The sequence below is a fragment of the Erpetoichthys calabaricus genome, chromosome 13, assembly GCF_900747795.2.
Source record: "Erpetoichthys calabaricus chromosome 13, fErpCal1.3, whole genome shotgun sequence".
NCBI lineage: Eukaryota > Metazoa > Chordata > Cladistia > Polypteriformes > Polypteridae > Erpetoichthys > Erpetoichthys calabaricus.
In genome coordinates, this window is record NC_041406.2 from 136,588,012 (window position 1) to 136,732,190 (window position 144,179).

Genomic DNA, 144,179 nt, shown 5'->3' on the forward strand with positions numbered 1-144,179 from the left:
CTGTCTCTTGCTTGTTTCTACACATGCTTGCTTGTGTTTAAGCAATGATTGCCAGGGTTGTGCCCACTGTAAGACTTGTGTATGGTCAATGAGTTTGCATGCACAGCCAGCTGCATAGGCTGGTGCATCATAACAGCAGTTGTGTCATGTCGAAGCCAGGGTTTCTTCCCTGGCTGAGGTTTAAAATCATGTTTCATTATTGGTTTTGTCTATGTATTTCAGCATTGTTTGTTATGCTTCATGTGTTTTGAGGGTGGTCCTGCAAAAGGTGGGGCAACCATCCAGTCACTGCCTAGAAATGCCCTTTGCTCTATAAACCTGGAGGGTCTCCCACAGTTCCTGATGATTCAATTTAAATGCGCTGAGGAGTGGTGAGTTTACTTGTGTTTATTATTATTTCTTTGAATTATTAGATCTCTGGATATTCCACCTATTGCTCCGTTTTTTGACATTTGCCTTGGACTTCTGCACTGAGACCTTATTCGACTTAGATTGCCTTTGCTTCAGGCAATTCCTTTTGCCTAGTGTACTCTGTTAAGCTTGCTGTTCTTACTGAGCACTGTGTTAAAAATAATAAAAAAATCTAAAAATATTCTGCATGTGCCTTTATTAGTAGCCAGGCTCTGATGATGATAGCCTCCTTTGGTGGAAAATTTTTGGAAGTGCTTTTGGAATTTTGATGAACTTTTTAGTACTTTGGGACTCCTAGTCCATGACAGATTGATGTTTTAAAGGGGTCCAGGTCAATTTTTCCTGATCTTTACCTGTCGTTTTATTTTTATTTACTTATTCAGCATTTTTTGGCCCTGCTTTTTTGTAATTGAATTTACCATTAGGCTCATCTCTCTCTTCATTGTGTTGAATGGATAAAGAAGATCCTTACATATCACTTTGTAGGCACTGTGAGCTTAAGCATTCCTAAGCATACAAATCCTGAAAAATAACTCAAAATGTCCACTTGTGGGGATAAAACATAAAAATCTGGCTAGACACACAACGGCTATATCGCGCTTCGACTTTCGCGGCTTCACTCTATCGCGGATTTTATATGTAAGCATATTTAAATATATATCGCGGATTTTTTGCTGGTTCGCGGATTTCGGCGGACAATGGGTCTTTTAATTTCTGGTACACGCTTCCTCAGTTGGTTTGCCCAGATGCTATTGGCAGATGGCTGAGAAGCTACCCAACCAGAGCGCGTATTAAGTATTAAATAAAACTCCTCAAATATATTGTGAGCAGGGGGGTTGTTTGCACCCCTAGAGGACACGGCCGCTCCTCAAAAAACGCTGAAAGATTACCTTCACAGTGCTCCCTTCTTTGCTGGGCTTACTTGTGGCTGCTTTGCAAGCGATATGCTTCCTGCACGGTGCTTCGCATACTTAAAAGATCAAACAGCACGTATTGATTTTTGATTGTTTGCTCTCTCTCTCTCTGCTCCTGACGGAGGGGGTGTGAGCAGAGAGGGAGAGGATAGAGGACGCTCCTCTAAAAAATGCTGAAAAATGCTTGCTCCCTTCCTTGCAGCTACTTTGTCCGGTGGTGCTTCGCATACTTAAAAGCCAAACAGCCCTATTGATTTTTGACTGTTTGCTTTTTTCTCCCTCTCTCTCTGAAACGCACTCCTTTGAAGAGGAAGATATGTTTGCATTCTTTTAATTGTGAGACTGAACTGTCATCTCCGTCTTGTCATAGAGCACAGTTTAAACTTTTGAAAAAGAGACAAATGTTTGTTTGCAGTGTTCGAATAACGTTCCTGTCTCTCTACAACCTCCTGTGTTTCTGCGCAAATCTGTGACCCAAGCATGACAATATAAAAATAACCATATAAACATATGGTTTCTACTTCGCGGATTTTCACCTTTCGATTGGGTCTGGAACGCAACCCCCGCGATGGAGGAGAGATTACTGTATTAAAAAAAAGATTTTTTTACAAAGTTCTATTAACAAAAATAAGCTCCATGGAGCACAAAGGCACAAAAAGCAATTCCTTCAACAGGCGTAAAAGTGAAAAATATCCCAATCTGATATCCCAGAGGGAAAGTCAAAACACAGAGCAAAAGGACACAAAAAATCCAGTAGATCACAAAGTACAAAATAAAAATGGAGGAACTCACCACACCACAAGCACATTCACAATGAACTGCAAGAAACTGTGAATGTTCCTTTATGGTGCTGAGTGCAGTCCCTTGACAGTGATGGACAGTTGACCAGCCTTTTGGGAACAACCTAGAAAAGACCAACAGACAGCTGTTTGTGAGGCTAAGGGGCTGTGGGTCAGAAATGGTGGTGTGTAATACTGGAGCACCTCAGGGAACTGCCCTGTCTCCCTTCCTATTTACCCTCTGCACAACAGACTTCCAGCACAATACCTGCGCTTACCATCTACAGAAATTTTCAGATGATTTGCCTGTCATAGGCTGCATTAATAATGGAGACAAGTCAGAGTACAGGGAGACTTTGGAGGACTTCGTCATGTGGTGCAGGGACAACAACCTGCAATTCAGCATCAGCAAGACAAAAGAGCTGGTGGTGGACTTCTGATGTGCCAAGAAGCCCCTCTGAGACCAGTCACCATTCAGGAGAAAGATGTATAAATAGTGACAGTAATTTTGAACAGCATGTGTTTATCTCATTGCTCTATTGAGTCATTCAAGTTTTTTGTAAAATCAATGTTATTATATTGTACTAGTGGGATTACCCCCGGCTCGCTTTGCTCGCCAACCCCCATGGCCTGCGTTATGTGCCAGTCACTTCGCATCTCTGCTGCTTGTGTTGTGAAGAGGGGTGCTGAACGCACCCCAAGGAGACACAGTTGCTCCTCCAAAACCCCCTCTTAAATGGTGATACCATGGGAAACAAATACAGTTTTCTTTTTTACCTCCTCTTTGCTCGATCAGCTGCTGGCTTGCTGCATCTCGTGCGGCGCTTCAAACATTTAACAGTCTGTACAGCAGCTGTCTTACTCTTTGTCTTTTATTTCCAGCCCTGGGTGTGGTTAAATCTATTGGCACAAAGTCTTGTCTCGCAGGACGTGAGTTCTTGATATTTTAGTTTATAATTTAAAAGCGTAATAAGAATCTGAAAATCTAACAACATCACATTAAAGTTCGATAAATTCTGAAAAGAATCATACCAAACATTTATATGTAGGTTTTAAAATAAGCCTGATTTAAAGCGTGACATAAAAAGTCACATAAAATCATTGCACAAAATCGTTGCACTTCTGGGCTTAGGATTTTATTTATATAGAGTAGTGTAGCAGTAGACGCTCTTATCGACCTCTTGAACCCTCAGGTACCACGCCAAACACCAGGTAAAAGACCAATTATTATTTATTAAACAACTAGCAAAATACCCGCGCTTCGCAGTGGAGAAGTAGTGTGTTAAAGAGGTTATGAAAAAAAAAGGAAACATTTTAAAAATAACGTAACATGATTGTCAATGTAATTGTGTTGTCATTGTTATGAGTGTTGCTGTGTTTTATATATATAAAATACACACACACACATATAAACATATATATATATATATATATATATATACATATACACATATATATACATATCTACATATATATATATATATATATATATATATATATACATATACACATCCACATATCAACATATATATATACACATATATACACACACACACGCTTTATGGGTGATGATTGTTTTACTCTTTTTATGTTTATTTTATTTTATTGTAGAATCAAGTCCTATCTGCGCACAGCAGGGCAGCCATGTGCGGATGCGTATGGTGTATTCACTCCATGTTATCGTGCATTGCGCTGTCAGTGGTATTTTGATAAAAGAATTTGAACAACATATAAGAAGCGTATAAATTATTAAACAGTAAAACATTAACATTTAAGAAGTAAAGTTACATTAAGTACTACTGCAGTGCCTTCGGGTTCACCTCATTTTTTGTTTGCCCATTACATGCTTAAATGTATAAATGTTTTGGTGCACCTACCGGAGAACATGCGACATATAACCGAGCGTGGGAGAAGCATGGATTTTAAACACGCGTTGAGTTGATCTGCTGGTCTCCCTCGTGGAATAACTGGTAATGTTTGACTAACATCTACAGCGAGTAAAACGACATTACCTCCTATTTTTTTTTTTACGATCTCTGAGATCTTGCTTTTTTCGGTTCAAGGCTTCATAAGCTCTTTTATGTTGTATGGTGTAGTTATCCCAAACCATCATCTTTGAATGTTGCAAGACTTTCGCCTTGTATGTAGAGCGGGGTAATTACATTCATTGCATTCCTAGTCTGAATCACAATCTGATTGTATGGGTGGTTACCTGGCACTGTACGGTTGCCACCCGTCCTTTAAAATACGGAATCGTGGCGCGTTTGAGAATGAAATTGCGCGTCCCGTTTTGAATCAATACTGGACGGGATTTATCCCGTATTTTTTTTATAATTTTTTTTTTAAAGCAGCATCTCATGCAAATCATCCCACACGCATTTTATGACGATGCCTCCTTTCCTACTTTTGATTGGGTAATACTTGATGTCATCGTTAGTTTGATTGGTGTTTTTAACTGTCCAGTGAGGAGGGCGTGTCTTTTAAGTACAGTCTGCAAAGTGTTGGCACTGAGATGTGGCGTCAGCGCCATACTTGAAGCCCCTAACGTTGCGGTCAGCAAGTCGGCTAACATCCGCCATGTGCCGTCTTTCAGTTGCGAGAAGCAGATCATAGAATGGTTGAAACTGTTGCCCCTAACGTTGCGCCACGGCGTGTGGTTCATTTATACCTCGTGTGTTCTCATTAAACTTTTATCTCGCGAATATGTTATTGCAATCCGCAGCGGGAGCGTTTCTATAAACTTAATTTAAACTTACGTTTTACACCGTGCTTTCTTTCCCTTATGAACATGCTTGTATGCTTAACTCGCTCCGTTCTCAATTGTTTAATTAATTTTTTGCTCTTAGCTGTTCGCGGCTCTTCCTCCATTTCCCCCTACTTCGTTCTTTTATCTCGCGAATATGTTATTGCAATCCTTAACGGGAGCGTTTCAATAAACTGATTGAAAATAGTTTTGCATTTACCTTTTTAGTAAAAGGCGAGCTTTTAAGCCTGAGAAATCAGCCCGTAAATGCACACGTTTAATTGCACATGTGTTAATATGTATGCTTACACAGTATTAAAAGACAGTCAAAAATTAACGTCATTTACCTTCGTTCCCGCGTGCGACTCGTGCTGTAAATCTCTTCCTTGTTTTTAGTTCACGTGATTACGTAGGAGGCGTGATGACGCGATACGTGACTCCGCCTCCTCCATTACAGTGTATGGACAAAAAATATGTTCCAGTTATGACCATTACGCTTTGAATTTTGAAATGAAACCTGCCTAACTTTTGTAAGTAAGCTGTAAGGAATGAGCCTGCCAAATTTCAGCCTTCCACCTACACGGGAAGTTGGAGAATTAGTGATGAGTGAGTCAGTCAGTCAGTGAGTGAGTGAGTGAGTGAGTCAGTGAGGGCTTTGCCTTTTATTAGTATAGATAATACTGTGCACAAAGCACCCTCCACTCCACACTACTCATACAATAACCAATATTCTCAATACAATAATCACTCCTCCTCTCCCAGACACTTCACCACCCTACCTCCCAGTTCAGCTCAGCGTCTGGGCTTTCCCACAGTCCTTTTATATTCCCTGACCCGGAAGTGTTTCCCATCCTACAGTCCATGTGATTTCTTATCACTTCCGGGTCAGATAAAAAGTCCTTCTCTTCAACCTGGAAACACGTCGTTCCTTCTGGTCATATGATCATGACGTGCTTCCGGGTTATAGGGCATGTATAAGTCCTTGAGCCTCCCTGCAGCGTCCTCTGGTGGGCCCCACGGTGTCCAGCAGGGTTGGGAATAAAAACTCCATTGTCCATAATTCCCTGCTGGTCTTCGGGGCACTTCCATGCTACAGGGAGGGCTCCATCTAGCGCCCTGGGGGTATTGGCCGGGATGAACCACAGTAGATTATATAATATGAATATTGTATTTTATTGTATTATGTATATATATTATATGCATTATACATACTTTACTTGACTTATGGCTGTGCTGTTTTAGAGAGAGAGAGAGAGGGCAACATTTTCTGAGAAATGACCAGGGAGTGGACTTAGTCTTATTTGGGCTGAAGTTGCAGCCAGGGAGTCAGATAGCACTACTGTCAATGTCTAAAGACTAACCAATATTCAAAGCCTTAAAACCAGTAAGATATTCCAAAAACCATAATAAATCATAACTAGAACAGCTAACCAAACACATACAAAGTTTATCCAATCTCAGATAATTATGTGATGCACACCCTTCTGGTAATTGTGACAATGACAACAACCAATGTCAAAGTACCAAAAAATGGTGACGCCCTTGATAAAACAATATAATGGGAAGATAAAAGTTAAAGTCTTAATGTGGTGGGACAAACACTCTGGGGGTGTTGTATTAATGTATTTAATGGTTTTAATTGATTTTACTCGCAACCTGACAGCTTAACTAATGCTGGTGAGGGACATGCGTGTGACTGGCTTAATAATGTAATTTCCATTTAAGTGACAGTGCAGTCATTTTCAGGGACCAGCTGTAGAGAGACTAGCCAGAGGTGGCCAGCTCCAATCCTGGACAGCCACAGTGGCTGCAGGTTTTTGATCCAACCCAGTTGCATAATTAGAAGCCAGTCCTCACCAATAACAGATGTTATTTAATTTCATGACTTGTTTGTGTTTTAACTCTACCTTGTCAGTTCATTCTTAAACCATAGATTTTTTTTTCTTTGTAATGATGCATGTGTCGACCAAGTGATTGGAAGCCTAAAACGGATGAGTAATTTACAGTTTTTCACTTTCCCTTCAGTTTCCTTCTGAGTAATTAATTAAACCAAATAGTGAATGATGAATACACACAGGTGGAAATTCAGACAAGCTAGATGTAAAACTAATGGTTCCTATGTCATTTGTATCTTATTGCTAATAAGAAGCAATTAAAACAATGACTGCAGCTGTTTAAGAATGAAATAAGCAACTAAGGGTTCAAAATCTTAACAAGCAAGAAAACTAAAATGAAGCAGAAAAATATCATTTGAGCAATAAATGCATCATCAGCAATGAATGATTTCTCATGAAGCAATTGGGTTGGAACAAAAACCTGAAGCCACTGTGACCCTCCAGGACTGACATTGTTCAACCCTGATTAAAAGGGCACGAGTTTTAAATAGGACTGTGGCTCTCCAGGATTGGAGTTGGCCACCACTGGACTAGACAAATAAAAGAGAGCGGGTTAATGAAGGTAGAGGAGAAGTTCATTTTTGTTAAGGTCCGAGAGAAGGGATTGCTTGTTGGAGAGGTATCCATGAGAGAGACAGAGAGAGAGAGTGGACAGTATGGGCAGCATTAGCCCTGTTGACCAATTAAAGAGATCAGGACTGAAGCTTGTTGCAGAGATTCTAAGTAGTGGCTGTGATCAAGTCTGGTGAGCAGTGTAGCAGACAAAACAGATAGAAGCCACAGAGGATTGCTGAAAATGGGAAGATCCAAGGCATGGTGGCATCTGATGGGGATGGCAAGGAGCCCTGGGAAGCTGTGGAGAATGAGTGAGGTGGCAGCTCCAGAACTGTGGCTATCAACTGAGGTGGCAGTTCAGGTCTGCAGTTACCCTCTGACGTGACAGACTGGGATATGGCAGACTGGGTACTTGCAATTCCTTGCAATGTCATAGTGTGGAAGTGAGAGAAAAATGAACAAAAAGAATAAACCTACCAACCTTTGGGACCTTAAATGTATTTATGAATGTATTTATTTGCACCTGAGGAAACTGTTTAGATTTTAATGACAGGATTTTATTAACTTATTTGTTGAATTATGTATTGAACAAACTGTTTCACTTTTGTGACATTTTAATTCTTTTTTAGAAATATATTCCTACACATTTTTTATCTAAAACTCTTGCCTGTCTCCTTACTCCCCCAAGTCCTTTTCAGTACATGACTACTGATGCCCTGAGAGGGTGGTGCCCATGGCGCTGGGGCATCACATTTACCAGAGACCTTCTAGGACAAAATAAATGATACAGATGAATTACTAGAAAATGGCTTCAGAATCTTCTTCTTCTTCATCTTTCGGTTGCTCCAGTTAGAGTTTGTCACAGTGGATCATCTTCTTCCATATTGTCCTGTCTTCAGCATCTTGCTCTGTTACACCCACCACCTGCATGTCCTCTCTCACCACATCCATAACCCTTCTCTTAGGCCTTCCTCTTTTCCTCTTCCCTGGCAGCTCTATCCTTAATATCCTTCTCCCAATACACCTAGCATCTCTGCTCATCACATGTCCACACCAACGCAATCTCGCCTCTCTGACTTTGTCTCCTAACTGTCCAACTTGAGCTGACCCTCTAATGTCCTCATTTCTAATCCTATCCATTTTTGTCACACCCAATGCAAATCTTAACATCTTTAACTCTGCTACCTCCAGCTCTGTCTCCTGCTTTTTGGTCAGTGCCACCGTCTCCAACCCATACAACATAGCTGGTCTCACTACTGTTCGCATATTGATCTGGCAAAATTTTACACCGGATGCCCTTCCTGATGTAACCCTCCCCATTTATCCGGGCTTGGGACCGGCACGAAGAAACACACTGGTTTGTGCATCCCCTGTGGCTGGGTTAAAATGGCTTCAGAATAATTATTAAAAAGTTAAGAAATCAACACATCATAAAAACAGTAATACAACAGTAAATGCAGTATTTGTAATTTGCAAATAGATATACAGGTATGATTTCTACTAATGTAAGAGTAGATTTAGAGTGAACACTGAAGAGATGAGGATTTCCTATTAGACTCACTCTTGTCTTAGTTTTTTCACGAGTAAGGATGATAATCTTCAATCTGATAGAATTTGATTAATTTCTGCAACTGTAGACAATCATCCAGAATCCTGAGGGGCAATCTGAACAGTGAAACTGATGGCATATTCTTTAAAACAAACAATGTTATGTTACAGGGCGTTCTCCTGGTTTGTATTCATTTTCTGTTTTATGGTGTTTTTGTTATATTCTCTTAGTTTTAATTATTACTTATTGCCCCTTTAAAATAGGGCCCATTCCATGCGCATTGTGGGTTGAACACTGGGTTCAAAGCCACCCTGATATCTTGCTGCTGAGGGCTCCTTCTGGATTTATATTCTCAGTCATAAGTGAAACTCAGTAGTGGTGCATTGAGTTTGTGTAGGTGTTTGAGTAAGTAGTGCTTTTCATTTGTTATTTCTCTGGTTACTGGATTATTTTTGCTTGTGGCTATTAGATATTGCACTTTGGATTGTGTTTTGGGACTTGTTTGCCTTGGATTGCCTTTTTTGTAATTCTTATTTGCCTTTCTTTTTATTTTTCTGTTTTTGCTATGTGATGGACGGTAGGCAGCTCAACCCGGGCCGGGACGCCCCTGGAATGGAAGGATGGGGGAAGGCAGCTACTTGCCGATACTGCCTCCTCCAAAACGATGGATGGCAGCTCCCCTGGAGTGTGGTGATGCCCTGGATTCCCACAGGGGTCTATGGGACATGGAGTTCGGACACACAGCCCTGCTAGGTGCTGTGGGTGCCGCCAGGGGGAGCTGTCAAAAGACCTGGGGTCTTATTCTTTCCTTATAGCCCGGAAGTATGAGGTAGTCACGAGGATGGAAGCCCTGAAGTACTTCCGGGCTAAAGAAAATCCCTGTTCTTTATTAGATCCGGAAGTGCCAGCCAGTCACGTGATTGGAAGAACAGAAGCACTTCTGGGTCAAAGACTATTTAAAGGACTGATGGGAACCCAGCAAGCGAGCCGGTGTTGGGAGGGAGTAGGACAGAGCTTGCTGGGAGGAGTAGAGGAGAGATTTGTGTGCTTTACAACTGTTATTGTAGTTGTTGCTAGTTATATCGTGGTGGAGGTGCTTTGGGGCACTGTAGAAGAAGAAAATTAAACAACTGTTTTATCCCATGTCCTGCATCTGTCTGTTGGAAAAAGGTGAGCAACAGTGACAGCAGCCGTCCACTTTGTACAGCTAATATTTTTTCCTTTAAAAATATTCCCTGTGGGCGGCACAGTGGCGCAGTGGTAGCGCTGCTGCCTCGCAGTTAGGAGACATGGGTTCGCTTCCCTGGTCCTCCCTGCGTGGAGTTTGCATGTTCTCCCTGTGTCTGCGTGGATTCCCTCCGGGCACTCCGGTTTCATCCCACAGTCCAAAGACATGCAGGTTAGGCAGATTGGCGATTCTAAATTGGCCCTAGTGTGTGCTTGGTGTTTGTGTGTGTCCTGCGGTGGGTTGGTTCCCTGCCTTGTGCCCTGTGTTGGCTGGGATTGGCTCCAGCAGACCCCAGTGACCCTGTGTTCAGATTCAGCAGGTTGGAAAATGGATGAATGGATGGATATTCCCTGTTGGGGATTGTTTATACAAGTCACATGTTCATGGTTTCTCTCCCTTGTAAGATATTTTTGTAAAGTTTGGACCTATTCTTTATATTTTTGAACATTAAAAGGCCTTTGTAGGCCGCAGCCAGCTGGTAGTAGTTTGGGAACTTGCTGCCTTGAAGTGAGCCTCTTCTGGGTAGGCCATTGTAGGTCTTGCCTGCTTGTGTGGGACATTTGGAGCCTTCATAGTCTTTTTTCCATGTTTGAGAGTCCATTTTGCAATAAATAGAAGTTGACTGTTATTTATAATTAAGACCTGCCCCCTCCACACATCTGAAACCACTGATTAGGCCTCAACACCAGCAGTCATGCCCCAAATGCTTCTCGCCTGCAAAGGCCCAAAAAGTGTAGTTAAGGATATGTGTACAGGATTTATAGGTCATTACTGTCACGTGTACAGAGTACAGTGTGCTAATCAACATGGTTTGTGTTTTTTGCTGGCAAAGGACATTTGGTTTCACATTTTGGTTTAATGTTTTGGTTTTAGTTTTAGGAATCTTGATTTTGGCAATCAAACCCAGCCTGCTTTTGATTGTTGCTTTGAAGTGTCCCAAAAAACTAAATTCACTTCTCTGTCACTAAACAATTTCAGATCTGTTCTTTAAACTTCCACATTTAAATGATCATTGCAATAATATGAAAATAAAGTGACAAACCAATACAACCACTGGCCTGGAACTCCCTTTCAAACTGAACCTGCACTTTCCCACCTCAATCTAACATCATAACATTCCCTTTACTCACCGTCAACAAGCTTCTCTGAAACATATCTGGTCTCTCTAGCTCACACCTATTGCCTGGCTCTACCCTCGACCCCCCTGTTAACTGGAAACACTTCCAGACCAGAGTTAGTGTGTGCTTATGTGAGGGACACTAAGTTTGAGCTCCTCCTAGTGGAATTTGTTTTCTCTGCATGCCCACAGATGACTGTTCACAAATATAATTGGATTCCCAACACAAAATATGGTTCTCTGCTGCTCCCAATTGGGCTGAACTTTACAAAAAATGAAATCATACTGTATATTAATACACCCTGCATGGTGCTTTGTGTTTTCTTTCAAAATATTTGTACAGAATTTGGAGCCTAGCAAACGTTAAGTACCCTTAAAAGTCATTGCTGTTTTGGTAAGACCATTGGCTTAATTTAATTGAATGGGTGGTGAGTCCATTTTGTCTCACTGTTGTTCTTCATCATTTACAAAATCACATCTTCATACATTCATTCTAAAACCTGCTTAGTTTCAGTTCAGTGTCTTGGGGGCCATAGCCTACTCCAGGTGTTCGCCACAAGAAACGATCTTGGACCGTGCAGCAGTCCGCAGAAGAGCTCCATTAATAAAATATATCATTATATTTAACTGTATCAATCAAATACACCACAATCTTTAGTAAATCGTGGGTATTATTACATTTGTTATATTAATTGGTTTAACAGTGGGATTACATCCATCCATCCATCCATTTTCCAACCCGCTGAATCCGAACACAGGGTCACGGGGGTCTGCTGGAGCCAATCCCAGCCAACACAGGGCACAAGGCAGGAACCAATCCTGGGCAGGGTGCCAACCCACCACAGGACACACACAACCACACCCACACACCAAGCACACACTAGGGCCAATTTAGAATCGCCAATCCACCTAACCTGCATGTCTTTGGACTGTGGGAGGAAACCGGAGCGCCCGGAGGAAACCCATGCAGACACGGGGAGAACATGCAAACTCCATGCAGGGAGGACCCAGGAAGCGAACCCAGGTCCCCAGATCTCCCAACTGCGAGGCAGCAGCGCTACCCACTGCGCCACCGTGCCACCCCGTGGGATTACATGTAGAAGTTAAAATTGTTTTATGAAATGTCTAAACATTACTAGCTAGTGTTTATAAAGTATTTACACTTTTCTTACAGATTTGTATATTGTTTCATAATAACATCTAACAACATCAGACATTGGAGGGGGACTATTTTATTTCAGCTTTTACCTAATAGTCATTTCATGGTTTCACATGGGTCTTACTCTGGGTGTTGGTTTTTGGGTCGATTGTGCTTTGTTGTTGCTTTTTTCTTTGAATGAGTATATTTTAGTTTGAATTCTGTTATTTGTCTTATTTATTATTTAGTTGTTTTACTAGAATGTTAGAACAACTGTAACAAGGACAGGCCATTCAGCCCAACAAGCTCATTCATTCTAATCACCTTGATTGTCCATGACCTTTTGTTAATTTCTTTTGTTAGTTTTATTTTTCCCTTGTATTTCCTTATTATGTAATTTACTGGATATTTACTTTTGAACTAGAGGGGTCTGAACGGGTTCTCAATTAGTCAGTGACAACCAGATGCTGGGGTTACTCATCTCAGCAGCACCTGAGGTACTATTAAGGATTTTTCGAATTCCTCAGCCTCGTAATGAGGACCTGGGGTCTACAGTGTATGCTGTATATGGTTAGGTCTCTGTCAGACTTTGAAAAGGCATTGAATTAGGTACTGTGGCCAATACTCCTACTGTTGCATAAAGTAGTTTTGGTTATGTTTATTTGCATTGAATATTTGTTTTTTCTTTTTGCTTTGCTTTTTGAATTAGTAGTTAGGAATCTTTCAGATTAAATTTGAATGTTGATTCTGTAAGTGTTTCTGTGCTATGTATGAAAGTCAATGATAATTTAAATAATAGTGCCTGGGTTCCCCTTCTCTTTTAGCCTAAATCATAACAAGTTGTTTCCTTTTTACTTTGATTTTTGGAATTCCTTGAAAATAAATCGATTCTTTATATTGTACCAAATCCTGGAATTTCAGAGCACTGATCTTGCTTTGTTATGTCAGCAGTTTCAATTTTCTCAGTGCTGAAAGTGGCCAGTAGTCCAACACAAAAGAAATCAAACCCAGAAGAAAATCCCTTCAGTCTGAAATGTCTACCTTTAGCAACAGAAACAATCCATATCGAGAGGTGTTAGGGATCCACAAGAGGCTTCAGCATACTTTAATTTTTCTTGGCTAAGAGTTCATCATCTATTTAGGCTTTGTTGTTTGTGCTTTTTGAGCATTCCTGCTTTCAGAGCTTTTCCAGTTTATCAACTATTCTCTGGTTTTGCTCCTAAAATACTGTCCTTTTCCTCTGTTCTTTGCTTCATTAAAATACCAGTTCTTGCCAAATTTCCCCCTTCTGTCTGTCTGTCCGTCCGTCCGTCCGTCCGTCCGTCCATCTATCTATCTTCTGGACCAGTCATTTTTCCAACTGGGAAAAGTATTAAAGCCAGATTTCCCCCTTGGACTTCTATCTATCTATCTATTGTCACAAAAATGACAAAAAGACATCAAAGGTTTGAGGCAGCTACCTGTGTAATATGCCCTGGGTGCAAAATGGATAAATTGTTGTGAGATGTTCACAGGTCAGAGTCCAAAACAGAACTGTCATTGATAGCAAGAGATGGTGGCGTTATTTGCCAGAACTGGAAGTGATGTCATTGGAGGCACCAGAAGTGACGTCATTGGAGGCACCGGAACTTCCCAAGAATGGTCTTCAAGGGATTGAGAAAGAAAGATAGTGAACCTCGCCATCCCCTGGTCTGGAGTGGAATTGCTATTATTCAGGCCATTTAGCTGTCCCCTACTCGCATGTGTGTGACACTATCTATCTATCTATCTATCTATCTATCTATCTATCTATCTATCTATCTATCTATTGTGACAGATAGAGGTTTTGTCCACCTCTTGAACCCTCAGGTACTACTCTGATGACCAGGTGAAAGTATAAATATTCTTTATTTTATAAAAATACCATGCACAAAGCACTCTCCACACCACACTCATAAACACAATAATTGTCAATAAACCAATCCTCCTTGCCCAGACACTTTGCCACCCTTCCTCCCAGCTCAGCTCAGTGTACTGGGCTTCCCAGAGTCCTTTTATACACCCTGACCCGGAGGTGTTCCCATTCAACAGTCCACAGTTCCTTTTCCCTTCCGGGTCAGGGTAAACAGTCCTTTTCTTCAACCCGGGAGCACATCGTTTCTTCCTGTCACGTGACCGTGACGTACTCCCGGGTTATAGGGCACATGCGAGCCTACGAGCCCCCCTACAGCGACACCTGGTGGCCCCCAAGGTATCCAGCAGGGCTGTGTATAAAAACTACATAGTCCATGAGGCCCTGCTGGAACTCGGGGCATGTCCACGCTGCTGGGAGAGCTCCTCCTGGCGGCCTGGGGGTGAGGGCCGGAGTAGAAAGCCAACAATCCTTCACACTATCTATCTATCTATCTATCTATCTATCTATCTATCTATCTATCTATCTATCTATCTATCTATCTATCTATCTATCTATCTATCTATCTATCTAAAGTATTAAAGGACATACACCAGGAAGGAATAAACACAAGAAAAAGTCATGATGAATGCATGAAAAATGAAAAAGCTTACATTCAGAGGTTCCGGTCTCTGTCAGCACGTTAAATTGGCTTCTTGACTTTCTCATTACCCAAAACCACCACACATCATTCCCCCACTCCGATTTTTCTGTCTCACACCTCTAACTTCTTTCTTTCTAGTGACCTGTTCTTAACTCAGCTCTGAAATGTTTTACTGGCTTCCTTTAAGGTTTATTCTAAGGGGCTACTACCGGGGAGGTTTCTAAATAAATACATGAATAGACAGATAGAGAAATAAATATAATGCACACACACACACACACACAAACTTTGGTCTGAACACACACCAGAATGAGTAAAAAAAAAGAAAGAAAACTTGACTTTGCTGTCACAGTCACAGGGAGACATTACAAGTTGATATTAAGGAGCCCCAGTAGCGTTTCTTGACACACTTCTGCTGAATAATTCATTGGCTGAAAGGTCTCAGTGTTAGTGAGTCAGAGAGAGGATGTGCAGCATTGTTCCTAACGACATTCAGTTTTGTTGTGATTCTCTTATTTGCTACAACCTCCAGGGGGTCCAGAGTGTGTCAAATAATTGATCCTGCCTTTTTAATTATTTCGTTAATTTAGTGGGCATCCCTTGAATTGATGTTACCAGCTCAGAACACCACAGCACAGAGTTTTGGAAGACATGAAGGATGTCACTTGCCACATTAAATGAATGCAGTCTCCTAAGAAAATGAGTCATCTCTGCCCTTTCTTTTTTTTTATGGTGTTATCATCGGGACTGTTTAATTGCCGGGACGTCAGTACAGAATTTTGTTTCTGCATATCGATATTGGAATGACAATGAAAGATCCTTGGTTCTTCTTATATGGCTCCAATGTATTACAAGACCAGTCCAGCCAGTCTGTGATGTGGACCCCCATGTACTTTCTGGAGTGCACCACCTTGAATAGTGACTGGACATTGAGGCTGTTTGGTGCAGCTTGAAAGTCACCCTCAGAGTCAGTGAAATCCTATAATCTCCAGGGTCCCACCTGCAAGGTATCTTCAGCTATACCTGCATTCTGTATTGAACAGTACAATCAAAGATTTTCAAGCGGGACTTGTTAGCACTTGGCTTTTTAAAAATTTTATTGGCCTCTGGCAGTCCTCAATGTCTTCAGTTTCTCTCTCTCTCTGTTTCGGTGAAGGAAAGACACCATTAATTTGTTCAGGATTATCTGCCCTTAAGAGACCTTGGATGCTGGTGTCACAACCTTCTGCTCACTTTCTGGGGTGCTTTTGGAGGATTATTACAGGGCCTATCACCTTCTAGTGGTCCTTATCTGCTCTTACTAGCGGGCAGAGATCCTCATCTCTTGGCCTTGTTCTATGTAATACCACCGTTTCCAATGACCCTACAGTATGAATAAAACCTTATTTCCAGTTTTACTTACAAAATAAGAAGGGTACCAATGCATTTTAAAAAGTGTTTTATTTATCAGTTGGGTAACAAGAATTTTGTCCGTTTCACTTCCATGTAGCCAAACTGAAGTACACACAAACTTAGTTCTGGTCAAATCCTTTCCTTTCATATTATTATTATCTAAGCAGACTTGCAAAACATACCAAAGGTCCACTTCATGGACATTCCTCTTTTCTGAATCATTCAAATGTGACATTTTCCAAGCTGCATTCAAAATTGTTTGCAGACATACTTGATATCAGCAATCGTGATGTATTTTTTTTAATGTTTTTATTGGAGTATTTTAACAACACTTTCTTAAAGAGTTAACACTGCTTCAGTGTCACTATCCTGCTGGCTTGTATATGAACTGATGTGTATTCCATTCATTGGATTTTTGAGAAATTAAACAAAAATAAAAACATCATGCAGCATTATGTGGCAGTTTAACTGGAGAACAATGGTATCTTAAGATATCTCTGTTTAAGTTCCTGAATACTGTGTTAGTTGGGCCAAAGAAAAAAAAATATGAAAAATAATAATAATAAAAAAAAAAATAGCAAAAGTATCATCAATACTTCTGTTAACATGCATGTGATTATTGACCTTACAGTTTCACAAATCAGTAACAAGTAACAGTTGTTTTTAAAGTAGTATGCCGAATACTCCAGCTTCTGCATATTTATATTATATATTAGTAACAATATAATATTCTTCAAAATTATATTTGAAATATGACATTCCTGTTAAGTGAAACAGTGATTTTAATTTTTTTAATTGACTATAATATTGCATAAGGCTTGGTAATATTTGGCAACATACAAAAGGATAAAAGTATTGTCTGTTAGTTCTGACCAGCGGAATAACTACTTAAAATGACTGGAGTAGGAATAGAAAAAGTAAACTGTTTATAGGAAGATTTGTTACTTCATCATGCAATAATTTACATATTGTATACTGGTACAAAAAGTAATGAATTCTGCAAATTAAATGTAAGAGAGTTGGAAAGCAATTGCAACATTAAAACATGAATTCTCTGTACAGACTAACCTGGATCATTTCTAATGTTTTGTCAAGACACAGTAATTTAAGATTTTATTCTTTTCCATATATTATTATTAACAGCATACACATAGGGAAACGTAACAACTATTATAGTTTGAAAATTTAATCAAACTAACCTTCCAGTAAAAAGTGAGTATTGAAATAATAGGGCAGCGAATGAATGGCAGAATTTACTAAAGAAGAAAATGAGAGTCCATAGTCATGCAGGTATTGGTTATGGTGTTTTAGGGCAACCTGCTGTCTTTAATGTGTAGTAACACTCAGTCATCCTCAGCTCTCCTAAGAATGCCTGAACAAATATTTTTCTTTGCAAAATAAAAAATGACTAATAGTGAATCAGTAACTTTGCTACTGAGAATGTAGATAAAGGAAGACAAACATGCCATCGTTGGCACTATAACTCAAGTAATGATTGCTGTTTGAGACATTTGGTTTGCATTGCAATATACAAATACAAGTTTACAACAAAGAGTTAGAAATACAAATGCAAATCACAGTAACAGACATTATGCATTGTACATGTTCAAAGTATTACAGCATAATAACAGATTTAGAGTATTGCTTTAAAGTAACATTGTGCAATTCAGAGTCAGCTACTATTTGGCTTTTCATACATATAATTAACTTATTTTTTCACTTTATAGACAAACATAGGGTCTTTCATAAGATATGTAAAAGTTTTAAAAAAGTATAAAACAATTAAAAACAAAATTGAAGTGTTTCAAAATTTATTTTGGTATTATTTAATACGCTTTGTCAAATAATACCTACGACAATCAGAGTAATGCCTTCCCTCTAAAGCAGCTGAAGGTCCAGAAAATGACTCCCTAGGCAGTGATGGTTTATGTCTTGCTTCACAGACTGCAGGGTTGGCACCGTCACTAAAGCGTCACTGCCGGACTGACCATAACAATTACTAGTCGTCATTAAGGACTCAGGAGGAATCTGAATAAAGAAATCAGTTAAAATAAAACAAGTCAGTTCCAAGCCACATAAAATGTGAGAAACAGACAAAATCAAATTGTCTCCAGGCCAACTCCAAGCATAAGGAGGTTTTAAGTTCTACCCCCATCACCATCTGTAGGAATATAAACCCAAATTAGCAGATCAATCCACAGTTAACATCAAGAAATATAAAATGGCTACTCTGTTCAAGGAGCTGAACCTTGAAAATGAACCTAACTGCAGTATCTCAGAATCACAGATTTTTTAATACATTCAATTATTTATCAAAACATAATGATAGAATAACTAGATTGAGCAAATGACTCTGTTGTATATGTTAATGTCACATATATGGTTTAATATTGGCCATCTTGGATTTTGTTGAACTTGTTGTTTAAAGTCAGTGTAACTGAAGATTACAAACCAGAAAACACCAACTCCTGTCCGCAAGGCCTCCCTCTACCTAATGGCTGCCAGTCCAAATAAGTTCTCAATGAAAGACTGACATCTGCCAGTGAACTAACAATATTCTCAGATGCTCAGTTATTTAACAAACAGCAAATGGATATCAAATACCAAATGGAAATGGGTACATATGACAATATTTACAAGAGCTATATTTTTTACTTAAGTTCTTGAGTGAAATTAAGAATATTAAATTAGCAAAAATGGCAATTAGTACTTCTATAATTTGTATTATTTATATTTCAGTTAATTGCTGTACTAGTCACGGCCCTTTTAGAATAACTACATTTATGGAAAACACCTAGAATTTGGTCATCAGCCTGCATCTGGACTGTGGTGGTAATCAGAATTTTGGATGGAACTGACAAACGTGCTTAGTCTATGCCCTAGCTGCTATCCTTCATCTCCTTCAAAATAAAGGGATACAGTGATCCCTCGCTATATCGCGCTTCGTCTTTCGCGGCTTCACTCCATCGCGGATTTTAAATGTAAGCATATGTGAATATATATCGCGGATTTTTCACTGCTTCGCGGATGTCTGCGGTCTACAGTACGTGTGCTTCCTCAGTTGATTTGCCCATTTGAATTGAAACAAGGGACGCATTTGAATTCAAACAAGGGATGCTATTGGCGGATGGCTAAGAAGCTACCCAATCAGAGCACGTGGTTAAGTTCCTGTGTGCTGTTGATTGGCTCACGGAGCGTGCATTAACCAGGAAGTATAATCTCACTCATTCAGAATTAATGCACGTTACCGCTAATGCTTCAGGATTGCAGAAAAGGTAAAAGTTTTGGATATGTTGAAGGAAGGGAACAGCTACACTGCTGCAGGACACAATTACAGCATCAATGAGTCCACGATTCTTTTTATTTAAAAAGGAGGAAAAGCATATAAGATCTACGGCCGCAGTGTCCTTTAACCAGGGCGCAAAACGAGTTGCAAGTGGACGTGATAAGGCAGTAGTCTGGATGGAATCTGCTTTAGGGATTTGGATTGAAGAGTGCTGGAAGAAGAACAACGGCGGTGCTAAACAGTCGCCTGAAGAGGCTCCTTTAGAAGAGCTGTAACGCTATCCTTTGTTGTGCAGTAAAATTAAACTCATCGTTATCGGACAAGTCGTCGTGTCATTGTTGGTGAGTAACCATAATTAATTATTTACGTACAGTACTTATTACATGTACATAGTTTAGTGTCGCTGTACACACATTTTACTGTATACAATTTTTCTTGTATTGTACGTATTTATTGCTGGTGGCCTGTCTGTTGTAATGGCTGTAACGTATTGATATCGGAGACGCTCGATATCTTTAAAATAATATTTAGGTTTTACTGTATGTAAACTGTGTTTACATACATAATTTCAACGAATCTTACCTAATATCTAAGAGAATATAAAGGGTTTATGCTGTATAACTGTGCGTGAAATGTTTATAATAGTGTGGGAGAGTTTATAAGGGCTTAAAATATATAAAAATAACCATATGGTTTCTACTTCGCGGATTTTCTTATTTCGCTGGTGGCTCTGGAACGCAACCCCCGCGATGGAGGAGGGATTACTGTATTTCTATATTATCAGCAAAACAATCATCACTCGTCAGGAATTTTCTTCCTTGCTAAAGTGGCAAAATAAGATATAAAATATATTAATTAGTTTATTTTCAAATGTAACACCATGGAAGATTGTCTATAGAACAGTACATTTGAACAGCACATTTGAAATACATACTGTAAGTATGGCATTAAAATCAGTCAGAGTCCACAATACAATATCTGCGCAGTTTTCTGTTGTTAGCATTATGTATAGTATGTACAAATATTCAGCACAGAGTGAAGATGGCACACAGAAGATTGTGAGTTTCATTCTTTATTAGCACAGGCCTATAAGAGAAACTGTTCTGTAGTCAAGCGGTTTGCAAAACCACACTTTGTTAAAAAAAATACTGCCATATTCTTAATGAAACAAAGTGGAGCACAATTTTGTTTGTTTTAAAACCCAGTCTTTCATCAGTCAAGACTAGACTGTGGAAATGAGCAATAAAGTACCAAAACAGTACCAAAAAAGAACAAGTATTATTTGTTCAATAAGCAATTGTCACAAGAGCTAGGAAATAAATGAAGAGTGATATCGTGAATAGTATGACCAGAAGCCATTCCAGTGAGTGGAGTTTGGTTCATCTGCACCACTCTCTACTGTCTCTCTCGCTGAAAGCACTGAAAGTAAATATGTTACCAAAAAGCCATTTTGTGTTAGCAAAAAGAACTAACAAAAAACCATCAATAAACTTAAAATGTTTTTGCTACAAAACATGTCGTGCATGCATCTGCAGCAAACTCCCTGAAGGCACTGTGTAGTGAAAAATTCAAAGCCCCATGAAAATCAGATCCCTGTGTGCCTTATATGCCTTCAAAACTATCAGCAGACACAGGACTCTGATAGTGCGTCATTCTCAGCAGAGAAAAAGAGATAAATTCTAACACTAGAATTACCAAAGCCTACGAAAAAACTAATTCTGGCCCACCTTAAATCCCTTCACACCTCTCCGTCAGCGTCTTTTGTCTTGTAAATGTGTCGATAAGCAGCAAGCATCCTGCTATCACATCCCCTCACCGCTGCACAAAGTTTTCTCAGCTCACGTCTGTTTACCTGAGTGTCAGTTGCTTACAGGTGTATAAATACTATATCGTTATTTGGAACACATGCGTTTCATTTGTATTCCATGTCTACAACAATCTATGTAAACACATTGTTAAAACAGAAATATTTTTCATGTGTTAGTAATAATTGACAATTACAATTACAATTCATGTAGACATGAAGTGGATAATGTGTCAAGCTTGAAGTCCAAATATCAAATAAACACTTTCATAAAAGGTACAAATATAACAAAAGAAGTGCGCTTTTATTCAGGAATTTAACTGCAGCAAAAGAACCAGTGTTAGGGTGCGACATTGACACACCTTGAATACGACTGCTTTGGTGGTGCAGCAGTAAGAACTGCTGACTGGTAATCAAAAGTTCACGGGTTTGTCCCCCAGACAACTCTGTTTTGAGAAGTGAGCTGCTCTTATTCTATTTTAGAATAAAAACATACATTTGATTTGAGTCTGTAACAGCCGGAGTAAATTTATGGTACTTGTAAAGGTTAGCTTTGTTTTTTTTTTTTTCCAGTCACGTTCACGCTCCCCCCAATCTGACACTGCTGTTTTCAAATAAAAACATTCTATAACAGAAATGAACTCAGATGATGACGAGGGTCCTACATCGGAGAAAGAATGCATGTCGCACTTTTGCCATTACTTTACATTTTACTGCATTGTGTTTTTGTGTCTCTCTCAGTCCTATTACATTGCTAGTTCGACTGAATTATAAACCCATTAACTACGTTAAGTGCCTGTTGATTAATTTTGCAGTGGAATGCGCTTCTCCTTACTGAACAGATTAAGTAATAAGCGTTGATTAGAGGCTGCCAACTGAGTTACTTACAAATTTATTTTCACAGCTCTGAATTTTTCACTGCAACGGTAATACCGCCAGCCACAGGATTTATCACATAACTATAGCAACTAGTAAGTAACATGCGGCATTCAAACTGTTACAAAATGTGATTTCGATGAGTACAGGTAAACAACACAACACCATGGAAAGCAACACGTTTTTGCCCAGTATATTTTAAATTTTTTTTTTATCTGTGTAGAAAGACCAATCTGGGAATAAGAGGTTGTAAGGAGCAGGATCCAATCAGGGAACATCCAAGAAATAAGCACAAACCAACGTGGAGTATGATTAGAGTATTGTTTTCGGAGATCTGCATTAATGCTGCCCACACTGAAATGCTGACACTATGTTTTCGAAAAAATACGGCTTTGGAAAGCATTTTTAAAAGTCTTCATTTTCAGGGGCCGAAAACGATAGGATAGTGTGGACAAAAGACAAAAATGTAGACAAATGTATCCATTTTTAAATGAAAAAACATTTGTGTGGATGGGGCCTGACATCAATCAATTAACTCCTCTTCTCACACCATATGCATTTCCTACACCATTGCCAGGCAATGTAGCGCACACAGCAGCACCATGCAAATGAAACAACATCCAGTGATCAAACAACAATTAGGGTAAGAAAATCATTTTTGACTTGTGTTTTGCTTTGTGACTTGGATTTTATTTCGGTTCAAATAACAATTTTAATGGGACCAAGGCTGCTGACATTCCTGACTAGGAATAATCCCAAATTAAAGACCCTGGAGATCTCTGCAGCATTGTTAATCAGGTTAACAGTTATCTGATTCACCTTACCTTGCTTCTAGCTGGTTTCATTTTTCACCACATACAACCTTAACACTGTGAGTATGTTGCTGATAAAAGCAGAAAGTTGATTATTTAAATGAATTGAGTCATTTATCTGACCGTGAAATCATAAGATGTGTTTGTGTGTGTGTGTGTGTGATTTCTTTCCGGGCCTAACTGGAAAGATACCCTCTTCACATTTCTAAATATTTTTAAAAATATTTAAGCAATGATAAGCATGCAGACGCAGATACAAACTAACTCCTCTTTTATAGACCAGATTATTATTTGCACCTGCAAAACCAGAAAATCTATTGTGCAATGGCTGCTCTAACCACCATTCCCAAAGTAGATATTTTAGGATATTCTCTCTGAACCCCATAATTTACTTATAGGCTAACATTATATGTTTTTGGACTTCTTGGAACTCTCTGGACAATAGATAGGATGATAACCTTTTGCAGTGTAGTTTCAAATACCATATATACTCGGGTATAAGTCAGGTCTTGAAACCCGAAAAATCGATCATAAAATCAGACCACAACTTATACGCCCGTTCAAAATAACGACATTTAATTTTTTTTTTTACATCTTCTTGCTTCCTCCAATCTCGCACCAGTTTCTCAGACACATCTAATTTTGTTGCAGCAGCGCAGTTACCAATTTCTTTCGCCATTTCAATGACTTTTAATTTAAAACCAGCTTCATATTTTCTTCTGATTGAACGCTCCATCGTAGATAAGGGATGCTCTTACGATAAAGGTGTATGAGGATGTGAGATAAAAAAAAACACAAAACAGTGCAAATGTTGCTCGGGTATTACTGTGTGGTCATGTAGGCAGGATGCATAGAAAAAAAGACAGTGTACTCCATGATTACTCTCTCAAGTGGCCGTTAGCATATCATAATCTCTTGGACCAATAGCATGAGTTTCCCACATTTGACTTATATGACCGACGTTATAAAATACCAGAAATTATATGGTAAAATCAAGCCCCGACTTATACGCGGCAGAACTTAAACGTGAGTATATACGGTAGATCTGATGATGGAACATTGCTAATTTAGTAACAGGGTATATTTTTCCAAAGATGGTGGTTATTTGTCAAAAGATGGAGTGCTTCAACAAGCAAGCTAAACAAGCATAAGAGGACAATACAGCACCTCAAAGAACAAAGCAAGACATTTAGAATATAGTGAGGTTATAAATATCAAGGAATCATTGGGTCAAGAGATAAGAAAGCAGCTCTAAGCATGCTTTATGGGCAATTTTGTTGCAACTCAATATTTGTGCCAGCAGCCATACCACATGCACTTCAGAACAGGTCATGACCCCTGAAGCTAAGCATGTTCAGGCCCGCCCAGTACTGGGATGGGACACCAACCAGGAAAAAGCTTAGGTTGCTACTGGAAGAGGTGTTGGTGAGGCCAGCAAGGGGCGCCTACCCCGTGGTCTGTATGTGGATCCCAATACCCCAATGCAGTGATGGGGACATTGTGCTGTAAAAATTGTGCTATCCTTCAGATGAGACGTAAAACCAAGGTCCTGACTCTCTGTAGTCATAAAAGATCCCTGGGCATCCTTCATAAAGAGTAGGGTGCATCCCGATGTCGAGGATACATTGTCCACCACAGCCTGGTCATTCTGGCCTTCTAATCATCCCCTGTCTCTGATTGGCTAATTAGCTCTCACCCCATGACTAACTATCACCTAATGTGTGGTGAGTGTACAGACGCAAAATGACTACTGTCGCATCATCCAGGTGGATGAAGTAGCTCCCCACTCACTGTGTATAGCGCTTTGAGTAGTGTGTGGGTGTGTTTGTGTGTGTCCTGCGGTGGGTTGGCACCCTGCCCGGGATTGGTTCCTGCCTTGCGCCCTGTGTTGGCTGGGATTGGCTCCAGCAGACCCCCGTGACCCTGTGTTCGGATTCAGCAGGTTGGAAAATGGATGGATGGATGGATGGATGAATTATTGTAAAAAGAACAAAAAGTGTAAGTACTATGACTGGAGATATAAATAGTGAATCTGCAAGTTATGATGTTGCTGGCTAAAACAAGCAGGTTAAAGCAGGAATGTGACCTCTGAGCATGTTATTCCACGTGTTATTGAGGTAAGAGGGACAGAACAATGGAAAGCAGAAGAAAACAAAAAGAAACCAAGAAAGAGTCAGCATTAAGTTATACTCGTGGGACTGAAACCACACACCCTCAGGATCTATCTAATGAGTCTGAACAAATATTTTATAAATATTTTTAATGTGGGCAGCACGGTGGCGCAGTGGTAGCGCTGCTGCCTCGCAGTTAGGAGACCCGGGTTCGCTTCCCGGGTCCTCCCTGTGTGGAGTTTGCATGTTCTCCCCGTGTCTGCGTGGGTTTCCTCCTGGCGCTCCGGTTTCCTCCCACAGTCCAAAGACATGCAGGTGAGGTGGATTGGCGATTCTAAATTGGCCCTAGTGTGTGCTTGGTGTGTTTGTGTGTGTCCTGCGGTGGGTTGGCACCCTGCCCAGGATTGGTTCCTGCCTTGTGCCCTGTGTTGGCTGGGATTGGCTCCAGCAGACCCCCGTGACCCTGTGTTTGGATTCAGCGGGTTGGATAATGGATGGATGGATGGGTATTTTTAATGTTACAGTACAGCAATGATTCACTTATTCATTCATTAACTTTATTCATTGCTCAGCAACACTTACTATACTTTAAAATTTACATACACCAGAGTGTTATTTTGTAAAAGCAATGATGCTTTATTAATTGAAGTTGGCCTCATTCATAATGTCCATCTATCCTGTTGTTTTTTTATTTATTTATTTTTTGTGTCACAGAGAGGTAAATGCCATCCAGGAAGTATCAAAACCAGCTCTGTATGAAGTGTCATTGCAGTGTACCAGTTCATTTGGTGTAGCTAACTAAACCTGATGTGCATTTGTTTCAGATGAGGGGTTCAACTGAGTATTTAAATAAAGGTGACCAAATATACTCCACACCAACAGATGACTGGACTAGTATTCAGAGTCATAGGCCTGGAACTATGAGAGATCAGCACTACGCAATGTCATATAGTACTGCTCCTTATTCAGAATACGTGTACTAAGACAGCATTTTATACAAATATAGTATGTTACAAAACCGGTTCTTGGTTTGCTTTCCACATAGTACCTGGACAGCCTGTAAACAAATAACCCTTAGGTATAGTAGATTTGTAATGAAACCTCATACAGTATGAAAAAATGTAAACATCCCTTTCAAAACAAGTTTTGCTGTTTGAAAGAGATAAACACAATTTGTTCTTTTTTTTAATCATCTAAAACCTTTCAATGAAACCTACTTTTTTGTTTACGATGTCAATAACTCTGAAAAGCAGAACTTACAAAGTGAAAAGAATAAAGAGGTTTGCATGAAATTTTGAATTGAGGCGCAGCCCCATTGAACAGAATAGATGTGAAACACAGAGTCCTTGCTAAACTCCAGGGGCCTCATGTATAAACGGTGCGTACGCACAGAAATGTTGCGTACGAACCTTTCCACGCTCAAATCGCGATGTATAAAACCTAAACTTGGCGTAAAGCCACGCACATTTCCACGGTAACTCATTCCTTGGCGTACGCAATTTATCCGCCCGGTTTTGCAGACTGGCGGCACCCAGCGTCAAAGCAGTGCTACTGTTCCTGTGTGGTTACCCTTTCTTAGATCCACATCCACGGCGGCGGCTTTATCAAATACACTGAAATTAACCGTATATCGTTCATAAATTTAATGCATCTGATTGTAATTAACCTGTAACAATATAATGGTCCACAGAATGGTCAAACTACTGTTCCTGTGTGCTCATCCTTTCTTTCTTAGCTCCACATTCCTGACGCGGCTTTATAAATACACTGAAATTAACTGCATATTGTTTATTAGTGTAATACATCTGATTGTAATTAACCTGTAGCAGTATAATGGGCCAGGGAATAGCCATAGTATTCCAAATACCAGAACTGCTTTAGCGTTGTTACGCTCACTGCATCTTGTTCTTCTTTTTGCTGTTCCCGTTAAGGGTTGCCACTGCGGATCATCTTTTTCCATATTACTCTCACTGCACCACTCGGAGTATTTATATCACTGTATCTGAGTGTGAATCACAGCAGCAGATGATCGGAAAGAGAATTATCGGTATACAGTTTCAAGTACACACTACCTCAACCACGGCAAAAAGCGTCAAACCCTTTCCTGTACGGACCTCGCGTGTCAGAAACAGTTTCATCCCACGAACTATAAACGCACTCAATCACCTCACTGTAAACTTGCACTACAGTTATAATATTGCACAACCTGCGCTACTTTATAAAGCGCGTAGATAGATAGATAGATAGATAGATAGATAGATAGATAGATAGATAGATAGATAGATAGATAGATAGATAGATAGATAGATAGATAGATAGATAGATACTTTATTAATCCCAATGGGAAATTCACACGTATGATGACAATATCATTTTTAAGATGAAATGCAGCAAAATATGTTGCTTATAGTATACAGATAAAACTTTAACTTCATTTAAATAATCTGTATTGCTAATAATTAAACATGTGAGGACACGGTGCCGCAGCGCTAGCTAGTTCAAGGATAGCTCCTGCCTTGCGCTGTATTCTTGCTGGTGCTGACGCGACACTGGAAGGATAGACGAATAGAATAATTAAACATGTACTACGAAGATATTTCAATGTTCCTTAAAAGTTTTGAAGAATCGGCGTTCTAAGCTTACAAATGGCTTCACGTCTATTACAGAGCTGATTGTGTGGCGATTGGAGAAAGAAAAGTATGGACAGGAATTGGAGGTTAGTACGTTTGAAAGAGACAGTACTTCTGTAATAAATTTTTTCATCGAAGGTCACACATGGTGCAGCAAGCCTCTTCCGTGAGATATGAACAATCACTGCGGCACCGTGTTCCCATGTTTAATAACATGCTTTCATTCCTATCATCATGAAAATGATATCACGTATACATCTCAGTATTTTAATTATTCAGTGAGCTGTAATATCATGAATGTAATGCATTCTGTGTCCTGTCGGAGAAAGAGAAAGAACGGAAGCACATAGTGATTCACACACATAGAGCACATAGAAGATCAAACACAGAACAAAGCATTTAACATACTACTTGAGAAACTAGTAAAATAAACGATTTTAAGAAATTTCGAGATTAAAGTTGACATTTCGTGCTTTTTTCCCACTGTGTGCCTATGTTTTTTGTTTGTACCCTAATACGCTTTCATATGACACTCAGACGGTGGGCTACAACTCGCCTTTTCACGGCGACTTTGATATGTGATTTCTTTTTTTATTTCAGGCACTGTGCAACTTTGTGAATTTGATCTTTCGAGTTTTTCCGACACTCTGTCACTCGATCAACTTTCTTTTGTTGATTATACCACTGTTTAAACCAACAAATAGTACGTTTTTCCTTTGCCTCCACTTGGTATTCGCTGAAATTCTTATATTTTCTCCTGTGCTTTTCCCATTGTCTTTTCACAGAAGGCTATTTATATTGATTTGCATATTCAAAGAGGCGTAATTCTGGGAGGAGTTGGGGCGGGACAGAAGGCGCGTGCACGTGCGTTACTTTTCACGCTGATCAGGATTTATGTAGTGGAAGAACGTGAAAGTATGCGTGCGCACAGATTCCTGCATCTGGATTTTTCTGTGCGTACGCACAATCCCGCTTTTGTGCTTACGCCATGTTATAGTGTGAGTTCTACGCACGGCGTTATACATGAGGCCCCAGGAGAAGTAAATTTGAAAAGATTCACTAGCCTGAGGAAGACGGAGGCAGGCATTGAAATGTGCCGTGTGGATCAACCTTACCCTTCTTCTCTTCACAAGCTGTGTTTAGGATGACAGTCCTGTACACAGACTTATTCTTTAGAGTCCAAGACTGGTAATGTGTATGTACAAGTCCAAATTCTGGTGCATAGTATGATGTAAGTTTGCACAGAATGTGGGAATCGTAATTAACACAAATTCTGAGAGTAGCCTTATTAAAACACTAGAGCGTACTGTACTGGTATGAAAAATGTCAACGCCATCCTTCTCACTTTATTATATTGTTTCCTTGGTACAGTTTACCGTTGGTTAAGATAATTCAATTAATTTTGTTTTTTGCACTCTGCTAGCCACTGCATACCCATATTGAATAGCTCATATTGTAGCACAGCAAAATGTGAAAACACCTAATGTTGGTGTGAGGAGAATGAAAGCTTTTAATAAACAATATATACTAGCTGTGTAAGCCTGTGCTGTAAAAAGCACAGGGTCCTAGAAACTATTGAAATCATCAGAAAAAAAAATTGAAATGTAGAGATAGATAGATAGATAGATAGATAGATAGATAGATAGATAGATAGATAGATAGATAGATAGATAGATAGATAGATAGATAGATAGATAGATAGATAGATAGATAGATAGATAGATAGATAGATAGATAGATAGATAGGTGTCAGGTAATTGAAAGGAACTACTCTGGGCATCTCTCTCCTAGGAGGTTTCATTTTGCCGACGTGCTGGCCTCACTTTTATATCCTCAGAGGTGGAGCCCTTAGCCCGACTCCACCTCTCACTTCTGGGACGGACAGACACACGCACTTCCACGAGTAGACATTTATACATAAGACTAGGGGGTTTGCTTTGCTCGCCAATCCCCCAACCAGTGCTACGTGCCACTTTGCTGCTCGCGTTATGAAGAGTGGGGCTGAATGCACCCCAAGGAGACGCAGTCGCTCCTCCGAAACCCCCTCTTAAACAGTGATACAAGGGGAAACAAATACAGTTTTTTTTACCTCCTCTTTGTTTGATCAGCTGCTGGCTTGCTGCTGCTGCTGCCATGCTTCGTGATCTGCATCTCACGCTGCGCTTCGAACATTTAAAATTCTATACAGCAGCAGTCCTACTCTTTGTCTTTTATTTCCGGCCCTGGGCGTGGTTAAATCTCTTGGCACAAAGTCTTGTCTCGTGGGACATGAGTTCTTCATATTTTCTAGTTTATAATTTAAAAACGGAATAAGTATCTGAAAATCTAACAACATCACATTAAAGTTCGAAAAATTCTGAAAAGAATGATACCAAACATATATATATGTAGGTTTTAAAATAAGCCTGATTTAAAGCATGACAAAAAACGTCACATAAAATTGTTGCACAAAATCGTTGCACTTTTAGGCTTAGGATTTTATATATAGAGAGTAGATATATTTGTCATTGTTTGTGTGGCTAATTTCTTTCCCCTCAAAGTGACCTACAAAATCATACAGTTTTACAAATTTTACAATTTTTATACAATCAATAAAAAGTAGCAATGGAAACCAGCAACCTTGTGCTTTAAGGTCCAGTCATCCAAGCACTACACAGCTCTATCTTGTAATAGAGTAGACAGTTACAAAAGATCAGAAAAAGCGAATCTGGCTTTTAAGTATACAGTGTGATTGTTAGATGTACAGTAAAGGGTTAACCAGTCAGAGCAGTTCCATGCTGTAACACAAACTCTTGTTCATGCAAGTCAGACTACGAAGGTGTATGAACCTCACCCACATGAAGCAAAGTGTAAGGAAACTGGAAAAAGAAGGAAAACCTGTTATGTTTGTTTTTTTTTCTTTCTCTCTCTTTTCCTTTTTGAGCATAATGTGCCGACTACTTTTTCCTGCCAAAGATCACTTGTTGCAATTTCTGACTGTCCTTTCTGATCTTGAATAGTCTTTTTAATCGATAACATCCACAAAGCCACACAGTGTATGCCAACACTATCCATCCATCCATTTTCCAACCCGCTGAATCCGAACACAGGGTCACGGGGGTCTGCTGGAGCCAATCCCAGCCAACACAGGGCACAAGGCAGGAACCAATCCCGGGCAGGGTGCCAACCCACCGCAGGACACACACAAACACACCCACACACACCAAGCACACACTAGGGCCAATTTAGAATCGCCAATCCACCTAACCTGCATGTTTGTGGACTGTGGGAGGAAACCGGAGCGCCCGGAGGAAACCCACGCAGACACGGGGAGAACATGCAAACTCCACGCAGGGAGGACCCGGGAAGCGAACCCAGGTCCTCAGGTCTCCCAACTGCGAGGCAGCAGCGCTACCCACTGCGCCACCGTGCCGCCCATGCCAACACTATTCACTTTGCAAAGAAAGGTTAAACAAGAGCAGTCTTTAAATTTTGATATACACTTTTCATTTATGGCCTGACTATCCAATTGATGCCCAAAAGAAAAACAAAATAATAAAAGTAGTGTTCCTTTGTATACAAACTAAAAAAGAAACAAACACTCATTCTAAACTTTTCCACTATATTCACAACATGAGAAAGCAATTTTGAATTCCAACATGTGTAACAGGACGACTCCAAAACTGTATTGACTTTGGTTCCAGTGTAATTTAATTGTGAATTTCCCCTTGGGATTAATAAAGTATCTATCTATCTATCTATCTATTATATAGTGCCTTTCATATCTATCTATCTATCTATCTAATGGCAGCAAACTTGATGAGCGCAAATGTTTATGAAAAAAATCTTATCTCTGCATTCAATACATGAACCCCTCACAGCCCACTTTCAATTAAAGATTTCACCCAGTTGCACGTACATACATTAGTAATACTGTACATTAGTAATACATTAAGTGCAAGATGACAAACCTGGTATCCATGGAATAAATTAAGAATGTCTTTGACGCCAGCTCCATAAGCCAGGCTCTGCATTCTAATCATCGCCCCGGGCTGAGGGGCAACAGTTGGGGCAGCTGCTGCAGAGGGGAAGTAGTTCAGGCTGGTTGGGGAGCCAGGAGGACTGCAAAAGAAATATTGACAGGTTAACTCCTAAAGGAAGCAAACCTTTAAATAATTTAGCATAAAACTAAACTCACAGCTCAGTCAGTTGCTTTACTTTGTTATCTTCTAAATAAAGAAAATGACTTCATTTATTGCATCAAAGGTTAGTTATTGTGCAACTAAAAAAGGCAATTTCAAAGAACCTTCACTTTATATTTTATTTTATTGTTCTTAATATCATCTGTATAGATAGATAGATAGATAGATAGATAGATAGATAGATAGATAGATAGATAGATAGATAGATAGATAGATACTTTATTAATCCCAATGGGTATAATACGCTACCGTGGCTGTTCGTTTGTCTGTCCAGGATTTTAAATCACCTGTAGCTTGCAAACTGTTTGACCTATTGATCTGATATTTGGTGCACATATACTAAATGACCTCTAGTGTCCACTTTCAGGGTGATGATTGACCTACAAGGTTATTTCTCTTTTAATTTTGATTTTATTGTAGAATCAACTGTCGCCAGTGGCCAGCAGGGCAGCCGTGCGGTGCATGTGTATGGGTGCCACTCTCATTCCCAACCACCTTCATCATCATTTCCACCACCTCTTCATATCTTAAATCATTCTTAAGGCAGATTGATGACTTAAGTGACAGCTTAGGTGAAAAATTAAAGAAAATGTACTAAGTAATTCTAACACAAACACTGAATTAATCAGTTTTAACGTGCAAAGATGACAACAAAAGAAGAGGAGAAGCGGGCCACTAGGGTGGAGAAAAGAAGAGCTGCACATTATTGTGCAGTGCGCCATTACTGGTAATGTAATAAATGAAAATAACATTCTCAGATTTGCTTGATCCGAGTCAGGGTTGCAGTGGTTATCCCAATCGAAATGCTCACAAGGAAGGAAACGGCCCTTGACATCCACCAGTACATGGTAGAGCTCACCCTTGGCCTCACCCAAACTTATAGCCCAAATCTAAAATTTGAAAACTGTCAAAGATAAGAGTGGATAGAGAACAGGAGTATTTCAAGAGTTTACAGAAACATAAGAAAAACAGTGAGTAGTAATTTTTTTAAAATCATGTCATTTCACATGTGGTCCAAAGGATGATAACAAGAAAATAAAGCTGGGCCACATGACTTTCTTGGTAAAGCTTGGTCTGGTCTTCTCTGTGTTAATTCCTGCTATGAAACTGTGCATGCTATGACCAGATGGCCACTAAAGGCCACTATGCTAACACATTATGGCTCAGATCTGAACTGAAGTAACCCGAATTCAGATGAAAGAGTGGGCATCCAAAACACGCAGAAACACTCAAGTTGTTTCTTTTTTGTGTGGATTTTGTCCTAGTAACTTCATTTCCTCTCACATTTTAAACAAATAAGGGTTGATTGTCCCTTTATGAGTGAGTATGCCCTGCAAGGGACTGGCATGCCATTCAAAGCTGGCTTGTGATATGCTTCCAGTGCTGCCAGGACATGCTCTGGTTTGTTTAATATCTGTCTGTTACCAAGTGTTTATACAATATATGGGCATGTCTGAGTCATGAGTGTAAAAGTATCAGGGACAGGACAGGTCTTCTGCAGAATGCCAGAAGAATTTACAAACTATCTTTTTTTTAGTACTAGTAACTATAATAATAATAATAATCCATTTTATTTATATTGTGCCTTTCCCATGCACAAGGTGCTTGTTTTTCCCAGATTTTTCCAAACTGGCTACTCATGCTAGCAAGGTAATGTTTCCAGAAATGAAATGACCTTGTGAGGTGGGGCTGCAAACCTTTACTGCTGTAACCTGTTCAACATAAGCTTTCTTATTCATTAGGAAATGTAATTTATGATGACATGAACTTGGCTCTTGATGCTATTGATAATTCCCAGACTACAAACACTGTTGCCTCTCAAATGGCTGCTTCCATTTCCTTCTACCCACATCAGCCTCTCAGTTATCTCCAGTGAGTGTTATTCTTTGATTGACTTTTCACTCTGGATTGGATTTACTTTATTGTCATTCAAACCATACAACAAGGAGTGCTGAATGAAATTGTGTTTCTCTAGGCTCAATGTATCAACACAAACATGAAGACAACTGCACGTTATACAACAACAGATAGATGTGATAGTATAAACAGACGGAATATATGTATAATCCAATAGATAAACTGGTGAATAGTTGTAAATTGTTCAAGTGACGAAAAACATTACCATAATGCACAGACATAACACCATTTTAGGAGATGTGAGATTCTGATTATATGTGTTCAAACAGTCTGTGTGTGTTCAGAAATGTAACAGTCCCAGTAGGTCAGCGTGTTGGTTATTGTTAGTGGGAGTTGAATCGTCTGATAGCCAGTGGGAAGAAGCTCCTACAGAGTCTGGCAGTCTTGCACCACATACTGTGGTAGCATTTGCCAGAGGCAAAAGTTGGAACAGCTCATGGGCTGGGTGGGTGGTGTCTCTGACTATCTCAGTAGCTCTCCTAAGGCAGCATGACGAGTACAGCTCATGTATAGACAGGAGGGTGGTTCTGATGATTTCTTCTGCCATCACCTTGGGTATGACGTATTTAGGCCCTCCAACCTGCAGGGAAAAACCTGGGGGTTGGTGGCAGAATTGGCACTCCAGACAACATAAAAAAACCTCACACTGTTCCATTCCTTCTGAACTAGTGTGGTGCTGAGGTGTCACAGATTGCCTGGCTGCACTCGGGTCCTAATCTGGGATCTTGAGTTGGTTTGTCATGTGGTGGGTGCGGCAATGTGCTGTATAAGCACATGCTCCAAACCTCTCTCTCTCTCTTCAACACTCTCTGGAGGGACTACTGATCCAACGCAGTGTGGCTGCCATAGCTCACTGTGAGGCTGCTGGTCAAGATGCTCTTGATAGTGCCTCTGTAGAATGTTGTGAGGACAGGAGGGGACAGGTTTACTCCCCTTATCTGCCACAGAAAGTGAAGGCGCTGCTGTGCTTTGACAAGTGACGTGGTGTTTGTATTCCATGTCAGGTCATCCATGATGTACACCCCCAGGAACCTGGTGTTTCTTTCTAACTCCACAGTGATGCCATGGATTATAAGTGGAGTATGTGCCATGTATTTCTTCCTGAAGTCAACAATGATCTCCTTCATCTTGTTGATATTCAGTGACAGGTTGTTGTTGTCACACCAGACAATGATTTGGTTCACTTCCTCCCTGTAGGCTGAGTCATCATCGTTGCTGACGAGGCCCACCACTGTTAGTCTGCAAATCTGATGATATGATTCGAGTCAGGCTTGGCATGACAGTTATGAATCAAGGGTACAATTTACAGTTTTTTACTTGCTTGAGACAACAGAAAACTCCTAAAGTTGGACTGCACCTTCTGTCTACAGAGAACATGGGTCAAAATGTGACAGATGCTAAACATGTTATTAACCAGTGAGGAATTGGACTCCCTTCATTTTCAGCACACTGAGTTTGAGATCCACTATATGCAGGCTGAGCAAACTGTTGTTTTTTAGACTTTTGAGATTCGTAACTTCCAATTTGTTTATCACAAATAAGTCGATGTCTTTATTGGTAAATCCACTGAAATTGAGAAATGTTTTCTGGAGTTCATCTTTAAACAATTTTCTGACACACCCAATGTCTCCATTCTAATATAAATTCTTTTCTGAACAAGCTGATTTATCATCCACCTGTCTCTTATGAAACTTGTGGACCCCAGAATCTTTGTATTGGGGTTGGTGTAGGTGGTTTGTTTTAATTTCATTTTCTAAATACAATTTTATTAAAATTGAGGTGTGAGTTTAATTTATGTACTTTATTCAACAAAAATTGATTATCAAAAGAATATTTTGTGCATACCTTTTTATTTTTCTTCTGAAAACATGAAACATTTAAATACAGAGATTTATTTGAGATCATTAACAGTCTAACATGTAGTATGAAATGCTACTATCATGCTCTGTCTGTGTGGCATTCACAAGATTTTGTGCTGTTTAATTCACACCAGAGCATAAGAACTTATGTTGGTGGCAATCTTTTTTAGTCTGACTGTGGCTCTGGCTCAGTATCTTATTTCTAATATTGTAATATAGTATTTTGCCTCTCATACACTAGAGCAAACCACACTATGAATTTTGTCTTAAGATATTAAACTAATTTTTAATGTATTCAATATGCCTTTACAGCTACAAGTCAATGTTATCTCAAGTTAGGTCCTTAATTCCACACAGGTACATCTTTGTAAAGGGAATATTAACACATCGTTATGTGTATTGATTCTGGAGAGTTAAACTGAATTACCCTCAAAAGAAATTACCACTTACCACTTATATTCTCAATTCTGAGCCAATTCTGTTATTGGCTCTACAGATTTACGAAATTAGATTTAATAAATAATAATAAATTGTGAATTTCCCATTGGGATTAATAAAGTATCTATCTATCTATCTATCTATCTAATCAGTATGGCACCGTGATTTATGCTCTGAATGGTTGTGCAGGCATATTAGCTTCATTTATGCGATATTTACATATTCTTACTCAAAGGTTTCTTGCATTTGTACACCCACATAATCATTTTTCTGATTTAAGACAAGACAATTTTCAAGTGTAAACATCCAGAAACAAGTTCCAAACTAGACAGAGATGAGGGTCAAGCACTTAAAAAAGATAAAGATCTACAATATAAACAATAAATGCCAAGAATTGTGTAGATTCAGAAATAATATTCTGAATATGATGATGTGTTTATTAAGCAACAAGCACTAGTGTCATCCCCATGTCAGGACTATGATTGCACTATTGACTTAATGTCAGGGACCCCAGTGCCTAAAGGGAATGTTTACGCCTTTTCACAGCTTTAACAGGAGGCTATGGAGCCATATACCACAAAAAACTTGCAGAATGGTTTTACAACCCCATCCACTAGTCTGATTGAGGCTGGCTTCTTTTTTGTTGAGAAAAAAAAGGAAAAGACAGGGGTGTTCGACCTTGTATTGATTCTGGAGAGTTAAACTGAATTACCCTCAAAAGAAATTACCCCTTACCACTTATATTCTCAATTCTGAGCCAATTCTGTTATTGGCTCTACAGATTTACGAAATTAGATTTAAGAAGTGCATATAATCTTATATGAAATCAGGAAGGGGACAAATGAAAAACTGCCTTTAATATCACGACTGGACATTACAAATACAGAGTAATGGTCTGACCGTTTTCTAATCCTTTGTTAATGATATTTTCAGAGACTTATTGGGGAAATGTGTATTAGTGTACATTGATGATATTTTGACTTTTTCTGAGGACATACGGTAACTACTCATGTGAAGCATGTTAAGGAAGTGCTTTGCCCCTTCACAAAAGTAACCTATACATTAAAATAGAGAAATATGAGTTTCACCAGGAAAAGACTTTGTTCTTGCGGTATGAAATTTCATGGACTGGTTTATCTATGTATAATACTAAGATCACTGCTATCCTGGATTGGAAACAACCTGTGAGTGTTAAACAAATCTAGAGATTTGTCAATTTTGCTAATTACTATTGGCAATTTATAAAAAAAACTTTAGTTCGGTTATAGTTCCTATAACCTTGTTAACCCGGAACACTCAATGGTCGGAGGAGGCGAACAAAGTCTTTGAACGTATAAAAGAATTCTTTAGCACAGCCCCCATTTTACGTCACCCTTATACTGAATTGTCATTTATCATGGAAGTAGATGCATCCAGTTTCAGAACTGGAACCATACTTTTGTCAATGACGTCCCAAAACAGGAGTCATTCACGCTTGTGCCTTTTATTCAAAGAAATGAACTTCTACTGAGGGAAACTACAGCACAGGAAAGCGTGAGGTGCTGGCAATTAAGCTGGCTCTGGAGGAGTGATGTCATTTTTTTTAGAGGGAACCAAATTTCCTTTTGTTGTCTACACTGATCATAAAAACTTAATGCATTTAAAGACAGCAAAAAGAATCAATGCTCGCCAGGCTCGATGGGCTTTAGTCTTCAGCCAATTGCATTTCGCATTAACATACTGTATAGCCTGGGCAGAAAAAAAGGAAATACTCTTTCTAGCATTCACGAGCCTGATGGTTTCTGTGAGGATCATTACCTATTACTGATTCAGAAAAAGTTATTGGCATGCTTAATGTATCACATGTGGAAGATACTTTGAATCAAATTCGTAGTGCTCAAGGCCAGGCAAACCCTACTGTTAATATACCAGATGGGACACTTTTCATCCCTTTTAATTTGAGAAATGAAGTATTAGATCTGTGCCATCAATCTGCTATGTTTGGACATCTTGGGGTGGACCAGATGATTCATTTATTAAAAGCAACATTTTGGTGGAGGGGATGGACAATAGATGTAAAAGAGTATGTAGCTGCTTGTTGTCAATGTAAGAAAACCACTGGACTTCCTTTGGGTTTGCTCCAGCCTCTTTCTGTGCCATAATTTCCCTGGGAATACATTACCTTAGATTTTATCACAGATATACCTCTGTTGATCTGCCTCGACAGTGGAGTATCTGGTACATTGGAAGCGGTACGGTCCAAAGGATGGGTCCTGGGCAATGTTTAATGCCCTTCACGTCCCTCACCTTCTGACTTGGTTTCATACTCATTTCCTTTGGAAACTGGATGGACGCGTCTGGAGGACTCATCTTTGACAGGGGGTTATGTTTTGATTTCGGCTGAATATTGAAGTTTTTATAGCCTATTCCTGTTAGAGAAGCCATATTGTGTACCGTTGTCAGGGTCATGTCCTGTGTTTCTAGGGGCCTAGTCTCTGGGGTTATGACCTTGACTTAATCAGTATAAAAGGTCAGCATTTTGCTCTGCGCTTTATCAAATCTGCAGATAAATTCCTTATTTACATTTCTGACCTTTTGTGCAATTACTATTCTTCTCTTGACTGGTTTTTGATTTATTATGTGTTATTTGATTTTGAATTTTGCCTCTTGTCAGAGGTTTGGTTGCTTCGGTTTATTTTAATTTTCATTTGTTTTGCATTTTGCTTGCTTCTCCCAGTTTACTGAAGAAACTAGTTATCTATTTTTCCTGCAAAGACAAGAGAAGTATTTGCAGTATCTATGGAAAGTGAATGAAACTTAATAGAAATCTAGAATAATATTTTAAATCCACATTTAATTAAAATCCTGTCCTGGGAACTGTGCCTGAGACTACGTTAATCAATTATATAAGTTTACAATTGAACTAGGTATTTTTAACATGGAAATAGATTGAAAACCATTTTCAGCCTTACTTGTGGGACTGTTAACACTAGAATCCATGAAGCCTATGAAAAAAGTCATAATGCTGGGCTACCTTAAATTCCCTCGCACCTCTCCATCAGCGTCTTTGTTTGCAAATGTGTCAATCAGCATAAGCAGCCTGCTATCCCATCCCCGACCGACTCAGCTGAAGTCAGTTGCAAAGTACTCCCAGCTCAAGTCTCTTTATCTGCATGTGAGGTGCCTGAAATTGTATAGGGTAAATAAAATATTGTTATTTGGAATACACACATTTCATGTATGTTCCGTGTCTATAATGATCTGTGTAAATGTAGGATGACAGGAAATGCAAGGCAAGAAATGTTGAACACATAACTAAAACCGAAACATTTTTCATGTTATAGTAATGATGACAAAAAGCTGACCTGAAGTGTATAATGTGTGAAGACTGAAGTCCAAATATCAAGTAAACACTTTCACAAAAGGTATAACAAAACAAGTGCACTTTTATTCAAGAGTATAAACAAAAAAAAAAAAGAAAGTCGACATATCTGCTTGGCTGGTGCAGAGGTAAGAACTACTCCCTCATAAGCAAAAGGCTGCAGGTTTGAGCCCAGACTTTCCCCATTTTGAGTAGTGAGCTGCTATTATTATTATTATTATTACTATAATATAATAAAAACATACATTTGATTTGAGTCTGTAACACCCATGGTACATTTTTGCTACTTGTAAAAGTTAGCTTTTTTTTATTCAGTTTTATTCTTTCAGTCACATTCACATGGTACTTTGAACTTGCCTCTCCCTCTCTGAGTTGATTGCATTTATCTCCGTTCTTTTCACAAGAGCAGTGATGGCCACAGTTGGTACTGTTGGTGATACCTGCTCAGAACTATTTGTTGTACCAGCAATCAAAGATACGATGCACCGTGACCACTATCAGACTATCATTCAGCATTTGCACTTTGACAACAAAGACACCTGTGCAGAATGTGTGAGAAACGATAGATTTGCTGCAATCTCGGACATATGGCAATGTTTTTTTGAGAACTGTGTTTTGAGTTACAACTCACGGTAACATATTACTGTTGATGAACAACTGTTTCCAACCAAGGTCTGCTGTCCTTTCTTGCAATACATCTCAACCAAGTCTGACAAATATGGCATAAAGTTTTGGATTGCAGCAGATTTGGAGACAAAGTACATGTGCAATGCCAATCCATATTTAGGAAAATATCCCAGTAGTCCCATGGGAGAAAGACTTTCCAAGACTGTGGTCATAAAGCTTATGGTGCCATTTCTGGACAAAGGCAGAACTTTAACAGCAGACAACTTCTTCATGTCACTTCATGGAACTTTCACCTGCAGCTAAAGTCACTTCAGTACGCGAGCAATTCTCCACGCTATTGTTTAGATCTGGAAGTGCCATGCTGACAGTATATGCACCCAAAAAGAAGAAGCCTGTGTGCATTCTCAGTACCATGCACCATAACATGGAGATTGGACAAGAGAGGAATAAAAAACATGTTGAAATGACAATCCATAATCGAATAATAACGTTTTCATGTATGAGTGTGTGTGTGTGCATGCGCGAGAGAGGCAAAGACAGATTTGATGTCATTCAAGTGGTTAATGGAAATGCAAAGTTAACACTTTTGCAAAGGTATAAAGAAACAAGTGTGCTTTTATTTAAGAATAAAACTGAATGACAAAAAATTCAAGAGACAACAAGATACCAAGAAGAGATGATTCACCAGCGTTTCTGTGACTGCTTATATCCTTTCAGCAATATAATTTACAGATAGCAAAAAATTTATACCGGGTGTTACAGCCTCCAATCAAATTAACATTTTAATTATATTTTAGTAATAATAATAATATCAGCTCACTACTCAAAACAGGGAGAGCCCAGGCTCAACCTGCAACCTTTTGCTTATGAAGAAGCAGCTATTACCTCTGCACCAGCCAAGCAGACATGTTGACTTTCTGGCAATTGATATTTGGGCTTGGGTTTTTACTCATTGACAGCAACATGCAAATTGATGATTTGTTTTTCTTTGGTTGTATTCTTGAAAAAAAGCACACTTGTTTTGTTATACCTTTTGTGAAAGCGTTTATTTGATATTTGGACTTCAGTCTTCACACATTATACACTTCACATTAGCATTTTGTCTTTATGACTATAAAATTTTAAAAGTTTCTGCATTAGTTATGTGTTCAACATTTCTTGCCTCACATTTCCTGTCACCCTACATTTATGCAGATCATTGTAGACACGGAACACACATGAAATGTATGTATTCCAAATAACAATATGTTATTTACCCTATACAATTCCAGGTACCTCACACCCAGATAAACAGACTTGAGCTGGGAGAACTTTGCAAATGACTTCAGCTGAGTCGTTGGGGAATAGGAGAGCAGTCTGCTTGCTGCTTGTGCCAATTCACACATTTGCAAAACAAAGATGCTGATGTAGAGGTGCAAGGGAATTTAAGGTGGCTTGACATTATGACTTTTTTTGTAGGTTTCAGGGATTCTATTGTTAACCCACTTTCATAAGACATAGCAGGAAAACATGCAACATCTTATATATAAATGTCTACGCATGGAAGTGTGTGTGTGTGTCTGTCTGTCAGGCCGGAAATGCGAGGCGGCCCAGAAGTGTGAGGCTACAGCATGAAGCGCAAAGATCCGGCAAGGCGGCCCCAAGTTAATGAGTCAGAGACAAACCTGCTTACCAGCTAACAGACAAGGGGGGCGAGCACGTCTGCAAAACGAAACCATCGACTCTGCCTTTCAATTTTTTTTCTGATGATTTCAATAGTTTCTAGGAGCCCAGGCTTTTTACAGCACGGGCTTACACAGCTAGTATAAAATATTAGTCTTAAATATACTCTTTGAGTTTTTCATGGCTCAGTAGGCTGATGTAATATTCAAGACATCCTTTTCCTGAAACTATTTCCATTGCAGTGAGCAAAAGCCTAACATAATGGCACTGTTTATGAGACACACCTCCTGTTTTACAGAGCTAAAACAGAGTGCTTGAAGCTGTCAAATATCACATAAGTAAAGGGGGAAATTAATTTCTGTTTGATATATATTACCAACACTATCAACATGGTCAAAAAAGGGTATACAGTTATTATTGGAGTTGGTGGTTGTGAACCATTCCTGGCTAATAATCACCACGAAGTATTATTGTAGCATGAGCACATATAATTAATCAAGCAATATCTTCCAGCATGAACTGCAATCTGTTTATTTGACAAAAAATAATACAATTGTACTACCATTCATCCAATGAAAGCATAACATAAATCTTCATTTGAATACAAATGGTTCAGGCCTGCTTGTAGAATAACAGGTTGTGCTAGTTAACAAGGTTTTGTTGCTTCAGTTTAAACTAAAACACTGCTCTATGAAAACGCACAGATAAAAACTATCTAAAAGGAACAAAAATAGTTTTTGGATAAAACATCAAAATTACAAAAAGTGTCAATATAGTGTATATAGCTAAAATTTTTCAATAATGTTACAAAGAAAATTAGAAAGACTAATAAAAGCATGCGTCATAATATGTTATTTGAAATGCTGAGTGATTCAGAAGCTAGCTATGAAACTTGTGGGCGAGATAAGGCTCTGTGAGATTAAAAAAACCCTAAAGGGATCACTGACATTTTCTCAAATTATCTCTTCCTAGCCCATCCGCCCTTTACACTCTTGTCCTTGTCAAAACATTGGTGTGTCTCAATCACAAAGAGCTGGGTGTCTGTTACATGGACAGGTTCACAAGAACATTGTGCTTGATAAAAAAAAAGGCAACATATTCTGACAAATAAAGAAATAAGTTTTATTTTATAACTATTACACTTTGATTGATGGAAATCCCAACTCAAAATCCTCCCCAAAATACTCATTTTCAATGTTTAGGGAGAAGATGCAGTTTTCTTTTTTGTTCTGTTAATTTATTTACTTACAAATTCTGCCCTCTTATCATTGATCTGTACATAATATGAGAACATAATATTCTCAAAGACAATTCTGTTCAGGGTTCTAGTGGTTGGAGCCTGAGCTCACAGCTTAAGGCTGGCCTATTCAAATAGTGGCCCGAGGGCCACATGCGGCCCAGAACCAACCTTCAAGTGGCCAGCCCGTGGTCCCATAAGAAACACAGAGAAAAACAGAGAAAAACACATTTTGTGATCCCTAAGAAATTCCAACTTAAATTCCTATAGTAGTACAGACCAAACATAGCATAACAACATTCAACCCACAGTGCATTGCATTCTTGTGTGTCTAGAAGCGGTGGTAGTAGTCTATGATACAGTGATTTTTTTTTTGGGGACAGTACCTCAGCCGCAACAGCTGGTTGTGGCATCAGCTATATATTAAATGATTCTAAAATGAATTAGTTTTTAGTTGTATTCCAGTTTAATCAAGTGAGTGCGAACATGGGTTTTCGCAAATTAATCTAATTTTTACTCGTTACTGAGAAGCACCGTCTCCGCACTTCTCTTCAAATGATTGTTTGGCCCTTCAATCAAATGCTTCATTCCTGTGGATTCACACCTGTTACAAGGACGATGATCAGTCACTGACATTCAAAGTAAAGAAAGAATTAGAAAGACTGCATTTGATGAAAACATGCAAAGAGTTTAGAATTTTCATTAAAACTCAATCAAATTAAGAACTGATGCTTTGAGGGACTACATAACAACTTTTTTATTGAATGCAGAGCTCGTTATTAACCTGAGGTTCATATTCTTTATTTTTGAAAATTCTACGTTAGTAATTTTAAACTATCAAGCTCAATATTATATAGCACAGTACATTTGGGCAGGTGGTGTAAAGGTGACACTGCTGTCTCGTAATAAGGAGATCATAGGTTCACATCCAAAGTACTTTGAATATTGAGTAAAGTACTATATAAAGGTAAAGAATTATTATAATACTTGATGATTTGTTTATTTCAAATTTTAAATGTTATATTTTTTCCACCAAATAAACAAAACATGTAGTGCTGGGACTCTCTGCCTCTATATACGTTCACAGTACCTTAAAATTGACCCAAATGTATGTGCACCACCATCTTTTTCTTTACAAAAAAGGCACCGCTAATCACACATGTGGCAATTTAAAATGAACACCCATGAATGTTGTATTCATGTGTGTTAATTACTGTCATCACATGCTGATAGTTTTTTTTTTTTATTCTGTTAAATGCACTTTGTGATGTGCCTGGGTCATATATAACCAAAACATGTATTTTATTTCAAACAGGAAACAAATGTTACTGCTAAGACTGTGCACTATTTTGTTTTTATGCACTTTGAGATATGCCTAGGTTAGATGTGATCAAAATGTTTATTTTTTTATTTCAAAAGTGGAAAAACATATTGCTACTACTTCAGAGTCTGTTCAATTATAGTTTTTTGATTGTTTTTTATACATTTTTTGATGTGCCTGTGTCAAATGTGACCAAATTTAAAAGGGAAAAAATAAATAAACATTACTTGTGTAGGTTTAAAATTTGTTATTACCTGCTGCTTACAGGCCACTCAAAATGTCTGGCCCAACTGAATTTGTAACTGAATAGCCCTGGCTTAAGGTGTAAGGCAGCAAACAGCCCTGGATAGAGTCTATCACAGGGACCACTCACACAAGCATACAAACACAAACAAACACACCTACGTTGGGCCAATTTGAAATTACCGATTAACTGAGTGGTGGCTCTGAGGCTAAGGATCTGCGCTGGTATCCCAAAGGTTGCCGGTTCGAATCCTCGTCACTGCCAAAAGAGATGCTGAGCCCTTGAGCAAGGCCCTTAACCTTCAATTGCTTCAGGGGTGCTGTACAAGGCCCTGCACTCTGACCCCAAGGGGTATGTGAAAACTAACAAATTTCTAATACAAGAAATTGTATAAGGTGAAATAAAAGAACCAAAAAAAAAAATCTAACCTGCACATCTCTGAGGATGTGGGAGGAATAACTAGAGTACCCGAAGAAATAAACCCACAAACACTAGGGAATGTGAGGACGCACATCAACTGGCTGCAGAATTCAAACCCAGGGCTCTGGATTTGTGAGGCAGAAACACTTACCATCATTGTAAAGTGGTTTGCATAACAAAATGTCCCCCATACTTGCTACATTTTTTACATATCTGGTGAATTGAATATATTACATCAGGGGTGTCAAACTCCAGGCCTGGAGGGCCGCAGTGGCTGCAGGTTTTCCTTCTAACCTTTTTCCTAATCAGTGACCAGTTTTCACTGCTAATTAACTTATTTTCCCTTCATTTTAATAGCCATGTTTTTAAGGATTCGGTCCTCTGAATTTATTCCTTTCTTCATTAAATGGCAGCCAAACAGAAATGAGATGAGAAACGAGCCAACAGATGACCACCTAAACTGAGATTTCAAACTCCAACCAATCTCTTAATGAGAAGGTGATTCTTGCTGTTAATTAAACCCATTATTTAATTCCATGGCTTGTTGCTGCACTCATTCTGCCACAGCAGACATTTCCAAAACTGTTGTTTTTTCTAAGAACATCGTCAAAAAGTTTTGGTGACCTGAGAGATTACTGAGACCTTCACCTTTCTTTATTTTCACATATTGTGTGATGGGCACAGATGAGCTGGTCATGTGGTGGCTTGTCTCATTATTGTTTGGCTGCTAATTAAGGAAAAAGAAACAACTAAGGGGCCTGAGTCAAGTTAATTAAAACTTAAGGCAAAAGAAGTTAATTAATAGCAAAAATTGCTCACTAATGAAGAAGATGGTTAGAATGAAAACCTGCAGCCACTGCGGCCCTCCAGGATTGGAATTTGACACCCCTGTATTACATACTAGCTGTCTCCCACAGCTCCGCCTGCATAGTAGTGAAACAGGACAAGCTTTAAAAATCAACAACAATAAATTTTTTTTTAAAAATGTAATAATTTGTATTGAGACGAATTTATATTGATAGCTTTTGTATCCAAGGGTCTCTTGATATACAATATTTTTGGTTTTGCTATCAGGGGCGAGAATGTAGCGGTGATCTCTTTGCCAAAAATGCAAAAAGTTGGCATGGTATCTTTGGCCAAGCGGAACGTAGGTACGCTCCAACGTCAAATGTTGACACTTTATCTGATCGTGTTCAGCTCCGATGGGAGAGCATCCCCCGTGTGGGGAGAAGAGCACGTGGCCATGATATCTCTGCCAATGAGCAGGATCCCTCTAAAACACACGTAGCTGTGATCTCTATCTCAAAAACATCAAAGCTTACTCTTTAAAAATCTCTAGATGATAATGTCTGCTGAACAAACAGGTATCGCTAGCTAAGTGGAGGCAAAGTACGCTCTAGGACATGGCGAGAGGTAGAGCGACTCGAATGGTGGCTGGCGTGTGAGTGAGGAGGGCCCGCCCGGCTCCATACTCTTGATGTCCCGCCTCCCACTCCCCTCGGCCCGATTCGGATTTGCGCAGATAAATCAGTGCCACAGCTGGCGCGATGAGAGAAGTGGCAAAATCAATTGGAATGTTCAAGCAAATTATAGAAAATACCCCTATCTAAATCTGTTAAGTAGTTCTCTTGTGAAAAGCGGACAGACAGACAGACGTTAGATTATATATATATATTATTATATTATTATATTACTATATTATATATTATTATATACAGTAATCCGCGCTGTATCACGCTTCCACTTTCGCGGCTTCACTCCATCGCGGATTTTATATGTAAGCATATTTAAATATATATCGCGGATTTTTCGCTGGTTTGTGGGTTTCAGTGGACAATGGGTCTTTTAATTTCTGGTACCTGCTTCCTCAATTGGTTTGCCCAGTTGATTTCATACAAGGGACGTTATTGGCAGATGGCTGAGAAGCTACCCAATCAGAACACGTATTACGTATTAAATAAAACTCCTCAAATATATTGTGAGCACGGGGGCTGTTCGCACCCCAAGAGGATACGGCCGCTCCTCAAAAAACGCTGAAAGACTACCTTCACATTGCTCCCATCCTTGCAGAGCTTACTTGTGGCTGCTTTGTCAAGCGATATGCTTCCCGCACGGTGCTTCACATACTTAAAAGATCAAACAGCACCTATTGATTTTTGATTGTTTGCTTTTCTCTCTCTCTCTCTCTCTTGCTCTGACATTCTCTGCTCCTGATGGAGGGGGAGTGAGCAGGGGGGCTGTTCCCACCCCTAGAGGATACGGACACTCGTCTAAAAAATGCTGAAAGACTACCTTCATGTTGCTCCTTTCGTTGCTGGGCTTCCTTGCAGCTGCTTTGTCAAACGACATGCTTCCCGCACGGTGCTTCGCATGCTTAAAAGCTTGAACAGCACCTATTGATTTTTGATTGTTTGCTTTTCTCTCTCTCTGTCTCTTTCTCTCTCTGACATTTTCTGCTCCTGACGCGCACTCCTTTGAAGAGGAAGATGTTTGCATTCTTTTAATTGTGAGACGGAACTGTCATCTCTGTCTTGTCATGGAGCACAGTTTAAACTTTTGAAAAAGAGACAAATGTTTGTTTGCAGTGTTTGAATAACGTTCCTGTCTCTCTACAACCTCCTGTGTTTCTGTGCAAATCTGTGACCCAAGCATGACAATATAAAAATAACCATATAAACATATGGTTTCTACTTCGTAGATTTTCACCTTTCATGGGGGGTTCTGGAACGCAACCCCCGCGATTGAGGAGGGATTACTGTATATATAATATTATACAGTATTATATCCATCCATCCATTTTCCAACCCGCTGAATCCGAACACAGGGTCACGGGGGTCTGCTGGAGCCAATCCCAACCAACATAGGGCACAAGGCAGGAAACAATCCTGGGCAGGGTGCCAACCCACCGCAGACAGTATTATATATATATATATATATATATATATATATATATATATATATACATACATACACACACTCATCACTCTTGATATTTCTCTCTCTCTGTATATATATATATATATATATACATACATAGAGAGAGAATGAGAGAGAAATATCAAGAGTGATGTATCATGCTGTGAGTGACAATAGAGATCGTATGTATTTGTTGAACAACATACTGTATTAGTGCTAGGGAATTCAAAGAGAAATTTAAGTCAACAGCAGGGAGCCCAGAACCACAGCACAAGATCTCTAGAGAATAGGAAAAAAGTACCTGTTTCCCTCTTGAATAAAAGTGGATTCCACATGTCATGAAAGAACTTTACTCAGTAGAGAAACCATGGCGCTCCACTGTCGACACCCAAACCCTTCTAGGCACTGTAAGCTTGCAATAACAAACAAAACTGGTCTGTCTAGGTGTGCACAACAGTTCGGCACACTTTGGATGATAAAAAAATGACTTCAAGTGGAAAGGTGAACTTAGCAGTCTGTGAATTGATTGTAACTGATCTTCACACTTGTTATTGTCTTTTTATCTTTTTACTTTTCTTTTTATCCTTTTCACAAAACATTTGTAGTAGCATATTATGCTGATTTACATGAGAACATACAAAATATTTACACAATCACTGTATTTAAAACAGTTCAGGAAGAGGGTGAGGTAAGTCTGAATTGTCTAAAGCATTTGTGAGAAAAGTACTTCCTATTCAAGTGAGATGCTTGCTTAATATATTCATTGCCATTACAACAGTTAAGAGGTAGCCGATGTACAGTATGTACAATATGTTTGCTGATTCTGAGGCTCTGTTGTCATTCACCACTTTCAGGCAAGGTCTCATCCTACAACACCTTGCTTCGGTCAAATTAAAAGGTACTCTAAGCACTTAAAAGCCACAGCTAGGCACATAGCCATCCAATATTGTGGGTGTATTGTGTTAGCAAAACAATATTGTTTAGTCCTTGAAAAACACATTTGAGAGGAATAATTCTATAAATGGTCACATGCGGCAACATGTTCTCCATGTTTCCATGTATGTAAAAATGGATGTTTTAAATTAGACAGATGGTTAACTTTCAGTCTGCTGAACTGAAGAAATCTTTTACTTTATGTGTTGAGTTTAACTCTCACTGTATATAATGTCTGTGATTGATAATATATGTTTAACATTAATCAATATTTTTGGTTTGTACTTATTGATCCATGATATGCTAATTTCAGTCGCTGTAAATATATCAGTGTCAGAAATTTCATGGTATTTGCATCTTTGCTGAGAAGAATGAGAGAGAGAGATAATGATAACTTTCTTCGGAATTATGCTAATCAAAACTTATATTTAAAGAGGTCTTTGACTGTCCTAGGAGTGATTACTATTAATCAGAGTAGAGGAGAAAATGATAAATTGGTTTATTCATCTATTTCTTTATGCAACTCATCGAAAATCTCTTTGCAAACAAAGGACCAAGTAAAACCAAACTCAAAAAATGAGATAACCTTAAAAGGGGATTTTGGTTTTACTGGCCTTTAATCTTCTTAACTGTGTAGTCAGAAGAATTAAAGTAGTTCTATTGGATCAAACATCTTAGTTTGGCTTCAAAGTCAGTCTTTTATAAATTGGGAGGTCTAGTTTTCTATTAAGATATTATTCTTACTCCAAATAAATTTCTTAACATGTCTTAAACAAGACCGTCCAAAAAAACTTTTTTCAAGAGAGATTTCCCAAAATAAAATATAAGTTATAATGAAACATAAGCATTCTCATTTTTAATGGGTAATTTTCATGGCTAATACTTTTAAAAATCCCAAAACCTTTCTTGTACAAGGCTCCTAGACACAAATGTTAATTATATAAAAGCAGGCTTTTCGTTTCATATTTGTGAGAAGTTGTGAATAGAGTTTTGCAAGCTATGCTTTTATTAAAGTAATTATAACTCAAAGACACATGATATTCTATATGGTGTTCCACAAGGCTCTATCCTGGGTCCGCTGCTCTTCTTAATCTACATGCTTCCATTAGGTCAGATTATCTCGGGACATAACGTGAGCTACCACAGCTATGCTGATGACACACAGCTGTATTTATCAATAGCACCTGATGACCCCAAATCTCTTGATTCGCTAACATAATGTCTAACCTGTATCTCAGAATGGATGAATAGTAACTTTCTCAAATTAAATAAAGAAAAAACTGAAATCTTAGTGATTGGCAATAATGGATACAATGAGACTATTAGAAATAAACTGGATGCATTAGGATTAAAAGTCAAATCGGAGGTAAAAAGCTTAGGGGTAACCGTTGATTGTAATCTGAATTTTAAATCGCATATTAATAAGATCACTAGGACAGCATTTTTTCACCTAAGGAACATAGCAAAAGTTAGACCTCTTATATCATCGAAAGATGCAGAGAAATTAGTTCATGCGTTTGTCTTTAGTCGGCTAGATTACTGTAATGCACTCCTCTCAGGACTACCCAAAAAAGACATCAATCGTTTGCAATTAGTGCAGAATGCAGCTGCTAGAATCCTTACCAGGAAAAGAAAATCCGAACACATTTCTCCAGTTTTGATGTCACTACACTGGTTACCTGTGTCATTCAGAATTGACTTTAAAATTCTGCTTATGGTTTATAAAGCTTTAAATAATCTCGCCTCGTCTTATATATCGGAATGTCTGACACCTTATATTCCAAATCGCAACCTCAGATCTTCAACTGAGTGTCTCCTTAGAATTCCAAGAGCAAAACTTAAAAGAAGTGGTGAGGTGGCCTTCTGCTGTTATGCACCTAAAATCTGGAATAGCCTGCCAGTAGGAATTCGCCAGGCTAATACAGTGGAGCACTTTAAAAAACTACTGAAAACACATTACTTTAACATGGCCTTCTCATAACTTCACTGTAATTTAATCCTGACACTCTGTATATCCAATTCATTATAATAACTATTCATTCAAAATTTGTACTAACCCCTACTCTCTCTTCTGTTTCCTTTTCCGGTGTCCTATTGGTGGTGGCTTGTGCCACCACCATCTACCCAAAGCACCATGATGTTCCAACAATGATGGATGGATTAAAAGCCAGAAGTCTGTATAACCATCAGCATCAAGTGACTTCGTGAGAACCCTAACTACAAAGAGGACTATTTCATTTATGTTAGGTAGAATGCCCAAAGGGGACTGGGCGGTCTCGTGGCCTGGAACCCCTACAGATTTTATTTTTTTTCTCCAGCCTTCTGGAGTTTTTTTTTTTTGTTTTTTTTTTCTGTCCACCCTGGCCATCGGACCTTACTCCTTTTTATGTTAACTAAGGTTGTCTTATTTTAATTTCTTATTTGTCTTTTATTCTTCTTTTCTTCATTATGTAAAGCAGGGGTAGGCAACGTCGGTCCTGGAGTGCCACAGTATGTGCAGGTTTTTGTTCCAACCCAGTTCCTTAACGAGAACTCAATTATTGCTGATGAAGCACATATTGCTTAAGTGACATTTTAATGCTTCATTTTAGTGGTCTCGCTTGTTAAGGTTCTCCAACCTTAATTGCTTATTTCAATCTTAAACTGCTGCATTCAGTGTTTTAATTGCTCCTTATTAGCAATAAGATGTAAAAGACAAAGCAGCCAGCAGTTCTCCAGCTAGCTTTTTTGCAATTACATCTGTGTGTGTTCATCATGCACGGTTTGATTTAATAAAACACTTAATAGAAAAATGTGACAGACTGAAAATGATCTGTTTTAGGCTTCAAATCATTTGGATGATATCCTTGGAAAGGAAAAAAGTCTACGATATAAAAGCCTTACATTGCACAGACTAACAAGCCATAAAATTAAATAAGGTCTGAGATTGGCAATGATTGGTTTCTAATTAAGCAATTGGGTTGGAATGAAAACCTGTAGCCACTGCGGCTAACCAGGACCGACATTGCCTACCCCTGTTTTACATCTTATTGCTAATAAGGAGCAATTAAAACACTGAATGCAGCAGTTTAAGATTGAAATAAGCAATTAAGGTTGGAGAACCTTAACAAGCGAGACCACTAAAATGAAGCATTAAAATGTCACTTAAGCAATATGTGCTTCATCAGCAATAATTGAGTTCTCGTTAAGGAACTGGGTTGGAACAAAAACCTGCACATACTGTGGCACTCCAGGACCGACGTTGCCTACCCCTGATGTAAAGCACTTTGAGCTACTTTTTGTATGAAAATGTGCTATATAAATAAATGTTGTTGTTGTTGTTGTTGTTGTAAAGAACAATGAAGTTAAAATATTGGGAAATAATGTTCAATTCTCTTAATGCAGGGAGTTCTTTCATCAACATTGGGTCATTGACAATGAAAGGCCATTTCACATTCATGTATACATCAAAGATGGGAGTTACATTTTTGCACTGAGTCAGTAGTAAGAGAAGAGTGCTACAGAAAAATAAACTGAATGGAATATACTTTTTACGGCAATATTAGTAAAATAATCAGATTTTGATTTTTACATTTGATTATCAAAACATCATAAAAATAAAAGTCTACTAATGTAAGTGACTACTGATTTTTGCTCAGTTCCTATTGGTTTGCTCACTGATCATAATCATATGTGGCTTATTTATTTGCACACAAGTGCAAGAACTAGCATAAAATAATTATTCAGGCAGGTATAACTATTAAATACTTATCCATGCTGGTTTATAGTTTATAATTCCACACATCACTTGAGTACACACTCTCTTCCACCAAAACCATGACTTATTCAGCTTTTACGTTTCCTTTATTCATCCATTAATCTATAAATTTCAACTAAGTCAACAAAACACCTTTTGACCAAAATTCTGAAGTTTCTTTTACAGCCTCCTATTCAAACTGAGAAAGAATGTACCCATATGATGAAGCAAACTGCTATTACAGCAACAGTGCACAGCAAAAGAAAGGCAGAAACACTCCCTTGTGTAGTCTATAAAAACTTGAATCCTCACAGGCAATACCTTATTACCATTCAAGGTACTTGTTTTTTTTTCTAATTACCAAACATGTTATTCCCACTTGCACTAAAGAACAAAACTATGTACCAAATCAAAATGCAGTAGCTAAACAAAAAAATGTTCTCACATTCAAATGCTGCATTGTTTTTTTTCCATAAAGCTTCATATCCTGGCATTGCGCCACTGTATTGTTTCTGTTGTTATATCATACCCCTACAGTGACAGCCCTGTTTCAATACCAGGTGAAGAGTCATGAAGCAGTGACACTTCAAGTACGTACACCTTTCTGTGCTATTTATTTTATGGCCCTGCACCTCGGGCTATTTATTCACTGGTATGTTGACTCATTAGTTTCACAGCCTTGATGTTTAGATTCTGTCTTTTCAGGTACTCTTCGATTATGATCCCAACCGTCAAAAGTGGCACATAAACTGGATATCAAAATTCATACACCCTTATTGAAATTTTAACTTTGGTGCATGTAAAGGCTCAAACCATAAGGAGAACCATTTAAGACTATTTTTTTTTAATTTTAATAAAAACAGGTAGCTAATATTCATGTAATAAACAGATAATTCTTAGAAAAAGTAATTAAAAACCAAGTTTTAGTTGAACACCCTTTATAATAGATGTTGTATCTGGGTTTACATATAAACAATCACATTTCAGATCATGCACAATGGTAATTTACCTCGTCCTGAAATCAAGTGTTTCTAATTTGCCCTAAATAAAAGCCACTGCTCCTGTAGGATTTTATTTATCCTTTGCTGTACAAAGCTTTCAGATAGTCTTCTCAAACAGGTCTTTATTTTATGCTGCATTCATGTATTATGGGGCAAACTAGGAATATGAGTTTCCCCGAGGTTCACGTGAGCACCCTACGAAGAGGTAACTCCCAGTTGGACAATTCAGAGACAACAATGCTATCCAAATTGGACAAGTTGTGAAGCTATTTTGACTTTTAATAGTATAAAATAAAAAAAAAATCCAGGTGAGGTAGAAATGGGATTTCTTTTGTGGTCGAATTGTAATTGAAGCAATGCAATACACAGTTATGCATTTAGTTTGAGTTTTATTTTCATGTAAAAATACAGCTTCTCTTTAATTGTTCATGTGTTGACCAAGTACCACATTTCTCCTAAAATCTCAACCAGTGAAGTGAACACAACAAAATGGAAAGATGAGATGTAACTGAAAATCTTCAATGCCATGTGAATGCAGCATTAGACTATATAACTTTGTTTGCCCTAGAATTATAGTCAAATATCGCCTGTCTTCCCCCAGTGTCTGAAAAGACACACTGTTTCTTGTTATATACTTGCCTGTTGATCTTTTGTGTTCCTTAATGTCCAAATCTCTAACCTCCATTTTTCTTCCTTCTTTCCTTGCTGTCTTTCCTTCCAACTTCTCCACTACTGCTCTTTTGCCCATTTTATGGTGCATGTTTGGAAAGAAAGGTCACCAAAAATAAATTGCTTTTCACTTAATAACCTATCTCCAGTTTGGCTTGTATTTCTTATTCTATTCTCCTTTCAGGCCCTCCCTGGTCACATATTCTGTAATAAATACTGACCTTTAGGCAAAGCAGGCACCGTTCTTTGTCATAATCAGAATAATAAACTACCTCGTTATACACTGTAGATGGTTTTGTTCTCTGTGAATATTCTTTGGTAAAATTCTGCTGGAGTGACTTGAGCATCTCAAGATAATATTCCAAGTGCTCTGTGATGGCAAATTACACAGATGTTGAAAAGACAAAAAAAAATATGAATTTCATTATCCTGAATTGAATCTAACATTAATATTGACACAACATCTGAAGTTTTTTTAAGAACTACTGAATAGTCTCACCTATGGGATTTCAAAACTTTGAAAGAAGCCTACCTTGGATAATAAGCAGTGTAATTCATAAATAGCTGAGCACCAGCTGGGTAGAACGCTGTGGAAGGCTGAAGGGCTCGAGGGCTGAGAAGAACTTGGGGTTGATAGAGGGTGGCAGCCTCTGCTGGAATAACAGCTGCAGGAGGAGGAAAGGCATACAATGGTGGAGACAGGCCTAAAAGAAGAAACGATGGAAATGAATGGAAATCCTGATACATTTCACAACCACATCTCAGAATGCTACTAGAATTCTAGCACTGCTAGAATTGCTGCTAGAATTTTACTTGTAATGTGTTAAAATATGTAGTCAATTATCTTTTAAAAAAATGTTGATGAAAATTGTTGATTATACAATAATAACTTAAAAATCCAATGGTCATGATAAATGAAATAATATACAAGGGGGTACCCAAAAATAACTGGAATCTGTACCTGGCGCGCAATCTAGACTTAGTTGCGAATTTCGCCACTAGGTGTAGCATTCTTACAGTATTCTGTCACAGTCTGCCAAGTGGCGTTGCTCTGTATTGTTCATACGGCATTTTGTGTCGTTTTTTTCTTGGTGCTTATTAAACATATTCTGTGATTCTTGTGGTGGGTGATCATAAAGAACAGCAAGTCTGTGTTAAATTTTGTTTTCTCCTAGGGAAAAAAGCTGCTGCAACTGTAGTGATGCTTGAAACTGCTTTTAAAGAGGAAGCTTTAAGTAAAACACAGGTCTATGAGTTGTTTTCGCGTTTCAAACGAGGGGAAATGTCACTTGAAGATCAACAGAGATCTGACTAACCTTCCACAATTAGGAATGACGAAAATCTTGAAAAAGTTTGCAATGCAATTTACAAAGATTGTCAATGGAATATTGAAGAGATGTCTGAATTGACTTGTGTGTCTTGGTGTTCTTGACACCTTCCCTACTCGCCTGATCTTGCTATGTGCGAGTTTTTCTTGTTCCCGCATATGAAAAAAGAACTCAAAGGAAAGCGTTTTTGTACCGTGGAGGAAATCAAAGAATCAAAGAATTCCTCTTCAGCAATTCCAAAAATGTTTCCATCAGTGGGAAAACCTTTGGGACAAGTGCATTCATTCACATGGAGAGTACTTTGAAGGAGACTAAAGTTTCAGTAAGTAAAAATTATTAAATTTTTTTTTTTTCAGTTCCGGTTATTTTTGGGTATCCCCTCATATTTTAATAACCTAAGCCTTTGATGATCATTCTTCTCAAAACAGATGCAACTGTCTTTCTCATGACAGCGGTCTCACTTGTGAAAGTAAGCCTCACCTCCCTCTGCTAGAATTTTTTTGAGAGTGCTGAAGTCAAACAATCTTCCTCCATACATCTAAGAATGGGCCAAGAGATCATGACTAAGAAGAGGTGATGATGGTAACTGATTAAAAGTACAATAAACATGAAGTAGCTTGGCCTAAGCAACAGCAAAACTTTTCTTAATGGCTCACTTTTTCTTTCATAACAGCAAGAACAATTTGTCAAGCAAAACTGAATAACTGCTGCTACACACTACTGGACAGTGAAGGAGAGATCACTTCACTTACATTGCTTCTGAAATTTCCAAGTGAATATTGTGTTATAAGTAGTTTGCCTTATGTCATGTCCTGTGCCTGGTTAGCTTATTTCCCATTTAATTTATTTCCATACTATTAATCTCTCTCTAGCGCTTCTTATATACACAATAGTAAGATAACTTCATCTGACTGAATGGAATAATTGGTGAGTTGGAAAGTTGGACATTGGAGGCAAGGGAAAAACTGAATTGTGACGGCAATGGTCCAGTAAGCTTTGTACAATTATTCTGTGTAAAATAATGAGCATTCAGAGTCTATACTGAAATATTTCTGTGCCCTGTAGGGTGGCTCAATGGCCAGTGGTTCACACTACTGCCTCATGTAACCAGCATTCGGAGTACAAATCCCATGCACAGTCAATTTATGGAGTCGACATGTACTTCTTGTGTCTGTATGGGTGTTTCTCCAGATGTTCCAGGTTTCTAGGCACAGATGTGCATGTTAGGTGAAACATCAACTCTAGACTGGCCTAGTATGTGCATGGGAGTGGAAGTCTAGTGCCCCATTCAGGGCCATTTCCAACAATTCCCATAATGCTGCTAGTGACTCTGTGACTCTAAACCGGATTACTGTAAACAGGTTTGTTAATGTTATGTCATTCACTATCTGCATGCAAATCAAAAATGTTCATCCTAGAAAACATTTTGATGCATTGCACTATTGAAGCTATTGACCAGAGTGTTAAAATCAAATTTTCTGCTTTGGAATATTCCAAGCAGACACAAACACTTCCCTCCTTGATCTTGTCAAACATTTAATAGTGAATGGTGGTGAAATGAAAAACCGGAACCAGGCTAAATGTCCATCTTTTCCAAAATCACGTCATCTTATTACAGACTAGCTGTAAAAGAAAAACACCCACTTTTCACATTCTAAAAGCAAAGGAAACACAAAGAACAGTGGTATCATAGGTTCATTTTACATGTCCATGTCCCATTTTAATATCCTGTAACACTTGCACTTGCCTTCATAATGCACCTTAAAGCTAACAAGCTGAAGATGTGTTGAGATAATGCAGCATATTATATAGGATATTGGCCTCTAATTGATATGGTACAGACAAGATACAACAGGCAGCCCTTCCATTCCCTCAGAGGTACTGAAAGATGTCACTACTGTTCTAATGTTCTAATATGTACAAAGTAAATACTGTATTATTCACAAAGAATTTTGTCATTGCATCATATAGTCCATGTCCTAGGGGTTAAACAAAGTCGCAGTCAGAATCTCTCAAATGATTTTAAACATTAAAAAACATAGTCAGACTTCAAGATTTGCAACTTAATGTTTTTTGCTCACCTGATCACCTTCAATATACCCTTTCTTAATTCTTAGTAATTGTCTTTGTTTTCATAATCTTTATTTCAAGTAACAATAGCTTTAGTATACAAATAACACACAGGTTTGCACACCACTGCCAAAATAAAAGCCACCCACTTAGAGAAAACACAGTACAATAAAGAATTTATTCATTTGCTCATTCAGAATAATAAAGGAGTGAGTTGCAAGAATTGTATTCAAAGGCCACCAAAAGAAATAGATTGACTAGAGGATCATCTAATATTTATAGATGAGCAATTTAACCACTAATCTCAAAAGAATCTCAAAGTTACTCTTGTGATGAATGATTTTAACAATATGTAGTAAAGATGGTACTTAAATAGCAAAGAGCTCAATGCAAATGTAAATTGAATTGGTTCGACTGAACAAATTACAGTTCTAAAAAACAAGACATACTTCTAGTATACAGAATTAGCATTACTGAAATAAATTAATTATCAGAGTGTTTTGAATCTTTAAGATGATTTTCTTTTACCGCTACTCTTTCCATTAAGTGTAGAGACTATGCAAGACTATAATTTGGTCACTTTCTGAATGAAAACATCAACAGAGTAACTTAGGCTTTCCACAACCAAAAGGAAACAAATACTTTCTACCTTGCTACTGATCTTAGATACCACCAGTGTCCTTTTAACATTGTGAATCAAAAAGAACCCAGAAATGGAAGATTTCAAAAGAAAGCTCCAGCACCTACCAGCATGTAGCGTAGAGCAGCGCCAAGACCCAAGCAAAACTTACGTCGTAACTTACATGGCGGTGGGGACAGGCCATTTCGGTTTAACGTGCCCCCCATTAATACAATATTCATCTCTTCTGCTGAACACTGAAACACTTCAATGTATCGGTCCTTCATTGTCTTTTTGTGGCACTTCTGTGCTGTCAGGAATGCCCGATCTGCAGACTTCATTTGGATGAAGGCATCTCCCGAAGGTCGTCCCTTAGAGCATAAAATGAAAACATATTTACCTTGATGAGATCTTCAAAAATTACAGGAACACAAGAGCTTGAAAAAATTATTAATTATCAAGAAGGAAACCAAAAGAAAACAGATTTATTTTTTAATAAGTAAATCTAACAAACTAATAACCTGCAAATATCTATCAACTGTTTATCAGTATAAATACACTATACTGAAAAAACATTCAAGAAAAAAAATCAGCTAAAATTAAAGTGTGCCTAAATATTCACTTTTTGAGGTATACTAAAGATGCAAAAATATTCCAAGTGATCTTGCATTGTTTTATTTAGTCATCATTAAGTAGCACTCCTAAAAAAACACCATTATATGGTAATATATGATCATGTACACCATCCTGAGGTATTTCACAATGACCAAGGTATAATATAACTGTATGACTTGCTCATATGTTTCATAGTAAGTTGGAAACAGAGACAGAGGTGTAAAAGTCAATGCCTTAGCCACTAAGCCACACTTACTTAGTTGTGTTACAAAAAATCGTTAGTGTACAGTTACGGATTACAAGCTGTCTGGATATGTGCACTCAGAATGCCACACAAGTATAAAGAAAAAAATCACAATTGAACATTATATCTGACAACAACATATACATTTTTTGATACTGTTTTATTTCAGGATGGATGGATGGATGGATGGATAGATACCATACACTCGGTCAATCCCTTGTCCCCATTGAAATGTATTAATGTGAATTTCAACGTTTCTCCTAATGATAGATAAATTCATGATACACTGATTTATGCTTTAAAGTGCTGATCACACATATATGTATTTTTCACTCTATTTACATCAGATTTAGCTTGCATTTAGCTACACATATTAAAGTATTTTTACCATGTGCTAGGAACATCAGATTATTAGGTTTCAAACGTTACTGTTTTAAAACAAACTTCACAAAAAGATGGAGAAGTAGTTTAAGCAAAAAAGTATTTTATATAACCAGTATCTTGCCAAAATATTCTACTTATACTTCATACTACTGTAGTACTTGCTTACTGGTTGTCTGGTAGATATTGTCAGTCTTGTCAGAATTCACTGAGCCATTCAGACCTAGGACCTTTTCTGTAAACCCAGCCACCTGAACTCAGGTGAAGAGCCAAGACCTCAGCTACAGACAGCAAACTTCTTTATGGTCCTGTTGTACCAGAGATTTTTGCTGTCAGGATGTATTGTATTCCTGTTTGTTTCAAAAACTTAAAAGATAATTAAAAGCCAATCTAAATGCTATTTTTCTGTAATGCTTCACTTTCTATTTTAAGTGGTGTTTGTTTGTTTTCTTTGGAAACAGTAAGCTGCAGGATACTGTATTTCATGAAGCATGTAGCCTAAGCAAAACACAATGTGTTTTCTTGATGTCATTTAGGATAGGAACAGCATTGTAGGAAGTGCATTTCTGTGTCTCCAGTCCCAACTAACAGTTTCCTTGCTGGTGATCCCAATCTTTGCACATACTAGCCTGTTAAAATGTCCATGAGATGAAGTGACTTTAGCCTGTGTTTTGCCCAAATATATATGTTTTCTTCATTTAATTTTTTTTCAAAGGTGACACAATTACAATTATGCTGATTTTGGATTTGATAACTGTGGTGCATCCTGTGGAAGAATAGTGCAGAGCTTTTTAATAAAAAGACTAGGAATAAGTCTAGCTGAGGTGGCGTTACAAGAATTTTCCTTTATAGGTAACAGAGGAGAGCGATGAGAGAGAAGGGGCCAGGCTTGGTTCTGCAGGAACTGCTCAGTTTCTAAAGCACTGTCAGCAGGGTTCTACCTAATTCAATATGAAATTTCACTGGTAAATTTTTGTTGCATTTTTCAATACACTTTAAATGAAAGGCTACATACTTTGCTGCTACAGAAAATCTTAATAATAATAATAATAATAATAAATAATGTTATTTATATAGTGCATTTCCCATGCTCAAGCAGGATGAGTGTGATGTGCTTGCTGTTGCTGGTTCGTGTTAGGACTCTTGCAGAGGAGTTTTGAATTAACTGGAGGTGTATTATAAGAGTTCATGGGGCACCTGCCAATAGGGAGTTACAATAATCAATAGGGGATGTGATAAAGCATGGACAAGTTTATCAGCATCAGAAAAAGGAGAGGAATGAGCAAACACGGGATATGTTACAGAGATAAAAGTAAGAAAGCTTCTTAATGTGGTTTATGTGGGCAGAATAAGAGAGGGAAGAATAAAAAATGACACCAAGATCCCCTGCATCAGAAGAAGGTCTAATGAGATCACCATCAAGAGTGACTGAAAAGGAACTCATTTTAAGTTGTACTTCAGTGCCAATTTGCAGTAGTCCAGCTTTGTTGCAATTTAATTTTAAGGTGTTATGCTCCATCCAAGTTTTAACTTCACTGAGGCAGGTTGTCAGCAAAGAAAGCCCTGATGAAGTTTTACTTTTAACATTGAAATACAGTTGAATATCATCTGCATAAAAACAATAACCCAGTCCAAATCTATGAATAATATGGCCAAGGGGAAACATGTAGATACAGAAGAGTAGAGCATCAAGGACAGAGCCCTGAGGAACTCCTTGTGTGACTGGCACTGTGCTGGACCTGCTGTTACCGGAACTAACAAACTCTTGCCTATAAGTCAGATAGGACTTAAACCACTGGAGGGAAGCGCCAGAGATACCCAGAATGCTCTCCATTCTGGACAGTAGAATGTTATGTCTGACAGTATCAAATGCTGCACTGAGGTCTAAAAGAATTAACATGCTTGTTTGTCCAGAGCCTGCTGCCATGAGCAAATCATTGGTTACCAGAAGCAGAGCAGTATCACAGCGGTGCTGTGCTCTGAAATCAGACTGAAAGGGTTCCATCGAATTATTAGAAGTTATGAAATGAGTGGGAGGCTACAACACACTCAAGATCCTTTGACAGAAAAGGTGAGAAATAGACCGAAAACTGTTAAGACTGTTAGCATCAAGACTTTTTTAACTTTGGGGTTACAGAAGTGATTTTAACAGTGGCTAGCACTGGGATCAAGGGATCTATTTATTATACGTATTACATTATACATACAGTGGAACCTCGGTTCACGAACATCTCGGTACACGTACAAATCAGTTTACAACCAAAAAGTTCGCCAAACTTTTGCCTCGGTTCACGACCACACACTCAGTATACGAACAAGCCAGTTTCCCTTTCGGTTTGTGCACACCGATGATTTCCGCACGTGTTGCATTGTTCTCGGTCAGACGTGTGTGCTTGCACGTGCGTGCGTGCTTTCGCTGTGAACTCTTTGTGCTCTATTTCATTTCCCTTCCGGTTCGTACATGCTGATTACTGTATTTAAGCACGTGTTCAGCCTCTCCCTGTTCATTGTTCTCAGTCAGACATGCGTGCTTTACCTGAGAACTCTTTGTGCTCTACAGTATTTCGCGTGCTTTTGCAGTTAACCATGGCTTCTAAGCAAGTGAAGAGTGGTGAGAAGAAAGTTTTGCAGAAAATTGAAATCGAAGTAAAGAAAGAAATTATTGAAAAAGTATGAGTGTGGTGTTCGTGTTACTGATCTTGCCGCCGAGTACAAGAAGTCAAAATCTACGATTTCGACTATTCTAAAGCAGAAAGAATCTATTAAAGCAGCTGATGTTGCAAAAGGAGTTACAGCGCTAACCAGGCAGAGGCCTCAAGTGCTGGAAGAGGTGGAAAAACTATTGCTAGTATGGCTGAATGAGAAGCAACTTGCAGGGGATAGCGTAAGCGAGGCGACGTTATGCGAGAAAGCCAGGAAGACTCATGGCGATTTGCTGCAAAACTATCCTTCTACGAGTGGCGAAAGTGAGGAATTTAAAGCCAGTAGAGAATGGTTTGAAAAGTTTCGCAAGAGAAGTGGCATTCATAGTGTGGTAAGGCATGGAGAGGCTGCTAGTTCCGACGCTGAAGCTGCGAAAGAATTTGTGAAAAATTTCACATAATTAGTGGAGGACGAAGGCTACATCCCGCAACAAGTCTTCAACTCCGACGAGACTGGATTGTTCTCCACCCAGTTCCTCCTCACTTCATGCCAGAACTCGACTCATACAAGGTTAGTTTTCTTGGTGGTTTATGGTTAGTTTTTGTATTACGGATTTTTCAAATGTTCATTTTTCGGTTCGTAGTGTGAATTGTTGCAATGTTACTTTTCTCTTTTTTCAAATGTTCATTTTTTTCCCTGTGCTTAAAACTCATTAAAAAAAGTGTTAACAGCGAGTGGTTCGTAGTGTGATTTGTTGCAATGTTACTTTTCTTGGTGATTTATTAAATTACAAATTTTTCAAATGTTCATTTTTTTTCCCTGTGCTTAAAACTCATTAAAAAAAAGTTTACACAGCGATCGGGTTGTAAGGCTATTAGCGTGAACTCCTGCAATGTTGCTTTCTTGGTTGCTTGTGGTTGGCTTTTAAATAAAGTTCGGATTTGTTCAAATGTTCCTTTTTTTCCCCTGTGCTTAAAACTCATTTAAAAAAAAGAGTGTTTACAGCGATCGGGTTGTAAGGCTATTAGCGTGAACTCCTGCAATGTTACTTTCTTGGTGGTTTATGGTTGGTTTTTAAATAAAGTTCGGATTTGTTCAAATGTTCCTTTTTTTCCCTGTGCTTAAAACTCAAAAAAAATAAAAAAAAAAAAGAAGTGTTTACAGCGATCGGGTCATAAGGCTACAGTATAGTGCAAACTCTTGCAATGTTAGTTTTCTCTGTTGTTCAAGGTTTTCTCAGTGTTATTCAATGTTTTTATATGTAGTTTACTATTATGTGGTGCATTCCATGGTTTAATTAACTATATTTGTGCTTAAAAACTTCATGGAAAAAGTGGAATAATTTTTCACAGACTATACAGTACTTTGCTGCCACATGAAAAACTTAAGTGGAATGATGCCATCATCAATAACTGCAATGTTGAATAGGCAGTTTAATTATACTGATGTGTTTTGAAGTAGCAGATGGCTTCTGTGCTGGCAGACTTCACAATCCATTTAAAAAGCCATTCAGAAGAAGAAAGGGGGCATGGAGAGGCACAACCTAGACACAAACCACACTTTGATCCAAACATAAGAAAGAGCAGGTATGAACATGAAAGAGGTTCTGAACTGTTCTCACACAAAATTCTTATGCCATTCTCATACCCACTCAATCAAATTTAAGGCTATGTGGGAGAGTAGCCCATCCTGGCATCACTGGAAGCAAGACAGAAAACAACCTCAACGGGGAGCAATGTCTTGTTTACTATTCTTCAAATGTTATGGGTAAAACATTAAATCCACTCTATCATTTAAAACAAAATTAATTTTCAAATCTTAATGGCAGAATTAAACTAAATTCCACATTTATTAAGATTTAATAGAATTTATATGAAAATAAATTAAGGAAAAAATTCCCCATGAAATGAAAATAATAAAGAAGGTCTCAGGGAACAGGTAAATTACAAATACATGCTTTACAATACTTGAGCTCCAGACAGTGGTCATGGCACTCATTATACTTCATTAACCTCCAGATTTATGTAACAGCACAATAATTAATTTATAAAGCACCCATGAAAGTTAGAAAGACTAGAAATAGGACACACCTTGAAACCAACAGTCACAAATGAAATATGACCCAAATAAATCAAAAACAAAAGAAGTCTTGAAGGTGTGGCCATGACTGAAGTCCAGGCCAGATCCGGCATTGAGAAAAGCCCTAGCCAAATCTTCATATGAAGGAGTGGCCATGAGCAGAGCAAGGTGTGTTAATGAACTCAACTGGCATTTCTCAGTAGCTGTAATTTGTAAAGCCCAAATGACTGATATTGCTTTTATCAACTGCATTGTCTCTGCATAAATTTCAACTGCCTGTGAATGTGTCAGCTGATTATGAATTTTACTTCCACAAAAAATTCAGTAACAGACTGCTGTTTCAAGCCCAAATAAATGCAAAATATCATTTTGAGGGCCAACTGTATCTGATCAGAGAAATGGTTGTTCCAAGAGACTGAAGTAGCAAATGGGAGATTTCAAATTAACCTCTGAGTAAGCTCTACATGATTACTATTAATTATAAGCTAAAAACATAAATTGTTGCAAGGTTTTTATTGTAAAAAGTCCAGCTGTGTCTGCCTTTCTATTTGTTTGTAACTCTGTTGAAGACCAAGAGAGAGTATACTGTATGTAAAAATGTACCTCACAATCTGCTTATTCTCGCAATTGATTGTCTATTGTCAAAAGGATTTACAATGACAGCCATAGCACAACACACCAAAAATCAATGGCAACACATTAGTAATACAGTAGCACTCTATTGACAGTGCATGAGCAGTTCAACATGGATCCATGGCTATGTGTGTACTTAACGTCTTTCACCAGCCCAGTACTTGTATGTTTTTCCATTTACAACTTTACAGCTTCCCTCTCAAATGGCAGCTGTCAGTCATAATGACAGCAGTGGCATGGGGAAAGGAAGTGAATTGTGAGGTGAAGGTATGCAGAATGCTTCCACCAGGACTGTTTGATAAAAACATTCTACTCACCACACAAGCTATCATTTTAGTAAACATGGATTATAAACCATACTTTCTCATACTTTTTATCATTAATTTTACAATCTTCCAATATTTAGTCACTCCTTGCATTGACAAGCTGAGATGACCTAATTTGCCCAGTTACTATACAATCACCCACTTTTAAGAAATCCACAAACCATTGAAGTATGCATCAATTAAACTACATTGCAAGCCACAATTTTGATACACAAGGGTAAATGTTACTGTACAACAAACTTCTTTATTCCATGGACAGGTCAACCTATCTAATAACCTCAAACTCTATTGCACAGTTTTTAAAATTTGCAGTAGAAATAGAGATAGAAGGAAATCAGGCACACTTAGATTGCAACTATCAGTTGCTTGTACTATGAAAGAGGGCACAAACTGTACAGGAGGGTATCATTAGGATTGGACCATCAAAAGTACTATTTTCTGCAAGGGATTTTTTTTTGATACCAAAAATCCAAAAATGTAATGGTACAAGTTATTTCAAATTATCATTGATACCAAGGAAGTCGATTACTGCACTTGTACATGACTGCATGCAGACAAATTACTCCAGAAGACACAATAATACATGTTAAAAATATGAGTAAAAACTACATATAAAAATGGCTTACAGTGGTGATGCTACAACTCTGCATCAATAAACAGTATGTGAAAAGGACAAACAGCTACATTTATTTCTGCTTAGGGTTTGTGTGGGAGAATTTCAGCACACGTGTGCAAGACTAGTACTTATAAAATCCACCCATCCATCCATCAGTCCAAGTATGCATCCATTTTCAAACAGGTGTATACAGTTCATGGTTGAGGGGGCAGGGGACAACTTAATCATATTTACAATTACGCATATAGGAATGTGACAAAACAGAACATTAAATCCACTCTATGATTTAAACCAGAAATAATTTTCATGTCTTAACGGCAGAATTAAACTAAATCCAAACTTATCAAACTTTAGTAGAATTTAGATTAAAACAACTTCAAAGCAAAATTCCTCAAAAAATTAAAAGAAGAAAGAAGGTCTCAGGGAACAGGTAAATTACAATTACAAGCTTTACAAAGCTTGAGCGCCAGGGCCTCATTTATAAATAGTGCATACGCACAAACATGTTGCGTACGCCTGTTTCCACACTCACTTCAAGATGTATAAAAACTAAACTTGGTGTAAAGCCACGCACTTTTTCACGGTAGCCTCACACCATACATACGCACTTTTCAGCTCTGTTTTGCAAATGGGCGGCACACAACGTCTTTGTTTTTCTGCAGTTTCCCTTTCTATCTTTTGATTCACATCCATGACACGGGATTTATCAAATACACCGAAATTAATTGCATTTTGTTTACAAATTGAAGGTACTTGATTGTAATCATTCTCTAACAACATAATTGTGCACAGAATGGCTAAACTACAATAGCTGCTTTAGTGTTGTTAGAACACATCGTAAATGGAAGGATTAGAAGAGAGCACATTTTTATAGATGATGACGGCTGACTTCTAATTCAACCAGTAAACTCCCGATTCTCTAAAAAATCGCAAATGCAAGAATGGCAATCAGTTTCTATTCCCTCCGATATTTGGAGGAATGACAAATGATGGAGGGTGGGAGCGTCCTGGTAAAGTTTTCATTGAATTAAATACATATATTTGTACTAAAATTAATCAATTTATTAAAACAAAAATTGAATTTTAATTGTTACATCATTTAAGTCCAAAATGTCTTTGAGTTGTTGCACTTATAAATAAAAACAATATCGGAGTGGAAAGGTTTAAATGAAGTAAATTGGAAAAAAACATTCATAAAATGGTAAATCCAAAATAGTTAATCAAATATCTCTTTATAAACAACATTTTGAGTAAAGATGGTTTGCTGTCCTTGAAGTAGTTCTCCCTGGTATGGAGTAGTTAAAACCTTTACTTTAACGTCACACGAACGCCGAACTCTTGAAAAGGCAACATAAAGTTGTCCATGTGTAAATACAGTGGAACCTCGGTTCACGACCATAATTCGTTCCAAACCTCTGGTCGTAAACCGATTTGGTTGTGAACCGAAGCAATTTCCCCCATAGGATTGTATGTAAATACAATTAATCCGTTCCAGACCGTACGAACTGTATGTAAATATATATTTTTTTAAAGATTTTTAAGCACAAATATAGTTAATTACACCATAGAATGCACAGTGTAATAGTAAACTAATGTAAAAACATTGAATAACACTGACACAAACACCCAGGCTCCCTGCTCAGCTGCACGCGCAGGCTCGCTCGCGCTCAGCTGCACGTGCACTCTCGCGCTCTCTCTCTCTCCCAGCAGCACACGAGCCCCCCTCCCCCCTCTCCTCTCAGCTGCACGCGCAGGCTCTCTCTCTCTCTCTCAGCAGCACGTGAGCCCCCCTCTCCTCTCAGCTGCATGCGCAGGCGCGCTCTCTCTCTCTCTCTCTCAGCAGCACGGGAAACTGGCTTGTTCGTATACCGAGGCAAAAGTTTGGCGAACTTTTTGGTCATAAACCGAGTTGTACGTGTACTGAGACGTTCGTGAATCGAGGTTCCATTGTACAAGCTCAGATAGGTAAATGCCCACTTTGTGTAGGCGCCTTCGTTCATTGTTTTTATCAATACGGGCTCGGTTTTGTATTTCTTATTGTTGAGCTTTTTGTTTTTGGAGCCGTGACTTCTTTGCTTCTGCTGTTTCAGAGTCGCGTTGTAGGCGCTTTCGTTCATTGTTTTTATCCATACGGGCTCGTTTTTGTATTTCCGTTAGTTGAGCTGTTTCTTTTTGGAGCCGTGACTTCTTTGCTTCTGGTGTTTCTGAAGCGTGTTGTAGGAGCCTCCATTTATTGTTTTTATCCATGCGGTCTCGTTTTTGTTTTTCTGTGGCTGTGTCGTTAGGTAGAAGTTACCGTTATGTGATTCAAATATGCCACACTGACTGCTGGCACAGTGGATTAGAGAAAGTTTAGTTTCCAGGTTGTGTTGTTTGGGCACATCTATGCAGTCTCCTACAGGTTGTGTTGTTTGGGAGCCACCTACCGACTCTGGGAAGCCGCTGGGTTTGACTCTGGGGCACTGAGGTGATCTGGCGCATGCGCCTCAGTGCGTCCTGCGTCCGCCGTCCGCCGTCCGTGCATATATTAAACTGTCGTTTAGTAATATAGATTTTAATTTCCAAGAGCTATCCTCTTGGCGCTGAGTGCTGAAATGGCACTGTCTTTACAAAGACAGTCTTTGAGAAATTGTGCTCTACCTGCTCCTTTGAAGTTCTGTCCACTCTTGGGTTTTTAGCCACAGGAGCTTTTCAACGTGAACTTGCTAACCAATCGAGTATTTCACAAACATCACTGAGTTTCGCTTGTTTTCCATATATATAAGATTTCCTTACACTATGGTTGAACTGGGAAACATCAAAGTGCAATTCACAGCAACATCTGGTTTTCCAAATGTAATCAGAGTGGTCAGCTGCACGCACATTGCTATTGCAACGGTGCTGGATATGTAATATCAGCCAGGGATGAATCACCAAAAGAATGAACTGGCATTACATCATCTATAGCAGGAGAGCCTATAAAAACGGCAACTCCGCACAGTTGCTGGTGTTTTTCCAAACTAGTGCAGCAACAGCAAGTAGTCCTTTTAAAGACAGTGAGTCACCTTAAAGAGCCATGTAAAGGGCAGAGAATCTATCCGTTGTGTTGGTTGGTGACAATGCAACACTATAAAGGAGACAACAGAGAATTAATTTGCTTATGCAAACAGAAAGCATTTCCATTATTTTAATGTGCTGCTGTATAGGCCACAGAAAGTGTGTCGCATTGTGCAAGCATGTAGCTAACACTCGCATGTGTGTTAAATTTCACATTCATTGGGATTTATATAGGGGAAGTACGTGGAACACAGTTTATGCATCTGGATTTTTTTGTGTGCATTCACGTTTCCAGTTTTGTCTGTATGCCATGTTTTACTGTAAGTTTTAGCTTTATACATGAGGCATCCAGACAGCGGTCATGCTACTCATTATACCACAATAGCCACCCAGTTTACATAACAAGTCTATAATTAAAGCACCCATTGCTAAATAGGATTCTGCAAGTACTTAATTTGTGTCATTTGTTTGGCTTTTGAAGGCAAACTGATGTTCATTAGTGTAACCCATAAGTGAAAGCACATATTTCAATGGTACATTGAAGAATAGAGCACATGTAACGACAACCCAAGTGATTTTCTAATTCTGGATTTGGGCACAGGCATAAGGAATAATAAAGTCTGATCACTTACACAAGAAACCTTAAAAAATAGCAAAATAAAAACTGTTATACAGAAGTTCTGAAATGAAGAATTAATGATTTCAAAAGGGAAGTTGTGGCAAATCTAAAAAAGGAAGGAGAGTTTTGGAAAATTAAAGCACCAGAAGATTCTAAGTCATTTGAAATTTGAATTAATTTAACCCATCCATTAAATATTACTTCTTAATAATATTTTTTAACCAGCTAATGATGCAAATATAATCTTCTAATAGCAAATGTTACAAGCCAGATTACTTCACTGATAATCCAGATTTTAAAAGCATATTGGTAAAAAAAAAAGCTTTAAAGAGTTGGTTTAAATGGAAATATTCTGAATTATCTTGTAATTCACTAGTTCAACAGTACATACGGACATTCTTTATAAATCCTATGCATAAATCTCCACAAGATAACAAACCCCCAATTGATGTTACACTGACGGGGGGGTTGCGTCTCTGCCACGCATTAAAATTCAAGCATTGCACTGTTATTTTGATATTTATGAATGCCAATATTTTTTTCCTTAAATGATAGTTGGGTAACTATTTGATGGATATACCAGTATTTTAAAGCTGTTGTTACTGTTAGTATTTATTTATATATACTTTTATTTTATTACAGAAAAGACACATTATTGTTCACTTCAAATGGGTGTACTTTAATAAAAAGCCATTGAATGGGATTTCTGTTTGTGCCGTGATATCTAAAGGTGTTGAGTATCATAAAATTTCACTGGTATTGGTACTGAATACAAAAATTCTGATATTGTGACATCCCTATTTTCTATATTTACATAATTATTTCAAAAGCAAAATAATATTTATATTTCTGACATAATCAAAATAAATCTTTCAAAAAAATTTAAACAATTTTCATAAATTTAGTGAATGTAGAGAAAAGCCAAGCAAAATGACACCTTTTATTGGCTAACTGAAAAGATTACAATATGCAAGCGTTCGAGGCAACTCAGATTACATCTTGCCTGAAGAAGGGGCCTGAGTTGCCTCGAACGCTTGCATATTGTAATCTTTTAGTTAGCCAATAAAAGGTGTCATTTTGCTTGGCTTTTCTCTACATTCATAATGGCTAACACAGTACAACACCCTAGTACTACATACATATATTTAGTGATAAGTTTATTTCCAGGAACAAAAAAATCCAATAGTATCAGATTCAGATTGAAAATCATCCATCCATCCATCCATTATCCAACCCGTTGAATCCGAATACAGGGTCACGGGGGTCTGCTGGAGCCAATCCCAGCCAACACAGGGCACAAGGCAGGAACCAATCCCGGGCAGGGTGCCAACCCACCGCAGGACACACACAAACACACCACACACCAAGCACACACTAGGGCCAATTTAGAATCGCCAATCCACCTAACCTGCATGTCTTTGGACTGTGGGAGGAAACCGGAGCGCCCGGAGGAAACCCACGCAGACACGGGGAGAACATGCAAACTCCACGCAGGGAGGACCCGGGAAGCGAACCCAGGTCCCTAGGTCTCCCAACTGCGAGGCAGCAGCGCTACCCACTGCGCCACCGTGAGATTGAAAATCAGACTTCTTATATATTTTGTGGCAATTAAAAGAAATCTTTATTTCTTTCTTTGTTTGCCGTACTAACACTGATCATTTTATAAGCATGGAGGATATTTTTCTGGGGACTAGAATATGAAAAAAGATCACTGAAAACGAAAGTAGAAAACTGAGTAAAACCAAGCAGAATAAGTAGAAGAAACACAAAGAATGTTCATTATCCTCTTATAATTGAATACATTTAAAAATATCTTGTATATGACGCAGCTAAGCTATATGACATGAAAAAAATATCAGATCAATAATAATGCAATTAAACAAAAACAAAGTATGCAATATAGAGGGACATAATGTACAGTATTTGAGTTGAAATCTTATCACATTAGTGTGTATCACAAAGAAGCTACATGCATCTGTGGTGGTAATTATTTTTCCCGACTCTGCACTCAGTAACAAATCATTATTTAGTTCATCTAATTTAATAATGTAAAACCACAGTATCTAAAGAGGTCAATTGCTTACTACTTTATGTAGTAAGAGGTGGAGAACACCATCTCATTTACAAGGACCAAAAACATAGTAGGGTCTACCTGCTGATTTAACACCATGTGAACTCCATGAGGTCTGATGTCGGCGGTGTGCTCTCCAAGAAACTCCAGGATGTCCTCAATGGTTGCCACATAGGGAAGACCTCTAAGGCGGACACAATCACGAGTGCTGGGAGGTGGCACAAAAGGCTGAGGTAGTACAGGAATGATGGGAGGAGGAGTAATTGGAATCAGAGGTGTTGATGTAAATCTGTTGAGCACCTAAGGAAGAAAGAAAACTGATGTTTCTGTGTTGTGGTACAACTTACATGCCGCCTATTGGTATTCTATTCACAAATGAAAATTCAGTGATTGATCACAAAGGTTTTTATTATTATTTTTTTTTTTTTTACATTTTTTTAATGCAAGCAAGCATTGTAAACAGAGAAGTTTTGTTCATTTTAGTGATCTAATTCAATCATATCTTTCAGGGAATAAGCCATAAGTACAAAAAAGGCCCAGTGGGTGCTATATCCCTGACTATTTTTATAGACATTTGTGGATAATAATGCATTATTCTTTAATATTGCAACATGTAATGTATAAAAATGGTGTTTATTTCTGGTGACATGAAGGCATAACAATTATCACTTTTGCTTCACAGCTCCTGAAGACTGAGCTAAAATCAAGTTTAAATTACTGTGTAGGTATTGCTGCAACTTACAATGTTTTACTGTAGGTTTTCCTCCCACACGCTGAACACATACACACAGGTTAAGCTCATTGGTGATTCTAAAACAGCCAACAGGAAGGTACCCTGTGATCCATTGTCATCATATAGAGGGTTGGCTCCCGCCATAGACAGACAGACAGATAGACACTATGGTCTGAGTACACACCAGAATCAATAAAAAGCAATAAAGTTAAAAAGAAGGAAAACTTCTGACTTAGCTGTCACAGTCACAGTGAGGCATTATGCTGAGGTATTGCTGTTGGCACAAAGGAGCCCCAGTAGTCTTTCTTGACACCCTTCTGCAAAGTAACTCGTTGACTAAAAGTTCTTATGGTTAGTGTGTCAGAGACAGGAGGATGTTTTAATTCTTATCTTTCCTACTACCTTCAGGGGATCCAGAGTGCATTCCATAACTGAGTTTTCCCTTTTAATTAGCTTGTTGATTCGGTGGGCCTTTCTTGAGTGATGTTACCAGGCCAGCACAACAAACTGTAGTAAATCACACTGGCCATCAGAGAGTTGTAGAAGATGTGAAGGAAGTCACTTCCCACATTAAAGGAACCCTGTTTCCTGAGGAAAAGGAGTCTGTTCTGCCCATTCTTATATAGTTCCAATTTGTTATATGACCAGTCCAGTCAATCAATGATATGGACCCCCAAGTACTTGTAGGAGTGCATCACACTACTACTACATCCACTCCCTGAATATTGACAAAAAAAATAGAGGGTCTTTGGTGTGGAGAAAGTCAATAAACTGCTCCTTGGTTTTGCTGATATTATCAATAGATGCTAGAGTGATGGGTTATAGAGACCTGCAAACCCAAGCAAGTTTTCTAAAATAGATAGCTCATATTTCCATACATAGAAAAGAAGAAAACAAAATATATAAATTATGGCGGAAGGCTGGACCACTTATCTGGGCCGGGTCACCCTGAGTATGCAAGGACCGGGGGAAACAGTATTTTCAAGATTGTTTCTCCCCCGGACTGACAGAGGGCTCCCCCCTTGACTTGTAGTGGCCTGGACTTTTATAGGGCCCTATTTGGCAGCACTTTCACCACACCCGCAAGTGCTGCCAGAAGAAGCTCGTTGGACACCTAGACTCCTTCCGGGTATCCTATAAAAGGAGCAAGTCACCACCAATCAATGGCCTGAGTCGGTTAGAAGTGGACGAAGCTCTTGAGGAGGAGTGGAGGCGGAAGGACTGGCAGCAAAAGGACGGCAATATTGGCTTGTGCTAGAATGCGTTTTGAACAAATAAACCAAGTGCTGTGTGGCAAAGTTGTGTCCTGCCTGTCTGTATCAGGGATAGGGCGGTTGTACGTGCCCTGGGCATCACACTATTTTATAGTGTTTGTGTGACGAACAATTTGTAATTTATTAAAAAGAAATACATAACTACTTCTGGCTGAGACTGTCATCACTCCAGATGTGCTTGCATACCTACAGTAGAAGTCAAAATATTTTATTATTACCTATCTGGTACCTTACAACATTTGGCTGATACAATTGGTTACATTTAATTTGTTTATTTCTAATTGGAGCATACAGAGATGAACTGACTTCCTCATTATCACAGAGACATACTGTATAAGATTGGCTTATTTAATTCAGCTTTTTCAGTTGAAATATATCAGCTTTGTTATTTTTTTTTATGAAGTGTAAAGCAACAAATAAAAGAATGTGTGGGACACATATAACATCCAAGAAATGGAGAGTGCAGTACACAAACGACACTAACCTGTTGCACTTCTGCTGCTGTGCTCTTGAACAGCTCAATGTATCTTTTCCCCAAAATGTCTTTGTGTTTCTTAAGTGCATTTTGGGAGTATTCTTCACAAGAAAACAGTACAAAAGCATCTCCAGTGGGTCTGCCATCTGGATATTTCACAAAGAGAATTCCTTCTTTCCCACCAGTGACTGGGCAGCTGGGACCAAAAAATGCCAACACTTCTTCAGCAGTAGCAGTGAAAGGAAGACCACGCATGCGAATGATGATTTGATTCTCCTTGGAAAGGAACTGGGCTACCTCATTGGAAGTTCCTATAAGGGACAAAGAATGAAAAGGGTTGCGTTTTTTTGACAGCAAAAAATAACTGCTTTCTAGTCTAGTGACAGCCACAGCTGATCCTTTACCTAAAACAAATGTTCTTATTTCAAAGAATAAGATATTAAACATGCACATTTTATTATTGTTAGATTTCATACAGAAGACACAACTTCAATGCCTAAATACATTCATTTGCAAATTTGAATCCCATTAAGTTTCACAAGATATTCATTGTGTGGTTAAAAAAAAAAACTCATAAATTAGGATACTGTAATGGTCTCACGTCTGAGTAGGAGAGAAAGGCTGAGGCAGGGCGATTTTAGGAAAGGTTCAAATGCCAATAGAAGGCAGTAGCCAGTCAAAGGCTGTGGTAGGGCTGCCTTTGAGATGTAGCCATTCCTAAATAAACTATGCCTAATGGGTGAATGGAGATAAGAGAACGACAGATGAAACTCAGACCTTGTATTCCAGTTGCAATTGAAGTGATGCCAAGGCTTGGACAAAACCAACCCTTGGATGGGGTTTAAAGCCATAAAGCAACCTTGACACTACTTGTATTTATATGGGGGTGGGAGATTAGAGAGACACTGAAATTATGAAAAAAAGAGCACTTTGTGGTACTTTGACGAGAGTACCTGGGTGAATCATCATTTTGCATATTTAAATCTTCTGGGTGTCATTCAGATTAGCAGAGGCACTTTAGTAACAGGACATCCTTATGATAATATTCATAGTGATCATTGTTTTAAAATCATCCGGAAAAACAAGCATGGCAGAAATGCAGTTGACTTTTAACCCTTATACAACTAATGAATAGCAGCCAAGATGCATATACATTTGACTTTATTAAATAAGGCTAAACAGCCATTCTACTAAGCGACCTACTTGAAGGTCAAATAAGTATAAAAGGTCAGCCTTCCAGTATAACTTTCTAAAAGGGCCAATCTACAATGTAATAATTAAAACCAGTGCTGCATAAATGAGGATATGTACATAAAATGGAATGAGTCCCAAACAACTAAACATATTTCCTTATATTCAGCTCACTTCTGACAGACCAAATAAAAAAAAAAAACAAAAAAAAAACAAAGCCATAAAAACCTGTTCTTACAAGATTCATAAATTATTAAACAATGTGCCTGTGGAGCCCCTAAGGCTGAGGACGGGAATGTGCAGGTAGTCAGTGCTGAATGGAATTTGCAGTCTAAAAGTTGTCCAACGGCTTTCAAAGCTCATTCCAAAAGGGTTTCTCAAGAGACATTCATGCATTTAACATGTTCCCACTTTCTTTAATACAGTACGTGTTAGAACCTTTATTTCTCTACAGCATGTTTCAAGATACATTTTTATTTCATTCCTTTGTCATTATGGAGTACTCAGTCTTAAAATAATGGAAAAAAATGTAAATTTGCTGAAATATTTTTCAATATGTTCAGAAAAGGCACCAAACATAAACTTCACATTTTTTCAGGACTTTTTCTGTTCTTCTCCTCCTCCAAGAGGGCTTATGTCTAAATCAGAATTAAGTAATAGCCCAAAAATGTTTTATTATTATTAGAGAATTTAAATAAAAATATCTGGATGTTACAGGATAGATACAGTAGTGAAAAATACTAAATAGTATTTTTTACTTTAAAAGCAGATTTCTTTCAGTATAGAATAAAAATTTAATTTTTAAAAAACATACATACACACACACACACACATTGAGCCAACCATCCGATATCTGCCCCAATTATCCAATTTAAGGTTGAAGGAGTCTTGAAGTAATAGAGCAGGACTTGCACACAAAGCAGTGCATTGGAACGCACACACACAAACTAACCCCACTCCAATTTGAAATGTCCAGATAAAACAGAGAGAATTAAGAATATGCAAAAACTTCATACAGAGCATACAGGATAAGATTCAAAGCCAGTGAGTAGGCTTTGAGAAATTATTTTAGAATTTGTTCTAAACTCTAATGCTACACTGCTATCATGCTTCCCCTCAGACACACCCACATAAATGAGGGAAAACGTAAAGTATGCAGTAACTGCGACGGATAGAAGCTGACACAATACAGGAAATTTGCAATGGCTTATGGGTAGTTTGAACACGCACAGTGTAACATTCTGCCATTAGTCTACTTGAAACCAAGGTCAAGTGATCATGGATGCTGCATTACGGGATTGCATTATTGTTAAACAATGTGCCATACTGAGATTTCTATGAGCAGAGGGAGTGAAATTTGATGAAATTCACTGAAGGATCATGGCTCAGAATGGAAGTGAAAACAGCATGACTCAACAAAACGTTTATGAAGAACAAGTGTGACTAACGAAGCTGGATCTGGCTGACCATCAACATCTCACACATAAGACTACACCGACATAGTAAATGTCTTCAGGGAAGACTGACGGATTATGTTAGCCATTGCTGCCACACCTTTTGATATCTGCTATAGATGTGCACATGCCGTAGTGCATTATGACTTTGTGTACTGTAAACTTTGAACTAAATTTGGCACCCAAACAGCTTACTCATATGCACAAGGCAACATGTTTTGATGGATTTCAGCAGGTGTTCTCTATCCAAAGAAATCTCTCTAAATGGTGTATTGTTCAACAACAACAATAATAATAACAATTCTTCTTAAATATCCTTGGCCTGTCTTCATCCTCCCAGTAAGTCTTCTTTCCAGCTCTTCTCCCAAATCTAAAATCATTTTGCCTGACATGGCCATCTTTGGAATCCCATGCTGGGATCACTGCAGAGCAACACATCAGCATCCCTTTCTATTTCAAGTTTGGGCTTATTTGGCTACACTAGGCTAAGGATCCCTTTTGCAGTTCCAGGTCTTGTTCTATCTCTGCTCAGCATTGAAAGAGACATTTCTTTAATCTTGCTCAATTCCTTTCACTAATTTTGGAGGTATTCAAAAATTTGTAATTGCCTTTGCTGTTAGGACAGAAATTATCCACACTTCTTAAACAGTCATAATTTATTGTTTTAAAAAGTTATCTTTTTATGTGCATATTTGCCATATTGTGTTATCAAATATACAGCTTAACTACATACAGATAAATTAATGTGAAAGAAAAAAAAAAAAGAAATGGCCCAGAAACAGAACCATTCCAGCGATATCCAGTACAAGGCACACCCATGAACTAAACACCAGTCCATTACAGAAAACATCTACACATACACTCACGTTGACTCATATGGGGGCAGAGTAGCATTGTCAATATACACAATGTATGCTGGACTATGAGAATAAAACCAAGCAAAAACCAAGCCACGCATGAGGAAAACATACAGACTCCACAGAGACAGTGAAGACATTTGGATCCATTTCTCTATCACAGAATGAGCCCACTCAGTAAGATTTGATGGTTTTCTAGTAAGCTAGACTACCTTCGTAACCTGTTACAGTTCTGCTACAATATTAAAGTCTGGAGTTTGACTTGGCCATCAGAAACCATTGATATTACTCTTCTTTTGCTATTGTAGTCTTTCTTGTATGTTTGGGATTATGGTCTTGCTACTTGACCTAGTGGTGGTTCTGGTTAACCACATGGTCCAACATTGTGGCACTCTACTGAAGACTTGCTTCACTGGTGCTGGGTTGTACAAGTCCTGAGGCAACAAATTATCCTCAAGCAATGGTATCATGGTGTGTTTTTTTTTTTTTAAATGAATGATCCACACTTGGAGAACATATTTCCAAAGCATCATGCAGAAACATTTATATTATTCCTAAAGAGCAAATGCTTTTTGTTTAGACCTCCTACAGGAATCAGATATTTTTTTTACAATATTGTTTATTTACTGTAGAATCTTAATCAAAGGTGAGGATGAAACCCTGCAATTACCTAGATATTATTTACAGGATGTTGTGATTTGCATGATGATCTTATTCCTCACACTGAAGTGATGTGCGCGGTGAAGTAGTTGGATGTATTTACATGGTTCACTAATGAAATTTCCTCTTCTGAGTTATGTTTCTGATTGTGTTTTGTTAACTCTCCTACAGCTTCTCAAATTAATATCCAGACTAGAAGTCTTCAATGGGCTGTTCAGGAATAATTCTTCATCAGCACATGAAGTGCATTAGCAGCAATGTAGAGTGAATATCACTGATGCCATGAAGGCCATAATCTGCCGAATTTATGGCACGTAGTAATGGATTGGTCCAAGAGAACCTTCTAGATTACTAATATATATATACCAGTAATGGTGGACTGCACGATAACATGCAGTGAATACACTTGACTTAATGGTTTTCATTCTCTTTCTCTGTACGTTTAGCATTAATTTGCTCAGAGGTTGATGCGCTTGCTGTTTCCTGAGCACCTCTTCTTTTCTCCACCCAAGCGGCCTGCTTCTTCTCTTCTTCCGTCAACATCTTTTTGCGTTAAAACTGATTAAGTCAGTTTTTGTGTTGCAATTACTTAGTACGTTTTTCTTAATTTTTTACTTAAGCTGGCACTTAAGTATTTAATCTGCCTCAAGAATGATTTAGCCATACGCATGCGCCGCAACGGCAGCCCTGCTGCCAAGAGTTGATTCTACAGTAAAAATAAAAATAAAAAGAGTAATAAAAATCATCACCAGGAAAGTGGACAGTAGAGGTCACGTAGTATATGTGTACTAAATTTCAGGTCAATGGGTCAAACGGTTTGTGAGCTACAGGTGATTTAAAATCCTGGACAGACAAACAAACAGCCACAGTAGCATATTATATAAGAAGATAGATATATATATTATATGTATATATATATATATATATATATATATATATATATACACAGTAATCCCTCGCTATATCGCGCTTCGCCTTTCGCGGCTTCACTCCATCGCGGATTTTATATGTAAGCATATTTAAATATATATCGCGGATTTTTCGCTGCTTCGCGGGTTTCTGCGGACAATGGGTCTTTTAATTTCTGGTACATGCTTCCTCAGTTGGTTTGCCCAGTTGATTTCATACAAGGGACGCTATTGGCAGATGGCTGAGAAGCTACCCAACTTACTTTTCTCTCTCTCTCTCTCTCTCTTGCGCTGAGTTTTTCTGATCCTGACGTATGGGGGTGTGAGCAGGGGGGCTGTTCGCACACCTAGACAATACGGACGCTTGTCTAAAAATGCTGAAAGATTATCTTCACGTTGGCTACCTTCTGTGCAGCTGCTTTGTGAAGCGACATGCTGCACGGTGCTTCGCATACTTAAAAGCATGAAGGGCACGTATTGATTTTTTAATCTGTCTCTGTCTCTCTCTCTCTGTCTGCTCCTGATGGAGGGGGTGTGAGCTGCCGCCTTCAACAGCTTTGTGCCGCGGTGCTTCGCATACTTAAAAGCCAAACAGCCCTACTGATTTTCCTCTGCCTTTATGACAGTCTCTGCTCCTGACTCCTTTGAAGAGGAAGATATGTTTGCATTCTTTTAATTGTGAGACAGAACTGTCATCTCTGTCTTGTCATGGAGCACAGTTTAAACTTTTGAAAAAGAGACAAATGTTTGTTTGCAGTGTTTGAATAACGTTCCTGTCTCTCTACAACCTCCTGTGTTTCTGCGCAAATCTGTGACCCAAGCATGACAATATAAAAATAACCATATAAACATATGGTTTCTACTTCGTGGATTTTCTTATTTCGCGGGTGGCTCTGGAACGCAACCCCCGCGATGGAGGAGGGATTACTGTGTATATATATATATATATTAGTGGTGGAAGGCCGGGTCCCATGCCTGACGCCCCTTCGCCTCAGCTTCCAGCAGGGCTCCATGGTAGACTCCATGGGAGTTCTCCACAGCCCTGTTGGGATCTGGGGTGGCTGCCAGGGGGCGCTGCTTGTGTCCCTGAGCCTAGCTGAACTAATCTTCAGCCCCACCCGGGAGTGCAACCGGAAACAGGTGATCAAACACCTGGAGCACTTCCAGGTGGGCCATAAAAGGAGCCAGCAACCACCACTCGGTGGCCAGGGTCGGGTGGAGGAGGACAATGTTGCCTGGGAGGGGTGGTGGTGAAAAGGAAGAGTGTTTTGGCGTGTTTGTGTTACTTTGGGACTGTGTTGTGGCTGGGGGACACGGGGAAGACATGCCCTCCAGCTAAAGAAAAATAAAAATTTTCTTTATTTTATACACGTGCCTCCGGGTGAGTCTGTGCCGGATCAGGCACAATATAGCACCTTTGTTACTATATATTATATATAGTAGTTGATCCATAATGCTTAACTGGATTGTTTCAAAGTTAGGGTTGTTAACTTTTCACAGATGTACATTGTACGTATGATTATTTTAGTTATAAAATTAAGAAAATATGTTCCAATATAAGTGTTAATTGTTATCTATTAATAGGATTTGGGTGAAGCTCTAGGAAACATTCAATGTCAGAAATATGCAAAGATTCAGAAAACACTGAAAGAAGCACAATACCCTTTCAAAGAATTGTATATTAGAATTTAAGGCAGTTCTCTGTAGTTTCACCTTAATTTAAGATTGCCCTTATCAACTTCATCATTATAATTTTAATAAAAAATGTAAAGAAAACAATCTATTACCTCCAGCAATTTTAATAAAGTCCTCTCCTGTTGCCTTGTACACCTAAAAGAAGCAATGTTTAAAACTTCAGTGTTAAACTAATAATGAAAACTTTCAAGCATATATTCTTACAATTGGATTGACATTATTACCTCAATGTATCTGTTCCCCATATGGTGTTTATGTCGCTGCAGTGCTAGATCTCGATGCTCTTCACTCACAAACCTCACCAGTGCTTCTCCATTCCTTCTGCCTTGTGCATTTAAGCAGAGTGCAGCTCCACCTCTACCAGACACAGCATTAAAAAATATTTCATAAAGCATGCAATTTTTCGGGACATCAATAGTACGAAATAAAATGAATGTAACATACTTAGCTATGTTGAGACCCCGGAAGAATCTTGCAATATCTTGATCAGAAGACTGCCATGGAAGCCCACGTGCACGGATGACAGTATTGTCATCAACTATTTCCATCTTACTGCTATAGATGACAAAAATGAAAAGTGTTTAAAGAAGTTTCTTTTCTTTTAAAATGTTTTATTACTACAGCTAAACTAAATGCACTATATAAATGTAATGAATTATTATTATTATTATTATTAAATGAATCCTGAAAATGCTGTGATCAATAAACCAGGAGATATATAATATTTGGAGAAACAGAGTATTTTCTTTTGTCATTACAAGAGCAAGATCCAATAATATTTAATATGCAAATTCAACTACAATGTATTTTATTGCCCAATTTTTACTTACCAAGTTCCAGTTTCAAATTTGTGATTTACTCTTTCTGGTTCAATAAAGGAATGTCCTAGAAAGTGGTGAAAGTGAAAGTGTTTGTTTAACAAATAACCTATAATCAAGGCATATGAAATAATAAGAGATAAACACTGATTTAATTGGTGACTTACTGAATGGGTCTGATGCCATGGTGAGAATAATTTTAGCCATCATCTGAACCTGAGAACTGGCATATGTAGAGCTGTCTACCTCAATATTTAAATCTGCATATCTTGCATTAAGGATGAGGACTTTAAAAAGATAAATATTAAGACAATTCTTTCACATGACCTTTTTGTATTAAACAGAGATAATAAAACAGTTTCAAAATAAGCAATCAATTTGTTTAAAAAAAGTGATGGCAAGGACATTTTTTGTGTTAAATCACAAGAAAAATTTAACTTTAATGTAACTGCAACTGAGTCTACATTTTATTACTAATATATATTTTATTTATATATATATATATATTATATATATATATATATATATATATATATATATATATACACAGTGCATCCGGAAAGTATTCACAGCGCATCACTTTTTCCACATTTTGTTATGTTAACAGCCTTATTCCAAAATGGATTAAATTCATTTTTTTCCTCAGAATTTTACACACAACACCCCATAATGACAATGTGAAAAAAGTTTACTTGAGGTTTTTGCAAATTTATTAAAAATAAAAAAACTGAGAAATCCCATGTACATAAGTATTCACAGCCTTTGCTCAATACTTTGTCGATGCAACTTTGGCTTGCAATTACAGCCTCAAGTCTTTTTGAATATGATGCCACAAGCTTGGCACACCTATCCTTGGCCAGTTTCGCCCATTCCTCTTTGCAGCACCTCTCAAGCTCTATCAGGTTGGATGGGAAGCGTCGGTGCACAGCTATTTTAAGATCTCTCCAGAGATGTTCAATCGGATTCAAGTCTGGGCTCTGGCTGGGCCACTCAAGGACATTCACAGAGTTGTCCTGAAGCCACTCCTTTGATATCTTGGCTGTGTGCTTAGGGTCGTTGTCCTGCTGAAAGATGAATCGTCGCCCCAGTCTGAGGTCAAGAGCGCTCTGGAGCAGATTTTCATCCAGGATGTCTCTGTACATTGCTGCAGTCATCTTTCCCTTTATCCTGACTAGTCTCCCAGTTCCTGCCGCTGAAAAACATCCCCACAGCATGATGTTGCCACCACCATGCTTCACTGTAGGGATGGTACCAGGTTTCCTCCAAACGTGACGCCTGGCATTCACGCCAAAGAGTTCAATCTTTGTCTCATCAGACCAGAGAATTTTCTTTCTCATGGTCTGTGAGTCCTTCAGGTGCCTTTTGGCAAACTCCAGGCGGGCTGCCATGTGCCTTTTACTAAGGAGTGGCTTCCGTCTGGTCACTCTACCATACAGGCCTGATTGGTGGATTGCTGCAGAGATGGTTGTCCTTCTGGAAGGTTCTCCTCTCTCCACAGAGGACCTCTGGAGCTCTGACAGAGTGATCATTGGGTTCTTGGTCACCTCCCTGACTAAAGCCCTTCTCCCCCGATCGCTCAGTTTAGATGGCCAGCCAGCTCTAGGAAGAGTCCTGGTGGTTTCAAACTTCTTCCACTTATGGATGATGGAGGCCACTGTGCTCATTGGGGCCTTCAAAGCAGCATAATTTTTTCTGTAACCTTCCCCAGATTTGTGCCTCGAGACAATCCTGTCTCGGAGGTCTACAGACAATTCCTTTGACTTCATGCTTGGTTTGTGCTCTGACATGAACTGTCAACTGTGGGACCTTATATAGACAGGTGTGTGCCTTTCCAAATCATGTCCAATCAACTGAATTTACCACAGGTGGACTCCAATTAAGCTGCAGAAACATCTCAAGGATGATCAGGGGAAACAGGATGCACCTGAGCTCAGTTTTGAGCTTCATGGCAAAAGCTGTGAATACTTATGTACATGTGCTTTCTCAATGTTTTTATTTTTAATAAATTTGCAAAAATCTCAAGTAAACTTTTTTCACGTTGTCATTATGAGGTGTTGTGTGTAGAATTCTGAGGAAAAAAATGAATTTAATCCATTTTGGAATAAGGCTGTAACATAACAAAATGTGGAAAAAGTGATGCGCTGTGAATACTTTCCGGATACACTGTATATATATATATATATATATATATATATATATATATATATATATATATACACACACATATATATACATACTGTATATACATACACAAAATTCAGAAACAGAACAGCATGGAATACTCAGGATTCAGCTGTGCAGAACGTGCAGTCACTAAAATTATGGTAGTTTTTATCTCTCTTAACCCATGTAATTTAGGGTTGCTAATTAACCTACAAGATGTATCTTGTAATGTTAAGAGTGGCCATTGGAAACAAATAAGGCAGCATAAGATCTGTTCTCTTTCATCTGCAATCTATGGGTTTTAACCCCAGTCCAGGCAAAGTGTGCATGAAACTTGTATATTCTTTGTATCCATATATGTTTTTTCTGATTAATCTTTAACATCAATAACTCCAGGCGAGGCCCCAAACCCTTGCACCCTGCATTAGAATAAGCAGGTTAGGAAAACAAAGAAATGAATAATAAAACAACAATAACAAAAAAGGTACTTAAAAGGGTGACTAACATACTATGTCTCTGTTGACCAAACTAAATAAATGGGTCATTTTACTATCATGATTTCAAGGAACCAAAACACATTGAAATTTACAAGTGAAAAGGAACAATGGAAAGGACCAACTGCCACAGAGCAGACAAGTTTCTCCAATCATCACACCTTAATTTAAATGTAATGACCAGTAACTGTGTAAGAAACAATACAAAAATACAAGCTTAGAAAATTCAGGTTAGTCAGAAAACTCACCACTGCAAAAAAAATGGTAACTGCAAATTTTTCTACTTTGCTACACCTAAAGATTATTTAATAACAATGCTCAGAACTGTCTCTACTATCCATGAGAAGTTAATTACGAAATACTGTATCTAATTTTTTGTCATTTAAATGATACTGGCTTTATTTATAATGCCAAGTATACGTCCCAAAAAAGAGTCAATTGACATCTAATTAAATCTACACATTTGACCCACACCTTAATCCAAGGCAACTTGGCAACTAAGTTGAAGCAATATACTCATGGTCGCACAGTGTCAGGAGTGATTTTTGAACCCACAACCTCCGGGTTTGAAGTCCTAGGTCCAAACCATTAACCACTGCCTCACAACAATAGCTGCAAAAAAAAAAATGTAATGCCATTGTGCAAATTATCAAGAAGTTGCTAAAATACTATAATGCAATTAAATAACAAAACATATTTTATAAAGTATTCACCCAGAGTAGGGCCAAACCTGCAGGCTAATCATTGAGTGTGCATTGGATGGCTTCAGTGTTAAGCTGTTGAAATGGTGAGATTTTGTAAGATACATTCAAAGAAAAAAAAAGTGTGTAAAAATATTGTTCATTATTTGATCATAACATTTTCTTAGGATAATGCAAATGCTCTCTTTTCACCTTTAATATTTAGAATTGCTTTGTTAGCATAAGACACAATAACTTTTTTTTCACTTTGTTTTCCTTTTCTCATTCTTCTCTTCTGTCCATCCACCTGCCTGTCATTCCAATACATTATAAACAAAAATTATTCCAAGGATACATTTTGCCATTAGGTAAACATCCAGCTCCTTTATTTCTGGGGAATCTGGAAAGCATTTCTTGAATTCTTTTCTCAAGTCAAAGAAGGAATACATGCACTCCGGTAACATTATATTCTGTTGAGAGGAATATTAAACTATTACTTTTACATCTTATCCCAAATTTGCAATATATTAAGACATTTCTGAAAATTGGTGAAGAAAGAAACTCAAACTTTCGTTAGCAACTGTAAGCTAGCCTTATTGAAAATGATATTATCCAAATAAAAAAGCACACATTTTCATAAAGTAAGTTTTTCTTTTGTTGACATCATGAAAAAATGACACTAGAAACTTTTGTTGGGGTTGTTACTTTCCATGACTTAATGTTTACTTTTCCAAATCTACAACCACAAGACAGGGCAATTAGACAGCTAATTACAATCCTGTACATTCTGTTCAGATTACCTTATGTGTTATTAAGCTTCAAAGATATCTTAATCTTAACATGTGACATGTAGCAACAGTGAAATAATTAATAGGCATATTGTCATCAATTAATAAAAGGAGCATGAAGTTCTGCTTAATTATGATAGAGCATGGCCGATTACATGTAAGGGTTTCAGATGATTGTTAATGAATGAAACTGGAGGTTATAAAAAGCAAAGTTATACATTTAATATGAGTGAAACATTATGAATTTATGTGCTAATTTGTAATAAATTTTTCATCTGAATATTTTTTATTGTCCCTGGTGTGTGTGTGCCCTGCGGTGGGCTGGCACCCTGCCCGGGGTTTGTTTCCTGCCTTGCGCCCTGTGTTGGCTGGGATTGGCTCCAGCAGACCCCCCGTGACCCTGTAATTAGGATATAGCGGGTTGGATAATGGATGGATGGATATTTTTTATTATTTTTTTTTTTTATTTGATATACTTTTTTAATCACTTTTTAAGACATTGTCTTTTCACATGATGATTAGGGGTCAGAGCACAGAGTCAGAGCAATATGAATCTCAGAGCTATAATAAATAAAGATAAAATTACAAATAATTTGGCTACTGTTTCCTGTGAATGGTCTGAAGGTGAAGCACAAGATTTTATATCTGTGAGAAATTTTTGTTAGGTATTTTCACATGATAAAAATATCCCTAATGCTGATCATATCGAACAAAACATATATTTACTTAAGCAGCTCACGGAGATGGGTTCTTTCCAAAACCTTTTTTTTTATTCAAATATGGTATTACAAGCTAAAAATAAAGAAAGAGCTCACCTTATTAGATGCTTCAGGGTGGAGAACCTGACGGATGTGGAGCTGTCCGTCAGTACACAAACAGAATGTAGTTCCACCTCCAAGGTTGATTTCATTGCTGACTTGCTGGGTAAACTTTGTGGAAATTAAAACACAATACCTTTAAGGTTATCATTTAGTACTGATTAAATATATACCTTTCTAAAACTGAAGTAAACATGCAGTGCCTTCAGAAAATATTCAACTGAAATTTCACATTGACACAAGTATTCAGACCTTTTGCTATGACACTTGAAATTTGGCTCAGATGCATCCCGTTCTATTGATCATCGTTAAGATGTTTTTACGTCTTGTTTGGAGTTCACCCAAAGTCAATTCAGCTGATTACAAATGATTAGGAAGGGCACACACAATGTGCATAAAGAGCAAAAACCAAGCCATGAGGTTGAGGAACTCATTTGCAGAACTCACAGACAGGATTGTGTTGAAGGATAGATCTGGGGAACCATACTAATATCTATAGCACTGAAAGTTCCCAAGAGCACAGCTGCCTCCATAATTCCTAAATGCAATATGTTTGGAACAGTCATGGCTCTTCCTAGAGGTGGGTGCCTGGCCAAACTGAGCAATTGGGGGAGAAGGGCCTTGGTACGAGAGGTAGGCAATAACCTGATGATCACTCTAGCTGAGCTCCACAGAACCTGTGTGGAGATCGGAGAAACATCCATCAGGACAACCACTGCTGTAACATTCCGCTAATCAGAGTTTTAGGCAGAGTAGCCAGACAATACATTAAAATCCACTTGGAGTTTGCAAAAAGGCATCTAAAGAATTCTCAGACTATGTTTTCGTTTTGGCATTCTGGAGTACTCAGTGTTCCTTGATGTGGGGAAAAAAAAATTTAAATGATTTTAGTGTAAGACTGCAGCATAGCAACAAGTATAAAATGTAAACAAATCTGAATACTTTCTGAAGGAACTGTGTATTTATTAGAAAAGAAAATGAGTTTGTCATAATTTCTCCAAAACAAAGAAAAAAACTTGTATGTTTTGCATAAGAAGATGTCAACAGCTGAGCCACTTCAGTTATCCAAATTAGAATACCTTCTAAAGTTTCAGATGACAATACACTTTATTATTAGATAGCAGTTCACATGTACATTTTGTGAAATCGTTAACAAAGTACTACTAATAGTTTCATTACATGTCAACTGGGACTAAGCACTTTAAAGACTAAAAGAAGAGTGGGAGTGATGGTTATTAGAATGGCATGGAATTCTTTCAAAGCCCTCCAGTCTTTTTTCTGAGCTTGTGTTTAACTTGTTTGTCAAGGAAACTCCACCCATATTACACTTTAAACACTATGGCCTCCCATTTCTTTATTATTCAAATACAAATATTTGCATTGAGATTATAACTAGGCCTTCGCATGAATGCATGGACATAAAATATCCTTTTGGAAAGCCTCTTAACAGTTCATGTGATTAACTTTTTTTGTTAACACAGAAGGCATCATGGATCACATATTTATATAAAAGGCCCAGTATCGCACTCACTTTAAGTTTGTATTCCCTGTGCCAAAGCGATCTGCCAGGATGCTGCAGTTATCTTAACTAATTAATGAGCAATTAAATCTGTGTAAACACTGAATAACAAGAATACTCAGCTTCTCCACCCAGAAGTTGTATTTACCTGGTGCAAGGCTTGCTCTAGAGGTTCTGCAATACAGATGTCATTTTCTTGGAGGCCACTTTGCGCTTTACATTCATCGGTCAATTCCAAATAATCGGGCTTTACTAAAACTTCACATAGTTTTCCAGTCTGCGGAGAGAATAATTAAGAGAGGGTCGTTGACTTTTGGTGTTTAATTCCGATGTATTTCGTTAACATTTGCTTTGTATTCGTCTGTTTTATGGCTACTTCGCACATTAAAATACGGAAAACAAACAGCTCTCGTGTAACTTTGTTCGAGCAGATCTGCCGCACGATTGCAAAAGAATCTGGAGTTACTCTACCAGCAGTCGGTCTCTTTAGGTTCTTCACCAAAGCCGCTGCTGGCGTGCTAACACACGCGTTTGTTCAGCTTTACTGTTACCAAAAATGCTTTACTACATTCTTTCTACAACAAAAGAAAAAAGCGTATTAAAATCGAAAACGTTATACATAGATACATGCACAAGTTGTATGTACCTTATTTGTCAGATCCACCACTTGCCACACCAGTTGAATGATCTCTTTCTCATCAGATCCTAGTTTAGGTCCGCTGGCACCCGCAGTCGAATTTAATAAAACCACCAGACGATCAAAAGGTGCCGTCATGGTGAATGGAAGAAGAACGAGAAACCCCCCACCCCCCCGAAAAGAGAAAAGAAAGAAACCCTTCACCCCAGAATATAATGAAAAGAAAAAAGAGAGTCAACCCACACCTAACAACACCTATGTGTCGCAAGAGCTGGTGACTGCCTCGCTTTAAGTATTCACTGACTTTTGTGATTGCGTGAGAATCTATGCAAAGGAGGCTGTCCTCCTTGAAAGCCCCGTAATGGCTGCACATCCCCCTATTTTGTGTGCACTTACCTGCCCATCGCCCACGTGACTCAGGTAACACATACCTGCCTGGGCCGGGGCACAACGCCATTGGTGAGTTTAAACAGGGACGTGGCACACTGATTCCAACACATCGCAGTCGCAGTTCAGAAACAGTTGTGCATATGCACACGTCTAAGGATTACATTAAGTGTTGACCATGTTCAGGTCTTACGAAATCAAATTGGAAATTCAAAATAAAAGGGAAATGAAAACACATACGTAAGAGCACATTCCTTTAGTTACAGCACTCGTTCGATTTAGGCGACAATTTAGAAACGCCCAAATGAGAACAACATTAGGTGACGTTCAAGTGAAAGCTGTCAGACTGAACTGTGCGCCTTTCATCCAATTACGGTATATCACAGAAGAACTACAAAAGTATCTGAAGGCATGGCATGGTCCAGCAATATTGCAACAAAACAAAAATTATAGTCCAGCAATATTATATTGTACGTACAAAAGCTATTGACAGCATCAGTAATATGGAAGTTGACCACTGCCATCAGAGAATACCGTTCCAATCAATAGGGTATACGTGGTATGCATCAACCTTTAGGTAAGGTGGTTCGAGTCAAAGTAACAACCACATGAATGCCAGGACGCAAGGTTTTCCAGCAGAATATTGCTCAGCGCAGCATGCTGCCTCTGCCGGCTTGCATTCTTGCCATAGTGCGTTCCGCTGTTATGTCTTCCCCATAAACTACACACACGCGTCTGGCCGTCTACATGATCGAAAAGAAAACGGGATTCATCTGGCCAGGCCACCTTCTTCCGTTGATCCATGGTCCATTTCTTACGCTCACGTGCCCACCTTTCGTCGGTGAACTGGGGTCAGCATTTGCACTCTGGCCCATAAACTGCGATGCACTATGCGTTCTAACACCTGTCTCTCACGGCCAGCGTTAACGTTTTTCAGCAATAAGTGCTACAACAGCTCTTCTGTGAGATCGGACCAAACAGGCTAACCTTCGCTTCCCACATACATCAATGAGGCTTTGGCACTCATGACCCGGTCACCGGTTGTTCTTCCTTGGACCACGTTTACCTCTGCATATCAGGAACACCCTAAGTCCTGCCGTTTTGTAGTTGCTCTGATCCAGTTGTCTGCCCGTCATAATCGGGTCCTTCACAAAGTCGCTCAGATCCGTACGCTTGCCCATTTTTACCGTTTCCAACACATCTTCTTCAAGATCTGACTGTTCATTTTCTGTCTAATATATCCCACCCCTTGACAGGTGCGACTGCCACGAGATAGTCAGTTTTAAGGTAGTGGCTAATTCGGGCTGCTACAGGATTAATGAATATTACTTGTAAAGATTAAGCTATTTTTTATATTATTGAGGATTATCATATTTTCGACTCGCACTGCATGCAACTTTGTATATACTGAACACTACATCAGAAGATTTTATGCATTAACAATTAAAAAAATAGGAAAGGGACAGTAGCAGTTTTTTGGCGCTGGGGTCACAGATAATTTTCAAAACCAAATATTGTCATTTGTACAATATGTAAATCATTAACACTGTAAATCTACTTTTAAACATTACATATTGAAATGTATAACACTGTTACTTTATAAAATGGCGAGTTCTACCATTTGCTGTATGTTTTAATGAGTTTATAAAATAACAGCACTCTGACTAGGGCGGGATTAAGACCTTTAGAGGCTCTAAGCACTTAAAAGATTTTGGTGACCCCATATATATCTAATTCAAAATATCAGCATTAATAAACAGTAAAATAAAATTTTATTTTAAGTAATGAAACAAAACTTACAGTTAGATGGTAAATAATGTTTATTTTGCAGTTTTGCACCATGTGGTCCATGGTAAATCTGGAAAGAGAAAATTTTTGTGGTGCCCCCAATCCCTTGACACACTAAGCACATGCTTATTTTGCTTAATGGTTAATCCAGCTCTGACTCTGACTCTGAAAAACGACGCAACATTCCAAAATATATAAGTTTAAGCATATACTTTTGGTATTCAGGAAAATGATTACTTAAGTGTAGAGTCATTTAAAAAACTGCACGGTAGATGACTCCATTCCATGCATCAGTTCGTTATTTTGTAACCAGTAAGTACTGAACGTTTCCACAAGTTTAAAAAAAAAATACCATTTCCTATCCATTACTATACTGGAGAAACGAATCCTCATTGTAGACATTAACGGGACCCTTCTATTATTTTGCAGTGTGAAGGAGATCACAGGTTCGCGTCCTGGGTCCTCCCTGCGTGGGGCCCAAAGCGCTTTGAGTAGCGAGAAAATTCTAATAATAAGAAATAATTATTAACAATAATGATGATGATGATTATTATTTCATTCAAGTAATGGGTTATTTTCTTTTACTGTGACATGCAGTTTTAAACAACATTGATTTTGTTTTTTTTCTTAGACAGTTACTAAGATATTGAATGTTATTTTTATTTATTAGTATCTTTTACATTGTATGTGAAGAGTGATAAAACGCACTTTATGAAATCATAAACAACTGGCCATACCCCCAGAGACGTCAATGTGATCAAGTAAGTGTATGCAGCTCCCATTGTTTTATATTCTACAGTTGTGCACCTGTGTCAATGGTTTGGTGCAGTTTTTATTATTAGTTTTCTGTTTTATCAGCCGGACATATTCCCAAAAAGCAGTGGTATAGACTTGAATCCCGTCCAGTCAGTGCTTCATACTGGCTTGTATGTCACACCAAAAACTTAATCTTTCACGTGACTTTGACTGAGGATAAATACATATAGATGACGGAGAACAGTTTATTAATATCATTTAATAATTAAATCCAGAGTTTAATTTTAGTGAACTCTAATTTTAAATAAGTATGAATCAGAAATGGAAAACAATATTTAAGTTGTCGAAATGACTATGAGGATTAGTTTGAAAAATGATTGATAAATAGATATAATAGGTGGACAGAGTTAGATATAATGTAAAAGTAAGTTCAGAATAATTTACCTTTTCAAAGACTGCCTCCAATGTACATTTGACTTGTAAGTCCAACATAATAGCAGCGCGCTCCATTTCGCACACATGCCATGTAAAGTGAAAGCATGTAAAATTCAGAATAGAAAAGGACTGCATAACAGAAGAATTAAATTTATATATTCTATTGGTTAAAAAAAAACAAGTTTAATCACACATTTATAGTAGTAATGTTCACTGGCTTAAGGAACAAGTCATTTATCGGGCAAATATATAAAACCTTTTTTCTCTCTTAAAACCAAAATCAATTTTTTTCGTTTCATTAAAAATAAACTAAAATTTACTATTAGTGAAGTGGGCGTCAACATCTGAACATCGTTATACGAAAGCGCTTGATGTTTATGTGCTTATTATTATTACACATTGAATATATGATAGCCAAGTAAGGCAAATTACAAACAAAAGTGAAAACGTAAACTAAACCTTTGAACTGATTCACCAGAAAGGACGAATAATGGCCTAATAGTGGATTAATCAGAAATCCATCCATCCATCCATCCATTATCCAACCCGCTATATCCTAACTACAGGGTCACGGGGGTCTGCTGGAGTCAATCCCAGCCAACACTGGGCGCAAGGCAGGAAACAAAAGCCGGGCAGGGCGCCAGCCCACAGCAGCAGAAATCCATCAAGTGAAATATTTTATTAAAGTTCTACATTATGATGAACACAAGCTGGCTTAACAGTGATGCAAGCTGTTGATTACGCCTAATCTGAGTTTTATATTTACATTCTGGTTAAGTGAACCTAAGCGTAGCAAAATTAAAAAAAAACAAAAACAAATTGAGGCTGAACAGAGTAACTAACCTATAAGAACGATAATGGTTTTAGTAAAGCTGCATTATTATTACATTCTAAGACAGTAGACATAAAGTTGAAGGAGTCTGGCTACTTCTTTATAACTTTCAATTAACAACAAAAAGGTTTGGGATGAAAGCCTAGAACCACAGTCATCCTCCAGAGCTGGGTAATGTTTTGGTAAACACCTTGGGTAATTAGGATGCTAACTGCATTGCATGACTTGTCTGTAAATTTTATAGGAAGCTGCAACTAAAATGACAAGGTGGCATGTAATTTATAAGCTTTCTTTTGATTAAGCTTAATGGATTTTAAATGATTAATTATTACAGCTCAGTATCTTATGATCTTTTGAAAATTACCTTATTTGAAAATTAGCTGTTATATGTTAAATAAGAGTTTCTCATCATGTATACTGAAATGAGAAAACAACAGTGAATAATGTACTGAATCTACAATTTTGCAGTCTATGCACTTCTTAAAATCATCTTGAGGTCATTTTCCAACCCACTATATTCTAACACAGGGTCATGGGGGTCTGCGGGAGCCAATCCCAGCCAACACAGGGAGCAAGGCAGGAATAAACCCCGGGCAGGGCAACCAGCCCACCGCAGGGAACAGACACTCTTTCCCTTTTACTTTACTTGTACATCTTCTTTTATGCTGTTTTGTTAATACTGGTGATAAGCACTGGAAATGCACAAGACTCAGCAGGTATCCATCCATCCATTTTCCAACCCACTGAATCCGAACACAGGGTCACGGGGGTCTGCTGGAGCCAATCCCAGCCAACACAGGGCACAAGGCAGGAAACAATCCTGGGCAGGGTGCCAACCCACCGCAGGGAACAGACACTCTTTCCCTTTTACTTTACTTGTACATCTTCTTTTATGCTGTTTTGTTAATACGCACTGGATATGCACGTGATAAGCACTGGAAATGCACAAGACTAAGCAGGTATGTATGTGCTAATTTATGTAAGCCTGTCTAGAATGCAGAAAAGCAGAATGAATGATATTGAGATTTAAATTTGCAAAGCTTTATGCTGTGGTCTTGTGCTACAGGAAATTTCTGAATTTCTAACATTTTGGGATAGATGCAAGGTTACCCCTCATTTTGCAACAAAAGCAAATGAAATTTAATTCCCATTTTTAAAAAAATTAAAAATCAAACTAAATATATCATACATATAAATTGCATCAATCTTACCACAGAGTGAAAATAAAATGTAATTTCCAGCTGACCCACTTATTAAATTTTTACTTAATTCTTTGAAATGAGGTGAAAAGTCAATGCTACATCACAACTCTACTAATTTGGTTTCTTTGAATTGTCCTGTTAGGAACTACCAGTTAGAGTGGCATTCATGTGAAATCTACCATTAGAAAGCTCATATTTTTTACTTGCAGCATTAGAATAAAAAGATAATCTTAGACAGGTACAGAAAGGAAATCCAAATACTAACCCAGATGATTTAAAGTTATTTTAACACAATAATACAATATATGAAATTAAGTGGTGATTAGTATTTGGAAGTTAGCCTGCAGAGACAGCTATTGAAAAGAGTGAACACATTTAAATATCTGGATCAGTGGTAGCCTGAGATTGAAAACTAGATGCAGAGATAACCCATAGAGTGCAGTATGGATGGGACAATTGGAAGACAGTATCAGGAGTATTGTGTGATTGAAGAATTAAGGAGAAGGTTAAAGGCAAGGTTTTTAAGACAGTGGTAAGACCAGCAATGATGTATAGTGCTTAGACATGGGCAGTAAAGTTAGCACAGGTGAAGAAGTTAGATATGGCAGAAGTAAGGATGTTGACATAAAAAAAAGGACAGAATAAGAAATGAAACAATCAAAGTTGCAACAAAATTGGAAGAGATATCTAAGAAAGTACAGGAAAGTAGGTTGAAGTGGTATGGACATGTGATAAGGAGAGACAATGATTATGGTGACAAACGAGTGATAGGAATGGAAGTACAGGACAAGATAAAGTGCAAAGGGAGGCCAAAGTGAGGTAGATGAATAAAGTAAAAAAAGATCTGGCAAGAAGGTGCAGGAATGAGCTGTTTGTAGAAGGTCAATCAAGCACAACAACCCAACATTGAAGTGGGAAAAGCTGAAGAGGAAGAAGAAGGTTATAATAAACTGATAAATTTGAAGATCATATTGTTACTCATGGGCGGCACGGTGGTGCAGTGGGTAGCGCTGCTGCCTCGCAGTTGAGGGATCTGGGGACCTGGGTTCGCTTCCCGGGTCCTCCCTGCGTGGAGTTTGCATGTTCTCCCCGTGTCTGCGTGGGTTTCCTCCGGGTGCCCCGGTTTCCTCCCACAGTCCAAAGACATGCTGGTTAGGTGGATTGGCGATTCTAAATTGGCCCTAGTGTGTGCTTGGTGTGTTTGTGTGTGTCCTGCAGTGGGTTGGCACCCTGCCCAGGATTGGTTCCTGCCTTGTGCCCTGTGTTGGCTGGGATTGGCTCCAGCAGACCCCCGTGACCCTGTGTTCGGATTCAGCGGGTTGGAAAATGGATGGATGGATTGTTACTCATATTGGTTTTATATGCTAATTGTATGCAGAAGCAAAACTTAAAAGGAAATTTTAAAAAACCAAAACCAATAGGGGTCCTGAATTTGTTACATGGTTTTCTAATAATCATTAAGACCAGCTGAATAACAACAAAAAGAAAAAAATAAGCAAGGAAGAAAACTAAAAGAAACTAAAATATAGACTGATAGCCAAAAACTGATTGCAGTTCACCAGAATAAAATTGTAGGAAATAGAATGATTCTTGGTGAAGATCATAGTCTCTGTCACTCCTAGTCTGCTCTTCAAAAGTGAATTTTTGGTCTCTGATAGTTTGCATGTAAAAATTGTCAGGACTATAACATAAATGGGTACACATAAATTAGGAAAGACAGGCAAAACCAAAAAGGTGGGGGATTCACCATTTATGTAAAGTAGAATTTATGTGAAACATTTCTTCATTTAGAATGTGAAACATGGCTTAGAGAGAATGTTTGGATCTGACATGGTGGAATTTGAGATCAAGGTCTTATATCAAGAGTGTGTTTTAGAACCTAATGCAGACAATAGTTAGATTTACATCTAGAATCTACGTCTGCCTAGATTCTGTAAAAACGCAGGACTGTATTGAGGGGGTAAAGGTGATTTAACCGTTAGGATCTGCGGACCATAGTATAATAGAGGTCATAGTGTTTTGGCAGAGTACATATTCTAAAACAAAAAAAAAAAGTAACATTTAATTTAAGTAGGGCAAACTTTGTACATACAGTGGTGTGAAAAACTATTTGCCCCCTTCCTGATTTCTTATTCTTTTGCATGTTTGTCACACAAAATGTTTCTGATCATCAAACACATTTAACCATTAGTCAAATATAACACAAGTAAACACAAAATGCAGTTTGTAAATGGTGATTTTTATTATTTAGGGAGAAAAAAAAATCCAAACCTACATGGCCCTGTGTGAAAAAGTAATTGCCCCCTGAACCTAATAACTGGTTGGGCCACCCTTAGCAGCAATAACTGCAATCAAGCGTTTGCGATAACTTGCAATGAGTCTTTTACAGCGCTCTGGAGGAATTTTGGCCCACTCATCTTTGCAAAATTGTTGTAATTCAGCTTTATTTGAGGGTTTTCTAGCATGAACCGCCTTTTTAAGGTCATGCCATAGCATCTCAATTGGATTCAGGTCAGGACTTTGACTAGGCCACTCCAAAGTCTTCATTTTGTTTTTCTTCAGCCATTCAGAGGTGGATTTGCTGGTGTGTTTTGGGTCATTGTCCTGTTGCAGCACCCAAGATCGCTTCAGCTTGAGTTGACGAACAGATGGCCGGACATTCTCCTTCAGGATTTTTTGGTAGACAGTAGAATTCATGGTTCCATCTATCACAGCAAGGCTTCCAGGTCCTGAAGCAGCAAAACAACCCCAGACCATCACACTACCACCACCATATTTTACTGTTAGTATGATGTTCTTTTTTTGAAATGCTGTGTTCCTTTTACGCCAGATGTAACGGGACATTTGCCTTCCAAAAAGTTCAACTTTTGACTCATCAGTCCACAAGGTATTTTCCCAAAAGTCTTGGCAATCATTGAGATGTTTCTTAGCAAAATTGAGACGAGCCCTAATGTTCTTTTTGCTTAACAGTGGTTTGCGTCTTGGAAATCTGCCATGCAGGCCGTTTTTGCCCAGTGTCTTTCTTATGGTGGAGTCGTGAACACTGACCTTAATTGAGGCAAGTGAGGCCTGCAGTTCTTTAGACGTTGTCCTGGGGTCTTTTGTGACCTCTCGGATGAGTCGTCTCTGCGCTCTTGGGGTAATTTTGGTCGGCCGGCCACTCCTGGGAAGGTTCACCACTGTTCCATGTTTTTGCCATTTGTGGATAATGGCTCTCACTGTGGTTCGCTGGAGTCCCAAAGCTTTAGAAATGGCTTTATAACCTTTACCAGACTGATAGATCTCAATTACTTCTGTTCTCATTTGTTCCTGAATTTCTTTGGATCTTGGCATGATGTCTAGCTTTTGAGGTGCTTTTGGTCTACTTCTCTGTGTCAGACAGCTCCTATTTAAGTGATTTCTTGATTGAAACAGGTGTGGCAGTAATCAGGCCTGGGGGTGGCTACGGAAATTGAACTCAGGTGTGATACACCACAGTTAGGTTATTTTTTAACAAGGGGGCAATTACTTTTTCACACAGGGCCATGTAGGTTTGGATTTTTTTTCTCCCTAAATAATAAAAACCATCATTTAAAAACTGCATTTTGTGTTTACTTGTGTTATATTTGACTAATGGTTAAATGTGTTTGATGATCAGAAACATTTTGTGTGACAAACATGCAAAAGAATAAGAAATCAGGAAGGGGGCAAATAGTTTTTCACACCACTGTATTCAACAAACCCTAAGTAAAATAAACCTTTAAGTGTGGAGACAGGTGAGGAGGTTTGAGGAAGGTTTAAGAGTGTTTTACACATAATAAAAGAAACGTTCATGCCAAAATTGTTAAGATGTAAGAAATTAAAGGAAACTCTGAGGTGAATAAATAAGGAGTTAAAAGGAAGATAAAAAGAAAACACAGCAGTATAAGGCATAGAAGACTAGTAAGTCAAGCACTAGCTGTAGGGCATATGAAAGCATGAGAGCAATGATTAAAAAGAATATTAGGAAAGCATTAAAGACAGTTGGACAGAAATATTTCACAAAAGGTAAAAGATGACAAAAAGAGATTCTTTCAATAATTTAGTAGTAAAAGAATTGTCAAAGAGGAGGTGAAAATTATTAGGAATAGTAAAGGCGAGCTTGAATATACAGACAGTGAAATAGCAAATGCTTTGAACTTGCACTTTATTAAAATGTATACATGTGAAGAAAAAGGTACAGTACTAAGGTGGTACTCAGTAACAGGTAAATTCTAGAGGGAGAAGTACTGCTGGGATTAAATAGGTTGAAATCTAACAAATCACCTAGAACAGATTACATTTATCCTTGAGTGCTTACGGAAGTTAGGGAGCACATATATAAACTCTGTGCATACTGGGGAAATTACTAAAGACTGGAGACTAGCAAATATTGTCCCATTATATGACAAGGATGATTTGGCTGATCTAAGCAGACTAATATGCTTGACATTCACCACATGTAAATTAATGGAAGCCATTATTAAGGAACAGATTGCGCAGAACATGTCAAGAAGGCAAGGAAGATTGTGTTTCACTTATATGCTGGAGTTCTATGAGGAAATAACAAAAGCATATGATAAAAAAGATGCATATTATATATATTTTTTTTCAGAATACATTTGACAAGGTACCACATGGAAGAATTGGGAATTCAAGGCATGGTCTGAGGGTGGGTACAAAATTGGTTAAAACACAGGAAGCAAAGTGTAATGGTGAGGGGAATATTTTCGGAAATTGAGTTATGTTAACGGTAATATCCCTCAGGGACCTGCCCTGGGGCTGCTGCTCCTTTTAATATACATTAATGATCCAGACAAGTATATAATCAATAAGACAGTTAAGTTTGCAGATGATACCAAACTAAGTGGAAGGGCAGATAATTTAGAATCAGAACAATTGTTACAGAGGGAGTTTGATAGCATAGGACTTGGGCAGATGAAATTTAAGTAAATATAAAGTATTACATGTAGGAAGAATAAATGTTACATTTGAATACACAATAGGAGCTCTGAAACTTGAAAGTACCCCTCATGAGAAGCACCTAGGAGTCATAATGGACTTATCACTATCTACATCCAGATGTACACAGTGCACAGAAGCAATCAACAAAGCTAACAGGATGTTAGGCTATATATCACAATGTGTGCAGTATAAGTCAAGGGAGGTTATGCTTAAGTTATGTAACACACTAGTGAGGCCTCACCTGGATTACTGTGTTCATTTTCGGTCTCTGTATTACAAAAAAAAACAGCAAAACATAGCAGTGCTGGAGAAAGCTCAGAGAAGAGTGACTATGCTGATTTCGGGACTAACAGGCCATGTGGAAAGACGGAAGGAGTTGAACCTTTTCAGTTTAAGCAGAGATTAAAAGAGGACATGATTGAAGCTTTTAGAATTATGAAGGAAGTGTATCTTTGCTCGTACTTAAAAATAAATTCTTCATGAAGAATACAGGGACACAGCTAGAAATTGTTTAAGTCCTGATTTCACACAAATGTTAAAAGTTATTCTTCATGCAATGAACCATGTAATAAATAACAAAGATGTGTGGTGGAGAATAGCACTTTTTGGGCCTTGAAAATCTCAACTTGATGTTATTTTGGACTATCTTGATCTGCAGTCCTCAGTGGTCCTGGAGGGCCACAGGAGTAGCAAGTTTTTGTTTCAACCAGTTTTACAATTAGAAGCCATGCCTAGCACATAATGTAATTAGGTATTCAATTATATAGTTTGTTAGTGCTTTTATTTTTCTAAGACAAATCTTTCTCACGTTATAGTGCTTTTGTTTTTTGAGAACATTATTAGAGTAAATTTCTAGATCTTGGCCCTTTTCCCTTCTCTCTTATTTCTTTCAAAATATTTGACTGATACTTCCATGATGCAAGTATGAAAATTTAAATGGAAGTACTTCAGCTAGAGAGCTGGTGGTTCTTTTATCATTTGGACCTCATTATTAACTGATGGTTGGTTAAGAAAACACACAATTAAAACCTAAATGTAGCTGTTTAAAGATAAAATAAGCATTAAGAGTTTGTATCTGTTCCAAACAGGGTAATTACAACTTAGTCCAAAAAATACTGCTTTAGAAGTAAATAAACCGGTTCTAATAAAAAAAAACTTGTCAAACCGAATGTATTTGAGAAGGCCTGAACTGGGCGAATAGGATGGATGAGCTTTTTGGACTGAAATGCCTGTTTTCCAGTGTCCCTGTACACCTAAACAAAGTTTTTTTCCCCCAGGATTAAAACTTTTTTCTTTTGGGCATTTTCCCTTTTTATAGCCATACTTCATTGTTGTACTAGAGCAGGGGTAGGCAATGTCGGTCCTGGAGTGCCACAGTATGTGCAGGTTTTTGTTCCAACCCAGTTCCTTAACGAGAACTCAATTATTGCTGATGAAGCACATATTGCTTAAGTGACATTTTGATGCTTCATTTTAGTGGTCTCGCTTGTTAAGGTTCTCTAACCTTAATTGCTTATTTCAATCTTAAACTGCTGCATTCAGTGTTTTAATTGCTCCTTATTAGCAATAAGATGTAAAAGACAAAGCAGCCAGCAGTTCTCCAGCTAGCTTTTTTCCAATTACATCTGTGTGTGTTCATCATGCACAGTTTGATTTAATAAAACACTTAATAGAAAAATGTGACAGACTGAAAATGATCTGTTTTAGGCTTCAAATCATTTGGATGATATCCTTGGAAAGGAAAAAAATCTACGATATAAAAGCCTTACATTGCACAGACTAACAAGCCATAAAATTAAATAAGGTCTGAGATTGGCAATGATTGGTTTCTAATTAAGCAATTGGGTTGAATGAAAACCTGTAGCCACTGCGGCTCACCAGGACCGACATTGCCTACCCCTGTTTTACATCTTATTGCTAATAAGGAGCAATTAAAACACTGAATGCAGCAGTTTAAGATTGAAATAAGCTATTAAGGTTGGAGAACCTTAACAAGCGAGACCACTAAAATGAAGCATTAAAATGTCACTTAAGCAATATGTGCTTCATCAGCAATAATTGAGTTCTTGTTAAGGAACTGGGTTGGAACAAAAACCTGCACATACTGTGGCACTCCAGGACCGACGTTGCCTACCCCTGTACTAGAGAACTGGTAAAATTAAGCTGTAAATATGTTTAACCCTTCTCCATGATATACATCCGATTCCCTGAAACCCTGCATTAGACTACGGGGTGATATTAATTGACACTTTTAAAATCCTCAAAAAATGTTTACCGATCCTGCAAGCCTTTGAGATATTGGAAGAAAATACGTGAACTTGATACCAAAAAGCTCGTCTATCTCACACAGAACACTGAAACAAACCAAAAAGCTCGTCTATCTGACACCGAACACTGAAACAAGTCTGTTAGAAATGTCGGTTTCCCATGAATTACGATGCATAATTACTTTGCTTAATTTGCTTCTGTTTCCATAATACATTTAAATAGCGTAACTCTCAATATTGGTCAATGTTCCGGAAATATTTTTCATTTCACGCTATGCTATTATTAAACTCTTAAAAGTACTGAAGATAGATCCCAGAAACAGGGATTCTTAACAGCATCTTCATCTTGTTTGATTTTGGTTTGACAGGTTGACTTTTTTTACGCTCCGAGGAAGTATTTTGTTAAGTCGCCAACTGTAATCTACTACTATATAAATCAAATGTATTATTATTGTTAACTCATACAATCCTCGATCGCTGCACGCACGGTTCTTCAACTCCAAAACACACCATGTTTAAAGTCACCTTTTTTTTGTTTCCCCGGAAGTGCGCCAAAAGCGGAAGAACATTTTCTTTACCTAGGAAGTGCAACCTTGTTTACGTCACAACCATGGCGACTGACTCTGCCGTGGAGCTGCTCTTTCTGGATACTTTTAAACATCAGAGCGCAGAGGTAAATTTATCTTGAGCTTTTCATATTTTTGGAATTGAATTCGAGTGATGATGAACGATTGGTTTTGCGTACTAGTTCTTGTGCACTGGTCTCTTCGACTTGTCCCTTGTTCTCCTGTGCTGACCCTTGGCGTTAAGAATAGTGGGCGACCTAAGTTAGCACTGTGACTACCTCTGTTTCTGTACGCAGGTTGTGAGAAAATTGCGGTGTGCACTGCTTTGTCCGGAGTGATAGTGTGTCCGTATTTTGTTAAGATGAACATGGGTAGGTTTTTATTTTCTTTATTCTTGAAGAACTGCAGGGGCGTTCGCAAAAGAAATCCCACAATGATTTAGAAACCTTGTGCCACAGGAGGACAATTGCACCAAAGATCTGAAACCGAATGGAAAAAGTATAGGCTTTAAGTACTACCCTTGTTGCATCTAAAGCTGGATAATCTGTGCGAGTCTGTTGTAAACAATCGAAATTGTGTAAGTGTGAATACTAAGTCACCCCAAGGAAGGAAAAAATAAAACAACCGAAACGCCGCAGTTTGGTGTTAATATAGCATCTGATAGATAATAATAATCCGGGCATGTTTATTTGGCCAGGGGTAAGATTGTATATATGAGTGCGTAATTGTGCCCCTTGGTTTCAGCTTCGTGCCTGCTTTGTCGGAAGGTGCAGACCCCCAAGTACTCAGAAATCGTATAACGTGAAGTGGTTTAAAGTAGGCATGAAACGTACACTTATTCCACGATGCAATTCATATTACAATTCAGGCATTGTGAGACACTATTTGTAAAATATTAAATCTTCATCAGAACGTACTCTATGGTTAGTTTTACTATTGGATATTCATTAATCAAAACATTGCAAAATAAATTCTAATCAGTATACATATATGCAATTTTGAATATCTTTTTCTAAGCCTTCTCTTTTGTATTAAAATAAAGCTGTTTGATTATGGGAAGAACACCAAGATGGAAAGGCACACACTAAAATGACAGTTAAGCCCAAGAATGGTTGCCATTATTTAACAATAACAGATCATACTCTTAAGTAGTAGCACCTTTGCACTATTGTGACCATGGGAAAGACTTTATGAAAAAGAGCAGAAATCAACTGGCAAGTAGGCACAGCAATTTGTGCCACCGATTGTCTGCTGCTGTCATGTGCAACGTACTTGCAGTCCACTGAAGACCTCTTTTCTTCTGTGAGGGCTCTTATTTATTCTATGTTCCGAGAATCTCCCCCTGCATTCTCGATCTGTCCAGTGTTTATAAGGTGTATCTTTGTCACTCATGAATCTAGTCCAGCCCATCTTAATCTGCTGACTGCTGCAATTCAAATATAAAGTATTTGCACTGCATTAATGTAATACGTGTTCAAGACTGATTAGTACATTTAAGGAAGAATATCACTGTACTGTTACATCTCAGCAATAATGACCTGTAAAGTTACTGCACCACATGAACCATCTAAATTTAAACTTATTTTGTTTTCCCAGTTAACGTCAAACATTGTTTCAACATTTGCTGTCCTTTTGTCTTGCTTGAATGCCTTAGTTACCCCATTAACAGTGGGTCCTGACTGAATCTATGAAGAACTTATAATATCATATTTACTTTTAAGAAAAATGAGGATGTGAATACTCTGCATGAAGCTGAAATAACTCCACTGTGGCAATATATGGTTTGACCAGAAATGCAAGCATAAGAAATTTGGCTGCATTCTTTCTCTCTGTCATGCTAGAGAACTGCTGTTGAAAGAAATGTAAGATCCAGTGCTGTATAATTCCTTCATGCCCAAATCTATCTCTACTTCTGATTGAGTGTCAGTGAAAGATATATTGGTTTCTTGAGCATTCATTCACACGTCTGGGGCTCATGAGAGCTGCAGTAATTTTGGTTTGCTGCTTCCAATACCGTTTGAGTATAAAGACTGTTCCAATAAGTTTAGTGCTTTGCTGGCCCCAGTGGATTCATGAACCAGTGTTGTGAATTGCCATACTCATCCGAGGCAAAGTTAATTACTCACCTATATTCAACATGCAGTCTGGCCTGCTCTGCTTTTGGCTATTGTACTTACCTTCACATCTCAGCTATGCTGTTATAACTTAAGAGAAGCTTTGTTATATTTGAGTCTGTAGGTTTACGTCCTGCCTACATACACAACCCTGCTCCATTTTAAGTATTTAACAGCAGCTCTTGTTTAGATTTAGAACATTAAACCACTGTGAGCAACTTCCATATGATGTTTGGCTTAGTATTTTCTCATGTATTATTGTGCTGTCTGAAATAATTTGTTTATATACAATCACCCATGAGTACGGTACCAACCCTCTCATTATTTCCTAGGGATGCTCCATTCAGGTTGTTTTAGGGCTGATACTAGTTACCAATATCATGTTTTTTTTCTTTATCTCTTTACACTAACCTCCTGCGTAACCAGATGCGAATAAACCTTATGTTCTATATTAAAATGTTAACTTTAGTATTTTTATAATTAAACTATAAGCCACAGGTGTTACACGTTTTTTTTTTTTATAATCAAAATTAAATTCTGCAGACTCAGACTGTTTAGTGACTAAAATCTTTGTCTATAATATGTTACAGTGGCTGTTCGTTTGTCTGTCCAAGATTTTAAATCACCTGTTGCTCGCAAACCGTTTGACCTTTTGACCTGAAATTTGGTACACATATACTACATGACGTCTACTATCTGCTTTCAGAGTGATGATTGACCTCCAAGGTTATTCCTCTTTTTATTTTTATTTTATTTTATTGTAGAATCAACTCTCGGCAGCAGCCAACAGGGCGGCCGTTTTTGTGCATGCGTACGGGTGGTGTTCTCATCCCTACCACCTTTGCCGTCACTTCCCCTACCTCTTCATATCTTAAATCATTCTTGAGGCAGATTGAAGACTTTTTTTGGTTCTTTATTTCGCCTTATACAATTTCTTGTATTAGGAATTTGTTAGTTTTTGCATACCCCTTGTGGTCAGAGTGCAGTGTCGGCCATTGTAGAGCGCCCCTGGAGCAATTACAGGTTAAGGGTCTTGCTCAAGGGCCCAGCAGAGAAGGATCTCTTTTGGCAGTGACGAGGATTCGAACCATCAACCTTCTGGATACCAGCACAGATCCTTAGCCTCAGAGCCACCACTCCGAAATGCCAGCTTAAATGAAAAATTAAATTAAAGAAAACATACTAAGTAATTGCAACACAAGCACTGACTTGATCAGTTTTAACGCAAAAAGATGCAGACGAAAGAAGAGAAGAAACTGGCCACTAGGGTGGAGAAAAGAAGCGCTTGCTGCTTCCTGAGCAGCTCATCAACCTCTGAGCAAACGAATGCTAAACGTACAGAGAAATAGTATGAAAACGATGAATGCTCAAGTCATGTGTATTCACTGCACGTTATCATGCAGTGCACTGCTACTGGTACTAAAATACCAGTATTTTACCATTGAAATGCATACTTTTTTTAACCAACAATATATGTAGAGAATACAGGTGCTGGTCATAAAATTAGAATATCATGACAAAGTTGATTTATTTCAGTAATTCCATTCCAAAAGTGAAACTTGTATATTAGATTAATTCATTACACACAGACTGATGTATTTCAAATGTTTATTTCTTTTAATTTTGATGATTATAACTGACAACTAATGAAAGTCCCAAATTCAGTATCTCGGAAAATTGGAATATTGTGAAAAGGTTCAATATTGAAGACACCTGGTGCCACACTCTAATCAGCTAATTAACTCAAAAGCCTTTAAATGGTCTCTCAGTCTAGTTCTGTAGGCTACACAATCATGGGGAAGACTGCTGACTTGACAGTTGCCCAAAAGATGACCATTGACACCTTGCACAAAGAGGGCAAGACACAAAAGGTCATTGCTAAAGAGGCTGGCTGTTCACAGAGCTCTGTGTCCAAGCACATTGATAGAGAGGCGAAGGGAAGGACAAGATGTGGTAGAAAAAAGTGTACAAGCAATAGGGATAACCACACCCTGGAGAGGATTGTGAAACAAAACCCATTCAAAAATGTGGGGGAGATTCACAAAGAGTGGACTGCAGCTGGAGTCAGTGCTTCAAGAACCACCACGCACAGACGTATGCAAGACATGGGTTTCAGCTGTCGCATTCCTTGTGTCAAGCCACTCTTGAACAAGAGACAGCGTCAGAAGCGTCTTGCCTTTGGACTGCTGCTGAGTGGTCCAAAGTTATGTTCTCTTATGAAAGTAAATTTTCCATTTCCTTTGGAAATCAAGGTCCCAGAGTGTGGAGGAAGAGAGGAGAGGCACATAATCCATGTTGCTTGAGGTCCAGTGTAAAGTTTCCACAGTCAGTGATGGTTTGGGGTGCCATGTCATCTGCTGGTGTTGGTCCATTGTGTTTTCTGAGGTCCAAGGTCAACGCAGCTGTCTACCAGGAAGTTTTAGAGCACGTCATGCTTCTTGCTGCTGACGAACTTTATGGAGATGCAGATTTCATTTTCCAACAGGACCTGGCACCTGCACACAGTGCCAAAGCTACCAGTACCTGGTTTAAGGACCATGGTATCCCTGTTCTTGATTGGCCAGCAAACTCGCCTGACCTTAACCCCATAGAAAATCTATGGGGTATTGTGAAGAGGAAGATGCAATACGCCAGACCCAACAATTCAGAAGAGCTGAAGGCCACTATCAGAGCAACATGGGCTCTCATAACACCTGAGCAGTGCCACAGACTGATCGACTCCATGCCACGCCGCATTGCTGCAGTAATTCAGGCCAAAGGAGCCCAACTAAATATTGAGTGCTGTACATGCTCATACTTTTCATGTTCATACCTTTCAGTTGGCCAACATTTCTAAAAATCCTTTTTTTGCATTGGTCTTAATTGATATTCTAATTTTCCGAGATACTGAATTTGGGACTTTCATTAGTTGTCAGTTGTAATCATCAACATTAAAAGAAATAAACATTTGAAATACATAAGTCTGTGTGTAATGAATGAATCTAATATACAAGTTTCACTTTTGGAATGAAATTACTGAAATAAATCAACTTTTTCATGATATTCTAATTTTATGACCAGCACCTGTATATTCATCCAGAATGCATGTTGCATTAAAAAAATAAAATGCTTTTCTTAATTACAAGCAGTCATATTGTTTAATTTCTTCTGTAATTTACTTTCCTGAAAGAAAACTAATAAAAACATATATATTATAATGCATTGATTCAATTAATTGGTATTGGCAATTAAACAGTACTTAAATGTAAATATGCATGCACTTATAGCTTCTAATCATTACTTGCTGTACAGCTTTATTTGCTGTTAAAATATGCATTTACTATATTTATACAGGTTTTTTCCCCCCAATGTTCCAGCTAGACATTCTTAATTCTTGAGGTGTTGTTATAAATACAGTTTACTATTTTAAATATGAAGAACTTGTTTCATACTAAAACTTGTACTGTATAAAGCACACAAAGAAATAATAAACGCAGTTCAAGCATTTAATTTAGCTGCAAATGTATCAGATGTTTTTAACATGCTTCACAAGTTTTCATGTAAAATACATATTTTGCTGTTAAGCTTACAAGCCGATTGTTTACTAAACAGGATTTTCAAATTCTGCTTTATCTCTACTCTTTCTAATTGAAAACATGAACTACTGTACTTAGCAGAAGCTTGCTCGCCGTCCAAACTCAGACAAGCAGTGTCCGTTTTAATTGGGGGGACAAAATAAAAACTCATTAAAGTTGCTTTTCTTGCTGTTTCTTTTTTGCAGTGAAAATCAGCTGAGTTAGATTGTTGGCTGATCTATCAGTGTATCACTAGTAGTACCAGTACTGTAAAAAATCTAGTACCCTTATGTTTTCTCAATCTTGGTATGATTGAATCGTGTCTTGTTACATCCAGAGTGTATATTATGTTTTGTCTGTTTGTTCTTGACAAGTTAGTTTGCGAAAGTCAGAAATGTTTAACTAGCACAAAATTTTTACCTTATTTACCCAAGGCAGTCCTAATTGTAGTCTCCAGTTTATATATAAAAAGGCCTACAAAAAATTTCAGAAAAATACAACAGTGCTATGAAAAAGTATTTGCCCCTTTCTTGATTTCTTATTTTTTTGCATGTTTGTCACACTTAGATGTTTCAGATCATCAAAACATTTAAATATTAGACAAAGATAAACCAAATAAGCACAAAATGCAGTTTTTAAGCACTGATTTTATTTATTAAGGGAAAAAAACTATCCAAACCTACATGGCCCTATGTGAAAAAGTAATTGGCCCCTCAACCTAGTAACTGGTTGTGCCACACTTAGCAGCAACAACTGCAGTCAAGTGTTTGCGATAACTGGCAATGAGTCTTTCACATCACTGTGGAGGAATTTTGGCCCACTCTTCTTTGTAGAATTGTAAGTTATGGTTATCAGAATTGGCAGAAAAGAAAAGTTATCAATGTCCTGCCAGAATTAGTACATTGGCACGTCCTTTTAGTGGTATTCTTTAAATATATCAGACTAGCACTAGCAGCATGAAAAGAAGGGATTCTGATCTCTAATTTTGCATATCTTTCAATCACATGTACATAGGTTTATTGTGAAAATGCTATAGCAGGTAGTGGGAAGCAGCACCAATTTGTAGTAAGGGTGGGTGGATTTAATTATTTTATTATTTATTTAGTTTTTGTTAATAAGATGATTAACATATTTATAGTAAGCTATTTAAATAATTACATTGTATACTAGGACTATGAGAATGAGTTCCCTTAATATAGGAAGTGATATCCTTCACATTTTCTACAACTCTGTGTTGGCCAGTGCAGTTATCTACACTGTGTTGTGCTGGGCTGGTAACATCATTTTATCAGAGGCCCGTCAAATCAACAAGCTAATTAAAATGGCCAAACTCAGTTATGCAATGTACACTGGACCTTCTGGCGGTAGTAGCAAAGGGAAAGAGAGAGTTTTAAACAAGACTGAGTGCTATTATGAACAATGCTTTACATCCTCTGTCTGGTGCAGTGACACTGAGTACTTTCAGCCAATGAATTATTCAGAAAAAGTGTGTCAACAAATGCTACTAGGGTTCCTTTATACCAACAGCAGTATGTCTGCATAATGCCTCACTGTGACAGCCAAATCAGGAATTTTCCTTCTTTTTAATTTTCTTGCTTTTTATTCATTGTGGTTTGTGTTCAGACCATAGTATGGGTGTGTATATTTATCTATCTATTTATGTATTTATTTATTTAAAGAGCTTCTGTGAAAAACAAACTTCCCCCTGGGGACAAATAGATCTATCTATTTATTGAAAGAGCAAAGGTTTATAAGGGCATAAGAAATGCTAAAAGGCAACTATATAGAAATATTGTAGAAAAAGCAAAATGTATTTATGAGAAAAAATAATCCTCCATCAAGAAATAATTGTTTTTAACAAAACCACATGTGCCACAATTATAGGCACCAAAAGAAATTCTTAAGAACAAAGTGTAACTGAAAACGTTTTTGCCACATAAATGTTTCAGTATATACAAAGTACCTTTTAAAACCAGTTCTTTCCACTTTTACATGTGCAACCTAAAAAATCACTTCACCAGTAAATTGTGGTTCTGTTATATTTTGACTCATAGAAATTAAGAAATAGGTATTTTTGGTTAGTTGAAAGTGGAATTTCATTTTGACTACTTAAAGTTGCAATTTGGATAATAAAAAATATAATCAGATCTTCAGGCACTTTGAAGATATCTCTATTTGTAATTGAATCTAGTCGTAAGGGAAGTACAGTAATAGTATCTAACTGAATCATATAAATTCATGGTAAAATCCATTCAGTTTTCACCAGACAGAATGCACGTCGCAATATCTAAGGTAAGAATTCTGGCAAGTTGAAAATGGTTTATGGGGTAATTATTGCTATTAGCATAGAGTATAAATATAAGAGTAGATATCAAAAATAGAATTAGTGTAAGTATTAAATGTTACAGTGATTTGTTGTAAGTATTTCGGTGCCATTCCAACTTTGAAGACACTAGTTCCGTTCAGGAAATGATTTAAAGACTGCGTTGTAAAGTCTAAACTCGGAAGGAAGTACTGTATGTGTAATGTTAACTACAAAATAAAATTTATGTCGTTGTTGATATGTGTCTGACAGTAGCGATTTGTCATGACTATTAAATGATTAAGTTTTGCTCAAGGCTACCAACAATGTCAGGCTAAATTCTGTCTCTGATATGCAGCAGAATTACATTCAGTATTTTTTTTTTCTCAGCAGGTAAACTAATGATGCTAAGGTGAGCTTCACCTTTTAACACCAATAAAAATAGCAAAGCTGGTACAAAATAACGGATGAAACAATGTTACAATACTCAAAATGACTGAAAACACAGTTTATGAAACATCCAAATGAAATTTATTCTATAAAGTTATGAGGTTAGATAAGCAAGGGATCATCATTGTTATATATTTAAATTCAGTATATTTTGGTGTAAAATTATACACTTTAAAGTCTCTAAAATGTTGTATACAGAGATAACAGTACAAAGTGAATGAGGTATGATGATCACCCTTAATGATAATGCTCAAGTAAATGTATGACTTGAAATGTGACTATATGACTAAAAAAGTGAGTTGCTGTTTGGTCACTTCATTTTGATTTGACAAATTTAATGCTGTGATTGCTGGCTTAACTAAACAAAAATGTTTTTGGTCAAGAACAAGAACAAACAAATTAATTAAAATAAGCAGCAGAAACAGTACTGTTTATACAGGTATTAGAACTAAACAAAGTATGACATGTTATTTTTAGCCTGGATAAAAGGTTAGGCCGAATTATCACGTGACAGACTGAGAAGATCATTCCTCCCTCAAACTATGCGACTCTTCAATTTCACCCGGGTTAAACGTTAACATTATATAAAGTTATTGTCTGTTTTTACCTGCATTATTATCAATCTGTAACTTAATATTGTTTTTTGTATCAGTAAGGTGCTGCTGGAGTATGTGAACTTCCCCTTGGGATTGATAAAGTATCTATCTATCCTACCTACCTACCTACCTATCTACCTATCTATCTATCTATCTATCTATCCATCCATCCATCCATCCATCCATCCATCCATCCATCCATCCATCGCTACCTGATACTGACTCTATAGAAAGAAAACGTAGGCTTGGACTGAAACAGTCCCAAAAATGATGCTTCCTTTATAATATGTAATTTAAATATTATAAAGAAGGTCCATTAAGCTTTAGGCTTAAATGTGTTACATCAATATTGGCTTTATTGGTGACTTCTGTCACTTCTACTAAATGATCCTGTGCAAGTGACATTTTAGGTTAGGGAATTGCTAATAACAAAACAAAAATTTACTTCAACAACCGAAATGCGGAAGAAAGTAATGGACACATTATTGATATTGAAATAGAATTGCCCTTACTGTTTTCATAGTATGATTAGAAAGTAATGTCTGTTCTTTAAATTTTTTTAATCTTTTGTCCTGGCAATAGAAAATTATAACATTAACTTTGGTGAGAATATTTATTTTCACTCTTTGTAACTTGGTTCTGTTTTTGAGCTCCAGTAGGTTTTGAATTGAAAAGTAAATCGGTTTCCTTGAATTCATTTAAAAGCATCACCTTTTGCTTAGTTGTAATCCGAGTCTGTTAAAAGTGACCCAACTTTAACAGCAGATGATTATTTACAGATTTCTACATCATGAATATGATTCTTATTCACATTAATACATTATCTATCTGTAGTCCTTTGAATATTTATCATTGGTGATTCAGCAGTAATCAACAAAAAAATGTGATGATTTCTTAAATAGTTATTGTCAGAAAGTAAGAAGTAAAGCATCTTCAAACTTGGGTTGGTAATAAATCTCATGCTCTATTTTACTTCCTGAACTAAAACTAGGAAATTAATGTATGAGTTAGTTAAGACAGTGGCATAATTAGCAGACCTACAAAAGCAAAGGGGAAATCTGAAAGCAGCTTATTTCTTTCTCTTACTTTTATTTGTACATAAAATATTCCCTTTGAAGATGATGTATAACTCACAATAAAGTACAGCTTAATTACCTTTTAGGTTAGGGTTTGGCTTTCTTTGGGGCCAAAGTAATTTTTGCTAACCGGCTTAGCTACATTCTCAGAAAAGAGAATAAGTGCAAGGGAGATCTTTTCACCATTTATCTTGTCGGCTGAATAGCACCCGCAATCATTAACTGAAGCCTTTAGGGAATTGGTCCTGTTCTCTTCACAAATGTTTGTTAATTTTAATGTTATTATGGAATGTTGACGTTTCTTGTTTTGATGACTCAAACTTTCTGTTTTGTTAAACACTTATGGAATGGTTGCTTTGATATTTATAATTGTTCTAGATCAGTGGAGTCAAAGTTAAATTAGTTTAAAGGTACAAAAGCCAACCAATGTGTTAATATGTCATGAAACAATACTACAACAAGTTAAATTCTTTAATTTTCATGATTTTAATGTTTTAATGCTTTCATCTTATTCACACATAGGCCCAGTGTGGAGTGGAAAAAAGTCATATATGTGAATGAAGAATTGTGTTGTTATGGAAACATATTACAGTTAAAACTACAGTTTATAATTCAGAAATTAAAATTCTGGCTGTCCGAATTCATCCATGTTATTTGTCCAGGGAGAAAAATTACATTATCCTTATTAATGTTTATATTCTTTTCTTCGCAAATGGGGACTCGGCACAAGAAAAAAATTCACTCTGTCACCAACACTTTAATGATGACTTGTTCTGACCCTGCAGTTATAATATGTGGTGACTTCAACCGATTGACTTTGGAAAGAACTATAACAAATTTCAGTTTGTGTTTTGTTTCACTTGAGGAAATAACAAGCTGGATCTGCAGTGTTCAAATGTTAAAGATGCCTTTAAGTGTAAACTTCTGGCACCTTTGAAAAGATCTGACCACAGCCTGATTAATCTTATTCCCAGCTACAAGCCTATTATTAGGCAGCAACCTGTTATCCCTAGGATAGTGAGGAACTGGAGCCGAGAGGCTGAAATGGCTCTGAATGACTGCTTGCAAATGACAGACTGAGAAAATGGTGTGTGAGTCGCATGGAAAATCTCACACTGCATCACAGACTATTAATTTTTCTGTCGACATTGTGGTACCCTCAAAGACTGTATGTTGCTTTCTTTACAACAAGCTCTGGATTACTAAGGAGCTAAAAGGTCTCCTAAATGAGAAAAAGAGAGCATTCCTGTTCCAAAGAAGGCAGGTGCCTCTTCTGTTAATCACTGCAGAACCAGTGGCCCTTAATGTCTTACATCTGAAGACCATCAGGAGGCTGGTCCTAGACTATAGGAGTCCTCTTGTGGTAGACCCCCTGGACTTACTTGCTGCAGTTTTCATGGTGGACAGAGATTGGAGTGGAGGATGCAATTATGTATCTGCTCCACAAGTCTTATTTTTACCTGGTCAAAGCTGGCAGCACTGTGAGGAGTATGTTTTTTGAATTCTCATGTGCTTTCAGTTCCATCCAGCCATCCATGTTAAGGGATAAAGTCAGAGATTTGAAATTATTGGGGCTATTGATAAGGGGAATGAGACTGTATAGGAGTCAGGTGGAGAACTTTGTTTCTAGGTGTAAAGAGAATTGTCTGCATTTTTACTTAAGCAAAACTAAGGAACTGGTAATTGACTTTCACTTCATCAAAGAACCTCTATGTCTGTCCTCTATTTAGGGAGTGGATATAGAGGTGGTGCACTCCTGCAAGTATTTGGGGGTCCACATCAATGACTGACTGGAGTGGTCTTACAATACGGAGGAACTATATAAGAAAGGGCAGAGCAGGCCTTTTTTTTTTTATAAGGAGAATGTGTTTATTTAATGTGGACATTGACATTATTCACATCTTCTGCAACTCTGTAATGGCCAGTGCAATTTTCTACACTGTGATTTGCAGGGCTGCTAACATCATTTTAAGAGAGACTCACTCAATTAACAAGTGAATTAAAAGGGCAGGCTCAGCCAACAAATTATTTTGCAGAAGTGTGTCAGGAAATGCTACTGGGGCTCCACGTTTAACAACAGCAATACGAAATCATAATGCTGCAATGTTACTGTGACTATTAGAGGCTTTTTTGAATCATTCTGGTGTGTGAATAACATTGCCATGAAGGGGTGTATGTGGCCTGAAACAATTTTTAGGTAGGTCGTACAAGTCAAAGCAACTTCCACGTGATATATAATATGATATACTAGCCGACGCCCGCCGTAGCATACGGTGAGGAAGGAATTCAGAAATCAAGGAGAAATAAATACTTCTTGAAAGACGGAGTTGTGAATTGGTGTTTTGGAGGAGACAACAGATAATGAGTCGAAAGATCTAATCCTAGAAAAAGCCACGTACAACTGACCATGGCTGAAGACTGGTTGTTGTAGATTACCGCAAATGTTTGTCCTTGGGACTTGTTGATAGTCATGGAGAATGCGAGTGTAATAAAAAAGGTTTTCTCTGTAACAGGAGAAGGGATGAAATAAAGGAGTAAGAGGGGGGGGATTGGTCGCTTCAGTGCAAAACCAGCTACAAACATTGGAATGTTTGGGATGATAGCGAAAGAATGTGCAAAAACTTGCTTCTCATAAAGAGTTTCAGAATGTTATGGGAATACAGTCAAGGCCATGTACTTGTTTTTCACTTCGAGGGGCTTCATTGCAAGCAACGCTTGTTATTGTGTGTCTTCTGATACTAGGCACCATCTCAGTGAGGGCCAGGTAGAAGAAAAACAATACTGCGTCCCGTGGAAGGGTGTGTGCTGAAACTGATCACTTCTGTATACACTGCTTACACGTAAGCCATTTTGGGTAAGGACACTCAATTAGTATATAAGGGAAGGTTCCGCCCTCAGTTTCTTCAGAAGCTCAACCGTGGGGAACGTGCACACCGCCCGGTATTGGACCAGGCTCACGAGTTGATCCTCTGACGAGACTGACACGCGGGCTCCCTCAGTCTACTGGTCTAGGATGATGGCTCTGGGTCTTTTGATATTACTGTAAGTATAGTATAATTCACATATCTGTATTACTGTAAGTCAATAGTATAAATCATATATCTTTAAGTCAATAGTACAATTCCTATATCTGCATGTATATTGCTATTATATTGTATGTAACTGATATTATATTTGAACAAGTAAACAATTGAAGTATTGGACCTTTCCTCTCTGATTCTTGCCTGCTTATTTTCTGTTAAAACCTTTGAACCATTTTCCCAAACTAAAACATTTTGGCTTAGTCGGCAGGATTTTGGGGAATCTGGTAAAATATTGAACTATTAAGTGAGGCAAAGGAAATCAGAGATGTTTAAGAAAAAGGATAAAAACCCTGGCGCAGCTCCTTTACCTCTCCCTGGCTGGGAAGACACAGTATGGGAAGACTGCGCCAGAGAATTGAGATGTGGGGGGTGGGGGGGGGGGGGGGGGGGGGGCGGTTAGCACAATATTGGCAGAGCTTGGATCCCCCAACACCAGTGAATGTGCTAGCCGCGCTTAAGAAATGTCAGGTGTCTGCAAAGGAACCCATAATGGGCTTGCAGACGCGAGGGTGGGTTTTGCTAACTGCGGTTAAAAATCTGGATAGTCTGATAGACGAAAAAGAAAGGGAGATTAAGAAAATGCAAATGGACATGGCGGATGCGTTAGGGCGGGCCTCAATGGCCGAATCCCAGGTAGCTGTATTATTGCCGCGGGTACAGAGAGCCGAGGGGATGGCGGAAAAGGCAGCCTTTTGCATAGCCAAGGTGAATGCGAAAAAGAAGCGCAGACCGGATGTTGCGAAGATCAAAGCGTTTGTAGCCGCAGTTAACGTCCATGAGTGGGATCCTGAAAAATGGGACGGTAACATTTGGGATGATGATTATGAGGATGATGACGGACCCGATGCAGGGTCGGTAATTGATCCTCTGCCTTTACAGGCTAAACCCGTGATGCGTCGCAGACTTTTTACTGACGCACATGGTAATGTTAGGAGGGGAGATGTTTTCGAAGATTATACTGCACAAGAAAGGGAAGGATTTAGATCACGTTATGCACAAGGACGAAATGAGCCAGTAGACACATGGCTCGTACGCTTGCATGATGCAGGAGCCGGGCATGTGTCACTGGATAAGGGGGATGGTACTGAATTTACAGATTATGCTGTCGATTCCCATTTTAAACAAGCAATGAGACAAGAATTGAGTAAGTTAGAAGGGGACAGCACGTTGCTGGCGCTGGCGGCGAACGCAGCATATGAAATATATCCACACCCACAGAATTGGCCTGAAGTAAAACCATGGACGACTTTGCAGCAGGCGATTCGAGTGGTTAGAGAATTGGCAATGAGGGACGCCGTGGTAGCGGGCCAAGCGGATCAGTTAGATGTGTTCCCATTTACATCTGTAGCCAGGACCATCCTAATAAAAACAGCCCCTGCTAACTTGAAAGGAATAATAATGACTCTTTTACTGAATGAGGTAGGTGCAGGAGTGGGGGAAGTTGTAGCCAAATTACGGGATTTAGGTGACCTGGGGGAGTGGGGAGGAGCCCCGCCAGGGACAGCTGCAACACAACCCACTGGGGCTACATCAAGGGATAGCGCCTATAGAACAGGGGGAGTGAATAGGAAGGAGTTATGGGGAGCGTTAATTAATGCTAAAGTCCCTAAGGAAGAGATAGATGGACTGCCTACAGGAGTGCTCCTGGACAGGGCAAAGAAAAAAGGACTTATAGATAAGTCTGGTGGAATAAAGAAACGAGTAGCAAAGGCAGAAGTACATTCACTTCTTACCTTCGCTGAATGGGAAAAATTAAGTAAAAAGCATGACGAAGTTCTTACTTTTGCTGAGTGGGAAAAGTTGAGTAAGAAGCGTGATGAAACTGGCCCCTCTTCATCTTCCGAGAGCTCCTCGGAGGAGGAGGAGGAAGACAGGGGGAAAAACCGGTGCAAGAGTAAACATAAGAAAGGAGGGAAGAAAGCTAAGAGCAAAGGGAAAGGGAAAAATAAAGGAAGGACTTTATATCCCGTCGAAGAATTAGAACGCGCAGCACGAGATTGTTAGGGATGGGGCCAAGCACAGGTGAGAGCTCTAAATTGGCACGATGCGGACATTCGACCTTTTGTACCGGTAACGATACATTGGGAAACTAAAAACAAACAAATAGTAAAGGCTCTCATCGATACGGGTGCGGAGGCCACTTTAATATATGGGAATCCATCTAAATTCAAGGGGAAACGATTGACAGTGCAGGGGATCGGGGGAACAGACATCCCTGCCACTCAGGTGACGGTGATGTTACAAATTGGTCAGTTGCCTGTGAGACCCTACCCCGTACTAATCACCCCAGTGAAAGAGTATATAATAGGGATGGACATTTTACGGGGGATGACTCTTCATCTCCCCAATGAGGGGACATTTTCCTTTGGGGGCCCAAAGAAAGTTAGAGCAGTGACAGTGGGGAAATTGAAAATACCACCGTTCCCCATCCCAATCGCCCGAAAGGTAGTGTGTCAAAAACAGTATAGGATTCCAGGAGGGCAGGAAGAAATTCAGGCTGCAATAAAAGATTACCTGAACGTAGGAGTGTTGAGGGGAGCAACCACTAAGTGGAACAACCCAATCTGGCCTGTTAAAAAGTCAGACGGCACTTGGCGAATGACGGTAGATTACCGAGAACTAAATAAGCACACACTGCCCCTGACGGCGGCGGTGCCTGACACTATTACATTGATAGAAAAAATTCAGGCAAGTAAGGGAAAGTGTTACGGGGTGATAGACTTGGCAAATGACTTTTTCACAATCCCCATCCCTGAGGATAAGCAGGATCAGTTTGCATTTACATGGCTGGGGAGACAATACACTTTCACACGCCTGCCACAGGGGTATTTACATTCCCCAACCATCTGTCACCGGCTGGTGGCAGAACATTTAGATGAGTGGAAAAGGTCGCCGGTCCTCACAATCACCCATTATATCGATGACATCATGGTGCAGGGGGAGACAGAGGGGCAGGTAGGAGAGGCGATAGCCTCACTAGTAGAACACATGAAAAGCAAGGGATGGGAAATTAACCCACAAAAAATACAAGGACCCTCTCACACGGTTAAGTTTTTGGGGATTCAGTGGAACAAGGGAGAAAGAGAGATAGTGGAAAAGGTACGCAACAAAGTCGTTCACTTTGCAACCCCAAAAACAAAGCAGGATGTGCAGAAATTTGTGGGGCTATTTGGGTACTGGCGACACCACATACCGCACATGGGGCAAATTCTGGGGCCGTTATATAAGATCACACGTAAAAAGAATACGTTCGAATGGACACCAGAAGCGCAGGTGGCTTTCGCGCTGGCCAAGGAAGCGATAGTGCAGGCAGGGAGCCTGGCAAGGGTGGAGGATGGGCCTCTAGAATTGCAGGTGTCCTCAACCGAGTGCTACGCTAACTGGAGCTTGTGGCAAAAGCAGAGTGGGACACGCAGACCTTTAGGGTTCTGGTCTAAAAAATTGGCAGATGCATGTTCACGCTACACTCCATTCGAACGGCAATTGCAGGCGTGTTATCTTGCACTCATAGACACAGAACAACTAACACTAGGACACGAGGTCCTTTTGCGACCGCAGATACCGATCATGACATGGGTAATGAGCAACCCCAAAACTCACAGGGTGGGGGCAGCCCAAGAAAACACCATAATCAAATGGAAATGGTACATAGCTGACCGGGCAAAGCCCGGCGCAACCGGTGTGTCTGTATTACATGAGAAAGTAGCAGAGGTACCGGAGGAAGGAGAGGAAATAATAATGGTGACTCACGAGGAGGAGTCGCCGGTGAAATGGGGCAAGTTATACGATACCCTGCCTAGGTCCAAAGGGTGTGAGTATGCATGCACGGTGGTGGACACATACTCCGGAGTATTGGTGGTGCATCCCTGCCCACATGCCAACCAAGAGGCCACCCTATTGGCCCTTCAAAAGGTAGAATTGGCATATGGCCTCCCATTGCAGGTTCAATCAGATAACGGGACGCACTTTACAGGATGGAAAGTGAAGCGCTGGGCGGCGGAAAGACAGGTAGAGTGGGTATACCATGTAACCTATCATCCGCAGGCCGCAGGGTTAGTGGAACGAGTTAACGGGTTATTGAAAACTCAGCTGCGTAAGAGAGGAGGGGGAACACTCCAAAACTGGAAGGAGCATTTAGTGGATGCGGTTTGCGCGCTCAATAATCGCCCATTTGCAACAGGTTTAACTCCGTTGCAGAGGATGAAATTTCAGATCTGTAAAATGGACGCAGACGGGCCAATACAGATCTGGACAGAGCATCCAGACGCGAAACTACCCATTAGGGGCAGTGAGGGGGCAGCAGGCTTAGGTCTCTATGCGATACAGGATGAGACAGTCACCGAACGAGTAACTATAATTAATACAGGGATAGGGGTGAAAATCCCAAAGGGACACTACGGGCATGTATGCCCAAGATCAAGTCTAGCGCTAAAGGGAGTCACTGTGCTAGCAGGCGTAATCGACGCAGATTACCAAGGGACCGTCAAAGTTCTGTTACAATCCTCAATGGGGGATCCAATCAAATTGACTAAGGGAGATCGAATAGCGCAATTGTTAATAATACCAGTTCACATGGGAAAAGTGCAGGAAAGTACTGCACCAGTAGTTAAGACTGGCCGGAATGTGGGGGGATTTGGATCAACAGATGCTCCTAAATTGGTTAATGGGGCGAAGGTGTGGGTTAAACAACCCCATGGACCACCCCGCCCGGCAGAAATCATCGCAATGGGACAGGATTTGATTGTAACTGTTCTATACAATGGAGAAGAAGCATGGGTAAATGTTCCTGTAAAACACTGCTATAGACGGGAGTGAGGAGTGGGTGCAACATGCTGTGTTCTTGTTTTACAGAATTGGGGGTGTTCTGAATGAAGTAGGAGCCACTACATTAGGAGGCGAGGCAACGGAGACGACTCAGGTCCGATGGTGGTGGAACACTTCCACTAAATCTAGACGGCAGGAGAACACGACGTGTCCGGAGAATCAGTCTTGCAATGTCCTCACCATTACGACTGGTGATGGGTGCACCATCTACTCCTCGAACTTGAAGGTGCCGGGGGTAAAACCACAGAAGTATCTGATTGAGTGCTCTGAAAACTTAAATATTACCTGGACGTCGAAAGTAACTTGGTGTATGGGGCCCTGGAACGGCTCCAAGGTACAGTGCGAGGTCAATGCAACATCAGGCGAATACACCTCTAATAAGACTGGGCCCATTGGCTGGATCAATGCAACTGAAATTATTAATAGGACTATAACAATGCTTGCTATAGCCGTGTGGGCCAGAACCCCCATAACGAGACAGTCACATGTAGAACCAATAATTGACACATGTAAACTTGTTTCTATGACAGCAAAAAGGACTAAGGTTACGTGGCAAGTGACGTTTCCACTGTTGCCACAGTGTAAGCGTGCTAAACGGGCATGGTACGACACTTTCTTAGGAGGGGTTGGCACCACCCTAGGAACTTTAAACACCGTAGATAATGAAATAACTGCAAACAAGCTTGAGAATGTGGGATGACATACTCACAAAGTGGCAGACCAAATGGCTAGGTGGTTACCTCAGTCCATGGTCTCTCATCAGCAAACAGTAAACTGGGAGCAACGCGCTTCAGATTGGATAATCATGGCTAGCAATGACATTCGATGGCTAAATGTCTCAAGTTTCATGAACTGGACTGTATGCACTTTTAACATATTACAAGCACAGATACAGAAAAATAACATGCAAATGGCTTTAAGGACTAATAATATGCAAATATGGCAAGATATATGGAACATTAGCAGTAGCTTATGGTTAACGGTTAAACCTGAAAACACTAGGTGTAATGATACAATATGTAATGGGTATTGGTTTCAATATAATGTTACCACTATGATAACCTTGTGTAGATATCACGTTTTACCTGTTGTTGCACACGGACACTTTTGGCAGCTGCAATTGGATGGTGAGTGGCTAGAACCTAAAACAAACTAAAACAGCGAGTCTGAGTGGGAATTGTGTGCGTTTAAATTTAAAAGGGAGATTGGTGTCGGAAGGAAGGAGAGAGATTCTGGGAATGAAGATTGTTTCAGAATTTTGGATAGCGATCAGTTTGCACTCAATAATATTTGTATGTATTCGGGTAACGATGAGTCTTGCTCTGTTGTAAAGACCTTTTGATGGCATAATATTTCGGAGGAGCATAACTACAGCTCCCAGCTTCAGATGAAGGATAAGGGGAGGCATGCCAGTTGTTGTGAGGGTGTGTTAAAACGCCTGTGGGTACGTTAGTTGATCATTAGGATCGTCATTGACTACTGTATCTACACTCTTGAAGGTCAGTTTTTCACCCTGTATAAGATCAAGAACTTTGTTGTTAATCTGTAGAGAATCGTTGTTTCGCGTTCAGCATGGAGAAGGGTTTGGAAGAGGACGAATAGCAATTGAGAAATGCCACGTCGGCTGCGTGTAGGCAGGACCGCTTTTGAAGAGGAAGCAGGACGAACCAGAAGAGAAGTATATATAAGAGATAATATACTCGTGCTCCAACCTCAAAGGGAGAGCCCCAGATTCTATCATGTAAAAGTAATAACGTATTGAGAAGTGAATCAAGACACTGGCATAACCTAGTGCTGCCAGCAATTTGGCTCCACTTCAAGTACTGTTTGTGGGAAAATTGGAATTTAATTGTAAGGCTTCAGTCATCAAATTAAGTTCTTTAACCGATCATACTAATTCCTTTCATGATATTTAAAATTTCAATCATGTCATCTCTTAACTTCTCTTTGCTTAAGCTGAATCTTTCTTGATAGCTGAAACCTCACCAAAACATTGGCCTTTTTGTTAAAACAGCAATGCATCTAAATGCTGTAAATCATCACTTGCATGAAGAGCCTTTCTTAGCGGAAATACATCAGATATGAAGAGAATAGCAGCCTTCTGAGCTGCTGAGACTCCATGCCAGATATGGACTTTACATGAGCTTAAGGACAATCTCCTTTGCTTTTATCACTGTTATCTTTGTACACCACATTCACCTGTGAATTTCTGTGTCTTTGACCCAATTCAGAACCAAAAACGCATTGTTAATTTGTTGGACAATAAAACTGTCAATGCTGATAGTCTTTTTTCCCTGCAACCCTGTTTTGGATTAAGATAGTTTGAGATGTTTTATGTCTTCTTTATAGCTGTCAAGCTCAATATGTGTTTGTCTATTTATTTGTTCTTTATAAACAGGTTGGTTTATCAAGCTACAGACTTGTATTTTGGAACATACGTAATTCCTACCATAATGTACTGTATTTAAGAAAAGAAAGTAAGTTTGTTTGTTCTTCATGAATTTGGATATGGGATGAATTAATGTAATATGTTATGACTTTGCATCCTCCGCGAACGAAGGAGTCACGGCTCAAAAACGAAAGAGCTCAACAAACGAAGGAGTCACGGCTCAAAAACGAAATAGCTCAACTAACGCCACACAGAAAAGAGGATTCTGCACTGCACCCCAGAGTCAAACGGAAGACACTACGGAGTCCGCAAAGGTCCACAAAGGTAGTAAACGTCCACACTACACAGCATGGTCCGGGTAATAAGAATAAACGAACTCTCCGTATTAAACGTTCGGCATCCTTGCACGTCCAAACCATATAGCATATGTGAATCACATTACAGTGATGCATTATTAACAGTACAACCACAGAAAACGCTTCGTATTAACAGGTCCGCAAAGGTCCACAAAGATATTACGGAAGGCGCGAGAATGTACGAAAGGCGCAGGTGCCTACAACGCGCTTCTGAACTAAACGTCCACACTACACAGCATGGTCCGGGTAATAAGAATAAACAAACTCTCCGTATTAAACGTTCGGCATCCTCACACGTCCAAACCATATAGCATATGTGAATCACATTACAGTGATGCATTATTAACAGTACAACCACAGAAAACGCTCCGTATTAACAGTAAGTGCAATTATCCATATTACTAACAGTAGACAATGGATAACTAATGGAGTCACGGTCACGGCTCCAAAACGATCCAGCTCAACTAACGGAGCTACAAAAACGAGCCCGCATGGATAAAATCATTAAACGTGGGCGCCTACAACGTGCGTCTGAAACCGCGGAAGCAAAACTGTCTCGGCTCCAAAACCAAACAGCTCGACTAACGGAGCTACAAAAACGAGCCCGCATGGACAAATACAATGAACATAGACGCCTACAACGCGCATCTGAAACTGCGGAAGCAAAGCAGGCACGGGTTCAAAACGAAACACCACAACTGATGGAGATACACAAACGAGCCCGTCTGGATAAAAACAATGAACGCAGGCGCCTACAACGCGCTTCTCAAACAACGCAACCAAAGGAGTCACGGCTCCAAAACGAAACACCTCAACTGACAGACATACAGAAGCGAGCCCGCCTGAATACAATTAATGAATGCAGGCGCCTACAACGCGACTCTCAGACAGCAGAGGCAATACATAAACGGCAAAGAAAGGAACGACAAACAGCCGCTAAACAATTCCGCCAATTAGCTGACAACACATTCTGTAATGAGTCCACTATTAATGAACATTCATTAGGATTAATGAATATCATTTGCTGTCATTGTCATTCACTTAACTTCCCTGAAGAAACAACTGGCACTACAACTAATGAGTTTACACGTTGTTGTCAAAAGGGTCAGGTTAGACTGCCTCCTTTAGATGATTTTCCTGAATATCTACGGAAGCTTCTAACTAACAAAGTACCCGAAAGTAAAAACTTTATGGACTGCATTGGATCCTACAATAGTTAATTTGCTTTTGCATCTACCGGGGTAAAAATCAGGCCACTAGCTGGCAATGGCCCGTAATCAATACTGCAACTATGCACAAATCTACGTGTTAGATCAAGATGTCGCAATCTATCAACGAATGACCCTTCCTGAAAAAAGCAATACACAGAGCTGATAATGAGAAACATCGCTGAAGTCATAAACAGTCACCCATTAGCTAAGTCTACAAAAGTACTTACAGGATCACATTCTAACAATACTGTTTTGATTCCTACAGTTGACCTTACAAGTTCTGACCTGGAATTACCTTTTACGCTTAAACGACGCCAATTTCCCATTAAACCTGCATTTGCCATGACGATCAACAAATCCCAAGGACAAACCATGGACAGAGTTGGCATATACCTCTCTGAGCCTGTACTTGGACATGGACAACTTTATGTGGCCTTCTCAAGAGTTCGGCGTTCATCTGACATTAAAGTTAAAGTTGTAGATACTCCATACCAAGGAAAACTCATTCAAGGACAAATGTTGTGTATAAAGAAATATTCCAATAAATCTTTCTAATGTGCCATTCTATAGGTTCTTTACTTCCTTTGTTTGTCATCTACACCTTTACACTCCAATATATTTCATACATACATCAATGTATTTCGGGTTACCCAACACCAGGGGTTGGCGAGCGAAGCAAGCAGGGGGCGAAGCCCCCTAGTTCCATTATCTCACATTGAGCCTTTAATTTAGTAATATTGTTGTTGTTTCATTCCAACTGTCTATAATGAACCATCAAAAAGAATTGCTTGTAAGTGGTTTTAGAGTATTATTATTATTAATGTTTGACCTTTGTTAGGATATACACTATATATTTGTTAATGTTTGAACTTTGTTAGAATGTCAAGTATGCATTTTTTCTTTGCATATGTTTTTGTGTTAACAGTAGCACAGCCAAACAGATACTTGTGTTACGCTATACATGATGCAACTGGTTAAAGAAACAGATATGTGATTGATTACTCCTTATTTGATACATTTTAATTCTTCTATGGTAATTGTGCTTCTTTTGTAATGTTACTTCAATTTTATGGAATTGTATGTGTTCACAATTTCACGATATTGGTGATTTTAATTTGGAGCAAGACATTCAAGTAAAGTTTGTTCATTTTGCTTTAGCGCTCAACTCTTATTGGCAACTTTAGCTACTATATCTGTCGAGCTTTGCAAGCTATTCAATAGCAGAGTCAGACTATAACCCTTTACATAGTAGCAGTTAAATCTCAACATAAACATTAACATAATCAAATCTAAAACCAAAGCTATTTGCCACTGCCAAGGCATTAATGTTTTATCTAGTTTGTTATAGAAAGCAAGTTACCCTCAGAGTCCAGAGCCACGATTGCAACATTATAACAGTCACCTTCCAAGCAACAGCAAGTTAACATTTCTAAATCTGTTTTATTTTTTATCTGAATATATATCAGCAGAAATATTTTCTTTTATGAACAGTCTTGGTTCAGTAGCAACTCTTTGAGGGCTAATATTTTTTCCAATAAACATAGTTTTGTGAAAAGCGCACAAAGCAATGGTCTCACACATAAATCAACATAAAAAGTATGTTCCTGCCTGTTGTGCCTTCTGTTGTCGCCTGTTTGCAGCAGCAGCGGCTCGATGGCCAGCAGGAATGCACGGTGGGCTGGCTGCCTTGCTGTCTTTGTGAGACAGGTGTGTGGGGGTGGCAGGTGCAGTGAGATGCAATATGGTTTGTATCTCCTTTCATTGTAAGTGTCTGTGCTCCCAGGCGAACGTTGTGTGGCAATAGATTTCGATGATGCCAAGAACACGAGCAGTCGCATAACTCCTTTCATTGAACACAGGAGCTTTTAAAGGTGTTGAATTTGTGACCTAATTTGTGTACAAAAAATTGGTCCTCCGGTTCTATTGCTGAGGAATCTAGATACAGTAATCCCTCGCTATATCGCGCTTCGCCTTTCGCGGCTTCACTCCATCGCGGATTTTATATGTAAGCATATTTAAATATATATCGCGGATTTTTCGCTGCTTCGCGGGTTTCTGCGGACAATGGGTCTTTTAATTTCTGGTACATGCTTCCTCAGTTGGTTTGCCCAGTTGATTTCATACAAGGGACGCTATTGGCAGATGGCTGAGAAGCTACCCAACTTACTTTTTCTCTCTCTCTCTCTCTTGCGCTGACGTAGGGGGGTGTGAGCAGGGGGGCTGTTCGCACACCTAGACTATACGGACGCTCGTCTAAAAATGCTGAAAGATTATCTTCACGTTGTTATCTTTTGTGCAGCTGCAGCTGCTTCCTGAAACGACATGCTGAACGGTGCTTCGCATACTTAAAAGCACGAAGGGCATGTATTGATTTTTTTATCTGTCTCTCTCTCTCTCTCTGTCTGCTCCTGACGGAGGGGGTGTGAGCTGCCGCCTTCAACAGCTTTGTGCCGTGGTGCTTCGCATACTTAAAAGCCAAACAGCACTATTGAATTGTTTGCTCCTTTGAAGAGGAAGATATGTTTGCATTCTTTTAATTGTGAGACTGAACTGTCATCTCTGTCTTGTCATGGAGCACAGTTTAAACTTTTGAAAAAGAGACAAATGTTTGTTTGCAGTGTTTGATTAACGTTCCTGTCTCTCTACAACCTCCTGTGTTTCTGCACATATCTGTGACCCAAGCATGACAATATAAAAATAACCATATAAACATATGGTTTCTACTTCGCGGATTTTCTTATTTCGCGGGTGGCTCTGGAATGCAACCCCCGCGATGGAGGAGGGATTACTGTATTCCAAGATTATGTCAAAACTGTGATGCTTCATGTTATTGAAGCAACTATCTTGACTTAATAGACCAAAGGAATATATGGATTACTACAGGTAACTTAGTGTTTTAACATCTATAATTTCTAGTGCATCTCACTGTTGTAATGTTGTTTCGATGACTGTTATGGTTGCCAACATTAAACCTAGAGAATTTTTGCTTCTGATAGTCAGCTTTACATAGACTCTTCAAGAGTTGGATTTGGAAAGACATCATACTGTAAGTCTTTGCCCTGATTTGATAACTAAAAACAGGATTTATCAATCTGCTTTACTATAAAAGTGGGTTTTCAGTGCAACTAAGAGTTGAATCAATGTTAAACTTTATCAAGGCTGAAATATGTCATTTCTAAATATGAAAACTGCCACTAGTCAAACTTGTCTGTGGATTATGAAAATGTTCATAAAGTTAATTTCACTTGTTTCTTTTGTGAATACCAAATAATTATGCCTTATTTTTAATGGTAATTGTTTTTATTTGCGTCATTTATGTAATCAGTTATTCAGGTGTCATATCCTACTCATATTTTATATTAGTTATTTAGTTTTTAAGGTAAATATTTAAACATGTTTAACAGCTAAGTGATTTTATTTTCTTATTTAAAAATAAATGTAATTTCTTACAGCTGACGAATGTTGATGTAGTTCGTTTTCCCTATGGAGTTCATATCAGTGAAGTGCGAATTATTCCTCCTGGAGTTAGAGCCCATAGTGGACTGCCCGAAAATAAAGCGTATGGGTAAGAATATTAAAATTTTATTAACTTTGTTCCTTGTTTTCATTCAGTCATTACTTTCAGTGTGCTATACAGTTTTACAAAAGTATTAAGCTTTTTATAAAGATGTTCTCTACATCTTTCCCGTAGATTAATAATGCAGTTGCATTACTGATTAAGAAAAGAAAATATTTAAATAGTAGGCCTTTACATCATACTATGATCAATGCAACTCTTAATCATTGGGCAAGGTAATACAGTTTTTCAGACTTTTGAAAGAGATTTTTATTTTTTTAAGCCAGTTTCTGCTATGGGTTTTCTTTGATTCCTTAGTTTCTTCAGGATAAAAAATGTAATGTAATCACATATTGTAAAACTTGAGTACAGCCTGACTAAAATTAGTGATAAAGAAATGAGGTATGTGCCTCAGCTTTCATGTAAAACCCATATATAAATGTTAAAAATAAAATACAATAAATAAGCTATGATTATCTCAGTCATTAGTAAATTAATGTTCCAAAGCGTAATAAGACTGTTAGCGAAAGATGTGTCCAGTTTTGTTCAAGAGAAGCTTTATTATGTAAGAGTGGAAAGGCATTTTAAGAAAAGGCAATGGAGAAATGTCTGCTTGTGCACAGGAATCTGTAAATTTGTTAGCAATATAGTTTGTGATTTTTGTTTTTTTTTTTTTAATTTAAATGTTATTTAACATTTATCCAAACTCTAACTTCTTTTGTGAAATCAAACTTATTTGTTTTTCAATAATCAGTTATTTGTGATGTCCTGTAAAAAACCCTTTTTGTGCTGCTTTCAATAATCTTTTCTTATATGACTGATAAGACTTTGTGATTGCTTAGCCTGTGTACTAATCCAGATTTACAGGGCCAGTTATCTATATATATAATTCTCTAAGCCGCCGCCAGAGGGGGCAAGACACCCATGAAAGCACGCAGGAAGGAGCCACGCCCACCAACTCTAAGACCATTGGATACGACGGAAAACTCGCAGAGCCACGCCCACCAACTCGGACGCGACGCCTCGGAAAACACGCTGTCATTTCTGTTAGTCTGTGCTACAGTCCACATGCAGCTCTGAGCCACGTTGACTTTTCGGTTATGACGCACGACCGCGTGCAACATCGCAAACTGTTTTACACGCTACACACAGCAATTTGCATCTGCGACAAACATGCGTCTTCTTAGATGGTCCTGCAGGAACACGGAAAACGTTTCCCCGCCCACCAACACTCCTTATTATCCGGCCCGCGTCCACCCTCGCTCTCTAGGTATTCCCACTGCCTGCTCATGTGCCCGGACGCAACAACTCACCGACCACCCCGTAAGTCGCTTTCGTCTGTGCTAGGAGTCCACATGCACCTCTGAGCCACGTTGACTTTTCATGGTTCTTTTCGGTTATGACGCACGCACCACCATCGCAAACTATTTTACACGCCATGGTCTTAGAGTTGGTGGGTGGGTCTCCGTGAGTTGCTCTTGCATGCAGGCACATGACCAGGCAGTGTGTATGCTTTGAGAACGAGGGTGGACGTGGCAGGACCATGTAAGAAGAGGCATGTTTGTCGCGGATGTGAATTGCTGAATGCAGCGTCTAAAACAGTTTGCGAGGGGTATCCCATGGGATCCTTAAAACAATCCTTTAAAACTGAGGTTAAAACACAATGAAGGAAGCAGTCTTTAAAACCAATGAGCCCTGTGCCTCTGTTTCATTAGCATCTCACCTGCTTCACCGATGCAGGCCCTGCAACAGTCGAGACGCTCTCTCAGCAGCTGACCTTCTCTGTGCCTGACTCCACTATAGGCTGCAACAAAATTATGAAAGTACGGGCGCATTTGTTTCACACAAGCTGTGTGTGTGGGTGGGTTGGTGTTAGTTAGTTAATTAGTTACTTGAAGGATTTCAAGATTTAATATGCACAAGCGGTAACACTGCAAAAGCAGCCCAAACTAGAAAAGATGGCTGGCAAAAAGTGGCCGACAAATTAAACGTGTGTGTATTGTACTTGCTGAAAGCAGCGTTACGGATTTTGCAAAAGTTCATTTTTTTTCCCTCTGCTTAAAAAACATTTAAAAAGCGGCGTGATTATGCGGCGTATACTACGCCACGGGTTGGTATGCAGCGTGTAAAACAGTTTGTTTGTCGCGGATAATTTGCCTTTTACTATTACACGAAGACAATTTCCTGTTAATACTTTGTTACATTGATATAAGGGTGTTCTCAGTATTCAAAGCGCTATCCACACAGGGAGGAACTGGGAAGCGAAACCACAATCTTCCACAGTCTCCTTACTGCAAAGCAGCAGCACTACTACAGCGCCACAAGGCAGTTAAAGAATACACCGGGCTCGATTTTGTTTTCACTTCTGTTTACAGAGATCGGGTCGTAGATAGCATTGTTGCAATGTTACTTTTCTTGGTGGCTTATTACATTACGGATGTTTCACATGTTCATTTTTTCCCCTGTGCTTAAAAGACATTAACAAAGTGTTTCTCAACTGTGACTCCAGAACATCTCAGTACGCAAGCTATATTAAGCGTCAACAACGAAGACTCGCTACACCTTAATCTACAAGTACTGACACTTATCCCTACAGACGAAGTAACTTTCACCAGCGTGGCCTTCTTCATCACAGACGATCCCGCTTTCAGTCACGGATAATTATATGTTGCTCTCTCCAGAGGTCTATCTTTTCATTCACTCACAGTGGTATCCACAAACCCACCCCATTTGGACAACTGTGTCGTTCAGGAAGTGTTCACCCATCAATACATAATTATGTGACGTATGCTACGCCGCGGGTTGGCTAGTTTAACAAATAGTGTTAGCTTTTAGCAGTGTTGTATCTGTTAGTACACAAGCCCCTCTATGTCCATTAAGTATACTTTCACCTTTTTTACCACCCGATGGCACCTGGGAGCCCAGTTACATGAATGTGCTTAAAGGAATACTCCCCCCAAAAATATTTTTAGTATAAGTTACTTACCCCATGTAATTTGTTGTAGTGGCTCAGAAAACAAAGCTTAATTGCAGGTTTTCATGGAGAAAACATTTAATAAAGTTGTAGATTAAACAGCACCAAATGGTAATCAATTCTGGGTAACTGCAAACAATGTGAAAAGATGTATAGTTTGTCTGTTCCAATATGTTAAAGTCAAGAATTTCTATGGGGTGTACTTACTTTTTCACCTGAGTTTAGATCTCTTATTACAACACTCTGAGCCTGCACTCAGTGAAAATCGTTATACAACAATAAATGTAACTGAATCAAACTGGTTGCGCACTCAAGAAAAAGATTTTTATTTGAGTGACACAGAAAAACTATATATTTTCAGATTTTGTCAACAATACCAGGGTTTAGATAAAAATGTGCTTTTAAACAATATCAAACAGTAGAAATTACAAATGTAAAATGTGCAACATTTTCACAAATCTTTTTAAACTAGCCATGTGAGCCCAACTACGTTGCGCATGTTAAAGTTGTCTGTGAAGGGCTCCCTGTTTAAACGCGGCTGCCAGTTGTGAACTGGGCCCTTCGTCGCACAGCATTATGATTTTTTATAAGGGAAACAAAATTACAAAACAAAACCCTTGGACATTGATTCGATAGGAACAGCCTACTTGGAATCACTGTCCGAATAGTAATTATGTGGTGGTGGAGGAGCATTTCTGCTTCTCTCCGTTCACAGTCCGTCTCGTTTTCATGACGCTGTCATTTCCTCTCACGATCTCTCTCAACCTTTCTCCAATCTCGCAGGTTGCTTTGTGGCAATCCAAAGAGTAAGGAAGAACCAATGCTTCTTTCTTGTACTCCAAACTCCGACTGATGGAAAATCACAGAAGTGTGCCCGACTTTTATACTTTGACTGCTGACTCCAAGAAGTGGGTGAACGTTACATTTGGACGAAGTGCTGCCAACGATGGTCGATATAAAACACAAAAAAACCACAGTCTCGACAACGAAGCAGGTGTCGACACCAGATCTAAACACAAAGTACGGTGTTGTGACGCCAGATCTAAACACAAAGAGTGGTATCGACAGTGTTTGTAAACAAAAGTAACAACCAAGGTGTTGTGTATTCAGGTAGTACAAACGTAGTCTCCTTTAGTTCAATACTCTTTAATCACCACACTCCAACCTCATCCAACGATCCTCCCCCTCACTTCCTCTCCTCCTCCATCCCTACTGCCCTCTACTGAACACAGCAGGAACACCACACAAGGCAGTGAATTCGCGGACAAACAAAGATCAAGATCCAAATGAAGATTATATATAAAGATACACATCTATTTTAATTCAAACATCAAAAATGATTGCCGACTTACACGTAGTATTTAGGCTTTAGTAATCACTAAATATAAGCGGTGGTACAGTTATAAATTTTCATTTAGAAAACACTATCTGTCTGATGGAGTTTCTAACCTGTTACATAATTTTACTAATTTAAATTACTGTCTGATAATATTTTGATGTTTGTCCACTGCAATAAGGTAGATGGAGAATTCCTATCTTAATCTGTGCATTAGTGCTGCCAGAGTGCTCTCTATACAGCTGTAAGACATGGGCAGAGTTTGTCATTTAGGCTGGAGGGGTGGGGGTCTGCTTGTGTACATCTGAAATGTGATTAATTTCCTTCCTGTCGCAAGATGACTCGTGGTGTTATCCCCCACATTGAATTGTTTTACGCATTTAATTAATATGTCACACTACACAAAAAAAAAGTTGAATCCGTACTGCAACATATTTATATCCAAAGTCACATATTATAAATTGTTAATAATATAGTTATTAAATCTCCCTTACAATAACTTGTTTAAAACTTTGAAATTGTGAAAAAGTACACAAGTTCCACTAATAGTATTACAGTGACAGAAATCTTTTTTTGTCAGCGTATTGTACTTGTGGCAAATTCAACAGAAAATGAATTAATCTTAAGACTTTCTAGGAATGGGTTAACTGTTTAAAGATGTGGGTTGGGTCAGGTTCAGGTTGGGGAGCATGCACTGGTAGTACAGCCTGTTGCCGTACCTACTACATGACGAAATGGCTTTGGATCCTAGTAGGCAAAGGGCAGACATGTGGTCCAGTAACACTCTCCAGAAATGGACTATCTATCTATGGTCCTTTTGGCCTGGTCATCTGCTCGGGTCCTTAACAATGAGGATGCTGCAATTCAGATCACCATTCCTCCACATGGTCGTAGTGCTGTAACTTGTGCTCCCTCACAATGCAGGTACGGTGCCTCATTCGGGACTCTGTGAGCAACTGCTCATTCGACACAAAGGCAAACCAGCGATACCCAAGGATTCTCCAAAAATACAAAGTTCCGAGGGAGTCCAGTCTCCATCTCAGGTCACTGGATAACGTCCATGTCTTGCAACCATATAGCAAAACAGGAAGCTCCAGGACTCTAAAGACTTGGACTGTCATCCATTTGCAAAGATATCTGGAGTGCCACACACCCCTTTCCAACAACCTCATAACCCCCATTCTCTACCAATCTGTCTACTCACTTCATAGGAAGAGTCACTTGAGAAATGAATGTCACTACCGAGGTAAGTAAACCTCTCAGCACGGTCGACACACTCTCCACAGACAGATACACTGGTGATGGCTGTGCCCAAGAGGTCATTAAATGCCTGGATCTTGGTTTTTATCCAGGACACTCGCAAGCCCAGACATTCAAAATCCATTCCCTTGAGAGCCCTGATCAGAGCCTTCATTAACTCAGCGAAGATCACAGCATCATTGGCAAAGTCAATATCAGTGAATCTTTCTTCAGCAGCAGGGCCCCCGTGACCCTGCCTAATGTCCATTCCGTGCAAGCATTGAACAAGGTAGGAGCAAGAACACACCCTAGACAACTCCCATTATCAACTGGGGATATATATGGTGGGTATCTGGAGGGAAAAAAAAATTGGACTGACTACAGAAGTGCTGTAAAATATTTTCAGAGAATACATTAGGGCCACACTTGACTGATGTTAAGCTCGGATGCATCTTGTGTTGCTTCTGACCATTTCCCGACAACGTTCCTGAGATAAGATGATTTGCACATTAGGGTATTTTCTAAATTTGCTATTCCAGAGCAGGGTCATGGGATATACACAAACATCATGTGCAAGGCAGGAATCCATGGACATGGGGTGTCAGTCAGTAAGGAAATAATTTTCTACAAACACAGAATCAGGGTTCGCCAGCAAAAGCAACTGAGTGGCTTACTGAGGAAGTACTCATTCCTAGTTATTTCACATATTATTCTAAAAAGAATGGGACAGGACACACTGCCTTCTGGTTTATGTTTTAGCAGAATGTTAGAATGTAATTTATTTGTTTGTTTGTTTTTATTTTTTAATTACTAGTTCCTCCTTACTTACTTTGTTAATGTATTTTAAATACTAATTGCGTTTCATTTGCCTCTGTGATGTGTCTCTGTCTGTTTTGAGTAATATTTCAGTTTCTTAAACAGATAATGAAAAGTAAAATGGCAGCTTTCCATCTGCAGATACATTCATGAGTGTCACTCACATCAAGAAAGCCAGTGAGAGTCTAGCAAGCTCTTTTCACCTTCTGGCTTCTGTACGATTTAAAATGTGAAAATATTTCCTTCCTCTGCTTCTTCTTAAAGCTGCCACCTAATTGTAACTGAAACTAAAATTGACAAAGCAGGTTACTTTTACATAATATATAATACTCAGTAGTATATAATAATCTTTATTTTTATGGGCACATTCAAATAAGTGATGTAAGTGCAAGTGTGCACATGCCTAGCTTGTCTTATTATAGCTTTGCATTACATCTTGTGGATGGAAGGTAAAGTTTAACGCAAACTAAGAAATGACTTACTAAAGTTCATACGTGCTGCAAGATGTGACCTCATAGTACAAGGTCTCATGTAACAAGCTTTGTAGAATATTAGCTGCACCTGCAGTACAACTGGTACACTGCATTATATTCTTCAATGTACTTTCAAATGTATTACATAAGTGCTTTCACTACATTTGTCACATTTTTGGGTTTACTATAATTAACATTGGTTTGACTCCCAAACGAGTGGCCTAAATTTAGCATTTGAATATTCATATATAGCAATGAAGCATGTTGTTTTTCATAATTATAGCGTTTTGTGAAACACAAAATAAATTTTATTTTGATTTTAACCAATGGAGCAGCTCATTTAATTCAAATAGCCACTTTGTCTGAAGCCTGCCTCAAATTTGTACACCCTACACCTCTAGTTAATATTGCTAGTGTGCACAGTCCACCACAACCCTGAACTGTGTAAACCAGTTAGAAAATAAATGGATGCTTAAACAGAAATTTGTAGACATCCTTGATTCAATCAGAGCATGAATACAAAGGCTCCATTTCTTTTTAGTGACTGTGTAGTACATGGTTTTTAAAAAGTGCTTATTCTCACCATCATTTAATTTCTCTTGAAACTTTGTAACACTACAAGTTGAATAATTAAAACTTGCATCACTTTACCCTAAAGGAAGACACAAATTTTTGTTCTGACCTAACTCCATAATGGGATAAAAGTGGCAATAACAAAAGTCTATATATGTTTCATCTTTTTTTTTTTTATTTTATTAATAATAAGCATGATTCCCATAGTCGTGCACTGAAATTCTTCTCTTTTGTACACAAAGCATTTACAGGCCTGACCTCTGCTTGTATGCTGGCGGTCACACAGCGCAGTACTGACTTTCATGCAGTTATACCGATACTGTGTTAGTTATGTTTTCGGAACTTTGGTATCAACTTGGTACAGAACAATTAGTTCTTGTGACATCCCTACTTACGACCACGTCTCCTTATATGTTACATCCGCACCGCTACATTTTAAATTTAAAAGCAACCATTGTTAAACCAAAATGATTTATGGCCACACTAACATTTTTACATAATTTTCTAAAGTGTTTCGTCCCACATTAAAACAACTGAAAATTCATATGACATAGACATTCACCTGTAGTGGGCATGCATACACCAGTAGAAGAAAAATCCTTGAAAGAACGGTAATTCAGACAACCAAGGGATTTATCATAATGCTGTAGTGACTAGTAAATTATTTGCCTATTGCTCGTGTATGCAGTATTGAAACTGTACAAAATGTAATTCACACACATACATGGAAACCCCATGGAAAGCAAATCCTCTCTATCTGCTATGTGGGAATGTTTTTCTTCTGTGAGGTGTGACAAATCGGGGAATGAGATATTTTAATGAACATGTCCAATCAGGGAGTGGCTCAGAAGTTGGCATAACTCGGAGTTCAATTACTGTATGTGTTTTCACCTGCCCACACTGCAAAGCTGAGACAGTGTTTTCAGAAGTGCATGGCTATGCAGAGCGTTTTCAAAAATCTCTGTTTTCAGGAGTTAAAAACGCCAGGGTAGTGTGGATGAATGCTAACCAAATACATAGTACTGTGGATATAGCCAAGTCTCTTTGGAGAGGAGTGAATTGGTAATAATGAATATAATTAAGTGTAATGTGACCAGTCCATCCATAAATAATGTCTCTCCAACTGATGTAAAAATGTTTTTGAACAGTGTATTACGAACAGGCACCATATCAGACAAAAGACGTAAAGTGTGTCACACAGCCTTTTAAGCAAGGTAGTTATTCATTATTCTTGATATTGTTGCATTTTGGACTTTATAGGAGTACTCCACCTAAAAATATTTATAAAAATGTTACCTCATGTGGTTTGTAGTGATGGGTGAGAAAAAAAAATCTTATGTGTTCATGCAGAATGAAGCTAACAAATACCACATTCTAACTGTAGATGGTTTATTTCTGAATTTAACCCTTTAACCGCCAACTCCCTAAATATTCCCCACGCCAGGCGAAATCTGAACAATTTTCGTTTTTTTACTTTTTTACATTTTTTTTTACATTTTTTACATTTATTCAAGCAGTATTGACCACTAAATGTTGTGCAAGTTCTAGAAATGGGCAAACACATAATAAAACACAAAATGTACCTTTTCTCAGGCTTCTGGATTTATTGTCTACTACAAAACGGAACAGTCAAAAGTAATTCAAAAGTCAAAAGTAGTTCAGTCAATCATAGTTTCATTCCCAGTATTTGAGTTTGCTGTGCCACAGGCCAAAGCAGGGAACTGCACAAAGTCCTGGATTGCTGGGACACTTTGAGCAGAAGGTCTTGACGTCTCTACGCTGACCCTTCTTTGAACAGACACGACAGCGTTTTTCTGAAAGTCCAAAGTCCTTACATTCATCTGGCAACACTGCTGAAATACTACTCATAGGATCCTCTTTGCCAGTGTATACATGAAATCTATAAATGTAACCTGAATTCTCAGCTAAGCAAAACATCTTGATACCAAACCGTGCCCTTTTCAATGGTAGATACTGTCGAAACTGTAAGTGGCCCTTCCACAACAATAAACTTTCATCAACTGCAACTGACGGTCCTGGCATGTAGGGCAACTGAAATGCTTCAAATAAATGATCAATCAAAGGACGTAGCTTGAACAAGCGGTCGCGGTTTGGATCTTTCTTATCTGGCTCATTTCTGTTGTCATTCAAATGAAAGAATTTCAGCAGCAAAGAGAATCGGTTACGTGTCATGACAGCTGCAAAAATAGGTGTTGCATACATAGGATCTGTAGACCAGTACATCTCAATATCTGGTTTTCTGATTATTCCCATCAACATCAAAATCCCAATGAATTTTTTCATTTCGTTTTCATCAGTGTCAAACCAAGCACGAAACACGGGAATGTGGAGGTAAATTGGGATTTTTCTCAATAAACTGTGCTGCATACAGATTTGTCTGATGAACAAAATGTCTGATCAAATCAGGTGACACAAACAGCTCATAAAACTGCTCAGCAGTGTAATTGTTTACATCAACAGTAAAGCCACACGTTGCCTCAAACGGATGCAGAAAAGGTAGTTCACCATGGGCAGCAGTCCAGTTGAGATGCTGGGGATACACCCACTCATCGCCGTCATCCGATGCGTCTTCATTCACAGTATCATGCAGCGCACGTTGCTGCTCATCATTGTCGCCAAAATCTTCTTCAGAACTGCTACAATCATGATCAGAACTGTCCAAAATCGCCTGCAAAGCCTCACTTGAAGTCAGTTTACGTTTCGCCATATTCACAGCTGTTACATGCGAATCACGTCACATGACCGGCCAAAACAACCACAGACTTGTCGAAATACAACGTAGTAATAATACCCACGCCAAACCTGTATTGCATGCAAAAAACTAGAGAAGGTCAATCTAGCAACACAGGAAACTTCAAATTTAGGAGGATGTTAAGAAACAAATACAGGGTCAGCCAAAAAAGTACCGCATTTCAAATGTTTATTCTTTTAAAATGGTACAAGATAAAATAAATTTCATTTCGACACAAGAAAGGATATACAAAATTGATTTTTTTTTTACTGTGTTTTAAAAATGATGTCTTCAAGGTGGTGGTCATCATTAGCGATTCACTCTTCGAGGCGATTTCTGATTGCTCGCATGACTCGTTCACCCATTTCAAGGGGAATAGCATCCTTGCTGGCTTCAAGGTTTTGAGGTCGGTGTGTGTATACTTTTGACTTGAGATAGCCCCACAAGAAGAAATCACACAGAGCAAGATCAGGCAAATTTGAAGGCCACCGACATCGGCACGCTGAGAGATCAGATTCCCCAGAAACATTTCCCGCAAAACTTGCATGGATCTCCATGCTGTATGAGCTGTTGCTCCACCACATCCATTTCTTCCAGTTGGGATGCAAAAAGTTCTATGGAATTTCAATATAATGTTCTGAAGTAACGTGACCATTGCTCCCCCCCTCCTCAAAAAAGTAAGTGCCTAAAATGCCAAATTCTGTAATGGTGCACCAAACTGTAGCACGCTCACTGTGCAGGGGTCTCTGATGAAGTTCATTGCAGAATGTTATTGCACAATTCTCTACGGCTCTCCCAGTCTCTCAGTGAGTTTCTGCACTTTGTATGTCTTATTTGTATGAAAATGTGCTATATAAATAAATGTTGTTGTTGTTGTACAATCATTTTGCATGGATGGAAATTAAGGTCCTTATGGAAAATCCTCCTCAAAGAAGTGTTGTAATTGTCTAAGGCAGAAGCATGTTTGCACGCTAAACATTTAGGGGACTGCAAAATTAATGCCCTTACAGCTTGGATGTTTTCAGGCATTCTTACAGTCCGAGGATGGCCTGGAGATTTTCTGTTCAATGTTATACTCGTCTGTCTAAATTTGTTTTCCAATTTGGTACTTCACCATTAGTAGGAATGCTATAGTGCGTTCGGAAGGTGTGTTGTGTAGTGATGATGGATATGTTGTTTTTAAAGAACACTTTGACAGCAAAAGCACGGTGTGCACCGGACCAAGGCATGTTGCTGACTGAAAACTACAAGGGATTTCCTATCAAAGGACCCCCACCCCAATCCACTCTGCTGCCTCTACCTGGTTCAATGACCTTGAGAAATGTTTTATTTCGTTTTGGCTCACCCTGTAGAACAAGAACCCATCATGAATTTCGTGCCGCCTGATGTCTTAGTACATACCACACATTAACTTTGATTTAGTAGCACAGCCAAAGTCAGTTTTATTTGTGTTCTCTGTTGATTCATGTTAACAGACTTTGGAAAGAGACAGGAATATAAAAAAAATATTTATTGATGAATTACAGAATTCTAAACATTGTCACCTTCTATATACTCCCCCTCCCGATCTCTACACTGCTCAAAATGTATCTTCCATTGATTGAAAGAGTGCTGGAAGTCTTCTTGCTTGAGGCTTTTCAACAGGCTTGCCATTTCTGTCTTCACTTTATCCATGGAAGAAAAATTTTTGATTTTCAGGAACAAGTAAAAATCACAGGGAGCTAAATCGATCGAGTATGGAGGATGATTGAGGAAATTAATGTTTTTGTCAGTCAAAAACTGCTTTACGGAAAAAGTTTTGTGCGCAGGAGTGTTGTGTTGTCTCCCCGTTCGCTTTTTTTCTCCCGACATTGTCGCTGCAACTCGTGTAGTGATTGTTGTGCAAATACTGACTGGGGTATTCACATGATATACCTAGCCGGTCTGCGGTTTGAGAAGACTGTAAGAGGGGATATAGTTCTATGCCACAGGTCACTAATAGGCGGACCGCGGTCCGGGTTCGGACCCAGAACAGACATATCATTGAGTTTTATTTACTTTTGGCAGAGATTACATTTTTACCGGCGACACTTTTCTGACAGTGTTTCTACACCGTTACTCAGTGAAAGGGACCTCCTATGTGTCTCTGATTGTCCAGTACTTGTTGCCTTCATGGGTTCGAGTTGGTTGGGTTTAAGCATGAAGACTGATATTGGTCAAAGTGAAGGCAAGAATGTCAGCCAATCACAGGCAGAGTAGGGCGGGCCTTCACTGAATAGAGGAGCGGAAAACAGCTGGCACTCTTGTGGCAGCAGCAGTAACATGGAGAGAAAAATATACAGGAGTGAGAAGACAAGACAGAAAAAAGCGGCAAAATAGTCAATGTGCCATGGCTTTTGTTAAAGGGCGGAAGCTTGACACTGAAAACCGGGCTTTTAATCCGGAATGGACCGAGGAGTTTGTTCATACTTCCCGTAGGAAGCTTGAAACCGCTGTGTCTCATCTGCTCTGAGACGGTGGCAGTGGTTAAAAGCAGGAATATGAAACACCACTATGAAACTAAACACAAAATTATATTTGAGAAAAGTTACCTACTAAATGCGCCAGTTAGGCTACAGAAAATAAGCGATCTTAAAGCCAACTAACGATAGGTCAACGAGGATTTTAACACATTTATTTACTGGCCAACAACTCGCTAACGAGTCTTCCCTCAGGGATGCGTGGATTTTGGGACGTCACAAAAAAACTTTCAGTGATGACAATCTTCACACGTGCATGAGGATGGCACTGACACCATAACAGCCCAGCTTTAAAATCCTGGCAGACCAAGCAAGAGCTCATTTCTCTCACTGAACAAGAGAAAGTAGGCAGTGGGATACGAGGGAAAGAGGGGAAGATAGGATCAGTTTTTTAAAGATGTTCAGATTTACTGTGAAACTGGTTATGCCTGTTCAGTTGTGCATATATTAAAAACTCATATATTTTATTTTTATATGAGGCCAAGTCTTTTTTTTTTTGTTGAAACGTTAAAAACTTTATTATTATTATTATTATTAATATTTTGAAAGTATTTATTATTTATAATTCTCAGTTGAATGTCAAATTTACCTCGCTTTTACTTTTGTTATTTATTTTTTCTTATTTTATTGTATGTAGCCCTCCAGAGTTGCACTGAAAATAAATATTGTTGAAATGGCATTGAACTTTCTTCGTTTGATTTGAGTCATTGACTTCACACAGTGCAGATGTTGATGCAATGGCAATGCTGCTTCAAAATATATAAATTAATTGTAATGTAAAAATTATAATGCAACTTAAACATGATGATGCTGCGGACCTGTACATGAGGAAATTTTCTCTATCCGGACCTCCTTAAATCATAATTGACTACCCCTGTTCTATGCCCAGTCCGGTTATTTTTGTGTCTTACCTCGCACAGTATAATATGGTCATTTCAACTCCTGTAACGGTTGTGTTGTGCTGCATTAAATTTCCCTTTTTTTCCTCTCTCTCTCTTATTTATTTATTTAATTTTTATTAATTTATATGAAACATCAATTGTATGAAGTTGTACTCAGCAGTGTTAGAGGAATTGGTGAAAATGCACCATTTCTCACATGCCAGCTTTGCTTTGTTGTCTCTTCTTTTAAATGTATGAATTCAGGGTAAACTTACATGCAGTATTACCTAATTTCCTTAGTTATATGAATGTATGATGATCCATTTTGAAGTTATAACACAAACAACTCAAAATTTCAGTATCAGTTCAGCCTTGCTGATGTATGCCGTTTTACCCTTAATCACAGATCAAATTCAAAGTTGCTGTTGTGATACAACTTTTCATTTAGACTAATGTTTGTGGGCTTGGCCATCCATCCCAGAAATCAAAATAGAATGTAACTTGCAGGTGATTCAGAAGTTCCTCCAGATTATCATACCTTCTCTCGTATTGTGCCAGCCGTGTTTTAGTGAATTCATGTACCCTAAGTTCTTGTCTATAAGCCGCGGCTTATCTAAGGAAAAAAGTTGTGAAAATGAAAAAATAGAATATCGGCTTATACAGTAATCCCTCCTCCATCGCGGGGGTTGCGTTCCAGAGCCACCCGCGAAATAAGAAAATCCGCGAAGTAGAAACCATATGTTTATATGATTATTTTTATATTGTCATGCTTGGGTCACAGATTTGCGCAGAAACACAGGAGGTTGTAGAGAGACAGGAACGTTATTCAAACACTGCAAACAAACATTTGTCTCTTTTTCAAAAGTTTAAACTGTGCTCCATGACAAGACAGAGATGACAGTTCCGTCTCACAATTAAAAGAATGCAAACATATCTTCCTCTTCAAAGGAGTGAAGCAAACAAATCAATATGTCTGTTTGGCTTTTAAGTATGCGAAGCACCGCGGCACAAAGCTGTTGAAGGCGGCAGCTCACACCCCCTCCGTCAGGAGCAGGAACAGAGAGAGAGAGAGACAGAGTTTGTTTTTCAGTCAAAAATCAATACGTGCCCTTCGAGCTTTTAAGTATGCGAAGCACTGTGCAGCATGTCTTTTCAGGAATCAGCTTTACAAAAGATAGCAACGTGAAGATAATCTTTCAACATTTTTAGACGAGTGTCCGTATCGTCTAGGTGTGCAAACAGCCCCCCTGCTCAATCCCCATATGTCAGGATCACAGATAGGCAGCGCAAGAGTGAGAGAAAAGTAAGCAATCTAGCTTCTCAGCCATCTGCCAATAGCGTCCCTTGTATGAAATCACTGGGCAAACCAACTGAGGAAGCATGTACCAGAAATTAAAAGACCCATTGTCCGCAGAAATCCGCGAACCAGCAAAAAATCCGCGATATATATTTAAATATGCTTACATATAAAATCACAATTTAAATGACCGCTACGCGCGCGTGTTGACTCGGCGACGCCCAGAGCAGAAAGAACGCGCTCCGGCCGCTCCAACCGTGCCATGCAGGGAGTGAGAGAGACGCCAATATCTCACACTCTCTCCCCCCTTAAAGAAATTAAATGGGTGCGAGTGAGACCACTGACCTCCCTCCCTTCTATTAGTTATAGGTTATAGTACGTTCGGCTTATCCATGAGTCCGGCTTATCTATGATACGATTTTATTTTAAAAATTCGTATGATTTTTGGTCTCCGGCTTATACATGAGTCCGGCTTATAGACAAGAACCTAGGGTAATAAAAAAATCTTTTACTATACATCCTTATTTTTTCAAGGCTGTGGTAGTTCAGATTTATAATAATATAATGTTCTTTTCAATTTATGCTCAATTGAAGCAAATTTCTTTTTTGTTGTACAGAAACATTTTCAAAATTTAGTATGAAATATTTATTTCATGGGAGAGTGAATGTGTAAAAAGTTTGCTGTTAAATTATAATTTTATACTATTTCCTTCTTGTATTTGTAATGAATATGCTTAACTTTCAAAACATTTCACAGTAATCACAGGTATGCTTTAAAGACGTTCTGAAAAATGTATATATTAGGATTTTAATTGACAATTATTAAATTCACTCTCAAGATATATGTTTGAGGATGTTTTTATTTTTCAAATTAGATTTAAAAGTGGTTTGGAGTGAAAATAATAGAATTTTCTTTACTCTACAGGGAAACATCACCCCATGCATTTCAGCTTGACTTGTTTTTTAACAATGTCAGCAAACCAACTGCACCTGTTTTTGACAGACTAGGAAGGTGAGTACTGCCTACACTATATAAAATAATATTCTGTTTTTACTTCTTGTTAAATAAAAGTGTTTTTTCTAGATTGAAAGAGATTTTTATTTTCTTAACTGGTTATATCAACTAGGAATGCCATGACACCCCAATTTCTGTATTCGTCACAAACTCCTGGTGTTTAATTTTCCAAATGTCTCCCTCCTTTTTCACATTTGTCCCAACTTTAAGTCTTCCTGTGTGAAATCAAACTTGTCAGTTTTACATGAATCCATTAATTCATAACTCCTATAAGACAGTCTGTCTTCTGCTATTTCCCATTTTCTGTCGTCTTCTTCTTCTTTTGGCTGCTCCCGTTAGGGGTTTCAACAGTGGATCATCTTTTTCCATATCTTCCTGTCCTCTTCATCTTGCTTTCTCACACCCACCACCTGCATGTCCTCTCACCACTTGTATAACCCTTCTCTTAGGGCTTCCTCTTTTCCTCTTACCTGGCAACTCTATCTTTAACATCCTTTTCCCAATATACCCAGCATCTCTCCTCTGCACATGTCCAAACCAACGCAATCTCACCTCTCTGACTTTCTCCCAGCTGTCCAACCTGAGCCGACCCTCTAATGTACTAATTTCTAATCCTGTCCATCCTCGTCACACCCAGTGCAAATCTTAGCATCTTTAACTCTGCCATCTTCAGCACTGTCTCCTGCTTTCTGGGCAGTGCCACTGTCTCCAACCCATATAACAAAGCTGGTGTCACCGTCCTGTAGACCTTCCCTTTCACTCTTGCTGATAACCGTCTGTCACAAATTACTCCTGACACTCTTCTCTTTTTCATCTCTCTTCCACAATCCCCGTTGTTCTGTACTGTTGATCCCAAGTATTCAAAGTCATCCACCTTTG

General features: G+C 38.6%; 2 protein-coding genes across 4 annotated transcripts in view; one reads left to right on the forward strand and one right to left on the reverse strand.

Annotated features, from left to right (window-relative positions):
* Window positions 1–16,284: 16,284 nt before the first annotated feature.
* Window positions 16,285–88,976, reverse strand: esrp1 (epithelial splicing regulatory protein 1). Of its 2 annotated transcripts, none has more exons than XM_028817638.2 (15): window positions 88,750–88,976; window positions 88,252–88,380; window positions 86,582–86,695; window positions 85,334–85,448; window positions 81,809–81,901; window positions 81,654–81,708; window positions 81,268–81,378; window positions 81,048–81,180; window positions 80,916–80,958; window positions 74,068–74,369; window positions 71,658–71,876; window positions 58,486–58,684; window positions 54,829–55,000; window positions 31,725–31,875; window positions 16,285–18,283 (listed from the first exon to the last, which is right to left on the reverse strand). In XM_028817638.2, exons 1-15 carry the CDS (start codon window positions 88,876–88,878, stop codon window positions 18,134–18,136), a joined length of 2,115 nt encoding a protein of 704 aa, XP_028673471.1. In that variant the 5' UTR covers window positions 88,879–88,976; the 3' UTR covers window positions 16,285–18,133. The 2 variants fall into 2 exon arrangements, with proteins under 2 accessions (XP_028673471.1, XP_028673472.1); XM_028817639.2 differs by having other exon boundaries at window positions 58,498–58,684; window positions 88,750–88,974.
* Window positions 88,977–101,968: 12,992 nt separating this feature from the next.
* virma (vir like m6A methyltransferase associated) overlaps window positions 101,969–144,179 on the forward strand; it is a 217,896-nt gene continuing 175,685 nt past the window's right edge. For both annotated transcript variants that reach the window (XM_051935489.1, XM_051935490.1), the window contains exons 1-3: window positions 101,969–102,042; window positions 127,343–127,455; window positions 143,211–143,297. In XM_051935489.1, the coding sequence (XP_051791449.1) occupies window positions 101,980–102,042; window positions 127,343–127,455; window positions 143,211–143,297 (263 nt within the window). In that variant the 5' untranslated portion in view covers window positions 101,969–101,979. The remainder of the gene's footprint in view (window positions 102,043–127,342; window positions 127,456–143,210; window positions 143,298–144,179) is intronic.

Excerpts from the sequence above, each read along its gene's own strand:
- esrp1 (XM_028817638.2), bottom strand. The coding sequence starts at position 88,878 with ATGACGGCACCTTTTGATCGTCTGGTGGTTTTATTAAATTCGACTGCG. Across the intron at positions 81,902-85,333 it reads TGTTTACCTAATGGCAAAAT|ATTTAAATATTGAGGTAGAC; the intron begins GTATCCTTGGAA and ends CAAGATATGCAG. Across the intron at positions 74,370-80,915 it reads CTTTATTAAAATTGCTGGAG|GAACTTCCAATGAGGTAGCC; the intron begins GTAATAGATTGT and ends TGTCCCTTATAG.